Source organism: Heloderma suspectum, chromosome 1 (genome assembly GCF_057233095.1).
Source record: "Heloderma suspectum isolate Gila_16-S chromosome 1, 16-S_ref, whole genome shotgun sequence".
Classification (NCBI taxonomy): Eukaryota; Metazoa; Chordata; class Lepidosauria; order Squamata; family Helodermatidae; genus Heloderma; species Heloderma suspectum.
In genome coordinates, this window is record NC_139458.1 from 194,631,849 (window position 1) to 194,776,027 (window position 144,179).

Here is a 144,179-nt window from a genome sequence, read left to right on the forward strand (position 1 = left end):
CTGAGTCTAGACAGAAGCCATTTCAGAAGCTACTTTCCTGTTAATGGTTTTCATTTATATGTACATCTGCATGATACTTTCATCTTGTTCTCATTTCTTTAGCTTACACATGAAAAGGTCCTCTGGAATAGTCTCAGATACCTTACTAACCTTACTAAAAGATTCAGATCTTTTAAGATGTTTACATTTTGGAAACAAACAAAACAAGGTATTCCACTTTCATTATGGAACTGAGACAGAACTTGAGAACAGAGTACATGTAGTTGCACGTTACACAATCAGAAAAGAGTAACAGAATCCCCCTACTTGGTAGCAATATAACACACTTGGAGAGGGATTTTTTTTCCTAATCATGGTCAAAGTCTTGTTCCAGAGATACCAACATACCTCCTCTAAGGCGCAATCCTACCGGGGTAGGCGGCCGCCTCTAAACTCAGAGGCAACCACCTATCCAATGCAGGGCAGGAGAAGTGCAGAGGGGATCATCCCCTCTGCACTTCAGCTGCCCTGTGTTAGCGGCTAGACAGCTGATTTTGGCTGTCTAGCTGTGGGAAGTTGGAGCGGGGGAAGCGGCAGTCGGACGACACGCTGGATGTGTCGTACTGGCATTTCTGCCTTCCCCGCCCTGGCATGCCCCCTGGCACGCCCTGCTCTCCTCTTGCGAGCGCAGAGCACAGGGCTGTTCTGTACTGCCTACGAGGCGGTGCAGGAGGGGGTGGAGGTCAGTTCCCCAGGAACCAACCTTGGAGCGTGGGCTCCAAGGCTGGTTCCTGGGAACCAACCTATCCTACGGCCGTCTAGCCCCTGACTAGCGGCCATAGGATTGTGCCCTAAAACTACTAAAATTGGCTGATACTTAGACTTCAGTTTATTGTCAAAATCTGTCAAACAATATGAAAGTTACAGTGAAAAATCATATACCAAAAACCCAGCAACACAATGCATGACTAACATTGTGTATCATTAAAACAACTAACTACATTATCTGAGAATCTGTGAACTATGATTTTTATTTTTATTTTATTTAGTCAGAGAGCTGGACTATAAGGAAGGCTGAGCGCCGAAGAATTGATACTTTCGAACTGTGGTGCTGGAGAAGACTCTTACGAGTCCCCTGGACTGCAAGGAGGTCAAATCAGTGAATCAAAGGAAAGGAAATCAACCCTGAGCGCTCATTGGAAGGACAGATACTGAAGCTGAAGCTCCAATATTTGGCCACCTAATGCGAAGAGAAAACTCTCTGGAAAAGACCCTGATGCTGGGAAAGACTGAGGGCAAAAGGAGAAGGGGACGGCAGAGGATGAGATGGCTAGATAGCATCACCGATGCAATGAATATGGACTTGAGCACGCTCCGGGAGAGAGCGCAGGACAGGAAGGCCTGGCGTGCTATGGTCCATGGGGTCACGAAGAGTCGGACATGACTGAGCGACTGAACAAAAATTTGCATTAGTGGTTGTGTTGCATTGGCTACTGCCCACTAATTTTTATTCTTGAATACAAAATGCAAGGAAAATGGCTGCCTACTATCGAAGAATCACACACTAGATGAAAAGCCACTCAGGGGGAGAAAGTGTAGAAAAGTCAACTGACACTAGTACTTAAAAAATGATAAAAACCAAAAACAAAAATATCACTTCAAATCAACTGGTATTGTTCAATGAACTGAAAAATATATATGTTGGATTACATTCACACTTACTTTTAAGAACAGGAAACTATCTATTGTGCCAGCAAGTGCTCTTTGTGTTGCACTATAAGTCGTTTTTGCTAGCACAACGTAATTTACATTAGTGGTAGTGTTGCATTAGCTACTGCCCAAAGTTTCTAAACAGTAAGTTGAACCTAGATGTGTTGGCCTATGCGTAGATAAGTGCTGAACTATTAATAAACTCAGTCTGATGTGCAAATCCACTGGGGAGCTGGGGAGTCAACTCTTGCTGACTAAATGCAGAAAAAACGATTGTGTGCATCAGCCCATTCTACAAATGCATTTGAAACTAGCATGTGCATTTTTAGAACAAATCACTTATGTTTAAGTATTTCCCTGGAGTTTTTACTGCAAAATCTTTTGATTCATTCTTCCGACAAGTGTTTTTCTGTCTGTATTTTTTGGGGCAGTTATCATCTGTGCATGTAATTATGTTTTAAATAAAACCACAGACTTATTTACTAAACTGAGAAACATTATTTTAGAAGCAAAGCCAAAAACAACAACAACAAAATCACTCCAGAACACCCACTAAAAGTATTTGCAAGATGGAAATATGCTTGTTTGTTGTTCAGAACTTACAATGCTGGTCTACATAATTAATTATCAAAGTACAACAGAAGTGGACCAATGTAGAGTGATTTAGCTCACAATGCTGTGAATGAAATATCTGTTAGAATGGTTCCACATACAGACATCAGAAAAATACATTTTTTCTAGCTATAAACCCTGACTCCACAGAATTCTTTTTTATTAGTACATTTCTCTAACTGCCTTCTGTGGTTTTGCTTGCTTCTCACCTTGGCTTCTGCCTGCCCAGTGGAATGTAAAGCCCCCCCACTTTTAAATAGCAGCACTACATCAATGTCACATAACAACCTTATTTTAAAGCTTCTCTGTGAGCTTCAAAAGTGGATTGCCATGTTGAGTATAAGATGGAGCTGCTATTTGTCTAGGGCTGAAAAGGATAAATATGACTTTATAAACTATCATTTTAAAAAGTCAAGATCTTCTCTGGCCACATGGCATTACATCGTGAGGTTCTATATTAAGGGAAATGGAAATTATTGGATGAGCTGTATGGGTCACATTCAAAAAGCAGTACAATAAGAAACATGGTAGCTTTTCCATGCTGTTCAAGTGTCCACATATACAAATTACCACCACAAACTGATAAAGCGCGCGTGTGTGTATGTGTGCGTTTGTGGCACCTTTTAACAGAGTGTGATGTGCAGATGAAAAAACACACACTAGTTGTGTCTGTGTGCATTTTGTATCTCTATGTATGCGCACACTGTTTAAGGGACTTTTCCTTTCATAGTAATACTATTTTCCCCAGCTGCATTTAGATATGCCTGTGGGGTTCTGTTTTATGGTTTGGGGAGAACCTGGAGTGATCTTGCAAGTTTACATCTGTGTGGCATCTTAGTATTTTGTTTTGGTATTATTTAGGTTTTTGACATCATCACCAGGCTGCTGCATTTGCCAGCACCAGAAGGAGTGTTTTTACAGCGTCAACAGCAGTGCACAACCATGACTGAGCTAGGCCTGCATCAGGGAAAGACAGGTGGGTTGCATGACTGCATAAGCAACCATCCTCCTTTGTGGTCTCAGTGCAGCCCTGCATATGAGAGAGATGCAAGTTGATTACTTGGAGGTGGGAAGAGGCACATTACCTTCCGTAACTTAGTGGTAGAGCACCTGCTTTGCATGCTGAAGGTCACAGGTTTGATCCCTGGCATCTCCAGGTAGAGCTGGAAAAATTCCTGCCTGAAAACCTGGAGAGCCGCTGCCAGTCAGTGTCAACAATACCGGGCTAGATGGGCAATTGGTCTGACTCAGTATAACGCAGCTCCCTATGTTCCCAAAGGTTCTGTGACAGACACCATAGCCATAAGACGACCACTACATGTCCCTGCATAGGGCATACAATTGAACAGGCCCACTGGGGGAGATCATGCACTGACTGGTGAAGGGAAGAGATCCCTTTTAAAGAGCAATTGTAGAAGGTAACTCAGGGGTCAGAGCAAGGCTCCACAGAGATTGGCATTGGTGTGGTTGTCAAGTAGTAGTATAGCAGTTTAACAAGAGACACTTAGCATAGCCACCTGACTCCAGGTGGATAGAACAAGATGTTTCTAGTGGACATGTGATTCCTAGTAACAGGCAACCAGGAGTAAAGTGTCTGCTTCTTTGCCAAGCTAACAAGGAAGGAAGGAAGGAAATAAGTACTTCTGACCCAAGGATTTGGTCAGTGCATGTGTTAACACCTCATTTTATTTTAATACATGTTATTTTAAGAAATAAAATGGGCAGAAGTAGAAATGAAAAACTGTGAGGTGCATACAACAAAACAATCTGGTGCCCTCCAGTGTTGAACTACAATTCCCATAATTCCCATGGGCTCCCACAGTCTTGGCCTTAGTATCATTACAAGAATTGGTCATTTGGGAACCCAACAGAGCTGGATATCTATTAACCAGAGTCAAGACTGGCTGGCCTTCAAGCTGGAGGGTCAAATGAACCATGGTCAAGACCAATGTGGCAACCAAGGCAGGAGGAGCAAAGACACACACCTGATGGTCCAGAACCATACCTGAAGATTTATATTAGCTCCTGGGTCAGATATCAGATACTCTGGGCTCTGCCCTCAGAAGCTATTACAATAGCACTGGGGCTGGTCTGGACAGATGGAGGCATCAGCTCTAATGTGATTAATGCCCTTATCCAGAGAGGCATGTAGCCTGAAGCCTGAGCTTGGCTGAGAAGGTGGAAGCAGTGCAGGCAGACTGAGGTTATGAATCCTAGCAGAGCAGAGCAACTTGAAAAAGCGAGGTAAAGGCAGGTGGAAACTGAATTATCTTAACACCCACAAGAGAAAAATATGTGGACTGAGTTGTCCCCAACTCAGTCCACATATGGGTATTTTTTCCTTCCCTTTTTTGCACTATGAAGTTAAAAAAAAAAAAGACAGATGAAACCATCTGAGGCAAAATATCTTTTTATTAGCAAGTACAAGGAGAAATATTCCTGAGTCTCTAAACAGAGTTCCCTATTGTGCTATTCAGGCAACGGTTGAAAAGAGAGCCTTGGCCCTGAGCCATGCAGGTGCATGGGGTTTCCCTGCTAAAGGGCAGGGGCCACAGGATTTGCTGTGCTCTAGATGTTTCTGAAAAGCTGTTCTGTGCAGGCATAGATCACATATGTGGGACTGTAGAAAGACGAAGAGCCATTCAGAAATTGGCGTGCTTTAAAAAAACAAAACTCCACAATTTATCATAATTATTGGGCCACTTAATGCAACTACGTAGGATTTCATTGGCAATCCTTATGTGGGTAAAAGGAAACACAGAAAGTGAGGTATAAGAAACCAAATATATATTAACATGTTATTCAGCATCTATTAAGTTCTTGCTCCATCTGCACAATATTAGATCGAGAAAACCCTTTTTATGCTGCAGTCAGATTTGGTGAGATAGGTTTCTATAAACATACATATCAACAGTGACCTGAATGCAGTGTGTCCAAGGAAGGTATAAATCTGAGAATTTGACTATCCTCTGGGTTTAATTCTGATGTGTTCTGAACAGATAATCTATTTTATTTAAAAAACTACCACCTCATGGATAGTATCCAATGTTAGTCCTACATAGAATGGACCCAGTGAAATGAATGGGATTTAAATTAGTTGGGACTAACGAATGTCTCATTCCTTTCAATGGGTCTATTCTAAGTAAGGCTAACATTGGATACTACCTCTTCTCTCTGTACCCGAGATGGCTACATTTATTACAGACACCAATGCAATAAAACTCCTAAAATCCAGTAAGACAAACACACCACTGATTCAGGAACACTGGCAACAGAATTGCTTGATGAAATAAAAACAGCTTATCTCTCTGCTGAATCATCACCAGGCAAAGTCAGTAGTGGATGTCATTTGTGAGAACATGTATAATTTATTGCTATAACCAGAGCCATTTCTTCAGGAGCAGTTCCAAATCCCCTTTTCATATCCTGCCATTTCACTATTAATTCAATTTATAAGTATGTCCACCTGACATTGCATCAAATGACTGGGTCACCCTGACCACGCAGAGTTCTGGAAGTAATATAACATGAACTGGTTTACAGAATACTATTTCTGCAAACAGGAATATGAATATATATAGCAAGGTAGTCAGTGGTGGTGAAGGAATCAACAGAGAGAGAAGGTAACACCGCCAGTGACAAAATGAACAGGTAGGAGGAATGGAATTGACGTTATGGGACTCTTTATCCACCACCACTACCACCATTGAACTAGTTTCTAAGGAAAGCTGACTAGATTTTATTTCAATGAGTCTCATCTCTCCCTCTAGATTCCAATTACACACTATCAGTTTCTGTAATATGCAGTAAGATAATGCAAGTGGGTTTGTCACTATCTCTATATTCTGCAGGAAGCAAATGGTACATTGTTCCCCTTTACAAGACATATAATTGCTTAGTTACTGAGCCATGTATAAGGTTATGTTATTGTTGTACAAAGCCCTAAACAACGTGGGACCAGGATATCTAGCAGACTGCCTTCCCTTATGCATACCAAAGGCAACCTTTAAGATCAGCAGAGGAGGCCTTGCTGATCATTCCAAAACAAATGGAATGTCACCATGAAATACCCAGACGGCCTTCTCTGTAGTGGCACCTACCATCTGGAAAATCCTCCCTCACGTAGTTCAAGAAGCAGAAAACGTGACATCTTTCAAATGCCTCCTGCAAACACATTTGTTCACCCAAGCTTTCCCTGGGCTGTAAGTAAATTAATTATGCTGTTCCATTTTACTGCTCCTTGGTTGTTTTTACAGTAGTTGGAAGTGTTTTAATGCTGTTTTTAATGTTGTATTTTAATATTGTGAACTGCTGAGAGATTTTATGATATTCAGTGGTATGACACAAACAAATAATATAGGGTTTTCCATCTTGTGTGTAGCTCAGAAAATGCCTGTCATCACATCCTTTCTCCAGCTGGATAGCAAATAGGACCACTTCAACAAGATATTGCTTCCATGATGGACAGCAGTTATGTCACCAAATGTTACCAACCCAGCATCAATTCATGTGCGCAAGCAGTGAAAGAGATGCTCATGTTTGTCATACTTTGTGGCAGATGCAGAGTTTCCCTTACAGAGAATGTGTATTTGTGTTAAAAGGTCTAGAACAGGGGTACAGAATCTCTTTCAGCCCAAGAGCCAAATTCAATTTCAGAGAAGCTCTTGGGCTAAAATTCACTTTCGGAGAAGCTTTCCAGTGGTGTGTGGGGCCAAACTACTAAAAATCCCAGCATACTTAGGTTAAAGCTCTTACTTCCAGTAACTAGGCCTCAGAAGCATTTCAACCTTTTAGAAGGTGGCGGGGGGGGGGGGGACTGCACAAAAGCCAGGAAACCACCAAACCATCAGTGGCTGAGAAAAGCAGGCGGGGCCTTCTAGGGCCCTCCAGGGGCCAGATTTGGCCCCTGGGCCTGAAGTTCCACACCCCTGGTCTAGGTTTTGCGTGAAATGGCTGTTAGGCTTACACCAGAATGTACTGTCCATAATAGAAAGATAATAGCTTACAAAGTATACCTTATGGCTTTGGAGCAGCAAGATAAGACGTGGTTCTCAGGGATGTTGTAAGAACTAGAACATTTCCTATAGGAATTTAAATCAGCAAAAAATAATTCACTACTGGCCAAGGAAAAACAGTATCTGGGGGTAACAGTTGTTGCAACACCTGAACCTGTTTATCAAAATAGGATTGACCAATAGGGTTCAGTGGAATCTAAGCCATGTTGTGCCAAACTGTAGTGAAATTTCAGGATAAGTTAACTGTCTAGACTGCCTAACAATTTGTGTCTCACATGCAGGAACGGAACTGAAAAGCATGTGACCAAAGTTGAAAAGAGTTACAATGGCAAGAGAAAGAGTTAATATGGCAAGAAATAAGCCCTCAGCTTCCCTTAGTTACAATCAGGAAAACATAAGCCACAAGCCAGCAGAGTTAAGTGCTCTTGAGTCCACTGAAAATCAATGGGCTTTAGTACACCTAGCTCTGCTGGATTGTGACTACAGCCATCAAGCAAGACAAATATTTAGGTAGGTAGACAAATACTATAGATGTTCCAAAGCCCTGAGGTCAAACATGCACAGTTAGTAATCAAGATGTGAACCAGACAAATTGAAGTTGTTAACAAGGTTGTTAAAAAATAAAATTGGCACAGCCTCCCCACCCCTCATTGCCCCCAAATCGAACATTCTTTCCCAAAGATATGTTATAATAAGGATAATCTTTTAAAATTACTGTACTAATGATCTATTTGTGATGTAGCAGCAAATATTTTCAAAGTGGTTGTAAAACCGAACAGACTTTGATTTATACTTACTATTTTAGTCCTCTGATTTGTTTTCGTTTGGACAGAAGTAACTATAACAATTGATGAGCACACACCAGCTCTTGATGACAGAAAAAGTTACCGGTTACCAAATTTTGTATCCAAGAACAGAGGCTCTTCACATTGTTCAGAATTAGAGCTGTTGAGAACCAGTCTTTATAGCACTGATCAAGATGCAGAGCTTGTCAGCTTTCAGATTAATGATCTGAAGGCAACTCCAACATCTCACTTTGCATGGTGGACAAAAATGGACCCACTGGGCCAGTTCACACGATCAAAACAAACCATGGATTGTGAGCCGTGGCTTATCGTGTTGTCTGAACCCAGGCAGCATGGCTTGTTGGAGGGTTAAACAACCCTCAAATAACCCTACAATAGTCCATGCAAACAGTTATGCATATTGAGTCTGGCATGTGCTGTGGCTCACAACAAGCCACCATGGGTTGTTTAAGCCATTGTGGCTTGTTTTGCGCATGTGAAGTGGGTCACTGAATTACTGTAAGAGTTTTAACTACTAACCTTTTCCATCTTTAGGTTCCTTTGACCATCATGATAAGCACATGTGCAACTAGAGTTGCATAGTGCTAAGATTCTCTGAAGTATGGAAAAAGTAACATAAATTGGTTTTATTTCCTGATCTATAGTGTGGGTAGTAGACCCTAAAAATATCCTGAATGAAAAAGGATTAAGGGATTTGACTACTACAGAAATAAACACTAAACAGATACGTTCCCTGATGCTGGAGCACCGAATTTTCAATAGTTAACTTAGCACAAAGGAGAAAAGTCACCAGCAAGTAATACAGTGTAGTGTTTATTGTATGTAATGGAAGGTACACCTGAATTTGAAAAATTTAAAACATATAAAAAGTGGTTAAAGGGCTAACATTTTATCAACATTTGATAAATGCATAAGAATGTTTATTATACAGCAGGGTACAATGTAGTGTTAATGCCAATGGGGCATCATGGAAATTAGTCTTTAAAAAATTCCACTATGTAGGCTTTATACAAACAAAACCACTTGCTGCTATTTAAGATTGTATGGAGAAGACTGTGTAAGGATGAGCAGTCCTATAACATTTTTAATATTAGATAGCATCAGAGTCATTAATTTGGGTGAGTGTTTCAAAAAAGAAAGTAAAAATGTTGTAGTTCACAGAAATGCACATCCAAGTCTTGTTTCCGATAAGAACAATAGGTACAGATTGTAACTCTCCCTATATGAAATAATTTACACACAGATGAAAACTAGGAACACTAAAATAATCACTAAATAGTCCTCATGGAGATAAACAAGCCATTATGATTCCTGCATGATCGGATATGAAAAAACATAGTCATAGTGTTTCCTCTTTTAAAACATAATTGAGATTCTAAAATAAAAAGGAATAATTTCAGCAAATGTGCAACCTAAAATCAGCCAAGCTTATATTGTAGTACAACCATATTAAGAAACCACTGGTCAGAAATACAACCGCAATGGGAAAAAGTTTATAATACACAAAACTCTTTGCCAGGCCATAAAATAAAACAGCTCCACAGTTTACAAATAAAACTGAGGCAACATAGATGCGTGCTTAATTTGTCTCCAGTTAAGTCGATACTCAGGCAGAAGATGTGACACTTTGTTTGTACACGGCATGGTATGCATTTCGTAGCAAGACATAAGGAAAGCAGGACTCCAGAAGATCCATGGTCAGGAATGGAGACTCCTGCACAATCTGAGATGACAGAAGAAATCAAATCAGAAACTTGACACAGAAACGGAACTCATGATGCCGATGAAACTCAGCTCCTGGTACTAATGTGATTCTTTTCCAAGAGAAAGAAGCTCAAAAAAATAAATCATAGCACCACATTCTTCTCAATAGGATTCTCTTTCCTCATAAATTCAGAGCATAAACACTTCAAATGAGGTTCCAACAATAATGGAATATTTGGTGCAATACAGAAAGAGGAGAAAAAGAGAAAGGAAAGCAGTGACATTGGACGATAAAGGGGAGAGGATAAGGTGGAGGTGATAGAAGAAACACCAAAGAATAGAGAGAGTTCAAAAAAGTTTCAGGTCTCTACGATACGAAATAGTGGATTGGATACAGACTTAGTCATACTTAGAGTAGATCCACAGAAATAAATTGGACTTAAGTTAGTCATGACTAATTTAAACCCCACTGATTTCAGTGGTTCTTAGCATGACTACGTCTGGATCCAACTCACTACTTCTCTTTTTTGATAAATTCCACAGCACTTATCAAAACCTCTTTGCTTACCCATGGAGAACCTTTAGGAACAATTAGGGTGAGAGCTTACCATGTCTAGGAGTAAGTAAACGGATTCTCTGTTCCTTGTAGTGGTTTTGTCTGTCTCCTGACCAATTTTAAGTAGACTAGAGGATGCAAGCTAGAAAATACACAAGGATAAACAGCCAGTAAGTTTTCTGCTATTTTAAAGTTACAACTTTAAACTTTAGTTTCCTTTAGTGACACCTGCAATTTCTGACACAAGATACAATCTATGTTAAGACAAACTATCATTTGCAATGTTATGAAATGCAATGGGGTTTGAAAGTAGAGCATTCCACAATAATGAAGAGAATGGGACAGACTAATTGCAAAGAGTTTCATTTGTGTATTAGAGTTCCTGGAGTGGAGCAGACCAATTATACTGCAAGACAATGAACAAAACTGAACAAATGAACAAAATGAACGATGAACAAAAAAAACTATAGTTCACATGTGTTTACAGTATTTACTCATATCCTTTACAATCAGTTATCATTATTACATAGAGAAAGCCACAATAGTGTTACTTAGCTTGAGAACAAAAATTAAAATCGTAAATATTAAGCATAGCACAGCTGAAACTCTTAGTGAAAGTAAGACTGATTTCTGAAGCAGGTTAGTCCAAAATAAAAATTGTACATACAGCCAAAAATTCTTTGAGACGGTCTTCAATGCTTCCCTTGTGAATGGTAAATAAAGCAGCAGCAATCTGGTTGATTGCTTTGGCCAGGCAGTGGATATTGTTGCAGTGACCTAAACAAAAACATATTTGAGTTATTACTTTAGTTTCACTCATAGTTTGAGCTTTTTAGCTGAGTGGAAGGTATAGTCTGAAGAGCAGCAGGGTAAAATTTACCAAGGGATTAACTTTTAAATTTGCTATAAGGGGCCTTGATACTCTCCATTTAGTAAAGAGGATAGAAAGATCTTTAAATATTTTGATGCAGTAAAATACAGTATTTTGTATTTGAACCACAATTTTTTTTCAAAGACTTCTGATTTTCTTCCTAATTTATCAGTTCCAGAGGGTGTCAGGAGAATACTGTCAGTATTAAAACAGAGGGAACATCCAATATATACTAGCACAGAAATATGGAAGAATTATGAATGCACGTAATACAAATATCCAAAATGAGAACTAGTTTCAATACTACTTCCAGATAGTACTCAGCATTGTCTTTTCTCTATAAATGCCTCCTCTCAAGTTTAACATTTCCTAATCAATAGGACATTTATGTGCAATGGGGTAGAATACATTCTTGGTAAGGATCCCTAGAACCCAAGTATGACCGAGGCGAAAGATTTTCATTTCCTCTTTCAAAGCAACCATTGTGAGATATAAAATTGACTTACTATTCAACCCCAAGAAGGACCAAACACCAATACCATAAAATTAAAGCAAATAAATACTCCAGATGAAGATTTAATAGAATTTTTCCCCCAAGAACAAATCTTCACACCAGTGTAATTTGTCTGAATATTACCTTCAATGGCGGGGCTGTACTGAGACATCACATTACTGGCCAACGTTGGTAAGGAGACAGCCACAAAGACCATCAGAAGGCATGCAATTTTATATTCTTCCTCTGGACTAATGTTTTCTGAAAATAAATATAGACTTAAGGAGATAATTTGTAACTGAGTGGGGTCCAGAACAGAGAGTTCTTGTTAAGTAAATGCACCAAAATTAACACTTAATTGTATGGCTCCATGAAAATAAAAAAAGATGAATATGGTTGGCATAAAAATAAATCGATACAGGCGTCAACTGAGGTTACTGTATGGTAAGGATAATAAAATAAAGGAATCCATGCATATAGTTATTAATGTTTGATCCAATGAAATTTGAGTCAAGTTCTGCTTTTATTCAGTACCTTACAAAACTAAATAAAAAGGATTCAAATATTTCCTAGAAAAATATTCAATTAACAACTATTCAAGTATTTTACACCTATATTAAAAGCAGCCTAATGACAAAATACCTTCTGGAATTGCAGAAGGTTTATTTCCTCCAACCACAGTGGAGGGCCAGGTTAAGTCCTCCCTGTGAAAGCAGCTGAAAACATTTTCGCATAGACATAGCTTGACACGGCAGCCATAACGTTTGATAGCTGTTCAGTAATGTGTGCTACCACCATCAAGTAGAGAGTATACCAGCATTTCACATTTCGGGTGGCATGGGTGAGATCCAGTTATGTGGGGTCACTCACCGAAGATAGAAGCAGTTTCATCCATTTCCACATGACAACCCTGAGAAACTGTGTATCAAGAAAAATCTAGGGAGGGATCAGGGCTGTCTTTACTTAGTCAAATACAAATTTCATTATTTTCCATATTTTTTGCTGAAGAACCCTGAATTTTACATTCTACTTAAATGATGTGCAGAGATGCAGATGGAAAATTCATGCATATATGTAACTCAATGTGTACAACTACTGCTCTTTCATGCAAGGGAGCCTTCAAAAAAAGGGAGAGTCGTCATGCCACTATTATCATTATTGACACCAATTTGAAATTTTATGATAAAGACTAGAATGGGAAAAGGGAAAGTATGTAATGCTTAACCAGAGGTGACGATGAACCTAATAACTATGCACAACCTTGAGAACTAGAAACCCTGGTGCTGTTCACAAGAACTTGGCACAAGCCCCACCCCCTTACACTGTACAGTATTCTGCTAAAAAGGGGGGAGCAAAAGCACATATACACAAATAGCAGCTTCATTGCAATTATATGCCCCAAGTAATAATTCTAATTTCTAATTGTATTTGGTTTGAAAATAATATTGCTGACGAAGGAGAAAATTATATTGTTCCCCAGTCTTTTTTTTTAAACCCTCCAATTCTGTGTATATCAAATAAAGGAAATGAAATAAAAAAATGTTGCTACTTAATTCACAATGTAGGCAAGAGAAAGCATAAGCATCAGAGTACACCCAACATCTACAAGATGTATACAGCAGCTTACCTGATTTTTGAGAAGAAAGAGCTACAACCAGGGCAGGATCTATCTCACATGGCAGTCCCGCAGCTGATGAGAGCTCATATACATTCATTGCAACCTGAGAAACAGAAAGTTACTGCAGAATGAAAAGTGCCAACAGAATTATATGAAATTTTTCAGATTTACAAGTTGTTACTTCTTTTAACTATTTAGATTCAGCAGGGACACAGAAGAACAGAATAATTGGTGGCATCATTACATCTAGTCTATAGTGAAAAGCTCAATCAGCACTTCTGCTAGCTGACTAATCTCTTTCACATATCCCTCTGCCAAAAACTTGTATACTCTCTGAAAGTATATTCAACAACATTTTGAAATTCCAACTAGCTCTCAAACTGCACAAACAGGATCTCTAGTTAAGCCAAGGCATGCAATCCACTAAATTAAAGCTGCCATGCCACATCTACAGAGACTTGGTTCTGGATGTCCCACTGCCGAAGGATCTTCAATTAGAAGGTTATAATTTTAGAGAGTGAATGCTAGTCCCCACAATTAGAAACACCTTTAAATTTATCCCCCTGAAATATTGCATGTCATTTATTTTATGACATACTCTTAACAAACTAGCGATTCTCAACATGTTTTCAAAATAGGGATATTGTGATCATAACTGGTCCCAGAAGCATATTATATTAATTTTATAGCATTTTAATGAGTTTTACAGGAACATATACAAGTGTCATATCTAGCTAAAGTAGGCTGTCCAATCCTACATATGTTTGGCCCAATATACATTTTTAGTTCGAATTAAATAATCCATTACTCTCAGAAGCAAATTATTACCTTCATATCAGTCTCTCTTGGAATGTGATCCTTAAAGTCTTCAATTGAACTTACAAGGAAAGGAATGTGATAGGATAAGACCTAAGACAAAGGAACATGCAACAAAATAATTGCCTTCAGTTACTATATCTCCTTAAACCAGCACATTATGACTTCACTGGATTTATTCACCCCACCCCACCTTCAATTTATGTAAGTCAACTAATTTAAGAGCCGCAAAGTGACAAAGCTTTGCAACAGGAACAGAAAAACAATGGCTAACAATTTGTCATATAGTTTATAGATCAAAACAGCTGTGATCAATCCTCAACTTTTCTTTAAAGCATCATTGTATAGAACTGAAGGCTTGATTCTCTTCTTGAGTATATCCAACATCATTACTTGGCTCAATTAGGGTTAATTATTAGCATTTCATTATTTAATCACACGTAACTTTTTATTGCTGTAATTATTGAACTTATATGCACTTAAAGGTTTAACACAAAAACTATAATGCCAAATGCAATACTTACATCTCTAAGCGCTTCTTGTGCCAGTGATCGGAAAGACAAGATAACACCAATAATGGTCATCCGCTTCAAAACACTGTCAACAGCTGGGGAAAAATTGAAGATGCCCATAAACCAGAACCAATTCCTATACTTTAAAATGTAGTAACATTTAGTGTCAATATTTTAAAAAATATTCTATACAGCAAATTAAGAATGCAAGGCAGACTCTGCAATAAGAGCCCAGTAAACAGCAAAACGTGTAAACATGCTTGTCAGAGTGACAGCTGTTGACACAGTGCAAGTAATCAGCTTCATACTTAGCCAATTCTTAATCAGAAAAACACCACTTCCTACCAGTTGTATGCCATGCTCATTATGATGATTCTGAGATAATGGTGTTTCGGAAGCAGCATTCAATACACGCTGGGCAAGTCAATGTACCTTACCCACCAAACCACTCCGCTTTTCTTACTAGCTGAGTATTACAAGAACGTGGAGGGGGGGGGGGAGGGATGTGGCAACTTGCCCTAAAGAGCACCTCAGTAGGTCACATATTGGCAGTCTGCACAACATGACAGCCCACCATGGGTTAACCCATGGTGAGGACGTGGCACATTTGGCTGCCATTTTGAATATGTACACCCCCATCCCCACTTAGAGGTTGCTGTGTCATGTGAACCTGATGAGCATGGGTTATGTGAGGGTTAAACAACCCTCACATAACCCATGTTCTGTTTTAGAGTTATGTGAGGAGGACAGTTTAAGCCATGCTTGCCGGGTTTGCCCAATATGACAACCCCTGACCTGGGGTTGGATATGCAATTCAGTGCCTGAAGGTGCTGCGGCTCATTGTGGGTTAAGTAATCCATGATAAACTGCAGCGTGTCATTTGAATCCAGTCTTTATGAACTGTCCACAGTTTATGTTCCGATACAAACTACAGTTCTGTGGTTTTGGTATATATTATCACAGCCTTAAAATGGAGAAATTCTTATAAAAGTACACAATTTGGGGAGCTGAGGTAACTCTCTCTTGCTCATCCTCAATTCCAGTTTTTCAGACTATATGCAAAAGTCCCAGCTAGGGACAAAAACTAAAAAAAAAAAACAGCTGTAGTTACTGGTGATCAAGGATTTTGAATGTATTACACCAGGGTCTTCATTTGCTTCCAACTGATTTCTGTACCCAATTCAAGGTGCTGATTTTGGGCTATAAAGCCCTGAACAACGTGGGATCTCAGTACCTAAAGGACTGCATCCTCCCATACCTTGATTAATGGTTGAGTGTCCCCTCAATTGGAAACTCAGAGAGTGGCTACACATGAGAAGATCTTCTCTGTAGTGTCCCTCCTCCCCAGTTATGGAACACTCTCCTCAAAGAAGCACGCCTGATGCTCACACTGCTATTTTTTCAGCAAAAGGGGAAGAGTTTATTATCCTCCCAGGCTTTAAGGTTTTATCATTCTAATGTTTGTAATATTTTAATTCAATTAACATCACTGAAGTATTGGTTAAAAGAAGACACTGTTTACATTAGTGTTTTAAGCTCTAGATGATTGGTCTTGTGATACTATAACTGTGCTAGCTTTTTATTTGTTGATTACAGTGTTTGGTTGTATTATTGATTTGTGTATTAATTGTTTATTTATTGTTTGTCACTGAGAACATTTGCTTAGAGAATGACTCAAATAATGAATAAATACTTACATGACAATCTTTTGAAGAGAGCTGCCATCTGATCTGGTTTGTCAAAACTGGTCCTCATTTGTGTTAGCACTTCAACATTCTCGACCACAAGTTTCTAAGACGAAGCAAGATCTCAGGTCAGGCATAGATCTGAGTATAGTAATAAGTGCATGCTTTAGGACATTTCAGTGTGGCAAGCAGGAAACAGAGCTCATGAAATCCAGATGTTCCCACTATCTGACCGGAATAACTATGCGGTTATACTAGGTAAGACCTAACTATACACCAAACTGAAAGTTTGCAGTGCAATAATAAAAGCTCTCTGTTCCACAAACCACTTATTACTCTAGTCGTCCCATTAAGCTTGAACAGGGATCCTTTAGAATAGGTGGACTGAGTACTGCAAACTGAATTTTCTTTGCACAATGTGCAGTTAAAACTGCATGGGGGTGGGGGTCAGATTCCACTACATGTCATGATTTGTCTCTCTTTGGTCCACTTTTGGACTCCCTCCTGCCAGCTCATTGGGATTCTTTAATCCAGCCTTCCCCAACCTGATGCCCTCCAGATGTTTTGAACTTCACCTACCAGCATTCCTAACCATTGGCCATGCCTGCTGGAGCTGATGGGAGTTGAAGTCCAAAGCATCTGGAGGATACTAGGTTGGGGAAGGCTGCTTTAATCCCTGTCCTTCCCCGTGTGAACAAAAACAGAGATGATGGCTGTGCCCTCCTCTTGTTATGCTTCTCAGTTGCTCACTGTTGTTTGCCTGGGAGTCAAAAGCTGAGGCACATGAGGGGGGGCGCAGGCTCTGTTGCTGTTCATACTGGGGAGAAGGGCATTAGAACCTGATGCCTGAATGGGAGCGTCAGTGGAGAAGCTACTGCTAGTGGCTCTTCAGCTTTTGCTCAGTTCAGTGTGTTGTCCCAGTGAAAGATTTGCTGCTGACTAGAGCTAGACACTCTTTCCTAATTTCCTGACACTCTTTTTTTTTTTTTCAGCAGAAGCAAAAGCAAGCTAATTCACACACCCAAATCAGAGCTCATCTGTTTAGAGAAGAAGCATACAGGAACAAGTAATGACTGAAGAACTGTACCAGGACAGCAAGGAATAGAACAGAAAATAAATGGAGTAGGGTATGTGCCCATCAGGATGAACCTCATGTACATTCAAACAAGTAAGTTGTATATGAACAGATACAAAGATCTGTCCATATACTTCTGTGTGCCTACGGGTGTTTGGACGTGTGTTGCTTAAATAGCCACCCCAACCAATGCCACATGACAAAAGACATTTGCATCCAAAGAGAAATGGAAAAGCTGTTTGGGATATGGTATGAGTGTTTGCTGTTCAAAGCAAAAGCAGTCAAAAATTCTGATGAGCAAGCACAAATCCTTGGGTTAGTCAAAAGTAGTTCTTGTGATTCAGGCTATGTATTCTTGTATTCATTTATAACACAAATTCTGCTTTTAATGATAAAAGCAACAACCCTAGAGAAACAATGGAAGTTACCTTGAGTTCAGCAACCTGTGAAGAAATGTGCCACATAAGACTTTCACTCAAGAACTTCATGCCATATGGACCAAGGAGTTCTGACAGAGCCCTCATTTCTATGGAAGAAAAATTATATTCATTCGCACACAAACCAATTATACTGTTGTAACTTAATAAACACAATAGAAATGGCTTGTTTATTTGTGATACTTCTGCACCACTTAATGTGATAAAATCCCTAAGTGATTCACATATAAATATTAAAATCACATTTGAAATACATTATTTCACATACTTAAGTTTGTAATGCATCCTATCTCAAAGACTCGGGATGGAGAACGGTTGTAATATAACCACTTATTATACTATAAATATTAAGCAAATGAAAAAGCATACAAAAGACTCCTCTCACTCTCAACTAGCTTAGCCTCGGACACCAGAGATCAAGAAGCCTGCTCAGTAGATGACCTTCCTTCAAGTTCTTCCATTAGGACAGGAGCAAGACACAGCTGTTACCCCACCCTGCACTCCTCTGAAGGGTGGGGTCTTAATTCACGCTAGGTATTGGGGAGGATCAGACGCAACAAGGGAGTCTCTTGGTACTGGTTATCTTCTCCAAATACCAGAATGAAGTGAGAGGAAAGACCTGGCCTTTCTCCCCTCCTGAGCCTTCTGCATTAATGCCTAGCTATTAAGCCAAGCCAAAATGTGTGAACCCCAGCGACCATCAAAACCAACCTAAACAGAGAAGTTTTACAAGGCTTTCGAAAGAAACTCAGAGTTTTGGAAAAGGTGGCATAATTACGTGAACATCAGACTAGTGTTTGTATCCAATGGGGCGTGTGCGTGTGTGTGGTGGTGGTGGTGTGTGCGTGTGCCAAGAAAGCCCCATTGTCTGAGTTGAGTTCTGCTTGTCTGTTTCTGGATCCAGCTCCATAGCTTTTATATATGACTTTCCAATATCTATAACTTTTCCATACAGGAAAGATTCTTAAATTACTTTAAGAATCTTAACAGAAGTACATTTGAGAACAAACGCAATTGTTGGTTCAATCTACGGAAAACTTACCTGATATGTCAGAATATTCTTCTGCATTAAATGTCAGTTCATTTTCAGTAGGCAAGTTCACAAATGCTTTCATCGCTGGGAAATAGGCTATATGGCCATTACTGACTTGCCTTAACAAGGTTTCCAGATACCTTAACAAAACCAAAATTATCTTCATAGCAGACTGTAATACTCCTTACCATTAATTTCCCCTATCACATTAACTTTGATGTAAGTTACACTGGCACAGAATTTTGCTCTTGAAAATCAACATAAAGTGACATCAGCTCACATGTATTATGCATTGCATAGTCCTCAAGGTTTCCCCAAAACAGCCAATATTTTCAATTTAAACAAATCTGCAATTTGTTTTTCACATCTGGTAGGAAACTAAAACACTGTGCGTTTTGAAATACGGTGTTCCAAGTGGAATGAAATTCAGTGCTCCTAATATATGCAACTCAATTTCAAGATGCACATTAAGCAGGAGTCAGTTCATATTGCCTACTGTGATTTGTCACTCTCTCTCCCACCTTAGCACACTCCCTCCCAAATGTTTTCATATGATAGCTTGTATCTCACAAAAACAAAAAGATTAGAGACTTAAAATGCAACTCTGATTCTTACCAATTTGTGTACAGACTGGTAATGGTTGGCTCCCCGTGACTATCTAAATGCTGGGTTTGCTGAAGAAGAACATTATTGAACACTCTTGTGATATCAATCTGTACATAATTCTCTATTGACTGGAGTACTGTCATGTAGGCTCTTACACTTGTTAACAACTCTGAAGGTTTTGCAATCTCTTGTGTTGCTTGATTATACATAGTCATCCCAACAATTGACCTTTGAAAAGAAAAAGTTATTAACACTCTAGTGAAGTAAAGCAACAGTTCCATTTCCTGGCTAATTGTAAGAACAGAAAGCTTGGTCATCAAACTAAGCTTGGATTTAAGCTTGGATATGACATAATTACTTTTAGCATGTGAACTGCCAAGCTGCAGGCCTGGCATCTAGTGTAACTGACCATTTGGGTAAAGTTTGCACTAGATGTCTACCAGGCCAGCAGATCTGAGGCATCTGCAACTCATATTCTTCCTGAACTTTCTTGGTACCACCTACTTTGACATACAGGCACTGGTGAGAGCACAATGTAGGGAGGGTGTTACAAAGCTCTAAACTGGACCGAAAGAGAGCAGTGCCCCCAGTACAGAATGATTTTTGGAGAAATCCAGAAAATCTGGTATCAAACCATATCCCAGTATAAAGGAAAGGTTCACCGTTTTTTTTAAAAAAAGTCAAATAAAAAAATGTGAGCAAATGTAGCTCCAACAGTAATAGTTGTGTAAAGACGTGATCTTAATTTTTCCTTATATCTTTTTATCCACCTCCTTGAAAAATAAGAGTAAGAGCTTATTATTTGCTTATTAAAACAGATAATGGCTGGGCCCGTTCGAAGTCATACTACAAAGCTGCCACATACTAAGCAGTAGAGTATACATCTTCCATCTCCCAGTCACCAACTTTCCATGTACATAATTTGAATCATGCATGCATCATGTTACTATTTGTAGCATGGGACTGATCCCTTCAATCTTGGAACTTTAAAAATTAACAGGTAAAAGCAGTATGTATGGGCAGCCATTATGGTGGCTGGAAGTTGGAGCAAAATAAATTGGAACTGTCAGCTCAAGATTAATTATTTGGTTATTACTGGACACAAATAAAATTTAAAAACTGAACATTTCTATTAAGTTTTAGCAAATAAGACTCAATGGTCAAAGAACTTAAATAGTTATATTTTACAAGCCTGCCTCTGACACAAGCATGGTTTTAGAAACTTGTATCAGAAACTGTCACATAAAAATAAAAGTGGCACAGCAACAACCCACCCACCCACAGTGAGGAATATTCAAGATATAAATAGTAAAAACATGTTTATATGGGTTATAAAACTAGCCATATTTTTAATGGAAGAATGGCCTGCTCTTTGGGACTCAAACACCTCTGCTCTTTGGGGTTAACAATTGCTTTTTTTGGACTTGGATTGCACAGTTTCTTTTCCAAGTCTGAGAATACCTTTGCAATATGGGAACTGCTGTAGCACAACTTCTTCCTTTGCTACCTGGGTAGCATCACTAGCACTAGGTCCAACATGGCACTTCCTGATATGGTCCTAACATTACTTGAGCAGCATGGAAGAAGACACACTTGTTGCATTCATATGTCACAATAATGCAGAATTCTGGCTTATTGTGATTGAGCCATAATGCATTGATCGCTCCTGCTTAGTTAGCTCCTCCTGCAAGTAGGAGTGGCTTAAACAAACTGCAGACCTTCCAAGGTTTACTGACTTTAGCTTGTCTGGGCAGAAACAAGCCAGAGTTCCTGCTCACACGTCATGATAAACAAACCATGGACAGAAGGTCTGTGATTTGTTTAGCCGGAGCTCGTACTTGCAGCCAAGTGGGAGCGACTGAACAGTGCACACTAGCAAGCTGGCTTGTTCACAATAAGCCAGAATTCTAGATTGTGACCTAGCCACTGAAGCATTTCCTATGCCCCAAAGGAAATGCCAGAATAGGCCTTTTGTTGTTATACTGGTAACAGCCGTACAACACTCAGAGAGGAGGCTTGGTAACAATTGCAACAGAAATTGATGTAAATCAATTGTGTTACTCCATAATAGTGACGATGCGTATCTAAAATAATCTGCCAGTGTCCAGCTGATATAATGAGAAACATTCCAAGATAATAACCTAACATATTTTCCCTCCAAGTGTAATTAAAAGTTAATGCCACCCTCATGAGAAAGCAAATGCCCCCAAAGCCCCAAAATTGATTTGCATTTTTCAAAATTTACTATGAATGTATTCTCTTGTTTCAAAAACGTTCCAAACTATCTAGCAGCTATTCATATCAAACACCCTAAATACCTAGCCTCAGGACTGCCATTTGCCCGTAACACCTGACAACCATGGCAGTTTCTCTTTCACATACTTCTACCAATCCCCAGACAGTGATCTGAAGACACCCAATCTAGTTTCATTGTTGAAACTAAACAGTATCAAACTTGGCCAATACCTAGATGGTATTCATATCCCTTGGAGGGATATGAATTAATTGACTTATGGCACAATCCTATGCATATTTAAACAGAAAAGAAGTCCTACAACTCCCAGCATGCTCCAGCCAGCTGTGGCTGGATGTGGCATGCTGGGAGTTGTAGGACTTTTTCTGTCTAAATATGCATAGGATTGCACCCTTAATGTCATTGTTTTACAGGCTGAAGTTCTGCTAAAATATTCTAGATGTTTTAAAAGCTTACTTCACACTCCTTTATAGGACATCTTAATTAATCTTTCAGTGAAGCAGCACTGTGCACCATGGCTAAAGGTATACATCTGAATTTGCAAATCAATCTTACTTGGTAAAGCGGATTTCCAGGTGAGATGTTAAGTACTCCCTTGGTGTAAAGGTATGTTCCCAAACAATCATGTTTGGAACATAATTGATTGAGAAGCAGAGCTCAGAAAGTGCCGTGTGCAGCTTGTCCAGACTTAAGGGGAGAAAAATGCATACAAATATGTAAGTCACACAAGCAGGCACAGAAGTGTTACAGCCCAACCCAAAAACCATTAAATATAAGTTTATAAAAAATATTTTAAACACAACCATATAGCATAGGGGCATCAAACCTCTTTCAGTTGAGGGCCAAATTCTATTTCAGAGAAGCTCTCAGGGGCTGCATCCCAGTGGTGGGTGGGGCCAAAGGCAAAAAGGCAGGCCAAAAACGACAGCATATTTTAGCTTAAAGCTCTTCCTGCCAGTAGCTAAGCCTTAGGAAAGGCATTTCAACAGTTTAGAGAATGGGAAAAACTGTGCAAAGGCCAGGAAAACACCAAATGATCAATGGCCTGGGGGAAGGGTATGCGGTCATCTGAGAAACCCCCCAGATTTGGCCTGGAGGCCCGAGTTTCAACATCCCTGATATAGTAACCTTGCCTAAACTAAGAACAATGGCATCAGGCATATATCTCACCCAACATGTTGAATGGGAAAGCAGTGTAAGATTATAGTACAGGAAAGTATGTTTGTCATGGTATTTGTTAAATTATTTTCCGTAAACATCTACGTACATACTTTTTTAAAAAAAGTCTACAATTATCATTAAATTGGCTCCAGAAATTAAAATGTCTGTTAAGTGAAATTCAGTACTCATGTAAAAGATAGCAAATGTAAAAGGTAGTGAAGAAAGAAAGATATGTATAAGTAAGGATTAATGATTTAACAAATTACTCACTTGGTCACCACCAGCCTGTTTTTTCTCATGCTTTCTACTCCTGGTTTTTCCCTTTCTGGTTCTCCCTTCTTACCCGTCTGTTTTTTTGACTTTTTATTGACTGCTTGACTGATGGTTTTGGCACAGTGCTTTGGAAGCAACTTTTAAAAACAAAACAAAAGACCAGTTAGTTTCAAAACAGAGTTATGGTTCACAAAAACTAACCACTATTTAAAAGACTGAAGTTTTTATTGCAAGTCTCATTTACCATCTCAAAAATTTAGAAAACTTTTCATGTCATTTCCATTATTTTACATACTTGCAAGCTGTTCAGTAGTAACAATACTGACTAGCTGGAACTTAAGGTCTAGAAGTGATTTCTACGCAGTTACTATTCGTTCTAGTTAAAGAGAAGAACAGGAGATACCTTATTTAAAGTTAATATTATGAACAGAACGTTTTTAGAACTTTACAGAAAACCCTATCATGTAATGAGATCTGCATTACTAAGAAGATTGTTCCTTTCTTACTTTGCATAGTGCCATCTATCTGTATGCAATTTTACAAAGAATGAGAGGACAGAGCCCTACCCCAAGGGATTTGCGATCTAAAAATAGACACAAGGAAAACAGGAGCAGGGCAGGGAAGTTGAAGCAGGGTAAACAGAGGAAGAATATGTAGTTATTTCAGTGACGAATACTTAGGTTTAGCTAAAACACAGGGTACTGAGATGAAAATTAAATTCTCACCTGGTCACTTAGAGTACACTGCTCTGTGCAAATATCTGTGATAAGATTCCGAGCCTGCTTAGCCATTTCATCCAAAAACATGTTACACAGGGAGAGGCTACGGTCACCAATATGATGTCTCTATGAATGTAAATACACAAAAATTGTTTTCCAAATTGTAACCAGAGTGATTAAAGTATTAAGAGATCATTAATGGCGATACTACTGAAACGTACTTACATTGAACCCATTTAAGCAGAGAACAATGGAACTGCCAGTAAATCAGGTCTCATAACCAGGCCGAACTGGAAGTAAATCTTACTCAGCGAAGCTCCAAAAAGCATGTTTTTTTTAAAAAAAAATTGCACTAAACTCCCTCAGCAGGGGAGTGCCTTAACCTTTACACAATTCAGTCAATGACGAAAAGCATCTGTCACACATAGGGTCAGTGATGGGATACATCGTTTTATTACTTTATTGTACTTATGTTGTTTATTCTTAAATTTCCTATTTAATCAAATAATTCTTAATGTGGCTACTTATGAAACTTGAGTTAATAAAAAGGTTTTGTCGCTGTAAATTTCAACTAACTTGTCATGTTTTTCTACCCCAGAAGCCCAAATTGATTGCTAGTGGTAGCCATTCGTTGCAACAGTGGCACCCACAGAAGAGACTCCGAAGATTATCTTAGCAATTGGGCAGGAACATTATGGGTTCTATGTTATTATCACTTCGGGACACTTAGGAAGTAGGAAAAGCTAAGGTTTTCTTTTAACAAATGAAGGCTTAACAAAACTGTTTGTTAAAGCATTTATACTATGCCTTTTCATTAAGATGTTCAAGGAGGCTCAGCTCTAAGCATCATCAAAAAGAAAACCCAATCTTACACATACATCTGCCTTGTTCTATTCCAGAAGAATCCCAAAGGCAACATACATAATACAACCGAACAATCTAAATCATTAAAACAATTCCATGAATGCATGTTATTTAAGCCATCTACAGATTTCCTCCCTCTTGTAGAAAATGGCCTTCCCTTTGCCCTTCTTTCTTAATAACCAACACTTTGCCTTTCTATCTTAATAACCATCACAGAGCATCTTCTGTTCACAAAGGAAACTGGATTCCAGCAGAGGCTCCTGGAGGAGGGTGGTGGAGTGGTGATTTTCACCAATTTTTCCTTCCCTCTCAAGTGTGCTACATCCCACGCTGTTATAAAGGGCCCCCCTGTGCCCCCTCAAGAGCAGATATTCAGGGGCAGAGGGGGTGGGGGGATTTACAAAAACTACCTCCCCCTCCTGTCTGCAGGAGCATCCAGTTTGCAGAGTTCTGCTCTGTACAAATCTGGATCCAACTCACTCTATTTCAACACACACACACACACACATACACACACACACACACACACACACACACACTCTGTTCCACCCAACAATACATACAAAGCTAACTTTGGAGAACCATATTATATCCATTTGCAACAGCACACTTTTTTCCTTTCTGTGCATAAGTTATATGTGCAATACTGCATATTTTCAGCTATCTGGGTATATAGTGTAACAAAGCGAAAGAAAAAGTAGTTAATTCTGGGCTTATGTTGTGTCCTTATTTTTGATAAAATCTACACTTAAATTGTCTGTTCCTCCATATTTGCTTCAGTATTAAATGTAAAGATCAAATACACTGCAGAAAAATTGCCATGCAAATAACACACATCTGACTTTCACTCAGCTCAGTTAAAAAATTACATCCTGAGTAAAGGTAACAGTCCGGGACTGTTTAGCTTAGAAAAAAGGTGAGTAAGGTGTAAAATTATGCATGGTTGGAGAAAGTGGATAGGGAGATATTTTTCTCTTTCTCTCATTAATACTAGAACGGGGGGGGGGGGGGAGAGATTCAGGACAGATAAAGGAAGTACTTCTTGGTAGGTGGCAGTATTGCAGCCGAAACTCTCCCCACGACCTGAGTTCGATCCCAGCGGAAGCCAGGTCTCGGTAGCTGGCTCAGGTCGACTCAGCCCTCAATCCTTCCAAGGCCTGTAAAGTGAGTACCCAGCTTGCTGGGGGAAAGGTAGTCACGACTGGGGAAGGCAATGGCAAACCACCCCTCTATAGCCTCCATGACAATGCCAGCGTAAGCGGCGTCCCTCTAGGGGTCAGTAATGACCCGGTACTTGCACAGGAGGAACCTTTCCTTTCCTTCTTCACACAACACGTAGTTAAACTATGGAATTTGGTACCACAAGATGTAGTAGCGATGGCCACCAATTTGGATGGCTTTAAAAGGGGATTAAACAAACTCATGCAGGATAAGGCTATCAAAGGCTACCAGTCATGATGCTATATACTACCTCCATAATCAGAAGCAGTATGCCTATATATACTAGTTGCTGGGGAACATGAGTGGGAAGGTGCTATTGCACTTATGTCCTGATTGTGGGATTCCCACAGGCAGCTGGTTGGCCACTGTATGAACCGAATGTTGGACTAGATGGACCCTTGGTCTGATCCAGCATGGCTCCTCTAATGTTCTTATGATTGTTCCCTACCATATGAAAGAAGGTGGGTGAGTACACATGACTGGGCCTTGGGCTGCAGTACACTTTCCTCAAAGAGACTTATATGTTTACCCTGCCACTTGCTTTTTGGTTAGCTGCCAAAAAGTGGCTTTTTCTGAAAGCCTTTGGGATGAATGGGCAAAAACTACCTCCCCGTCCCACCCGTGGGAGCATCCAGTTTTTGCTGTAAAGTTTTTATTCTTTGTTTTTCTTCTCTGGTTGGTGATATTGTTACATTTTGGGTGTTTTTTACTGACTGATTTAAACGTTGTTTTTTGAGCTGCCTTGAAAGTGGTGTATGTGCGCGCTCATGTAGACATGGAAAATGGTAATTAGTGTACTCTCTCAGTTGGAACTTCTTCAAACACGCAAGTCCGTACCACAATAGATGGAGACAATTAAATTTCAGCTCTCTTACAAGCATTCACTGTAGTTGACAAAGTTAGTCATTTTCTATTCTATCCCTGGCTCCATACATGAAAACAATAAAGCCACTCAGCCTTTTTTCCTACCTGTACAAACATTACTTTAAGTTACAAATTTACCTCTTCTGGGCACAGCTCATGGGTGCAGCTCATAAAGTGTGTACAAAGCAGTGGGAATGCAATTGAGTATCTGGACTGAGAAGGGAGTTCCAAACATTGCTGAAACATCTTCTCAAAAGCACGGCTATAAAAACTGATCAGAAAAACAGGTTAAGTTTTCATTCTACTCAGATAAAATAATCAATACATACTTATATTAGATGCAACTAAGCACATAATGAATTTTAAATGCCAGCAAATACTTGCACTTGTACCAAATGCTAGTAACAAAAGCCTTAAGCTCATGACACCTTACATTACTAGGGAACTGGCAGGAGACAAACGTATTTTATTTTAAAGCAGTATTTTAGTTTATGCTTCATTTTAAAGCTAAAATTTGGCACAAAGTGGCTGACAATAGGAAATTTTAAACACTCTAAACAATAGCTAATTAAAAGAAAAAACTATATAAAATTAAAAACCTAAAGACAAAAAGAACAGCATAAAACAATCACAATATTACAAATTATTCTAAGAGCAATCTAAGCAAGAGCAAAAATAAATTAAATCAGCCCAAATTTCTTCTCCAAAGGCAATTTGAAAGTTTAAGAATGCTCTAGTGCCGCCTAAAAGAAAAGAGAGCCACATACCTCCCAAGGGAGGAAGTTCCAGAGTTGAGGGGGCACCATCGAGGAGGCATCATCTTGTGTTCCTGTCAACCTGATTTAACTTACTGGCAGGTCTGCAAGCAGGGCCATTGCTGCCAATGTAAAGACCCAGGCCAGTAGTCCTTTAAGTGACTTGTCCCCAAACTGTTTAGGGCTTTAAAGGTCAATATCAGTAGTTTAAATTGGGCTCAGAAGCAGATAGGTAGCCAGTGCAGCTGATGTAAAATTGAAGTAACATGCTCTGAATGCTTAGAGCCAAGAAACATCCAGCAAGGTGCATGCTGCAATAGCTGAAGCTTCTGAACCATCTTTAAAATGTTTTAACTATTTTAACCTGTTGTTTTATTCTTTTACCATGTTGTTCACCGCTCCGAAATCTTCTGATATGGAGCAGTATATAAATATTGTAAAATAAATAAATAAATAAATGCCCCAAGTACAGTGTGTTATAGTAGACTAACTCTGGATGTAAGCAGGGCATGAGTAACTGAGGTAAGGAGAAAAAGAACATATTGATAAATTCTCCCAATTCAGTTGCCATGGTCTAATAAAATCAGTCAGGTAAGCATATATTAATGGAGGCAGTACAAATCTACTCAGAAATAAACCCCATTGTTCAATGAGGCTTACTCCCAGATGGGTACAGGACTGCAGTCTAACAGTAGTAATTTTATAGCATTTTAAGCATGCACAGCACTTGACAATGTACATCTTGTCTTCACAGAAATTCTGGAGCTGGGTCATTATAATTCTCCTTTTTACAGACCATGCTATTTTGCTAGTGTTGCAGTCTGTAGAAGATGCCTCAAGATTTAAAAGACTTGCCCAAATAGAAGACCATTTCCAACTGACTACACTGGCTCTTCTTTATTAAAAAAAATAAAAAACAACACGCACAAGAAAACTTTAGAACCAGATTAAATGACATACCAAAATATAGAGAGATCAGATGTTTCCACCAACATCTCCACCAAAGAATCTACCATTTTTGTGTGGAAAATAATTGTGTTCATCATCTTTCCAAGTTCTCTGTGGTCTGCAAGGCTAAGTGAAGCCTTAGACACACTAGTATAGGCCTGTGGATATATAAAAAAGGGTAATAACTGACAAAACTGGGATCCCAGCCAAAGTCTTAATTCTTGTGAGGAAATCTGTCACCATTTGCATTCAAGTATTAGTTTAAAAAAAAAAGAAAGGCCGAAACATGATTGAAAACAAAGCAAACATTTCCACCATATTTTTTGCTTAAATTTACTTAGGACAAGTAAGCTTTATAATACAACAAATTCTAAGTTACCATTCCTCCACACTTTGGGGCTTGATGAGTGTGTGTATTATTGAAAATATGACTTTTTAAAATGTATAGCTTAACAAGAAAGAGGTCATTTGAGGATTTAACGAAGACTTATTTTTCTGCTGTATTACTTACATTTAAGAGTCCAATTCATATTTATGAAAAACTGTTTATATTGTTGTTTAAACAAGAGCAAGAAATATTTAATCATCTTTTGAGTGGAAACCTACATGGATCAAAGCTGTATCAAGACACAGTAATACCATGTTATTTTGCTACTGTTGCAGATGTTATTTGAAAAAGAGGCTGTTCAAAAATCCCAGTTACTTTGTAGCCAAAGATTTCCTGGGCCCAAATGCAAAAGTAGAGTTAATTTGTTTTATTTTTGGAAGGGGAAAAAACCCTAAATCCAGGATTACATAAAAGGAATAGCATGTTTTTCCAACCCTGTTTGCCTTTATAACTTGTTTGAACAACTGAGGAAAACCAGGCCTTTTACATTATCTCAAAAGCAACTTCCAAGAAAAATGACTGGCTTAGTGTCTGACAATGTGACCTTTCTACAAAGGTTCTCTTTGAGTATGTACAATAAAATGCTGAAGAACAGGGCATAACCTTCTCAACTCTGGTTTGGTTACACTGCTTTGTTATTACAGACTTCTACTCTTATCACTTGATTTCGCACTTCCTGAAACTGTCTGATGTTATCCTGTGCTCCTGTTTTAAACAATGGCCATGTTTATCCTATGAAAAAGTTTGTAATTCAGATTAAGTTTCTAAAGTACTTTGGGATTCTAGATGTATATATTATATGCCATTCTACTTCAACAGGTAAAAAAATGGGTTGAATCCAGACTTAGTCATGCTTAGAGCGGACCCACTGAAATCAATGAGACTTACTTTAGTCTTGACTAGCTTACTCTAAGCATGACAGTCGGGATCCAATCCACTAGCTGTAAAAATTCTGTCTCATATTTATTTACAATCCCTGCTTTTAGTGAACACATATTCATAATTTTTTTCTTTTAAGTTTCCTGTTGTTCATACTATAGACAATACTAGTAGCAGCTTGCTACAGAACATATTTACAATTTTCAGTCTGGTCAGCCTATAAACATACTTTCTCCTACTGTTTGGAGATGTTACATTAATTTATTTGGGCCTAGTTATTAAAACATACACACACCCTTGTCTTAGATCAGTCCAACCATTTATAGCACCATGCTTGAAATAAAACTAATTTCACACTACATATGGATGCAACCTCAAGAAAAGTTGAGGTTTTTTTCATTTGTTTTAAAAGGTGTGACAAGGTAAGTTTGTTTGGCTAGAGCATCCCCTGCTTACTTCAGAATTTGCTAAGGGCAAAACATCACTAATCTAGAATGTGTTTTTAATCAGAACATTGAGAATTTGTGTCACTAATTACGCTAAAAAACACTGAAGTCCTTTTGGTATATCAACAGTGCCTCTCCATTTAAGAGAAAGATGCAACCATTTAAAGTTCAGGTTTCTAGTATGGCTACTCAGCAAATTAAGAACGTATACAATACTCCAAACTGCACAATGGACTCAACATTTGCTAGATCATTTAGAGTTCACTGCCTTTAAACTGCACATATTTTGTGCAAAGGGCAATCACCCCCAAAAGGCCCTGCCCTAACTTGGGGGTTGGCTCTTAGAATACACCAAGGTAACACCCCAGTCAGCTCACACAACTGTAGACTCATTTTCTATTCGAAAGGCGTACATCTTTCTACTTAACAAGGGAGAGTGAAGTAAGCAAGGGGTAGCCAGTCAGCGGAAGCCCTGTTCCCTATCAAACACCAAGCCCCACTCAACGTTCCATTTTTTTGTTTAAAAAGACAAAGAAAAATGTGGAAGCCTCCTCCCTCATGGTGAAAAACAGACCCTTAGGACCTGGACCTTAGAAATGGGCAATTAGAGTCCCTCTGTAATTAAAAAGTATTTTAATGGCTAAGAATACAAGTCAAAAACATACACTTCCCTTCCCACCATGACTATACTGTTCCACATTTATCCATAAAATTTCTTTGTAAGGGAATGGGGGTGAGGGGAAAGTAGGAGTCAAATGGCCCAGACAGACTGCAGAGACAGAAACAGGCCATCAACCCTCTACCTCTGAGTCTGGAAGAATGCACTCAGCTGGGAATGGCAGCTTGTTCCTTTTACCATGTCAAAATCTAAGAACCTAAGGAATGTCTACTGTATAATCAGCCACCAGCACAATGGGGAGGGTAAAAGTGGAAGCCTTTAAAAAAATGGATTAAAAAACCACATAGTAAAGTGGCTTTTAAAAAATAACCTAGTTTAAAATGAAATCTGAATTTAATGCATAAATGTTAAAACCTAAAGCTGAATCATGACCATCTGTCAAACATATAAAGACTGCTTTTCTATGGTAGAAAAAGAACAGAACCAGCAGCGAAGGGGAAAAACTGACTTTCTAGCTTGAGCATTATAAAATGACACTTTAGTCCAATTTGGAACTACATATCTTGGCTTAAGCCGAGATGTACATGAGCCTTGTGCCTAAGTATTCTGTCCTTGTACCACTCCTTTTCTCCTCTCTCCTCAGTGGGCTGCAATCCTTAATTAATTAACCATGGTTTCTCATTACATCCATGCTAAGAAACAATGGCTTCCAGGATTGGAGTTAAGTCAAGATCCTAAACCAATTTGGAATAATGATCTAAGATCCTCATAATTAAACTTTCCTAGTGAGGATGCAATGAGACACTATAGTTAAATAACCGAGGAAGTATTCATTCATGACATGCAGAGAAGAAAAAAGAGAAGTAGGGCAGCACGAGGACAGAATGAACAGCCACAGGTTTTGTGCCTATCTCAGTTTAATACACTGAGGTATCTTCATCCAAACCAGGCCAATGTCATCTAATCCAGGAACTAACAAATCAAAGGCACTAGGATCCAGGAGATGCTATCCTGTCTATCACCAGGATAATTTGCACAGCCCATATAGGTGATCTTATACTCCTGTTTTATGCCATCCAACTACTTGAGTTCTGCAGTATGTTCCACTCTCAAATTATAAATATGTATGACTCTACTAACTAAGCAAGATAATATGATGGAAAGTAAATGACTAAGGAAAATTATTTCCCAGAAATTACCTGCTCTTGCTTCTAGAAACTTCTATATACACCCCAGTCCTATGTGTATTAACTTAGACATTAAGTCCCATTTTGTTCCCAGTAAACGGATAAAGCCTTAGCCTTCAAATGGGGGGGGGGATGGGGAGACTTGTGGTCCTCCCATGCTTTGACCTATAATCCCATCATCCCTCACCACTGGCTATGGTGACTAGGTTGATGGAACTTACAGTCCAACACATCTGGAGGGCCACAAACTGCCCAGCCCTGCTTCAAACAATGAGCTTGCTTAATATCCTTGCATGTGTACAGAGAGTGCCAAAAAAGAAATCTGTTGATCTCTAGCAGATATAATACAGCAGTGCATGTAGGCTATATGACAAACAGTTTTGAATTAATTGCTTAGGTTGTATAAAGGCTTTAATTTAGTTGCAAGCCCTTATGTTATACAGTGCAGTTCTATGCATATTTACTCAGAAGGAAGTCCCACTGATTTCAGTGAGGTTTACTCCGAGGTATGTTTTCACAGGATTGTAGCTTAAATCATTATAGCAAGCAGTTGGTTTGAGTGCTTGTCAAAGAAACACATTAATTTTGAAATGTGAAATCAAACATTTAAATCAATTATTTTCAATCACCTTGATGGAAAGTGATATATTCTGTAGCAGAAGAAAACAAGCACTGAATTTAGGAGTACACAAAGGTAATTCTTACCTGTAATCTAAACCAATCAAGCCTCATTCCTCTGAAGTCAAATACCTCCCCATCTTCAACTACATCATGGAGGAAAATGAAACACCGAAACTGTAACACACTCTTACTGTAGCCATGAAGACAATCACCCATTTCTTAATGCACCATACTTCATACCAATAATTTTGCTCAGGAATTTTAGCCTTACCAGTAGCTTTGCACAATTTTCTAAACAAAAAGACATTTCCAATTCAACCTCTGTACTCATACTACAAACCAAAAAAGGAGAAAACTTCAATTTCAGCTAAACATTTTACCACTTTTTAAAAACTAGAGTTTTATACTTGGGCTTTTGTCCTGAAACATTGTTGCTCTCTGTGGATTTGTTGCTCTCTGTGGATACTTCCTGAGAAGTCTGGTGAAGCAGAACATCTGTGCCAGGCTCTCACCCATCTGTACTGGACAGCACATACAATGGAGTCCAAAAGTAAGGAGAGGGGAGGGACTCCAGCAAGGACAGAGGACATGGAACATATGCTTCGAGAACTTATGTTAAATTACAAACTCATCTTGTTCTCGTTCAGAAGAAAAACTGACAGTTCAGTTCCTACCAGTGGGCTGTGCACTTTAGTTGTAATACAATCACATGCAGAAGAACAATGTGATTATGCAAGGATACCTCAATGTGTAATCCATCTCTGAGTCAAGGACAGTCATAGAAAATTTAAAAATGTATGCATGTGTATATATCCTCATGGGCCTGAGTTCAGGTTGGTTGGAGGTGGAGCAGGAGAACAAGGTTAGTTTCTAATGGGGAATAGAGATTAAAGGACTCCTCTAAACCATACAACTTCCAAATTAAATTACTACTGCAAAGATTGAAGTTGGATACATTTGACATAACTTTAGCTCATGGCTTACACATACATGCGTGCGCGCTTACCTTGTTTCACACTTAAGGAAGTCATAGTGTTTACAAAAGAGGACATAATGATCGACTCATCTTCAGGACACACTGAAAGATTCTAAAAGTTAAATATCAAGAAGATACCATGTTGTAGTAGTAAGCTTTGTTGACTACAAAATTAATAATTAAGAATAAAGTGGAGAACATACCAATGTATATGTGCCTGCCAACAGCCTATGAGGAAGCTTCCCTGCCAGACCATCTGCCACCTCAGAGGGGTGTTTGCATGTGTATGAGAGAGGTGAATAGTGAGTGGTCTTAATTATGTATATGCACAAGTCTAATGCATGTGGTTTATGTATAAGAGAGGGCTGAGTGATGTGTATGAGGAGGGCAGCTGTACCTAGAGAACTTGCCTCAAAAAATATCTGCCCACAAAATTTCACAGGTTACCTCTTGGACAATTAAAATATGGAAATTGCTCTTCTGACATATGGCTGAGAAAAGGGCTTATTAATGTTTCATGGTTACCAAGGTAATGTCACTAAATCCACCAAGCTTATGCTGTGTATGTTTTCATTATGTTTCAAGTACAAGAACGCATTTGTCAAAGTAACAAACATAACGAATGCTATATAATACATATATGCAAAGTTATTTTTGAAGACAGGAAAATTAAATATTGTAACATAAAGGTCTTAAAGGACTCATCCGAATCAGATATCATAATTAATTGCCATTGTGTATACAATTAAAGGGGGGGAACTGAGGGGAGGGGAGACACTAGTTGCTCACATATTCTAGCATTTTTGTCTCCACACATCCTTCGTTCATTGTAATACACATTGGATACACACTGGACCTGTATTAGCATTAAGATTCATAAAAAAGATGCTGTACCTAATAAATATAGGCACATGTGAAGAGGATATACAACCTTGGGCATCAGAATGGCTATGGTTTCTCCCATCAGTAGGCAAATACACTTATAGTTACACATACAGTGGCACAGAAAAGGCCAGTGTCCAAGTCCAAAATTCAGCATCTGCTTGTTGCTCAAAGTGAGGCAAAACCTGGTTATCAGGAAGGTAGTTTCAAAACCACAAATCACATAGAATGTGATGGCCACCACCACCACTATCACTACTGTGGACTCCTGCCAGGCAGTATTTTAAAGGGTTTTTAATTGGATTTTTTTTAATTTTGGGGGATTCTGTTGTGTTTTAGGGGTGGGTAGCCTGCCTGATAGGCGGGAGCAAGGGGGCATGTGTCCACCTGACAGAGGCAGTGGGGGAGTGCTGGGGGCTAGACTATACCAAGGCTGGGCGGCAGGCGCTGGCGGGGCGTGAGGGGCAGGCCATGCCAGGTAAGGGGAACAAGGGAGAGATGTGTAATAGCTGTCCCTTGTTCCGGGCCTGTCCAGAGCCAAAGGATGGCTGGGGGAGGCGTGACCCCATCTTCTGGCCTTCGTTTGCTGCTCTGCAATGCCAGGTCTGTTACCCAGAAAACCTCCCTCATCCATGACATGATCCTGGATGAGGGTGCAGACCTGGCACGTATTACGGAGACCTAGCTGGCTGAGGCCACTGTTCCAACTCTTGCGGCCATGTGTCCAGCTGGATTTTCGTACGCACAGCAGCCGAGGGCTGGGGATCGGGGAGGGGGAGTGGCTGTTATCTACAGAGTCTCCTTGGTTTTCATCAGCCCCCTCTCCAGGAGACCAAATTTGCCGAGTGCATGTACTGGAGGTTGGGCCCGAGGGGCAGTCTAGGAATTCTGCTCATGTACCGTCCACCCCGCTGCACGACTGACTCCCTGGCCGAGGTGCTTGAGGTGGCCTCTGATGTGCGTGTGCAGTCCCCTAACTTATTGGTGTTGGGGGACTTCAATATACATTCAGAGGCCATCCTCACGGGGGCACCTTGGGACTTCATGAAGACCATGGCTTCCTGGGAGCTGCACCCTATTTTAACTGGGCCCAGCCATGTAGCCAGTCATGCGCTAGACCTTGTGTTTGTTTCTGGAGAAACGGGGAGTGATCTGGAAGTCGGGGGTATATCCACCACCCCCTTGTTATGGTCAGATCACTATCTGGTGACGCTGGACTTCTCAGTTCCACAACCCCTCCACAGGGGTGGAGGACCCATTAAAATGGCCCGCCCCAGGCATCTTATGGATCCGAATGGATTCCTGAACGTGCTTGGGGATTCTCTGGAACACGCCAACGGCCACTCGGTCAAGACCCTGGTGGGTGGCTGAAATGCCGCAATCACTGGGGCACTAGATCGGGTGGCTCTGAAATGCCCTCTCCCCCTGAACAGGGCTTGGACTGCACCATGGTTCAATCCGCAGTTACGAGCTCTGAAACAGGAGGTGAGACGGCTAGAGCACCGGTGGCGGACGTCTCGCTCCAAGATGATCAGACATGGGCTAGAGCTGTATCTTCAGCCTATCACATGGCGGTGAAGGCAGCACAAAAGGAATATTATGCTGCCTCTATCACGTCCGCAGAGTGCTGTCCCAGGAGGCTGTTCCAAGTGGTCCGGAGCATGGTTGGTCCAGTGGCTCCGGAACCGCTGGAGCATTCTAAGGCCTTCTGTGAGGCCTTGGCAAGGCACTTTGTGGATAAAATTGATCGGATTAGGAGTGTTATTCTGTGTGCTGTGGATACAGTTAGTGAGCAAGAGGCAGTCTGTGGCAAACCAGTTTTGTGGGATCGGTTCCAGCTTCTTCCTTCTGATGAAGTGGACAGGGTGCTTTCATCTGTAAGGCTGACCACCTGCTTATTTGATACTTGCCCATCTTGGCTCATTATGGGCTGCAGAGAGATATAGGGTGAGGGGATCAAGTGGGGGTGAACGCCTCCCTTGAGGAGGGAGTGATGCCATCAGCCCTCAAGGAGGCAGTGGTAAGACCACTCTTAAGTCCTCCTTGGATCCCCAAGTTCTTTCTGAACAACTTTCGCCCAGTCTCGAATCTGCAATTTTTGGGCAAGGTGATTGAGCGGGTGGTGGCGATGCAGTTGAGGGCACACTTGGGAGAAGCTGTTTATCTAGATCCATTTCAGTCGGGCTTCAGGCCTGGCCATGGGACAGAAACGGCCTTGGTCGCCTTGGTGGAGGATATGAGGAGGGCGCTGGATAGGGGCGAATGCTCCTTCCTTGTTCTCCTCGACCTCTCAGCGGCTTTTGATACCGTTGACCATGGTATCCTCCTGGACCGCTTGGAGGCATTGGGCATTGGAGACACCGTATTGCGGTGGTTCCGGTCCTTCCTCTCTGGCAGGTACCAGAGGGTAGCAGTGGGAGAGGAGGTTTCGGACCTGTGGCCACTCACTTGTGGGGTGCCACAGGGTTCCATCCTCTCCCCGATGCTATTTAACATCTATGTGAAGCCGCTGGGGGCTATCATCAGGAGGTTTGGGGTGCAGTATCATCAATATGCAGATGACACGCAGCTCTACCTCTCGTACAAATCTTCAACAAGGTTGGCCGTAGAATCCCTGTCCAAATGTCTGGAGACGGTGAGTGGCTGGATGGGGAGGAATACGCTGAAGCTGAACCCTGACAAGACCGAGGTACTTTTGGTGGGAGACAAGAGGAGGCTGGGGGATACTGACCTGGTGTTGAATGGGATACGGTTACCCTTGAAAGACCAGGTCCGCAGCCTGGGGGTCATTTTGGACTCCCAGCTGTCCATGGAGGCTCAGGTGTCACACGTGAGCTGGACAGCGCTGTACCAACTCCATCTGAAACGGCGGCTGCGCCCCTACCTTCCCGACCATCTGCTCCCATCAGTAGTACATGCCCTGGTCTCCTCTCATTTAGACTACTGTAATGCGCTCTACGTGGAGTTACACTTGAAGACAGTTCGGAAGCTGCAGCTGGTGTAGAACGCGGCGGCGCGCCTGATTACAGGCAGTCGCCGGCAAGATCACATCACTCCAGTGCTGAAGGAGTTGCACTGGTTACCAGTTGTTTTCCGGGCCAAATTCAAGGTGTTGGTTTTGACCTTTAAAACCCTATATGGTTTCAGCCCAGCCTATCTTAAGGAGCGCCTCCAGCAACACCAGACAGGCTGTTTAACAAGATCAGCCTTGGATGGCCTTCTCTCTGTCCCATCAGCCAGGACAGCTAGGCTGGTGAGGACGAGGGAGAAGGCCTTCTCTGTGGTGGCCCCCACTCTGTGGAACTCCCTCCCTAGGGAACTCCGTCATGCCCCCTCTTTAATGAGCTTCCGCTGCGCATTAAAAACGTGGTTGTTCAGGCAGGCATTTGGGGTGGGTTAGGGTATTTTTTATAATGTTTTTAATGTAGAATTTTATTGTTTTAACTGTTTTGTTGTTGTACATTGCCCAGAGTGGCTGGGTGACCAGCCAGATGGGCGATTAATAAATTTAATAAATAAATAAAATATCCTTTAACTTCATGCTATTCCACTTAACAAAAAAAATGTTTTCCAATGTAAGCAGTTTTAACTCTGCAAAATGATTACTAGGTACAATGTAAACATTGAAAATCCACATGGATTTTCAGTGAAGTACAAAATCTGAGCTCCATCTAGTGGCTGCTGAAAATAAAATGTTGTACTTTAGTGACTTGAGTGTGACTAAGTCTCTGGACAAAATAGATAATCCTCAAAGTTTCTCTGTAACTGGTATATCCTGTTTTGATCTTGGGATGGCCTAATATGAAGCTGCATCCTACTAAACAAAATGGAAACTACCGTGTTTTTAATTTAGGATTTTCTCACTAAGTTGAAAATCAATGTGTCAGCACTTAATCCACCATTTATAACCCATGTATGATTTTTGTGGCAAAATCTTTACCACTCACCTGCACGAGTTCATTTAAGACAACTGCATCAAAACCTGACAGGTATTGCACATAATATCTTTGCATAACTGGGCCATATTTTCGTACATGTGCTCTGAGCTCTTCCATGTAGAAAATCAGCTCTGCTATGTGCCTTAGGAACAAAACAAAACAAAATGTTGACTAATGCAAAGAAACAAACACCCCCCCCAATACCCAACATTGGGTGGAAAAGACAAATGGTGTGAGATTTTCATTTTCTTTTCTTAAAAATAATATTTAATTGTATAATGCAATTATAATACATTTGATATATTTATTTTCTAACTATTTATTTGTCCTGAACTCATTACAATTTGTTAATTAAATATAACCAAATGTTTGGTCAGATAGAAATTGTAAAGAAAAAGACACTTCAGAGGGATACCTTATATGGAAGGCTATAAATTAAGTAAATAAATGCATCATTTTATTACTGAAAAAGCCCTCTAGTTTCGTCCTAGTGAGCATACGTAATTAAAGGAAACAATGTTAAAAGATCTATTTGGAAGATGTGGATGGGGGATTAAGAAAATAATTAATAATAATTTAGCTGACTTCATCATTCTTATCTTCAAATCCATTGGAAAGTAAATTACAGAAAACAGTGAAGGGGGAGGGAGTTATACTGTGCTTTAAAGGTCCAATAGAAACATTTTTTGAAAACCAAGTCAGTGGACAAGTAGAGGGCTCCTCACTGATTCTGTAGAACTGACAATCAAAGCATATGGCACATATCCTCTTATATTGTACTGATTAGAAAAGGATGAAGGTGCTTGGTGCTCTGATTCCTGGTGGTGAACATTCACATTAGGAGGTTGAGCCCTAGACAAGTTTCCCTGGCAACATTCCTCCAGGGTTAGTTATCCTGGAAAACTGATTCTGAAAACTGATTCTGTAATTATTATCTTAGTAGAGCAAAGCTGGGCAAATATTAAAAGATTGCCAATACTCATTTATTCTGTTGTGGTGTCTGCATTTCCCACATCTTTTGAATGTGACTTCGTCAAAGCAAACTCATGTATGTGAAAAGTTACATGCCACACAATTAGAAGACATGCAATTATTTGAAACTGTGGTACATATAAAGAAGGGAAAAGCAAGTTAGGTTTCACACTGAAGCGATTTGAAAAGGAAGAAATCACCTGAATACCCAACTTGCTACAAAGAAGGTTTAATATATACATCAGGAAGCTGTCTCCTGTAATCAATTACTGGATGTACTATTCAAGTTGTGCAGTTATTTGACAGTATCACAATCTGGAGAGCCACACAACTCACTTTGCATGCCCAGTGGGGTTTGTTTGCTCCCCTTCTCCCAGGCAGCAGCCCCTCAAACTGACTGACAAGCTGCTTTTGAGACTCAGACCAGGTTCGGATGAGCCGCTATGCCCACAGGTGCCATACTGCATATGTAGCCCCCACTCAGGGGTTGTCATGTCATGCGAATACAGCAAGTGTGGGTTATGTGAGGGTTGCTTAACCCTCACATAACCCATGCTCGCTGGGCTCACATGACAGAGAATCATAGAATAGTGGGGTTGGAAGGGGCCTACAAGGCCATCGAGTCCAACCCGCTGCTCAATGCAGGAATCCAAGTCAGAGCATCCCTGACAGATGGCTGTCCAGCCTCGTCTTGAATGCCTCCAGTGTGGGAGAGACCACCACCTCCCTAGGAACGACATGACGACCTCCAACCGTGAGACTGCATATTCAAAATGGTGGCCATACATGCCCTGAACACACCACACCCTCACCGTGGATTAAATAACCCATGGTGGGTTGCCATGTCGTGCAAATCCCTTAATGTGGTTTCAAAGTCTGGTCCGCAATGTAGCAGGGCACACAGAAACCCATAGGAAACTTCTAAATGAGGACTCTGGATTGGTGCCAACGTAGCATCCTTCACCACTAAACATCCTTCTACTACATGTTGGCTTTTTTTACAGAGTTTGGCATTGACGTTTCACTCTCAAAGAGGAGCTGATGAAAGAAACCAGTGTGCGGTCAGATATTACTTAACTCTCCCTCTACTGACCAAACACTTATGATCTGCTGATGAAACTTTGATCCAGTTTCTATCTTGGTTGGGGAGAAGTATTAGCCACCACAAGGAGAGGGACCTTTACTACTGGAACGTCAGTTCTAATTGAACTCCCTCCCTAGAGAAACTCAGCCTCCTCACTACTTACAGTTAAAAGTTTTGTTGCTTCAGCTGTTTTCTGGGAACTAACCACTACTCTTTCCTGTTTTATTTTATTTGCTACACTGTTTTTGGTTTGAATTATATTTTTTATTATTGTTTTTCTTACTTTAATTGTTGTAACCCACTATGGAACTTTGGTGAATAGTGGTATAGAAATAATTCAAATAAATGAACTCATCTGAGCATTCCTGTTGAGCCCTGCTTTTGTACACTACAGCCATGCATTAGCCAGGCACATCACATTTTAATACAGCACTAGCATCATGCATTGTCATACCAGGATGCAGATATGAACTCTGGTAATTGTTCTGAGCTATACAGCTTGCATTCCCTACACACACACAAATATGCTTCAATGACACTCCATTTTCACCAGGGCCTTCCTTCCATTCCCACAACCTGAGATGCATGATGAGGGGAAACATTCTTTTAACATTTTGAGGGATGAAGGCCATCAAGTTCACACCTAGATGTCAAGGAAAGATCCTCCCTTTATCAGCACAATCCAAACCACAAGAAGAAACCAGAAGGACTGCACAGAATCAAGGCGCTTGAGCAGCATGTACTTCCATACGGAGAAAACAATATGACCCAAAAAGCTATACCAGATATTAACATACTTATCAATGAAATCATCTGCACTCTTCTTAGGCATGTTATCTGCGTGTCGAAGAAGCCAAATAATTTCATCACGAGCAAAGGATAATGCCATGAATACAAAAAGTGCCTGGAAAACAAAGCACATTAAAACGTTTCTCTTTACACAGAAGGTAGATGTATACAGCAAATGGAATAGAACTGTATAGATTGATTGTGCCCGTGAAAGAAATGGTTTTTGGAGGAGAGTGTTAGAAATTCCCATTTTTTAGTGTAGCATATTTACCTTGGGACCCAACAACCCCGGCTGATCTGACAGGACAGTAGCTAGCTCTTTCAGTGCAGACCGTAAAAACTTGCGCCTTTCTCTGTGCATTGAACCACTGTTTTGAGAACAAAATGCTGTGATCAGTCACCCATATACTATGCTTCAAAGATCATGTTAAGTTGTGCTGAGGTCTCTGGCAGCCCATACCCATATAAACTGGTGTTTAAAAACACAAACTGTTGTTAACTCATATTGCTCCTCAGAACCAAGGATTGATACAATTGTAAAGCCATATCATTGTTATATTTCCAGTGGAAAGATAAACAAAAAGTCCACTCTCCATAAACTTTGATTTCAACATTTTATATAAACCATTTTATATAGAATTTTATGGCAATGTCTACAGCAAGTTGAGGTGAGGCATGGTACGGCATTCTAAGATAATTTCACAAAAAACTACTTTTGCTGTTACTGTTCTCAAATACGTACGAATACTATCCAAGAATAGACAGACCATGTAAAGTAGCACAGAGTGGGATTCATGGTACAACATGTAGGCTTGGATCCAGAGATCTAGTTTGAGTCATCAGGACTGCCAATTGCCCTCCCCCAAACATCTGCTCCAGAGAGATGGAGGGCCCTCTAGAGCAGCTTTTCAGAGTGTGTGGGAGCTGCAGATTGGTGGGGGGTGGGGGGTGGGGGGAGAGAAATCAGCAGTCCTCTCCCTGACTTGGACAGAAGTACATTCTTCTTGTGAACTGGAATCTTTAAATCTAAGCCAGTCTCTTAACATTACTGACATCTTTATAAAATTTGGCTCAAATACTGAAATATGTAATCAGCAATGTTCTATAGAAGTTATTTGACAGTACACACTTACGCATGTGATACAGCAGCTTCCTTGCATTCTCTTATGTCGTTAATCCGTTTGTTATATCTGCAAGTGTAAATAAAATGCACAAATATACTAATGATAAAGACCTTTCATATCACTACAACCGCATGAAACTTTCCTTTATATAAACTATTCAGGGATTAAGGCTTTCTAAAGGCCCTGTATTTAGATTAACTGACATCTCAGACTTATGAAGAAGTGAATGGGGAGCTCCGCATTCAATTCTTTGCAAATCTGGGAGGCATCCAACAGCAAGCCCACATTTACTGTTGCCAAGATATAAAATTTTAAGCCGCTCCAAGCTGTGTCTGCTATTATTATGGTGCTCTGCTTCCTGCTCCATGTACTGCTTTTGCTTTTCAGCAATCAGGTGTATTGTACCTAGCAGTTATCAGCCAATTACTTTCCTGGCTTGCCAAGGGCCACTCATTCACAAATAATGACCAAGACCCCCAAATTCCTTTACTTATGCCCAAGGCCTCTTGTGTTATAGTAAAGCATTTTGCCACTTAGGCAGATGTAATGCTATCTAGAGCTGAAGGATAAAGGCAAAGCATTGCTCCCCACTGACTCAATATTCCCATCCTTAAGTACATTTTCTTGTACTACCCTCCACCTGGTTTCATCAGTATGTCTGACCGGTTGATTATTAGCTACAAAAAGTGGGTGCAATAAAATCCAATATATATTTAAAAAACAAACCAAAAAAACATACCCTCTTATATTTACAAACAAGTCTTCTGCAGCTTTGTGAATATGGAAAACTTCATCCCGAAACAGAGCCAAGCAAGAGCTGCTTTGAAGGGCAAGCTTCCAAAGGGTCAAAGCTGTGGCATCACTATTCAGGATTCCATGGCACAAAATAAATCCAACTTTGAAACGAGAAAAAGAAAGCAAACAGATCATCAAAAAATTAAGATGGATCATTAGGGTTACAATATACTGTATTCTACCATGAAACTATTTGATTAATTCCAAAACAAACATGAAATAAGTTATACATAAATTTCACTGCAGCCAACAGGTGAATCTTTAACCTATTTGCTCTTTAATATACAGTTGTCTTAACATATCTGCCCATCTTAAAATAATCTGTTTGAAAAAAAGACTTAATACAGCAAATGTATGATGGGATTTAATTTGAAAAACCTGGTGGTCACCTTATCATCATCAGATACATTTTCTTTTAAAGGGAGGTTCAAATCCTGCCCCACTGAAAGTGATAGCAAAACCCTATTTATGTAAATAAATGGGTGCATGGCACTCATAAGTAGTACATACTTTTCTATTGTACCAGCTTCTATTCCTTCCGCAAAAGTAAGTTCTACATAATGTACAAATACTCTTCAACTGGGCATTCAACAAAACACATAAGACATGACCTGGCCGAAGTTAAGCAATTTAAAGTCCCACTGACTTCACTGGGATAAATTTAAGCACATGCGTAATTCCCCCATTGATATCAATGGGACTTTAAAGTGCTTAACTTTGGATCATCCCTGTAACAAGTTTCAACAGTTGATAACTTTGACCTGATACAGCTGTAATATTGCCTATCCTTTAACTAGGTGAAGGGATCAGAATAATACTTGCCATCTCTCAACCTCTCTCCCTTAAATGGAGTTCTCTCCATCTTCCCTCTGCCAGCTTTAGTAATTCACCTTGTTATGTCACCACTAATGTAGCGACGGCCATCAATTTGGATGGCTTTAAAATAGGATAAGATAAATTCCTGGAGCACAAGGCTGTCAGTGGCTACTAATCCTGATGGCTACGTGCTACCTCCAGTATCAGAGGCACTATGCTTATGTACACCAGTGGTTGGGTAACATGGGTGGGAGGGTGCTCTTGCACTTGTGTCCTGCTTGTGGGTTCCGACTGACAGCTGGTTGGCCGTGTGAACAGAATGCTGGACTAGATGGACCCTTGGTCTGATCCACGTGGCTCTTTTTATGTTCTTAACTATTGTTAATGCAGAGCAAGGGCTGCTCTTAAACTGGAGTTCAAAATGGTTAAACACACATCTTGATTAGCATTATGTTGATACTGATGTAACCATGAGCTATAGTGAAAACCACAAGGGGAATTTGCACATGAGAGGACTGGGCCTAGGGGCACAGAATGAATGCTCCCCTTAACTACAGCCAAAGGATAGACACTGTTACATCTGCACTGGCCCTGTGAACCAATACACATGGAACAGCTGGGGGGAAATTGCAAGAACTTCAGTAGAAGATTTAAACTTACAGATGATCCATTTCTCCATTGCATCCAGAGAGAGGTATTCACATGGCATCTGTGTGTAAAAACAAGCTGTCATCAAAAATGATACACAGCAATCTAGTTAATACATGACAGTATCTTAAATGAGGCTGATGAAATAATCTATAATGGCTCTCTTAACATCACCTACAATTCTGAAGCGAAAACATTATTTTAGAAGAAGGCAATATGCAGCTGTTCAGGGCTACAAAAAGGTTTAAAGTGCACTTCCTAGGCATGTCCATGATTGTTCTAAATATATCAACTGTTGCAGATCCCCAGTATGGGCACACCCTGAAATGGTATGGTTAAAATGCCAGACACAATTTAAAGAGTTACAACTCAGGGAGCCAGGACAACTTCGCTGTAACCTTGTGGTGCAGTTTTTGGTTCCGTGAAGAAATAAACAATCCGTGCTATGCTCCAGCAGGCTGATGAAGTACACAGAAAGTACTTGTGGCACAAAATTGGCAAGATCTTAAAAAACTATCTGTTGATTCACACTTACAGCGGTTCCTATGTAAGCACCTTGGGAGGTTGATGTGACCCAATCACCACAATTTTGCCAATCGCCGCAGCTGCGTGCATACCTCCCATGCAGAAGTGCTGACCTACTGCGAGCCCTTATGTTCCTACAATGCTCTAATAGAGGCTACCTTAATTGCGAACTGGCTTCAAGTTAACATTAAAGCCTTGATACAAAATAAATGTATAAATATAACTGATTTGCCTTGTATGTTTAAAAAGTACACAGGGGTATCATTTTAAGCAAAATAAAATATATCTCCAGTCCACTGAACAAACTGAACTGGACAAGCAAAACTATACATAACTTGTTATACTGAAAACATTCAAATTTAGCACATTAAGTTTTCACACAATGAAACTTTTCAAATCAAATACTACTTATAGCTCAGTAATTTCCACTATTTTGTTGATCTATTTCCATAGTTTGCCATCTATCAAGGACAGAAAGTTAACATTTCACTGTAGAAATCCATCATTAATGGCCCCAAATGTAAACTGACTCCTGTTAAGATTAATCAAGAGAACTAAAGATGTCGGGGTACCTGTTACGAGTGTCATCTGAATAAGCAGCTTGTAAATTTCCATTCTGCCCTGACAATGTAGTGACAAAAATACAGCAAGAAAATTCTAAACAGTTCAGGATATATAAACACACACACACACATACACACACCCTCTGGGATAAAACTTGTCTAGGAATTCAAAAAAACAAAACAAAGACCCAAACTTTAGTTTGGATCCAGAGATCCATGCAGCTAATGTGGCTGCTGAGAGCTGACTTTCCTGCACCCTTGTCTCCCTGCCAGTCTCCAGAAAGTCCTGAAAATGCTCCCCCCGAGGGTCAGGGGATCCTGCCGAGTGAGGAAGGTGGGCTGTGGTCATGGTGGGACTGCGAAAGAAAGGGGAGATGGCAAAAAATCGTGCAGAGGCATTTTCACCCCCTTCTACTTCAAACCAGCCCCCGCCCCTGTGCTACAGCCCACTTACCCCACTCAGCAGGATCTCCCAACCCTCAGGGGAGCATTTCTAGGGGGCTCAAATTAACTCAAAGGAAAGTGTCATACTGTGTCTGATTGTGCAGGATTAAGCATCGTGCTGGGAGCACTGATGAGGCTCAAGAGCTGTGCATTTCTCCACTGGTCAGCTGAGAGGTTTCGTCGAGGATAAACCATCTGGAGTGATATTAGGGCATCTGAAAGAGCCTAGAACACAAACAAACTAAAAGTAAACAGAGATGTATTGTTTTCAAGCAATAGGAAATAAAGTACAGAAACTATTTTCTAATCTATGTAGTTATTTATCACAGAATTCTCAAGCATCTAATAGTCACATATTCCAGAAAATCAAAATAGAACTTGAACTTTTATCCAATTTTGTATGCAGCAAACTACTATACCTGCATGCACATATACACACACATGTGCGTGCACACTAGTTGGGGCAAAATACATTTTTCTTGATCAGACCTCTGTTCATGGAAACGCCTCATGGAAAGGGAGCAAGGATAGGCGATTTTAGTTTCCCCTTCTTCCTGTAACCTCCTGAAATCTGCTCCAGGGGGCTGAAGCACCCTCCAGAACAGGATGGGAAATGTCATATGAAGTTGCAGAGGAAATTGGCTAACATTGCCTCCCCTTCCCCTCCTGTGCACTAAAGGACTACCGTGGATCCAAACTCATTGGTTATATTGCCTTTTTCTAATTTGTATTACAGTATTTTAAGAGCAAAGAGACAAAAGCCTATATAGTGCATTAAAAAGACTCATGAATAAAAATGGGATGATAATTTGGTCATTTTAGTATTAAAGCAGAATGAACTTGTGAAGTCATTCAGGAGATGAACCAGCTCAAACTGTTCAATTAATCTTGATATTTGTGTCATGATATGCCAGAATCATCACCACCACCAAACAGGCTTTTAAATTATACCACTAAGATTGTTTTAAAAGAAAACCAACCAGAAGAATAAACAAACAACCACATTAACAAAACACGCACACGGATGTTTCTGGAAGATACATGCAGCAGAAGTTTCCTTAGGAGTCAAGACTGCATGCCTATGTTCTGTTCACTTTTGTTTTCACTTTCTATTCCCCTCCCCTATCCCTTGCATGTATATCCAGACTCCTCCTCCTTGTTTAGATCTACTCCATCTCCCCAAATTCTCTATTCATTGACCTTCTCTGTCTTTGCACTCAGAGAGAGGCAAGGCAGAGAGAGAGAGAGAGAGAGAGAGAACGAACACATGTGCTTCTGTACACCACCTGCAGAGCAGAATAAGGCTGATCAGGTTAATTCCCATCTCCATAAACTGCTATTAACATATTCATAGAAAACAATTAGAAGTTGTATAATTAGGATTCATGATTATATCTTTGACCTAGGCTCTTCTTTTACTAATAGTTTTAAGAAAATTTCAAAATCTGATTTAAATTTTAAAAAATCAATTTAAAAAATCATTGATTTTTATCAAGCCTGCTGCCAACCAAGAAACAGTATAGGTTAAAATGACCAGAATGTGGCTGTTGCAACAGCTCCCTTGTTTTAACAGCTTCACTGGCTATTGGTCCATTTCCAAGCAGAGTTCAAATTCCTGGCTATAACCTATAAAGCTCTATTATGCCTTGAGACCAAGCTGAGCACATCCTCTCATATGAGCCTGCCTAGGTTAAGATACTCAGGAGAGGCCCTTCTCTCTGTCTCACCACTCTCAGAGGCACATTTAATGGAACATGAAGAACAGCCTTCTTGGTGGCTGCTCCCAGGGTTTGAAACTCCCTGCCAAGGGAGGCCAGGCTAACTCCATCTGTATCATCCTTCTGCTGGCAAGCAAAGACATTTTTATTCAAACAAGCTTTTGGCATCTAAGGATGGCTTGGGGAATGCTAGGATTGGTAGGACTTTTCTGTCTAAACATGCATAGCATTGTGCCCTAAGTTGATTTTCTGCTGAACTGGGTTTTTCATCTAGTCGGTGTTATTTCTTAATGGTTTGCTTTTGTCTTTTAGTTTTACTCACATTTCATTTCATATGATTTTTATTGGATATGTTTTTAATTGATGAGTTTTAATGTTAGAATTATAACTTTGTTGATTTTTCTGTATTTTATTGTCCACCGCCTTGACCGCTATTTTTAGTGAAAGCCAGGATATAAATTTAATAAATAAAAAGTGGATAACAGTGACCACCATAAATACATATAGGAGGGATAAGGGAGGCATATATTCGTACATTATTAAGTACTAGCGCTTTATAATTAAATATAATGTGTAATTCAAGAATTCAGATACCAAAGAGAAGATACAAATAAGTATAGTATTTCTCATTCACAAAAAAATGGCCACTTACAACTTTTGCCAAGAAGTGAAAGAAAGCTTTATCTGTTTATACAAATACACTAAATGAACAATCTAATTCTTTTAAATCTACACAGAAGGAGGAAAACGTTGAGAAGTTTATTATAGGCTGTTTAGCCTGGAGAGAGATACCTGTTGTCAGCAAAACAGAAAAGTTCACACATACTTTACTATGTGGCACAAATTCCTCCATCATTTTCTTCAAAGGGTTCTCATAATCCACAATCATCTGGCCAAGACGTGGGTATTCCCTATCACTAAAAACAACAAAAGAGATTATGAAAAAGGTGTTCTGTAAAATGACCCAAGTCCCAAACAGCTTCTCATTCATAATGCATTTTACCTTGCTCCATGCGTCATTTCATGAGCATAATTGTACAATCCTATGATGGCCTTCCGTTCTTCAATCCGAGACAGCAATATCATTAGTGTTGTGTAGGTTATGATTAAATCTAGGTAGTTCTTTGTTAAATCAAAGTTTACAGTCTAGAAATGAAATAAAGAGTGCTTACATTGTGAATGTTTTCTAGAGCATGTTTATGATGACAGCTAACTGATCAAAACATCACACAACCATTCTCACCGATTACTCACATCATCTGAGTTTTAATCCTTCATACATTTTATGCATTTGAAACATGTTATGCAAGTTAAAAGGTCTACCAGCACATTTTAAATGTATGGAAGACCTTAAAGGGTCTTCATATTACGTACAGCATACTATATTCTAAATAACCTCTTCCAGATTTTCATGTTAACACCACAATCCTACGCATATCTACTCAGACCTAAGTCCTACTGAATTCAATGGGGCTTACTCCCAGTTAGTGAAGCACTGCAGCCCAAATTGTCTTTTCAGATATTTCCAAATAGTAGATATATATGCAACAGGCCTAATCTCCTAATTATGTTTAATAAATTGTGAGTGAGCTACAGGGTCATTTGTTCCTTTCCTACCTTCATTGCAATTTGAGATTTCATCAGGACTAATATTAAACAAAGCTACAAATGCTATCAATTTATGAAGCCCTAAACCAGCTTTCCCTAACCTGGGTCCCTCCAGATGTTTTAGCCTACAACTCCCATCAGCCCCTGGTAGTTAAAACATCTAGTGAGAGTAGTAGGTTAAATCATGGACTCCACTTGGGAAAGGCTACCCTAAACTGTTTAGGATCTGGGTAATTTTGGGTTCACTTACTCCCACATAACCTTGCCCATTAATTAAGATCTGCCTCAGAGACCCTTTTCCAGGTTCCACTGCTGTCAGAAGTGGGGAGGACAAGTCCCTCTCTGTGGCTGGTGTCCTGACTTTTGAACTCTCTCCTGACACCAAGACTGTTGTCTTGTGGACACCAGGAGAGAACAATTTGTATCCTCCCAGGTCTTTTAGATTCTTTAAAAAAAATTATTTTACCTAGTTACGTTGTTTTTGTGTTTTGCTATGATTTTATTTTTCAAATTTATACTGGAAGCCACTCTGTACTGAAGAGGAGGATATTAAATGCCTAAAAAATAAACCAGAACATTACCTGAGTTAAGGCTCCTTATCGACTTCACACCCTGGCTAGGGATTCTGGTTAAGCAGATGATCAGATTAGTCTTAATTGTAGCAAATATCTACTTCAAAGCATCCCTTGTCTGTGATTAAAACAGGAGGGCAGAAGTAACTTCAAGGGAGGATCATATGATCCTGTGGCCCATTCTCAATCTTTTAACCGAGATTAAGAAACAGATAAGGCCTGTTAGGTCTGCACTTGTCCTAATACACTTAAAACACATTTTAAAAGGGTCCATTTTATTTATGTAGTTAATCATTTTTATCTTAGTTGTGGAGTGCAATCCTATTTTACTTGGGAGTAATTCCCATTATGTCCAATCAGGCTTACCCTCTAGGAAGTGTGTTTAGGATTTCAGCCTTAATTGCTCAATTGAACATTTTTTAAACCCTCACAGACTTACAATATCAAAGAAGACTTGGCAAACGTCAATAGTGTTCAGCAGTTCACAGACATGGTCCTTTGAAACAAAAAAAGAAAGAAAGAAATCTCATTGCTTACCAGAATGTTTACTGGACTTTTATTTCTGAATTTGAAAACAAGCAATAAGATCAATACAAATTTTACAAAATTACATTGTTACATGTTATCAATTAACTTAGGTTAGGAAGTGTTTAATTTTGAAAAATTTAAGATGTGCAGTAAATAGTTTAACCTGCACTTGACAGAAACTTTTTGTGACACCCTATCAACCCCTGCAAGAACAGCTGATCTGTACTATGGGTGTCTTACCTTAAATTCCATAACATCAACAAATGTGAAGTAATACAATGCCAGATTCTTCAGAATCTCTGATTTCTCTTTCTGCAGCTGAGCAAGCTGTTGCTGTAAATTAAACACACACATATACTACACAGTTCTTGGAAACAAATGTATAACTTAAAGAAAGCCAAAGAAGCATATTGCAAGAAGCAAGTGAACCAAGTTTTCCACAGAAATCTAACAATTATCTTCTGCAGTACCAAGGTCCTCATGTTTGGGTATTTAACAAAAAGTCAGCCATGGGACATAATCCTCCCTGCCTTAAGCTCAATGGAGTCCGCCATCCTCCTTCCTAGTGATACAAACACCTATCATAGTGCTGGCAGCATTTTCTATTTCCCCTTCCAGACCTCCTTCTCCAAACCAGGGTATGGCCTGGAGAGGGAGGCTAGATAGGAAGTAGGAAGCCAGCCAGCTTCCTATTCTAGGTAATGAGCAGCACACTGTAGCTGCCTATGTGCATGAGTCAAGAAGGAGGGGAGAGAAAGGAGGGCTCCATTTGGCTTTGTGCAATCCTTCCATGCGTGCCAGAAATGACTGTACCCACATTTTGCATCTAAACATTCCCACTAATAAGCAGCTACAAGCTGGTTAGTATGCATTAGTACCAAACTGTTATACAGACGTGCTAGAGATGGAATTAGAAAATGTTAAAGTGTTGGTTATACGAGTAATTAGCCAAAGCAAAACCATTTATGAGCACAAATCAACATGATGAAAATAAGGACAGATTCCTTGAGGTGGGAAAAGAGGTGACAGCAGAGTTTACAGGTTTTACTACAGAAAAACAATACGCTTTTAAAATTCAGAACTTACCAAAAAGAATATCCAGGCAAAGCCACGTTAAGCATGCAAAATAAAATGTAGATACAAACATAAAATACAGTCACGGTTCTTTAACCAGTCCCATATAACACAATATACATTAAAACACAAGCAACGAAAGAAACGAAGATGAAAAAGAAGCAAGAGGCTAGCGTGTTAGATAGACACTGGTGAGGAAATGGAAGAGAAAAAAACATGAATACAAGAATATTCAGTGGACATAACAGATTGACACATTTTTCAGCAATGTTCAAATGTATTATTCCTACAAAATGCAAACTAATCAGTGGAAAGTGAAAAAAGAATGTTATTTAAAGACTAGTGAAGAAACATCTGGAGAAACAGATCTACCTTACACTTTCTATATTAATTTAAAACATTATTGCATATGTACTTCTTAATGCACAAAGAATGCTTCAGGACATTAACATTACATGTTCACAACACTGTGCTATACGTTATACATAGATAATGACTTTCTTAAGGCCATCCAGTAAACTTCATGGACAATATCACATGTTTGAGATTACATCCTTCCATCCAATGGGTTGTATTCAACGTTAGTCTAACTTAAGTCCCAATCATTTCAGTTAGTCTACTTTAAGTAGGACTCACATTAGATACAACTCTATGTTAACAGAGTGAAAAACTATTACCTCAGTTTCTGTAATTAGTATCACTATAATGAATGTAAACTCCCACTTCATCCATCTTTGAATACATACAACTGGAGGTCGGCACCTAATGCCTATTGTAAACCCCCTCCCATCCTTTTTGTGCTTCTGGTTCAATGCAGTCATCCATTTCTACTTTACATAGATTCACACATCTTATATTGAATCCAAAGAGCAGCTGGAACATTTCCAGTACAAAATAAGCTGAATTCTGTCTCTGCAGACCATGCAGAACAGCTATTTTAACATAGATTGCACTGAATCTTTTAATATAAATTAGGTAAAACGTGCCTGCTGCCTGCAGGCTCCATACCTGGACTGATCTGATACCATAGGATGTTCAAAATATTCTATATATTCAAAGGGAAAGCATCAGTGACAGTATGTTGAAGTCAGTGCAACTTTTGAAAAAAGTGATAGGTACATTTGCAGGGGGGGCTTTAAAGGGCCCAAGAAAAGGAGGGTCAATATGGATCACCAATCTATGCACATATAAGCTCCCATAAGAATCCTTTGTCCTTTCACAGTCACCTTCTTTCCTATGTATCTTAGCAAAAACTCTCAACATATTCTCTCTCTCTCTCTCACTTGTGCCTATATACACACGGACCATACCATTCTAGGCAGATGTAAATAAGAGCAGAAAAATTCAACAAACAGGCCCTGAAAGTTTTTTGTTTTTTTAAGAATCATTTTGAGAATAACAGGTCAGGGTATAAAAAACTAATTCACATTAATGAGTACAGAGTTTTAGGCCGGTTCAGACTATCATTCCAGAGATGGGCCCTCACAATTTCCAGTACAAGGTAACTACTGGATCTTTCCCTCTGGATCCTCATTTCTGGCTTGTATTAAGCCCGAGTTCCCCTTTACATCCAAATCAAGAAACTCTGGCATAATGCCAATTAACAAGACAGGATAATAAGACAGGATCATAATAGGGAATTCTGGGTAGTATCCAATGCTGCCCTTGCACAGGTGGCCCAGGCATGCTGGTGACAGCAAGTGGGCAGCCCCTACCACTGGCAGCTACGATGTACCACTTTTCGGAGGGAAGAGATGCAACAAGCGGAAATGCTCGTTTCTGGAACAGGCAAGTCGTGCCCTTCCGGAAACAAGCAGTTCTGCTCATTCCAGTGCTTCCTCCCAGAAGTGGTACATCACGGCCGCCAGTGGTAGTGGTAGGGCCAGCCGGCATGCTGCCACCGGCATGCCTGGGCCACCAGCGCAAGGGCAGCGTTTGATACTAGCCTTAAACTTAATAAAAGTCAGAAATGAAGGGCTTGAAGTAGTCCATGGCCCTGACACTTGGGGTTTATGAAGCCTGGAACGATCGTCTGGATCGGGTCTTTGTATCTCAGAGCAACAGTGTCTCTCTTTCTGAACTCACTCACACTTAATATTGAAACTCTCTCTTCACCCCTTTCAAATTGACACTGAGAACCCAGGTTTAGAATAAAACAAGTACACTCTTTTACATACCTTCATTTAATGAACAAAAGAGCAGTGGAGTGGGTCAGGAGCTAATCAACCGGTATTATGCAATCTTATTAATATCTTATCGTATGAAACAATGTATCATACAAAATAACGTCTAATATCTGAGGATTTTTCATTATTTAGTAAAGAAATCTTAAGTGTTTATTTTAGTAAAGCTATCGATCTGCTCAATCTTTTACGATTAAGGACACAACCCAATGGGGATGGCCATAAGCCTCAGAACTTGGAGGCTTATGGCCATCCAATGCAGAGTGGGAGGAGCAGCAGAGGCGAGCTTTACCTCTGCGTTCCCCCCACTCTGCATTTTAGCTAGATGGGCAACCTCAGAGAGGGAGCTGCGAGGTTCTTCCATGCCAGCTGTGAGTGGGAAGGGGTGGGGAGCTCAGACTTCTGGGTCCAAGGTTGGAGCAGTATCTCCAATCTGAAGTATCCTATGGCCCCCAGACTCTGTCAAGGGACCACAGGATTGCTCTCTAAGTGTTTTAGTTTTGAACAGGCACCTCCCCCCCCCCCCGAAGATGACACTGGTAGATCCTATAATTAAGGGTGCAATCCTATGCATGTTTAGATAAAAAAAATCCACCCAGCATTCTCCAGCCAGAATGGCTGCCTGGGGAATGCTGGAAGCTATAGGACTTTTCCTTGTCTAAACACGCATAGATTATGCCTTAGATTAAGTATAATTTAAGCTATATCTTTTCTGACCAATGTTACCAATTGATGCCAGACATTACATGCCCCAGCTCTAATACTACTTCAAAGTAGAGGGATACTGAAAACATTAGACACCATTCCAAACAACTCGAAATGGCTCTGTCTGCCATGGCCAAATTTCTTTTTTTAGTAAATGTGTATATTTAAGATATAAAAACGATGTCAGTCATGCTTTTTATCCACAGCATGCTATTATATGCTAGGATCCAGAGAACCATGAAGCCAGTTCTGCGAGTTCAAGGGAGCTTTAAACTTGTTTTTCCTGAAGAACCCTTCATCCCTTTGAAGTACTGCATGGCAGTACTGCTTTTGAAATTAAATCATTTGAGATATGGCTTGGGATCCACTGTTCAAAAAGAACTTGGGCTGAGATGCTGGTCAAATACTGTTATTTGACTATCTACTAGACTGTGGTTAAATATTTAATGAAGTCAAGAATAACTTAGTTTAATAGGCAGTCTTCTTTTGATTCATGCAGCCATCTGGTAACATTGGCAGGAATGAGAGCTCCATGCTCCCTAGCTCTGCAAGAGTATGGTTGCACATAATCACCCCTGCCCCCAGCTCACATTTAGGGGACAGTACTCTGTCTTGCAACTCTTTCCAGAGTGCCTATCCCTGCCCCCCATTAAGCTATATAGCCTAGCTTCTATCAACCATGTGCATAGCTGGGTAGACAAGGATGCATGGACAAATTGCCCCAGGCCCCCACAAAGTTCAGAACCCACAATGTGTTGGTTCATACTGCCTAAGGTAAGTGGACAAGCAGATTATCTAATGAACTAGAAGGTAGAAGCTTGAACAAGTGTTTGGGCCTGCGCAATATCTACAGGGGCAAAACAATTCTGAGCCTAGATGGACCAGTAACCAGGGAAAACTCTCAGCTGATTTCTTTTCTTTCAATCCAAGTTTTTTTTTGCCCTGGGTTTTCCTACTGAATTATAATAAGTAGCTGACTTCTTGGAAGAAGTCTAGTGCATACTATTCTACTCAGATATACAATAACATCAAACTGTTTTTTCACCTTTGACCTTCAGGACAGTTAGCATCAAATAGGAAGACTACTTCCAGAATTCTCTTCAGGTGAGCTGGAGTGAGGCAGTGCTTCGGGGGGGGTGTGTGTGTGTTACAGATGGACTTAAGATCGAATAAGCAACAACCCTGAGTGGGGGGAAGGACTAGGCCCCAACGCTCACAACAAGGAACTTCACCAACCTGCAGCTTATCCCTTTTTAAATTTAGTTCATATAAAATACAATCAACTAGTCTTCAGCTTTTTGTTAATATTAAAAAACACTTGCAAGTGTGCAACAACCATGGAAAAACTGCACATTGATTGTCTTGACTCAAATGTATGTCAAAGGACTGGTAAATCCATTTCCTCAAATATGCATTACCCTAAGAATGCTCAGTTGCATCCCTGTATCAGGCAAGTATACCTTTAGTGAACAAGCTGGTAGAGGATCAACTAAGATCCACCACAGGCCAAGAAAGGTTTAACCACCTTACTATGCTTTCAGCAGAAAGTAAACTTGCTCGGCAAATCTCTTTTGACAAATTAATTGATAAGTCCGCAAAAAATGAAACCAACAAAGAAGTCATTCAAATAAGCTACCTGTTTAAGTAATATATGATTAATTATTATAATAAAGGACTTTGTCTGAATTATGTGAATGTCTGCTCTTAATTTTAGTAATTATAATGAATACTTATAGATACTATGATGACTGATTTCCTGAGATTGTAAGGTATTCCTTTTACATTCCATTGAAGCAGATTTGCCTATCTAGTGAGTTGCATTCATGGTTATTAATGAATTTATGATTACATACTACATGATTACATACTAAACTACATTTAGTAGTACATTTATTACGTAGATATTCTATGTACTTAAACATACTGTTATCTGACAGTAATTGAGGGGGTGCAGAAGGAGGGCCCCATGACTATGTTTAAGAAGGGGTCTGCTCACAGTGCCACAGAGCATAGTGCACTGTGAGCAGGCACTATTTACAAGGCCCATGAAAAAAGTGGCTAAGATCATGTGAGCAAAGCCTCATCATATACACATATAGGCTCTAGTTCTATTTTTGCTCACTAGAGCAAGCATGCTGCCACCCTTTCGCATGTGTAACCCTCCCCCTTCCTTCCAATATTGGATCTCCAGATGTGTACAGGGGTCATCTTGGCAGTTCTACAGCAATCCTCACCCACTCCCCAGCTCTAAGGTTGAAAGGAAGGCTAGCAGCTGGTTGGCTGCTGCACTGCTGTGGAGCCTGGAACAGTTTGAGTATGCAGGGGCCAAACTAGCAAACCCTGGCTACCCATCTCCAAACTAAAAGTGGGGTGTGTGTGTGTGTGTGTGTTGGGGGAGACTAGGGATTGTCCTTGATCTTGCATGAAGATGCAGCATGAAGTTAGTGACAAAGAAAAGAGCAGGGTCCTGGTGACCATTAGTTTTGGCTTGGCTATCAATGCTAAATAAAAATTTTGGACCAGATTACTCACATGGTGGAGGAGGATATGTGAGCTTGAGGCTTGCTCCTATACACTACTGCATGTATAACTACAAGTCTGGGCTGTGTGTCAGCTGGCCCACACAGGGAAGTCATTAGAAGACTATAGGTCACAAGCGTTCAGGAGTCAAGACCCTTGATCAACACCAAGTCTCTTGAATTTGCTGTGGGACAGGAGATGCTTCTGTAAAGCTTCTGAGAGGGACTAAAGAAATATATTTTGAAGCCACGTTGGGTTCCTTGCAGAGGAAAAATGACCAGATATAAACAAAATATATAAAGTAATTGGGATAATTTTCCCAGTTCTTGTTACAATTCTAATGAATTCATTTTGGACAAACATGTAGCCAATATTTGATGGGTTGTTTGACTGGTCAAATGCCAATCCTATCTAAAAACCCACTAGGCTAATGCAAATCCCTTGTGTACTTAAGCATCTTAGAGACCCAGTTTGCACATCGTAGCAGCAAATTATGGGTTATGTAACCCATGATTTCTGGAGTCAAGTGCTGCTTCCATTTTCTGTAAACAACTTCCAGTTGGAGGTTGTGAGCATGATGTGCAAACCTGGACTGTTGGGTAGTTTAGGGGCAAAAATACCCAGCACTTAACCCATGGTTTGTTGTTGGGCATGCCGCACGTCATGCACACTACTTCTGATCAGGTCAAACACAGGTTGTTTACAAAAAGTGGAAGCGGCTCATGCGTGGTGCATGCTCCACCAAATTGTGGGTTAATTAACCTATGGTTTGCTCTTGTGAAATGTGAACTGGACCTCTGAATCACAGCCTTGGAGATGGGGAACAGGGGTGGATTAATCATAAATATGTCAATCTGGGATTGCAAACAGATATTTAAGAAAATGCCAAGTCTTGAGAAGGCTATTTGCACAATATCTAAATAAATAATACTATTGTGCTGAGAGTTATGTTGCCTGAAAAGTTAAACTTTTATTCATGATCCAGTTCACAGGCTTCAAACTCTAATACTAAAACAAAGCTTGGATCTTTAGTGTTAAAGCAAGTCTTTCAAAATGGCCCATTTCCATGCTTAGCTTGAGGGCTTTTAAAAATACACATATAAACCCTATTAGGCTAGTACCTGAGTTTGCTGTAGTTTAAAGCAATTGCTTGTTTAAAATGAAACAATATAATGAAATACCACATTTCCAGGAAACAGTTCAAAGTGGTCAGAATTTGAAATTTGATTTTGTTCTTAAGGAAGCTGTTGTACAAATAATTAATATCAGATACCCAAATAATTTCAGTAAAAGAAACTGAGAAGATCAGAATTAACCACCCCTCCCAAGAATGCTACATCAGCTTTCCCCAACCTGGTACTTTCTAGATGTGTTGGACTGTAAGTGCAAGTATTGTCGAATATTCAGGAAGAAAGGTGAGAAAAGCCCATGTTCAAAATGTGTGACATCCTCAAACATTCCACTATACAAGCACAGCATTTCCAAGAATACCAAGCTATGCCAGGTTCACACGTAATGCTAGGCCAGGATGTTTTCTAGCCTAATTGTTGTTTGTCTGAAAGTCTGAATGCAAGCTAGGCAGCAAAACATGGCGTATTTTTTGTCAACAAACCCCAAATTAAAACAATGGTTTGAAGTTGGTTTAGAAATCCTCGCTTGCTTTAACCATGGTTTGTTGTTATGTGTGAACCCAGAATCCTAGCTTATTCCTCGTTTATTTGTGCCCTGCCCGTGCCTTTCACAAATCCACAGAAGTGCAAATAATGAGCAGTTAAAAAAGGAACTGCTCCTCAGACTAAACTTGTTGATCCCCACCCCCAACTCCTTATCCCTCCTCATTCTTCCTGGTAATGTTCAGAAACACACACACACACACACACACACACCAGAAAACCCCATAGCCCACAAAAACCCCACAGTCTCCAAATACCCACAACAAATCCCACAGAAAACCCCAAATACCCACAAATGTAACCCCACCAAAACTGACACCCCCAATTAAAGGCAAAACATATCTCAGGACAAAACAACAATCACATACAACTGGATAAACCCACAAAGAACCTCACATGCACACATCCAAAAACAGACAGACCCCCCCCCCCCCCCCACACACACACAATGCTACTAGGACACTTGGGATAACTTCTAGTTACTGGCAGAAGAGGCTGAGAGAAAACAAACTAGGATTTGGCCAAACAAGCCATTATTACTTTGCTTATCTGCAAGAATGACTCTGGCTTGTTCAAACCATTAACCTGGTGCACTCCAGATGTTTGGACTACAACTCCCACAATCCCTGACCATTGGCGATGCTATCTAGGGCTTATGGGAGTTGTAGTCACAAACATCTGGAGGGCAACAGGTTGCCTACCCCTAGGTTTAGAATTATGTGCAAAGACAATATTAGTAGCTGCCAGTGAGTTGGGGAAGTTCCTAAAAGGAACTCAAAGAGGCAGACTATCTTCTAGGCTAGGATATAAGAATTAGACTTTATATTTCCACTGTCCTTAACAAGAGTGTAATTTAAGTTAGGATATAGCTGTTGGTAGCACTGACCAAACACAGTAGATGAATTCATTACTTACTTTGCAAAATTTTGCATTTAACAGCAATACAAGCAAAATGCAGTAGTGGCACTAGATATTTCTAAAGGAAAGCAAGGGAGGTTAAGCAGCACTGGAGAGAGCCAGCGTGGTATAGTGGTGAGAGTGTTGGACAGAGACCTGGGAGATCTGGGTTCTAGTCCCCCCTCAGCCATGGAAACTCACTGGGTGACTTTGGGCCAGTCACAGACTCTCAGCCCAGCTTACCCCACAGGGATGTTGTTGTGAGGATAAAATGAAGAGTGGGAGGATTTTGTACACTGCTTTGGGTTCCTTGCAAGTGGAAAAAAGGCAGGTTATAAATGCAATAAATAAATAAGCAAACATTCTTCTGCCAGAAATATAGAAAAACGGTTTTCAAAATCATCTCCCTCTTCTTTTCAAAATCATCTCCCTCTCCTAATAAAAGGGAACAATAGGAGAGGCCTTCGGTAGTGCTATCTTCCTTAGCCCAAGAGATCTAAACCCAACTTGGCTCTAGGCCTTCTCAGCTTCAACATTAGCTTTATTCAGAAATGTTCTCATGACTTAACCCACAAAAGATGAATAAAAATGCCACTGAAACCACACAGTAGCACCATTTAGAATGGGAAATAGTGCAGCCTTTAAGGTAGTCATTTTTCTCACCATTTTAAATTAAGACAAGTTTTCCTCTCTACATGCAGAATGGTAAAAGTGTTGAGATCTGGCCATGGCCTGAAAGACAGATAGTTGCCTTACTAGCAACTATACCTATAGTGAAAAACAAAACAAAACAAAACCCTGATATAACTCATTTTTTCACCTGACCCCCAAAGCCTAGATACCATGTTATCAATCACCTATGCAACTAGTAAAAGAAACAAGCTGCTCTACTAGTCTTATAACACATGCTCCAATCAAGTTAAGCACTTTTCAGCCCCACTGATTATATTATATATATTTAAATATTATATGTTTAAATCTCTGCCACTTAAATCAACAGGACTTCAAGATGCTCAATACTGGTTCAATTATATGCACATAAGACACACGTTAATATTTATTCAGCTGCCCCTTTGGTAAACGCTATTAAGCATTACTAATGTATCAGTGGCAGCTACTTTTTTTTTTTTTTGCACTACAGTTCCTCACTAGCTCAAACTGAAAATTTTGTCCACATACCCTATTTTACTTTTACCTTATGCTAAGTGAACAGAGTATGCAAGAAAGAAATAACTTCACCTTTTCCCATTTGCTAGAACAATTCAACTCTCAAAATTTCTCCCACCTTCTCCTCACAACATGTCACCAATCATGGATCTTTTTCTCATCCACCTTAGGAGTTTTTAGCAATGTGCAGTCAACCAGCAACTAAGGACAACAAGAATTCTGAATAAATATGAAAAAGGAACCACTGTCTTCCCTATTACTACATTGATATATCATGGGCAGTATCTTATTGTGCCCGCGTACCAATGAGATCCACTGCTAATGCAATGGGGACCTAGCAGTTGTTGAAACAACCCAAAAATAATGCAAATGCTCACTTCCTGAATGGGGCAGGTCAGCAGAGCTCACAAAAGGGAACTTGGCTGACTTGTCCTGATCCAGAAACTACTGTTTCCATTCGTTTAAAGGGTTCCTTTACAAAGCACTAACACTCATTTGTGCAAGCGGTGGGTCCCCATGGTGTAATTACAATCAATGAGAGCGCGGTGACCCTGTTGGATACTACCCCATATCAGTTAAAGTAGTTCTATTATCAGGGATAACAAAACTCTAGAAAAAGTTGTTTGATTTTGATGAATATTTTTCCAGTGAAGTCATTATGAGAAAAGGTGAATATTACTCCCAAATTCTATCCACAAATAAGATTTCTAAGTGCTGGAATAGTTTTTAAATTCTGACGAAGTCCAGAACAAGAAGTTTCTGGTCACCACTGGCTACTACACATTGACTATTGTCAGAAGAGCTTTGGGGGCCCTGATGTTGTTTGAAAAGCTGGTTTGGGATTCATAAGTATAACTTGACTCTAGTTCCTGAAATTCTGTTATGGGAGTTCTGCAACCTCTCAGCAGACCTCAACAGGGAGGCAAGTCAGGAAAAACAGGAAGCATTGCAACATAAAAAAGTGGAATCAGTGCCTTTGTACCATCACCTTTTCACCTAGATTTCCAAAAAGAAGGCACAGACATCTGATTCCCTCATACTTCATAGCAAAGTTGTGGAAACCTTGGGCAGGGAGTGGGTTAAACCTACTAGGTAGTGGAAAGACTGCTGTATATATACTTCATTAAAAAATGATATATCAATTTAAGAAATCAGTGCTATTACTGTACTATACAATAAACCCATTGCTGGGTTTACCCTAATATATAACTAGTGGAGAATAGCCAGGACAATAGTATGGTCTCATTCTAAAAATTATAGAGAGCAAAATGAAAACAGAAGCCATGCAGCCAACCTGCCCTCCCAGTTCCAAACTCCCAACACCAATTTTTGCAGGGGAAGGAGTTCTTTCCACATAGCTACCATACAAAGCTGTTACTCTCAGTGTGTCATATGAAATCCAATCTACCACCTATGCAAATTGATGACTCAGAGGATTCTTGCTACTCTTATGACATTTATGTCTGATGCACAATATCAAACAGGTACAGCCTTCCTAACACAGCCCAAAAATAAGCTTTGAAGAACGCCAAGAAAGCTTAATTCGTTCTGTTCTGAAAGATAAAGGGCAAAATCCTATGCACGTTTAGCCAGAAAAAAGTCCTACAACTCCCACCATTCCTGAGCCAGCATGGCTGGCTGGGCAATGCTGGGAGTTTTATGACTTTTTTCTTTCTACACATGCATAGGATTGCGCCCAAAGTCACTTTATTTATTACCCTAGTTAGATACTTTCTTTAGATTTTGAATTGTTCATGTTTTTGTTACAAAGAATTAATGTGTGAAGACAAAAGTTAAACCATATTTTTTAACAGATGGGCATTATTTACAACAATACATGCCTGAAAGACAAAATCGCTATTCAGATTAGTAGAACTTTAATGTTCAAAAAATATTTATACTGCATTCTTTTGAAAATGAATTAGCGACTTGGATCCAAAAACCTATAAACAGAAGGGGGGAAAGTATTAGTGCCGTTCCGTGAACTCTTGAACAAGACTTCCCATGGTATGGTACCACAATATATTGGTGGGTTCTGTTACAGCATGAGAAACATGGTGAATGAGGAAGATACATGCTGTAGCATAAACCCTCTAGTGGGCCATAAAAAGGTCTTCAGAAAGAGCTTGGGTAAAGTCTTGGACAAGAACTTACACAAAATGGAAGAACTTCTCTGGATTTGGACTCACTTTTCTTACACAATACACTTCTACAGAAATAGCCTTTCCATGAGAGGATGCTTTCCACTAGCAGAAGGGTACCTCCAAGACATTTTACTTGATCATACAGGTGCTACATACAGTCAGGGCCAGAAATATTGGAACAAGGATAACTGTTTTGGCAGTTGGCCTCTGTACACCACCACATTGAAGTTGAAAGGAAACACACCCAGATGGGAGTGAAGTCAGGACTTTCAGCTGTAATTCAAGGGGCTTGACAAAAGTGGGGCACTAACCATTCAGGAAGGACAGCCAGTGGCATACACACACACCCATCATTGGTGGCTCATAAGTAATGGAACAAACCAATATCATTTCACACTGAAGGATTGCCTTCAATACCTGGATGAAAATCCTTTGCAGTCAAGGACTGCCTGAAGTCTGGAACCCATGGACATGACCAAATGCTGAGTTTCCTCCCTCGAGATGCTTTGCCAGGCCTTTACTGCAGCTGCCTTCAGCTGCTGCTTGTTTGTGGGTCTTTCTGCCTTCAGTCTTGTCTTCAGTAAGTGAAAAACATGCTCTATTGGGTTGAGATCAGGTGACTGACTTGGCCATTGAAGAACATCCCACTTCTTTGCCTTGAGAAACTCTTGGGCAGCTTCTGCTGTATGTTTCGGGTCATTCTCCATCTGCAATATGAAGCGGCGGCCTATCAGTTTGGCAGCATTCAGCTGAATCTGAGCAGAAAGTATAGCCCTATACACTTCAGAATTCATCCTGCTGCTTTTATCAGCAGTCAGGTCATCAATAAACACCAGTGATCCGGTTCCATTGGCAGCCATACATGCCCATGCCATAATACTGCCTCCACCATGTTTCACAGATTTGATTGATTGATTGTATTTTTATCCCGCTCCTCAGCCAAAAAAGGCTCCCGGAGCAGCTTACAATCAATGAACAGAGAAGACAGTCCCTGCCCACAGGCTTACAATCTAAAAAAGACACAACACACAAGGAAAAAGCAATGGGGAGGGGAGAAAAAAAGAATTAGATAAACTGTCAGCAGGGCTGGTGGGATGGCCCTGTTTCCCCCTCTCATCTCCCAAAGGAGGGGCAGTCCAACTGGAGCAGGCCCTGATGTTTCCTTGCCTGTTCCCTCGCTCCTTCTTCTTCCCCACAGGGCCATGTATGTCAGCCCTGTGGGGGGCGGGGGGAGTCCAACTGGAGCAGGCCCTGATGTTCCAGATGATGTGGAATGAGCTGTTCCTTTCCTTCTCCATACTTTTCTCTTCCCATCATTCTGGTACAAGTTAATATTCGTTTCATCAGTCCAAAGAATCTTATTCCAGAACTAGGCAGGCTTTTTTAGGTGTTTGCTGGCAAAGGCTAATCTGGCCTTTCGGTTCTTGAGCATTAGCAGTGGTTTCACCTTGCTGTGGTTTGCACCTTGCTGTGAAGCCTCTGTATTTACATTCATAAAGCTGTCTCTTGACTGTTAATGTTGACAATGACATTCCTACCTCCGCAAGAGTGTTCTTGACCTGGCTAGATGTTGTGAAAGGGTTCCTCTTCACCATGAGCAGAATTCTGCGGTCATCCACTTTAGTTGTCTTCCGTGGTCTTCCAGGCCTTTTGCTGTTGCTGAGCTTGCCAGTTAATGCCTTCTTTTTAGGATGTTCCAAACTGTTGTACTGGCCACTCCCACTGTTGTTGCTATCTCTCTGATGGGTTTATTTTGCTTCCTCAGCCTAATGATGGCCTCCCTCACTCACATGGACACCTCTTTAGACCTCATGTTGGGAGTTCCAGTGAACAGCTACAAAATGCAAATGTAACACTCAGAACCACCTCCAGGCCTTTTATCTGCTTGATTGGTCATGGGGTACCCAGGAAACAGGCCACACCTGGCCATGCAGCTGCGTGTCAGCCATTCCTTCCATTGCTTATGAGCCACCAACGATGGGTGTGTGTGTATGCCACTGGCTGAACTTCCTGAATGGTTAGTGCCCCACTTTTGTCAAACCCCTTGAATTACAGCTGAAAGTCCTGACTTTGTTCCCATCTGGGTGTGTTTCCTTTCAACTTCAATGTGGTGGTGTACAGAGGCCAACTGCCAAAACAGTTATCCTTGTTCCAATATTTCTGGCCCTGAATGTATATAGACGTAAGTTCGCAAAACATCTTTTCATAACTTGTCAGGATCCAGATTTACTGTCATAGTTATATTAAATTCACTGAAATCAATGGGTCTATTCTAAGTATGATTAAGTTTTGATCCAAACCATAGCAATCAGCAAGTATCACCGAAATAAAGTACTAATGTTGCCAAATAAGAGACTGTAAAAAAGGGAACTCAGAATTACCAAAGCTTAATAACCATATTGGAAACTGGAATTCTCAAGCACTCATGCAAATAGTTGCATGCAGAGAACAAGCAAGCCCATTACCTTCCTCCCCCTTCCATCTCTGAGAAGAAGAAAAAACATGTAAGAATGTCTTCCTCCTGGTTTCCATTATAAATAAATAAGCTAGCTTAAACAGAGCTTTCTACATTCCTATGAGAATTCAATTAACTTTATAAAAACTTTTAAAGGCCACATGCCCATATTATTCATGAGTATACAAGATCCTTGAACCAGTAAAACCAAATTAGCCTAGAAACAGGAAAGGAAACTGCATAAGGAATCAGTTTAAGATATGTTATTCCCTTGTTTCAACCTTTCAGAGAGATGCTAAAGCACCCAGTTTCCACACTGACTCCACAAGAACTGGAACAGCTTCACTCTGGAGGATTACCTAAATTGGGAGCCACCCCATTCAAATGTTTTCCAGTAGTAGGCCATTCTATGGAATTTAAAATATATCCCACCTTTCAGGGCACACTGCCCTCAAATGCAGTTTACAAGACCCTAACACACATAAAAATACAATAAAAAACACAACAAATGTTCACCTTCTGTGAAGATATGCATCACTTTCGACTCTCAAGATATAGAACCCAGAGCTTTATTCTAAAAATAGGGTTGGTAATATACTGAGCAGTAAACCTACAGAGGGTCTTGGAACACTTTTATTGCATCATTTGTAGCAGAGACTAACTGATCAGTAGCACTCACTCCAAGGAATGTACAGGATGGCAACATGCCTTATTTTCCTAGTTTAGTGATGAGGGAGATAGAGCCCAAATTAACCCATCCTAGAAATGTACTGACTTCATTAGGCTTTCCACTAAAGCTAACTTAAGGAGTTGCCATTGAGCAGTGGTTCTAAAATGCCTGCTAATAATGCCTAGTCTGCAATTCTGATACACACTTCATAACTGATAATTTGCAATAATTTTCACAATCAATCCATTTCCCACCTTCAACCTGACACCTTGCAAATACTCATACTGAAATCTTGTTTTCAGAAACACTGCCATGCACTGTCTAGGTCCTAGACTCCAGGATGATCATATTCCAAAATGCACAAGGCTCCTGTCCATGTCTAAGAATTCTAAAACATAGCAAAGTTCAGGACTGGAAGCTTTTCCCATCATTCCAGCAATGGAGAAAGCTACAGCTATGAAACTTCTGCCTTTGGTGCAGTCCCATTACTTCTGGCATATAATCAGCCTACCACTGAGTTTCAACCACTGCAAAAGCCCAATACTGTGTCCCATCTCGCCCTCCCAGATGGGGCCCACACCAGATATTTAGCAGATCCAAATATTTACAGAGTGCTTTGTTACTTACATTGTTGTTGCGTGTTTCAACAGCTGGAAATTTTCTGACAATGAACTTGACAGCTGATTCCAGATTTTTGTCAATCAGATATGATGGTTTTGCTTTTGGGTCTCCACATGCCTATAGAAGAAAATAAAAAGAAACTAAAAATACATTCTTTTCACCAAATATATAATTTTAGCTAATCTGCAATCAGAAACATCTTTAGCTTTTTAGTGAGGTGAACAAATGAGTGGGATTGTCACAGCTGGACTATGCAATGGGATACAGTACAGAGATGCTCTTCTACTGGAAGAAATGCATGGAAGTTTCAAAGCAGTTAGTGCAAAACAGCTGTGAAGGGGAAGCTCAGGCTTACTTCTAGTCAAAGTGTGAGGCAGGTTTGTCTTTAATTGCTACCATGTATTAGTGAAGCTAATCAACTGGTAGAAAACGGTGCTGGGCTTATTACATTATTAGTGTACCTCAGCCTTCCTCAACCTGGTGCCTTCCAGATATTTTGGACTCCCACCAGCCCCAGCCAGTGTGGACAATGGTCAGGAATCCTGGGAGTTGTAGTCCAAAACATCTGTAGGGCACCAAGTTAGGGAAGATTGGTATACCTTATCTGAAGCAAAGAACCATGCAATCTGTAGTTAACATTGGTTTCTCTGTAATTTCTCTAAGACACTGAACACCCAGTATTTGCTTGCTTTTAAAGGTAAATCAGGCTCAAATGTTCTAAAGAGGTAGCACTATGTAAATTACATTTTAACAAGGTTATTATCTAGGCACAACTTTTGAACCCAGAGCTACATTCAGTAAACTCTGGCCTACAAACACACCACAGCCCCACAGAGTTATTTCCACCACAGAAATCAAGTATTTATCTGGATTTTGTGTCCAGTCACATACCTTTGCAATCTGCTGGTGTCAGTTCGGTGTGCAGTAGGAGAGGTTAGGTTACCAGTTTTATTATTACTAGCACAAACAGCCATGTTAAAGGAAAACAAACCCAATGCCACATGCTATGTACATATCAGCTTGGTTACTGAGGCATGGCTTTCATTTGTAAATAGGGCTACTGATTAATCATATTTGCTGTGGGACAGAAATTAAGAGTGTTGGAAAGCCTGTGCCAAAAGAGGAGCTCAATAGATTGCATCTGATCCCAGGCTGAATGCTGAACATCTTTGCATAAATTTGGGTATTCTTGGTTATGTCTATTATTTCAATCATCTCAAATGAAGAACTGTAAATCTGTTAAAACATTACTAAGGGCGCAATCCTATGCACCTTTAGACAGAAAAAAAGTCCTACAACTCCCTGGCTGTGGAATGCTGGAAGTTGTAGGACTTTTTTTTGTCTAAACATGCATAGCATTGCGCCCTAAGTCAGCTATTACAGGATTCTCTGACTAAACAGCCAACTAACTATTTACATAATGAAGCTGTGCTGCCCCATTGCTACAGTAAAACTTTTCTAGAAGTCTGGTGATCTAACCTACAGTGAAGACAAGCTTGGACAGAGAACAGAGCAATGGTATACAGCTGAACTTTGTCAGAAGTATAATTAACGCACCAGTGTTATCTACTCAAAAGAACACTGTGCAGCAATTCTGTTTCTGTGCTTATATCTCTTCTTTGATACAAAATTCTCACTTAATAGAGAATCTGTGGTTCATGCAAACTATAACATGCTATGCATTTCTACACAACATAGTGAAAAGCCAAGATGGCAGTTTATTAACTTTTCTACAGTTGTGTTGTGGATTATAGAGACAGAAGTCATGGAGTATGAGACTGATCTGAAAGCGGGCAGAGGGAAGGTGAAAAAGCTTTGCAAACCTTCCATACTTGTCCTTGCTGGGGAAGCATTGTAACAAAAAAAGAGAAGATTACACATAAACAAAAGTATCTTGAATTCCCATAAGCATCATGTTCAGGAATGCAAACTAATACTACTTAACAAAGTTAAAGCTAAGTGCTAATATACTTAGATATTTCTACATACAGTCAGCATTCTAATAGGCACTATCTCTGTTACATATATATATGGTCCCCAAAATGTGTGTAACACCCATTTTCAGTGCAAAGGACGTATCACATCAGCTCCCAAGTCAACCATCCTGAGCAAAAGGGGTGAGGTAAAAGGGAGTTAACACTAGACAGCACATGCAACTTTCAGAAGAGTAGAGCAACTATCAGTGAAATGTTACATACCTGAAATAGAAATGGTAGCCAAGAATGAACATAGCAAGTAATCATTATAGCAGAATCCTAATGCTAACTTTATACAATCTGCTGTAAGAACTTCACAAAGATATCTATACTTAGGTTGGGTCCTTCCTAAACAGCTACTCAACATGCTTGTTTCCTATGTAGAACAAATACACTGACTACTATTCTTAAACCACTTACTCTTACATAGGAAGTACTTTTTAAAACTGAAATTACAATAATCTATGCACATTGGTAAACCACAGAAAAAGTAGAATAAAGTTAAAAATATAATTTGAATATAATTTTAAATTTCAGTTTGTCTAATGCTTATTCTAAACTGTCACTCAACAGTGAGATGCATTCTCATTTGCTTGGCTTCTCTAAGTGACCAGTCTAAAAGGCACTCTGTTTTGAGAGCGCTCTCTGTCTCTCTGTCTCTGTCTCTCTCTCTCACACACACACACACAAGCTTGCAGAATTAGTACAAAATAAGCACTTGTTACCCATTTTACCCTGCACAATTATGTGAACATGACCCTGGAGGTAGTTCACATCATTTAATTACAAACAGCTTCCAGGACATATTTATATTTTTACTAACCTTACTACATCTCTCTAAGGCATGGGAGGTTAATACCTGTCTCTCCTTGTGTTTACACTTTCTAAAACAGCGCCAAGGGGACGACTAAGGGAATGCAAAAAAGGTCCATCATTCAACCTTAATGTTACATCTTTCTTTATACTTTCAGAGGAAAACAATTTCACATTTAAGAAGACTTCTTTGAAAGTCACAAATCTGAGTTCTATGAAATTATTACTTTATTTCCAGACATTTCCTTCTGTATTCTGGCAAGATATATCAAGAAAAGCTGAAAATCACCACAGCAGATCTTAAACTGTGGACCAAACCTAGCTTCATGCTTCCTAGAGTGATTCCCTGGATAACAATGTCTCTTCCACTTCTAGCTACTTTTTCTAACAGATCTCATTGGGAATGACATGTCAGAAGTCAGGCTAATTTAACTACACAAGAGCCAGTTCAAGTGTCCAGGAAAAGCACATGGTGCAGATCTCAAAGGATTATATCACTGCTAAATGCAGGGGAAAGGATTACATATTTGAATTCCACAGCAAACCCTCCATATATGTGGCAGGGTAGCACATCTGGGGAAGAGTTCACGCCTAGCCTTCTTTCTGATGTACTTGCACATGGAAAGCTAGCACCACACAGTAGGGAACATGACAGGAAATAGGAAGGAAATGCTTATCAGGGCAATCAATCAATGCACAGTAGAGAAACTTCAGAAAACATGGACAAAATATTTTGTCAGTGTGATTTGTTAATATTACTTCTGCAGTCATTCTAAAATGGTGACCAGAGGATGTGATAAATACCCTGCCACTGAAAGGACCTTGGCTCTGACTTATTACATACTCATGATGAGATAAGCCCACTGTCTCATGGTTTTCCGAGGCTTATCCTCACCTACCGTATATCTTTATGATAGGTGAGGATGCAAAGATGTCTCCACATACAGTAAGCTTAACTATGTAAGAAAGGGAAAGGTGAGGAACGCTGATCAGTTTTGTCTTACATGGGCTACTAGAAACAAGTACATAAATATCATGAAATGCCAATATTGATAATAAATTGAATTACTATATTTCAGAAAATGCATTTGCGATTGCTTTTCTTGAATCACATGGCTCTAGTATGCTGCTTTGGCTCTGAGCTTCAAGCAGCTTCAGAGGTAGAATACAGCATTCAAAGAATCTTTCATGATATCTACAAATTATCTTCAATGCCTGACACCTGCAACAAGTACTCCGATAAAGGAGAAGACTATTGCCATCCTACAAAGAAAATGCCTTTCTAGAAACTTATTGCTACCTTCCTATTGCTAGCTTCAGGTTATTTTCCTCACCGATGCACTACATTTACAGTGCACACCTATATGTGTCTACTCAGAAGTAAGTCCCTTTGAGTTCAATAGGACTCACTCTCAGGTAAGTGAATACAGAACTGTAGCCTAAACTCACTATTACCATTGCTTATTTATTTACAGCATTCTTACACTGCCCATCAACAAAGGTCTCTGAGCAGTTTACAAAAGTTAAAAGGTGTTTTATAAGTTCAAAATCTTAAGATGGCAGCCTCATAGGATAAGCAGACACATAACTGTGAGGCTGTATTCAACCAAGTGAAACTATGAATCCCATCTAGCATAGTATTGCCTACTTACTGACTGGTAGCAACTCTGCTACCTGAGATCCTTTTATTGAGAACCTTTTAAAGGAGACTGAACCAAAAGTCTTCTGCAACCAAAGCATGCGTTCTACTACTGAGCTCCCTCCCCATTCTTTTATGACCACTAACAACAGTGAGCCACAACCACCAAGTATCATGAAAGCCCAAGTGTACAGCTTTTACCAACCATATCGCTTACCAATGCACAAAGTGATCCAAAAGGACCGGCACAGAAATGAAGGCTGAGTCTGAACGATCAGCTGGGGAAACAACTTGGTAATCCCGGTCGCACAGCCAGGATTACCCTAATTATCCGCACCACAGACTGCTGTCTAGTCTGAACCCAGTGCAGGCATAGTTCATTTTCGCCCACTCTACAACCCATCCTGCAAGGCTTGGGTGTAGGGTGGGTAAAAATGAAATACGCCCACACCAGGTTCAGCCAACATGGTGTATTGGCCCCAGGAGCGTAGCCAAGTAATTTGTAGTGTTAGAGGGGCCTAGAGATCCATAATGCTTGCTTAAGTTTATTATTGTTGCAATTCCCTTGCTAGTAAGCCTCTGAGCAAATGAAGATGATTCAAAGGGCCAATAGCGTGGCCTAGCACATTCTATACTAATGAGTGAGAGTGTTATCAAGCAAGTTTGTTTACAGGTGGCTGTGCTGAGAACCAAGTGCTGTTAGTTTATGCTGAGAATGAATGCTACAGGGTGCTTGTTGCTGTTATACTGCTAACGTGTATTGTATACAACCCATTTGACCCAATGACCACAGGTACGCCTGTGTGCTGTAAGTTACCCAATAAAGTCTCCTTGTAAGTAAACTTTTGAATCTGATTTATCACTATCTTGGCACCTCTAACCTAGGAGTTCAAAGCCCATGGCCGGGGCAACACACATTGCAACCCACAACATGGCGCAGGTAATTAGGGTAATTCTGGTCACATGACCGGCAGGGTTGGGGGAAACTACCAATGCTGTGTTGTTTCCCCTGCTGATCATCTGAACTCAGCTGAAGTGTTATGTAAACATCACTGCAATACTGTTAACTGGTCTCTGGAATCCAACCATATCACCATCAGGGCCAGACACCAATGCTCCCAACCAGGGTTGGACAGATCAGTCTATTTCTGATCCATGTCAGTTTTGCATGTGTTAATTCAGAAGTCCCTTCTATCCCATTTCTGCATCAATCTGGGCATTTTTTTTTTTTTTAAGAAACACAGAAATGTGCAATTTCCCCCACAAATTATACATTTAATCCTAAAATACTCAAATTATATTAATTTTATCTTAAATATGCATTTTGGTGCAGTTTTGAGCTGAGAACAGCATTGCAAAGTTTGGAGAAATGTGAAAAATGAAGGATAACTGCATTCCAATCTGCGTTTTGAGTTCAGGAAGCACCAATCAGGTTAGTTTGCCTAAAAATGTGGACAAATTGAAATCCTTGAGCATTCCTGGGAAAGGTCACAAAAATATTAGGTATTAAAAGAAATTAGGGGAAAAGGAGTTAAGGAGATGCATACCACAATCCAGATTAAGATTTCTTTTCATTGGATGTACACAGATGCTGATGTGCTATAAGAAAAATGGATTTTTCCTTAGCTCATTTATTATTTGGCAGTATTAAAAGCTATTGGAATGACTGATGATATGGAAACTAAGGAACATACAATGTAATATCAGGAATCTTCTGCAGTTTAGAACCTTGGGATTTCCTGAATTTTCTGTATATATTTTTATAACCTGAGATATGTTAACAAGTTATACTTCCAGGCAGCCAAAAACTAACACATTACTTGAAAATCGGCAAACAAGAATCAAGAGCCACACTATGTCGAGGATATGCTAATATTTTATGTTCCTGATCATCTTTATGCATGGTAAGGAATATCAATGACTTCAAGGGAAGGAATCTCCCAACAGATTCAAAAGCTGCATTGAATTAAAGAAGTAATGATCAAGATTAGCCACTGAACTGTGAGCTATGAAGAAAATGTAAGTATCTGCAGCTTTTGCTCATGAGCACATTGTGTTTCAGTCCAACTCAATTTGGACCGCATGGGTTGATCTGTGGCAACTAATAAGTGCTTTGGGGCAGATGTATATTTCTACTGATAAAATTATGTAGGAATCACTTTTTGGCTTCAAAAGGGCCCACAAAGCAATTTACAATTTAAAGACTTTAAGTTTAAAACAATATCATACTAACAAAGAGATTAAGAAGATGAGAAAAACTATCTTTAAAATGAATGGCCTTTTGTTTCTCTAACTCTGCTGGGCTGTTAGCATGGCATGACAGCCCACTGTGAGTTATTTAACCCATGGGGAGGCTCTAGCACATGTGGCTGTCATTTTGAATAGACAACCCCCCCTTGGGGGTTGTCGTACAGTGCAAGCCTGGCAACCGTGAGTTATGCAAGCATTAAACAACCCTGGCATAACCCATGGTCTGCTTGTTTAACCCTCACATAACCCACACTCACCGGGTTCGCACAATAAAACAATCCCCAAGCAGGGGTTGCATTTGGCATGGAAACAGCCTTGGTCGCCCTGTATGATGACCTATGTTGGGAGAGACATGGGGAGTGTGACCTTGTTGAGTCTCCTTGATCTCTCGGCTGCTTTTGGTACCATCGACTATGGTATCCTTCTGGGGCAACTGTCTGACCTGGGAGTGGGAGGCACTGCATTGCAGTGGTTTCACTCATACTTGGAGGGTCGCCTCCAGAAGGTGGTACTTCGGTGATATTGCTAGGCCCCATGGACTCTCCAATATGGGGTTCCACAGGGGTTGGTTTTGTCCCCCATGTTATTCAACATTTACATGAAACCATTGAGTGCGGTCAATCTGGCGTTTTGGAGTGCACTGTCATCAGTATGCTGATGACACGCAGCTGTATTTCTCCTTCTCATCTTCTTCAGGTAAGGCTGTGGATGTGCTAAATCGGTGCCTGGCTGTGGCAATGGACTGGATGAGGGCTAATAAAGTGAAACTCAGTCCAGACAAGACTGAAATGCTGTTAGTGGATGGTTCTGCAGACCGGATGGAGGGTGCTGAACCTGCTTTGTATGGGGTTGCATTCCCCCTGAAGAAGCAGGTTTGTAGCCTGGGGGTCCTCCTGGAGCCATCTTTGTCACTTGAGGCTCAGGTGACCTCAGTTGCATGGAGTATAGAATCAAAGAATCATAGAATAGTAGGGTTGGAAGGGGCCTACAAGGCCATCGAGTCCAACCCCCTGCTCAATGCAGGAGTCCAAGTCAGAGTACCTTCTACCAACTTCGGTTGGTGGCCCAGCTACGCCACTATCTGGACAGCGATAGCCTGGCTTCAGCTGTTTATGCTCTGGTAACCTCCAAGTTAGATTACTGCAATGCACTCTACATAGGGCTGCCTTTGAAGACTGTTTGGAAGCTGCAGCTTGTGCAAAATGCAGCAGCCAGACCGATAACAGGGACCAGAAGGTCTGAACATATAAGACTAATTCTGGCCTGCTTGCACTGGCTGCCTATATGTTTCCAAGCCCAATTCAAAGTGCTGGTTTTGACCTATAAAACCCTACATGGCTCAGGACCACAGTACCTGACAGAACGCCTCCCCCGGCATGAACTAGCCTGTACACTACGTTCTGCATCGTAGGCCCTCCTCCAGGAGTCTCCTACGAGAGAGGCTCGGAGGGCAGCAACAAAAAGAGGGCCTTTTGGGTGGTGGCTCCCCATTTATGGAATAATTTCCCTGACAAGGCCCACCTGGCACCAACACTGTCATCTTTTCAGAACCAGGTTAAATCTGCCCCTCTTCTCTCAGGCATTTGGCAGCATATAATGAGTCTCTGATTGTCTCTGGCTGATTGTTTTAGGTATACATTGTTGTTGTGTGTTGTTTGTTTTATGTCATTATATAAAATATAAAAACCATTCACATAATGTATTTTAATGGTTTTTAATTTCTGTGAAGTGTCCAGAGAGCTTCGGCTATGGGGCGGTATAGAAATATAATAAATGAAATTAAATATGTGATCTGGCACCCATGTGCACTGCATCTCATCATGGATTAAATAACCCATGACAACCCACTGTGTGTCGTCCAAACCCAGTCTATGATTGATTAACACAACAGGTGATAGAAGTTTCTAAAGTACAGGTTTGCAAATAGCTACTCACATAGTTGCCTGTGAAAAATATGAATTGCAACTAGGCAGGTATACTGAAGTTTATGGCACAGGGGGCCATATTACACCACTCACTAGTCTTGCTGCAAATGGGGAAGATTTCTTTTGTCAGTGAGTTGTTCCCAATAATTTGGACAGACATAAAAAGAGGACAGACAACCAAAGGAGTTCAAGAATACCCAGATATGCTTTTGTAAGTAAGAACAGAGTTGGTGTCCCTCTACCACCTTTTCAGGCGGTCACTATACTAGAAACTACTAACATATGAGAAGACACACTAATAAAAGCATGTAGGATAGTACCTGTTTAGATTTATTTCCAAGGGTGCGTAAGCATTTGCTTTGGAAAAACAAATCCTTTAAAGAGTGGTATGCAGGGACTTGTTTACCATTCTTAGTTGCAGGATTAATTCACAGCAAAAAAAGGCAATGTTTGCTCTCTTTGCACAATGGCCACAATCCAAAGAACCACACATTTAGCTCCATGCTTCCACTGGAGCTTCTGACTTGCTTCTGCCAAGTACAGCCCATACACTATGGGGCAAACCACATGCAATTCGGTTTCAAAAGAAATTTGTCATAAGGCATAAGGATTTGCTGCTGTTAAAATATATAATCAAAATCATTAGCCTGATACATTTATCCCACCGCCACACCTAAAGCAGGTCTTGGCAGATTGAGGCCAGTGACAAATCTATTATAAATAAGGTCTACAGTTTAAAATATACCAATGGCTGCAGTATATCTAATGAAAAGTAACCAGAGCCTTATTCTATTCCATTTAAAATGCTTTCTATAAATCTTGTGTCTTATTAGCACTGCCTTGTTCATCAGAAAATAGGTATGAAGTAAGACTAACAACTCAGAATACTACTTAAAAAAATAATTTGTGCTACACAGGCAAATTGCTTTCCCACGTAAACCAGGAATCCTTTGGTATTCCAGAGCAGATGTACTTCTTTCTCCTATACTAACAATTGCATATCATAGATCTTACCTTACTTAGTCAGAGGGTTTAATATTTTCTTTGGTGCATACAATCAGACAAGGAAACCAGCATATAAAAGCCACTTGTATATCTCCAGCTAGGTTCTCTCACATGAAATACATCCCAACCACACGGGCTGACATAAGTAGCACTAGAGCAAATAACATTTTATACTTCTGATGTTGGGACACAAATCTGAGTAGAAGAAATGGGCAGATCCAACGGCCTTGAGCATATTTCCAGGAAGCTACCATACTAATCACTATCAATTACCAGTTTCCACAAAATACATAATGGATTCAGTAGGGGCAGGGCTTTCTTCTATTTTGGTGTGGCAGAAAGGCTGGTGTTCTAGCCCTGCTTCCCATACCAAGAAAAGGCAGCTGGCTACTGTCTCACCTTTTGCTGGTTCACATTAGTTAATACTGCAGCTCTGAACAGTTTTAAAATCACAACTGCCTTCAAATGTTGTATAAACGCACTGAAAATCTCAAACTATTTTTATTTGTTTATTTATTTATTACATTTCTATACTACCCAATAGCCAAAGCTCTCTGGGCAGTTCACAAAAATTAAAACCAGAAAGTACAGTGGTTTATGTTTATAGTTGCAAGAAAAAAGAATCAATGTGCCACCACAAATGACTTGAGAATTGTATTTTAGACTGCAAACTTAAAGCAGATCAGCTCAAGTCACCAGAGAGGTCTATCAGCAAAGAATCTTGTCTTTGGGAAGGAGCCTGCAGTAAAGCCACTTCATGAAATTAAATGGGCACAATAGCTATAGGTTATTCCGAAAGCCAACTGAAAAATGTACCCTCCTGCAGAAGCAACACACACACATTATTGTGGCTTTGATCTTTTCTTAGAAAAAAAGAAAAGAAATATCAGTATCACCATCCATATTCAAGACCAACTGTCCAATACTTAAAGCACTGTAGAGACAAGATAACCTCACAGAAACCTACTTCTGGTGAGAATAAGATCTAACATGCACATCAGAATTTCTACCTGAGTCCTATACTTCAGCATAAAAGACTATACTGGCCATTTCACATTTTGACTGACCTACAGACATTGCACAAGATAATACCTCCTGGAAAGTCCCATTAGTAATTCTGTGCTTCCTATATATGATTGCTTCTACTGTTCAGAATTCACCAGCAGTTAGTGAAATTGATAAAATAGGTGCTCCTAAGCCCACTGAGTGCACAGAACACGGCTAAGTTTCATTCCTAGTTATTCAAACGAGACAAAGGCCACATTTGGAGGATCGTAGATGCCCACTGTAGACACATGCACCGCCCTTACCCCAGCCCTCCACCTGTTGCATGCCAGCTTCAGTGTGAAGATCCTGCTTTCCATTAGGCCAGAATCCAGTTATCTCATTACATCTGAACTAAGGAACTCTGGCATAATGTCAGTGAAAAAGCTGGGGAAATAAACCAGAATAAATCAGGATCACTGACCAGAGTAAGTCAGGATCAATAAGTCAGGTTTGTTAACCATCATTAAGCCAGAGCACCTAGGTTCAGACATAACAAGGGATAACAGGGGACTCTGGTTTAATGCGCACTAGCTTTAGTATGAAGATCCCGAGTTGGTTTACGATCATCCTTGGATGATCATCCGAATGTAGCCATTGCATCTGTCTCCTTTCAAATAAGGTTGATACAGAAGTTGTCACAACTGTCAATTTCTAGGGAACATATAGCAATGTATTCTGTAACAGCCACTTCATTATAGTATTCCCACTTTGTTTCTCTATTCACTAAAAACAGGATGGTTTTATTTCTCTTATATATTGCAGCTGAACATAATGACGAATAGAGATAATATTAGCCAAAAAGACAATGAGCTCTTGCACCTAGCAAATTCCAAACTCTATTGTTTTAGCTAGTATACAAACCAGAAGCAACTTGAGAGGCAGGAACTGAAAGGGAGGGGGAGATCTCCATTTTAGGTCAAGAGTAATACTCATATGTACATATAAAATAGGGATGAATTCGAAACATTCATCCAGCCAAATTTTTAAATTACATCAGAGTGAAAGTCTCCAGTCAAAATCAATGGGGCTTTAAAGTGCTTAACTTCAGCAGGAACATTAACACTGATCAGCTGTTATTTCCTCTTTTCAAAAAACCCTTAACCAATTCATCTAACCACACTACCACATATTGCCTAGTAACATTCTCTTGTAAATTTAAAGAACCCTCTCAAAACCCCACCCACCAGATACACACACTCATGGGTAGTGGAGATATAGACTTTCCTCCTGCAGGAAACAAACTATGTGGGAAGCAAAGAAGTACTCTGAAAACTACAAGCCTACTCTGGCTGTCCAGCATTTTCCTGTTTCAAGAAGGGTTTTGCAACAGTGTAAGAAATAGCAGACTGCAGTATTCAGAATCCCATCAATGCCTCCCTTTCTGCTACATCTACCAGACCACACCAGCAAGACCCACTGAAAGCCACTGCTTCAAGCAGTGGTTCCCCAGTTACCATAGTGATGAGGACTACATAAAAAACTAGATACAAAACTGAAATTAGCATTAATTCCAAAATGCGTTTCCAAACTGGTTGAAAGAGAATTGTGTTAAACCCAGCCATTTATGTTGTCTGTTATTTCCTACTCAACATTTCATGAACTTTTTGCACCTGCAATTCTGGTGGAAGTTATAATGAAGTCATTAACCAAATATAATACTTTCGAACTGTGGTGATGGAGAAGACTCTTACAAGTCCCCTGGACTGCAAGGAGGTCAAATCAGTCAAAGGAAATCAACCCTGACTGCTCATTGGAAGGACAGATACTGAAGCTCAAATATTTTGGCCACCTAATGCGAAGAGAAAACTCACTGGAAAAGACCCTGATGTTAGGAAAGATTGAAGGCAAAAGGAGAAGGGGACGGCAGAGGATGAGATGGCTAGATAGCATCACCAATGCAATGAATATGAACCTGAGCACACTCGGGGAGAGAGCGGAGGGCCGGAGGGCCTGGCGTGCTGTGGTCCATGGGGTCACGAAGAGTCGGACACGACTGAACAACTGAACAGCAACAACAAGGCTAACTTCAGTCTTATATGTCTTGTCTTTCTTTTTTTACTATAATCCCTGTTATCCACAGATGTATCTTAAATTTATAGAACAAGAGTACATGGTCAGGGTCTCTTAACAGTTAAGGAATATAATAAGGCCCACAATCCTGTACCCACTTTCCTGGGAATAAGCACCACTAAACTCAATTTTGAGCACACAGGAAGCTGTCTTACACAGAGTCAATACAATTGGTATTGTCAACATTGACTGGCAGTGGCTCTCCACGGTTTCAGGCAGGAATTTTTCCTACCCTGCCTGGAAATGCCAGGGGTTAAACCCAGGACCTTCTGCATGCAAAGTATGTGGTCTTCCACTGAGCTATAGCCCAGCCCTGAACAGATAAGTATAGAGTTGTGACTTGCTGGATTTAGCTAGTCCAGCATTGTTAGCTGGACAATCCAGCAGCCAACAGGCACTAGAGGGTCCCCCAGAAATCGGTTAGTGACCCAGATTATAATCTCTGCCTTCTGCCCACCCCTGCTTTTGAAGACCTGAAGTCTTTTAACCAAGCCAGTGTGCACCTTACATAGCATGAAAAAGCAAAGACTCTGACCATACCAACATTTACAAAAATAATACTATACAATGTCAAGGAAGCTGACAATGCATTTTTTACTGGTAAAAACATTCAACCAGGACTGCAATCCTAAACACAAGCTTATTTAAATCAATTGAACTTAACGTTCAGGTAAATATGCTTTAAGATACACATCCGACAGGCGTAAAACATTTTTAAAAGACCAGTATCCTAACTACAGTTGAGACACACCGGTAATTTCAAATACGTACTTTAAAGGTGGTTCGCAAAGTATATATGTAGTAGATAAAATAATGAACAAAAAAGTCCTCACTGGGTTTGGCTTTTTTTCACTTTAGCCTCAATAATTTGCAGTTCAAAATCCACCGAACACCGCTTAGTTGTTGGAGTTGTGGAGGGGGGGGAACAACACTGATTTTTGTAATAGGTTCATACTGTGGCTTAGTGGTCAAATGTCACCATGAGCTCTCCAGCTACTGTTTGAAGCATAACCTGTCAAGAATCTCTCCTTTCACTTTCCTTTGTGACAATGTCCCCCCCTGGCTGGGGGGTAGTAATAACTGGAACAATCAGAAGGAACAGCTGCTATTTAATCCTTCAGCACAAATGCTCCCTTAGCGAACAACCTACCCAATAACGTTTTAGCTCAAAAGATGATACAAGAGAAACAACAATTACAGTACCCCTTTCATTATTATTGGGGCAACTAGAGTAAGAAGAGGCTATTTTCTCTCTCTCCCCCTAGTTGCATGACTCACAAGTTGGATGAAGAAAAGTACAGGCTTCATATACTCTGCAGGGGATCTTCCCCATATATATGGAAGACATTTTTAATTACATATTAAATATGGAGTGCAGCTACGCTCCTCTGACACCCCCCCCCCCCCACACACACACCTTTTAAAAACAAACAGGAGCTGGAGTTTGATTTGGGAAAAGGAGTTTCCCCGACAACAACCTTCGCCTCCTCCCCTTTCGATGGGGCGACCAGATGGATAAAACCAGATGGTGCATCCGGGCCAATCCATATTTGCACCCCCCCCTTTCTCTTCCTCTCTTTCCGTAAAGGAAATGGGATATAAATACATACATACATACACACGGGTTGGTTTTCCGTTGCCGCCTGGGCCTCCGCCCCAACGCAAAACAGTCCCCACACCCAGCAGGCCTCGCTGACTAAGAGGCAGCCACGGGGTTGGGGGAGCGGGGGACAAGAGAGCCTTCGCGGCCGCCGCCGCCGCCTCCTTCCCTCGAGGCGGCCGGGAAACCGGCGCTGACGATGCGAGCCAGGTAGGCCGCGCCAGGCCGGATTAATACAGGCGCCGGCCGGAGCGCGCCTGCCGCCCCAAGCGAGCGGCGGGGGAGCCGCGCTCGGATCCGGACCCGCCGCCGCCCCCCCCCCCGCGGCCGGGCCCGCGCACCTTCTTGATGTTGTAGAGGCGAGTGAGCATGCCGACGCCGCGGTCGTGGAGGATGGTCAGCTTCTCGGCCAGCTTCTGCTGACTGGGCTGCAGCACCGAGCGCGACATCCTGGCCGAGGGGAAGGAGGGGGAGAGAGACAGAGGGGAGAGGGGAGAGGCCGCCGCCGCGGGCTGCGGGCGGCTGCCGAGGGAAAGGCGGCGGCTCCGCGCTCAGCCCGCCGCTCGCCCCCCGCCTCCGCCGACGCGCCGCCGCCTCCCCCGGCCAGGCCCTCCGGGCCGCGCTCACACCGCCTCCATCGCCCGGCTCCCTCCTCCTCCGCGTCGCCCCCCGCCGCCCGCGCCGGTCCCTCCCGCGGCCGCCCCTGCCAATCTCGGGCTCGGCTAGGCGTGGCGGCGGCGGCGGCGGCGGCGGAGGCTCTACCCCGGCCGCTGCCCACGGAGAGGCCGGGCTCCTCCGCCCCACGTGACGCGGCTCTCTGCTGCCCCCCGCCCGCGGCGGGAACGGAGCAGAGCAGCTTCCGCCTCGACGTAACGTGGGCAGAGTCGGGGTGGCGGTAATCACGCCCGGCGGGCGCTTCGGCGCGGCCCGAGCTCGCCTTCCGCGCTTGCCCGCAGTTTTAGGGCGCTGTGCGTGCGCGCCTCAGCCTCCCCCCCTTTCTCTCTCTCTCACACACACCAGCCTTCCCCGACCTGATGCCCTCCAGATGTTTTGGGCGGCAGCAGCCAGCGTTTCAGGCCGCACGGGCTGGGGCTGGTGGGAGCTGAAACCCAAAATATCTGGAGGACACCAGTTTGGGGAAGGCTGAGGCACACTAGCACTGTAATAAGCCCAGCACTGTTTTCTGCCCGTTGATTCGCTTCGCTGATACACGGCGGCAGTCAGGGGCGCTGCTAGGTTCTGAAAAGATCCGGGGCACGGGCCCAGAACACAAATTTGCATATTTCTTGGTTTATTTACCATGTTTATATACTGCTCCACATCAGAAGATTTTGGAGCGGTGAACAAGATGATAAAAGAATAAAACAGCAGCTTAAAAAAGTTAAAACGTTTAAAAAAAAAAAGGAAAAAAAAAAAGACAAACACCAGCAAAGTGGAATTGAGCAAACCACAGCTGGTGGTGCAAGGAAGGCCTGTTGAAAAAACAATGTCTTCAGGAGGTGCCGGAAGGAACACAAGGTTGGCGCCTCTCTGACCTCTAAAGGCAGGGAATTCCACAGGAAGGGGGCCACCACACTGAAGGCTGTGGTATATATGTATGTCATTGTCCTATATATATATATATATATATATATGACATATATATATATATATATATATATGTATGTCTAAGCGCATGTCTAATATATGTGTGTGTGTGTGTTGTGTGCATGCAGTGTGGTTGCATGTGTGTACAGATTACATACATACATAAGAAGTGTGCACTGACCCCCCCACCCCACTTCAACTGAGACCCCAGTTCAGCATTTTGGAAAACATCCTGCTTCTGCTCTGGCCAATTTGTAGTAGGACCACTTCAGCTCAGCACCAAACCTGAGTCAGGGTTTGGAAAAATGAGTCTTTCTGCTTTCTGTTGACTACCATGGGAAATTAGAAAAAAATTGTAACTTTTTTCTCTTGGTCAGAACTGGATGATAATGTCAGGCATAGTAGCCCCCTAGAAGGGGATTACACCTGCCCAATGTCAGAAAAATAGGTGCAGGGTTTATATTTTGATTTTCTTTTAAGGGGAACTGCCAATAATATTTTAATTCCTTAAAAGAATTGGATACACATTTCAGGATTCATTGCCCCATCAGAGGAGATCATGTCTGCCAAATTTCAGAATGATAGCCACAAGGGTTTTTGTGCAAGGGTGGCCTTGACATTTTGAGGTCTCCAAAAGAGGACATACTTACCTCCCTATGTTCCTTGTGGACCATTATTCTGAAAATTACAGACAGCCTACAGTTGTCCCTAAGTAAGAAACCAGCAAGGTTTCAGAAGGATAGGTGCAGCAGTTTATGTGGAAAGGGAGTTCTCCAGTTGCAGGGGGAGTGATTTGCTTTCCCTTCCATTCACCCCTTCCCTGATAGTTTTTGGGTATATTTATATGAAAATGCACAGGTCATTAGAGGTGTACCCCAGGCAAGAAACCTGCAAAGTTTCTGAAGGATATACATGCATTCTAATTTAGAATGACTAGAATTTATTTACATTTCACCCGTGTCAGCAGCAGGGGAACATGGGTGGGAAAGTGCTATTGCACTTATGTCCTGCTTGTGACTTTCCTATGGGCATCTAGTTGGCCACTGTGTGAACAGAATGCTGGACTAGATGGACCTTGGTCTGATGCAGCTTGGCTCTTCCTATGTTTTTAAATAGAGAGTGCCTCTGAGCATGTGCAGAATGTTTTTCTTTCACCACTGAGCACTTACATTCTCCCCCTACCAATTCTATCCCCCTCCATGCAACCATCCCTCCTCATCCTACCATCCTCCAGCAACTCTTCATAAAAACTGATGTCTTGTTTTGTGCAACTCCTCTGTACCTCCTTGTTATGCACAAGCTCTCATTATATCTTCCTCCCCATAACTTCATTTGTGCCAAGACTTCACCAGGATTCAGCCAATAAGTCTGTTTTCAGAACTAGAGCTAAGTTAAGGAGAAACTCTGAGCGTGCACTAGGTGCCTTTCCCTCACCAAAGCTAGAGTTCATGCAAAAAAACAAACAAACCCCGAACCCACAAATGACAAAACATTCATAGGACTGAGCTAAAAGGGTAGTCAGTTCATTAGATGGAATTGGGTAAGCACTGTATTAAGCCTGCGGTACCGTGCTCACAACTCAGGGCTTATTTCTGAGTAAACATGCAGAACATCAAGGTGCAAACCTCCCTGCAAAAGTAACTTGTGCTGGAATCCTATGCACACTTTCCTGGGGGAAGCCTCATTAAACATAATGGGACTTCTCAGCAGGCATACATAGGATTGCATACATTAGCAATATTTATCTCCCCTTCACTTAAAAAACAAACCAAAGATTCCCTTTTTAAAAAAATAAAAGCTGTCTGTTCAGAGGAACATAGGAAGCTGCCTTGTACTGAGTCAGACCCTGGGTCCATCTAGCGCAGTATTGTTGATACCAACTGGCAGCAGCGGCTCTCCAGGTTTTCAGGTAGGATTCTTTCCAGCCCTACCTGGAGATGCTGGGGGTTGAACCTGGGACCTTCTGCATGCCAAGCATGTGCTCTGCCACTGAGCTACAGCCCTTCCTGTTGCTGGATAAGGGCAACTGACAAACAAAACAGCCCCAGTGTGTTTCTCTGCAACCGTGTGAACCCACTCTTCTCAAAGACTTGAGTGAGGAGAAGGAGAAAAAAAACACCTCTTGTCTGTTTGTATAAAGTCAATTGCCGTTCAGAACTTCTCTTGCCTGCCGAAGAGAATTCTCTTTAAGAATTCCCCAAGATATGCTCTGGGTGGAATAAAGAAGAGAAAGAAAGAAAGAACAGGATAGGGGAAGGAAGAAGAAAAGAAGAATGGTGATTGGAAATGTGGGGGGGGGGGTAGAGAGAATTCCCTAAGCCAAGTGGCTCCTTTCAGGGAGGTAGTACTTGAGAGGAATTTAGGAGGCTATCCAGGGTTTGCAACCATTGCAGGTACTTAAATTAACTTTATGAGGTGAAGTGGTGGAGGGCTTTTTCTAGCTTTTTTAAAACTGTAGAACCTGTTTAAAAGCCTTAGCAGTTCCTTGATCATGATGCCACATAGTCCTAACCCTCCTTTTGGAATAATTTGAGTTCTACAGCTATTTAGGAGAAATTAAAGTGGAGGGGGAGAAAGAAGTTTGTGGAGGCTGATTGGATCCTTTACTGTACTGAAGCTACTAAACTTCTGCAGAAGCCAAAGTTTCCAGTTTGGGGCAGTAAAATCAGGTACTGTGTGAAATACCAGGATTTCACATGGAGCTCTTTCTTCCCTTAGTTCTCCCTCTTCAAAATTTCATTGCAGGCAACCTCCCAACAGTGAGCATGTAAGAGCAGAAAAGAAAAGTAGGGGGAGAGAGGTTTTTTGCTCCTCAAAAAGAAAAACAAAAAACCGACATCAGAGATTAGGGATAGTGATCTCCTAATGGTCACCTTAAACACGTTCTGATTAGGATCTCTAATCCCCTGGGTGACTTGACAGTTTGTACTTTTTGTTTTAGACTTTGAGAAAAGGAAACTTTATGCATGGCTAGCGCAAAAGCCACTGGACCTAACTGTCTGAAATTTGGTAAGTTGAGTCAGCTCCATAGGGCCTGCTAGATCCCCAAATTCCATGAATTTATGTGGAAGCTCAAAGAAATTATAGCTCTTTACTTTCTTGGAAAAAGCAAATGTTGCCAGTGGCTAGCACAAAAGCCTCTAGGCCTAACTGTCTGAAATCTGGCAGGCTCAGTTAGCTCCATGGGGGCTACCAGGTCGCCAAATTTCATGTATCTATTATACAAACTAAAAAAGTTATGGCTGTTTTTGTTTTCCAATACAAGTCAATGGGAAAATGTAAAACAAAATGGCAATTAGGACAGCTCAAAAGATCTGGGGGCCATGCTCAGGTGGCCCTTCTCTAAAGATGCCCCTGGCAGCAGTTAAAGACAAACCTACCTCACATTTTGACTAGAAGTATTTGTTTCTTTAAAAAAACATCTGGAGGGCACCAGATTAGGGAAGGCTGATACACACTCACCCTTACATACTTGGGTTGTTTGTAAATCCTTTATATGAAACTCATGTCAGAATTTAACCACCACGGTGGGGTAAAACTTTTTATGTGGGCCAACAGAAAAGTCACCGTGCAATCCTGTACAGCTACTCAGGAGTAAAACCTCTTGTAATGGGGCTTGCTCCCAAGTAATTCTTACTGTCATAGGGGGGATGCCACTCAGGAAACTAGATGAGAACTTTGTCTTCTTAAAACAAGACGAGAACAGAGATGAGCCACTCTTTACTCCACCCAGATATAGTTAGGTCTATTGCCACTCGGTGACTAAACCATATGGTAACACTCCTTCCATTTTATTTAAAGCACAAGTGGGCAACCCTTGACTGCTCTCTGTCTGGCCCCAGAGTTTTCCCCACTTTCCCCAAGTGCCCAGCTGATCAGGATACAAATTGTTGTTTCCTCACTACTCAGTAGAGGGAAACCAGCAATCTTGATCAGGATTGGTGGGAGTCAGGGCAGAGGAGAGACTTGCTTGAGCAGGAGAAAGGTTTTAATTCCCCCCCCCTTCCAACAACCACATTCCCAGGTAGATTGCACTCCTCCCAGCTTGCCAAACAGCTGTGTGGCAGGGTGGCAGGAGCACAATTTCATCCTGTTGAACTGGAGAGGGCTGTGCCATTCTCCACTGCAGCAGGGAGATCCTTTGAAAGCCAGTATCGTGCTGGCCCCCTTCATGGATCACTGCCTTGTTGTGGTGAAGGGGCTTGCGTAACTCAGTGAAGCCATAAGCTATGCCGTGCAGGGCCACCCAAGACGGACAGGTCATGGCAGAGAGTTCTGACAAAATGTGGTCCACTGGAGAAGGAAATGGCAACCCACTCCAGTATTCTTGCCAAGAAAACCCCATGGAACGTATCACAAGGCTAAAAGAGATGACACCGGAAGATGAGCCCCTCAGGTCGGAAGGTGTCCAATATACTACTGGGGAAGAGCAGAGGGTATTTCCAAGTAGCTCCAGAAAGAGTGAAGCCTTTGATTGTGTGGATCACAACAAACTCTGGCAAATTCTGAAAGAGATGGGGGTACCAGACCACCTTACCTGTCTCCTGAGAAACCTGTACGAGGGCCAAGAAGCAACAGTAAGAACCAGACATGGAACAACCGATTGGTTCCAAATTGGGAAAGGAGTACGACAAGGCTGCATATTGTCGCCCTGCTTATTTAACTTATATGCAGAGTACATCTTGAGAAACGCCGGGTTGGATGAATCACAGGTCGGAATTAAGATTGCCGGGAGAATTATCAACAACCTCAGATATGCAGATGATACCACCCTCATGGCAGAAAGCGAAGAGGATCTCAAGAGCCTCTTGTTGAGGGTGAAAGAGGAGAGTGCAAAAGCTGGTTTGAAACTCAACATTAAAAAAACGAAGATCATGGCATCTGACCCCATCACTTCCTGGCATATAGAAGGGGAAGAAATGGAAGCAGTGACAGATTTTATTTTCTTGGGCTCCAAGATCACCGCAGACGGTGACTGTAGCCATGAAATTAAAAGATGCTTGCTCCTTGGGAGGAAAGCTATGGCAAACCTAGACAGCATAGTAAGAAGCAGAGACATCACCTTGCCGACAAAGGTCCGTCTAATCAAAGCTATGGTTTTCCCAGTAGTAACGTATGGCTGTGAGAGCTGGACTATAAGGAAGGCTGAGTGCCGAAGAATTAATGCTTTCGAACTGTGGTGCTGGAGAAGACTCTTACGAGTCCCCTGGACTGCAAGGAGGTCAAATCAGTCAATCCTAAAGGAAATCAACCCTGACTGCTCATTGGAAGGACAGATACTGAAGCTGAAGCTCCAATATTTTGGCCACCTAATGCGAAGAGAAAACTCTCTGGAAAAGACCCTGATGCTGGGAAAGACTGAAGGCAAAAGGAGAAGGGGACGGCAGAGGATGAGATGGCTAGATAGCATCACTGATGCAATGAATATGGACTTGAGCACGCTCCGGGAGAGAGCGCAGGACAGGAAGGCCTGGCGTGCTATGGTCCATGGGGTCACGAAGAGTCGGCACGACTGAACGACTGAACAACAACAATTGTGCTGGCTGTCACCTGTGGGATCCCAACTTTCAAAAGATGTTTCTCTCCTTGATCTTTGTGCACAGGGAGAGTTGGTTTAAACCTCCCCATCTTTGTGCATTGAGATGTGGGAAAAAGTGTCTTGGTGTATGCACGCGTGTAAGTGTGGATGTGCATGTATGAGTGTGCGAGAGGGGGGAAGGGGAAAGTGTGTGTGTTTGCCTGCACATACATGTATGTGCATGTGAATGGCCCCAACCCACCACCCATTAGTACATGCGGCCCTTGGAAGCTAAGTGTCAGGGTGGAAACTGAGCCCAGAGAGCCTCAGAGCAGTTTGGATTCTGAGGAGGAACAGCTATCCATGGGAGAGGGGCCAGCTCATCCCTCACAGGCTCAGCACCTGGCAGAGATTCCTCCTGCTGGCATTCCAGAGATAGATAGTGACCCGGGTAGTGAGGGAATGCGGGAGGGGGGCTTCTTAGACGCTTGACGCAGACGCAAAGAGCAACAAGCGATGGAGGGCGCGAAAAGGAGGCATAGCGCCCATTTGGTGCGCAAGCAACGGCTGCCTCCCATGGACCCAAGGGAAAGAGGGAGGATCTAAGTTCTGGGTCTTCAAGTGACTCTCTTTCAAACAGGGATCAACTGACTACTTGAAGCTTAGGCTACCCTGCTGTTCTTTGCTCTAGTCGCTGGTGATTAGCATCTGAAAGAGTCACTAAGTTGTAAAAGGATTAAAGCTTTGAAAAGAAATCCTTTCATCTGTGTCTTGAGTTGGCTATTGGAATCTACTGGGAGAAGCTGCCAGAGCACTCCTGACACTAAGGCTGCCCATCCCTCCTTTCAAGAAACAACCATCGCATAAATCAGTACTGTTGAAACACGTACTAGTTCTCGCACAGAATTCCACTAATGATAGAAATGTCCATAACCTCTCTCAGTTCTAGTAATCTAAAGCTGCAACCCCCCCCCCCCAAATCAGGCCACTTTGGAATGAGATTCTTCTCTGTGATTGGAATGGATGTTCTGATCTGTCTTCCCATGAACAACACTTGGATGAGACTGATCATCTAGATCCATTTTAGTCGGGGTTCAGGCCAGGTTTTGGCACGGAAACAGCCTTGGTCGCCCTATATGATGACCTATGTCGGGAGAGAGACATGGGGACCGTGACCTTGTTGATTCTCCTTGATCTCTCAGCAGCTTTCGATACCATCGACCATGGTATCCTTCTGGGACGATTATCTGACCTGGGAGTGTGAGGCACTGCATTGCAGTGGTTTCACTCCTACTTGGAGGGTCACCTCCAGAAGGTGGTGCTTGGGGAATACTGCTCGGCCCTGTGGACTCTCTAGTATGGAGTGCCGCAGTGGTCAGTTCTGTCCCCCATGCTATTTAACATCTACATGAAACCACTGAGTGAGGTCATCCAGAGTTTTGGGGCGCATTGTCATCAGTATGCTGATGACACCCAGTTCTGTTTCTCCTTTTCATCTTCTTCAGGTGAGGCTGTGGATGTGCTAAATCGGTGCCTGGCTGCGGCAGTGGACTGGATGAGGGCTAATAAAGTGAAACTCAATCCAGACAAGACTGAGATGCTGTTGGTGGGTGGTTCTGCTGACCAGATGGAGGGTGCTCAACCTGTTTTGGATGGGGTTGCATTCCCCCTGAAGAAGCAGGTTCGTAGCTTGGTGTTCCTCCTGGAGCCATCATTGTCACTTGCGGCTCAGGTCGCCTCAGTTGCACGGAGTGCCTTCTACCAACTTCAGTTGGTGGCCCAGGCTACTCCTCTATCTGGATAGGGATAACCTGGCTTCAGCTGTAGGGATGTTAGAGAATTCTGCCATGGATCCCAGGGAAGCCGAATTCCAGTGAATTCGCCCCCCCCCCCGGAATCTGTGGCGGAACGGAGCAATCTGCCCACCACCCCGTGAAAGCCCTGCGAAATGGAGCCTACCTGGCTGTGGCTCCGGTGGCTCTGGATGAACCGGCAGTGGCAGCGACGGCGGCGGCTCTGGCTGCTGCTGGGCTGCTGCGGCCGCAAATGGCGGCCATCGTAGCGGCCGCCATTTGCATCCCTATGCCGGCCCGTGATAGGCTACATATATATTTACGTAGCTATCATGGCTAAAGCAGGGATGCAAATGGCGTAGGGGATTTGTGTCCCTGCTTTAGCTGTGATAGGCTACGTAAATATATACGTAGCCTATCACAGGCCGGCGTAGGGACACAAATGGCGTCCCCTACGCAGCACGCCATTTGCGTCCGCAGCAGCCCGGCAGCAGCTGGAGGCCCTGCTGCAGGTTGGCCCAGCCGGCGGCTCCGCAGACTGGCGGCGGAGCGGAGCCAGCTGGGCAGGATTCCGGGGGGGAGGAACGGATCGCCTCCCCCCCCGTCGAGGATTCCGGGGGGAGGAACAGCTCGTCTCCCCCTACCTGCAGACCCCAGCGGAGCCAGGTAAGCGGGGTTTTGTACGCCCCTATTCAGCTGTCTATGCTCTGGTAATCTCCAAGATCGATTACTGCAATGCACTCTATGTGGGGCTGCCTTTGAAGATGCTTCAGAAACTGCAGCTCGTGCATAATGCAGCAGACAGATTGATAATGGGGACCTGAATGTCTGAACATATAAGACCCGACTCTGGCCTGCTTGCACTGGATGCCTGTACGTTTCCGAGCCTGATTCAAGGTGCTGGTTTTAACCTATTGTCAGGAGCGCCCTGGCGGCCTCTTTCAGTCTACTTCAACAGCTAACTCAAGACACAGACAAAAGGATTCTTTTCAAGGCTTTAATCCTTTTACAACTTAATTACTCTTTCAGATGCTAATCACCAGTGACTAAGCAAGGAACAGCAGAGTAGCCTATGCTCCAGGTTAGGCAGTTGGTCCCCGTTTGAAGGAGAATCACGGGAAGACTCTGAACTTATGGGCTAGGGAGAGTTCCTCCCTCTTTCCCTTGGGTCCTCGGGACGCAACCGTTGCTTCCGCGCCAAACGAGCGCTACGCCTCCTTTCCACACCCTCCAGCTGTCGTCGCTCCCGGTGTCGGTGTCGAGCATCCAGCAAGCCCCTGTCCCGCACTCTCTCGCTGCCAGGGTCACTATCTATCTCAGGAATGCTGGCAGGAGAAATCTCTGACAGCTGCTGTGCCTGTGAGAGATGAGCACGCTCCTCTCCCACAGATTGTTGTTCCTCCTCAGAATCAGAACTGCTCTGGGGTTCTATCGGCTCAGTTTCCACCCTGACACCTATGAAGCCTTACACGCCTTGGGACCACAATACATGATGGAGCGCCTCTCCCGACACGAACCTACCCGTATACTATACTCAACATCTAAGGCTCTCCTCTGGCTGTCTACACCAAGGGAAGCTTGGCAGACGGTGACAAGGGAGAGGGCCTTTTCGGTGGTGGTCCCCAAATTATGGAATGATCTGCCTGACAAGGCCCACCTGGTGCCAACATTGTTATATTTTTGGCACCAGGTTAAGACCTTTCTCTTCTCCCAGGCATTCGGCAGTATCTGATAAATGTTTAATCGATCCTGGAATGTCTTATGGTTATGGTTGTTTGTTTTTGAGAGTGTTTGTTTGAAGTTGTTTTACATATATGTTTCTTTTGTGTATATTGTCTGTTCTTGTGTTTTTTATGTGAATGGTTTCTAACCTCTGTATATTGTATTTTTAATGTTTTTAATCTTTGTAAACCGCCCAGAGAGCTCCAGCTATTGGGCGGTATAGAAATGTAATAAATAATAATAATAAATTACTGTCCTAGGCTATATATGTAGTAGCTATCAGTGGTGTTGACCTGTAGCTTAGAAGAGCAATAGGTGGGTCATTCTGTCTCAAGATTTTCTTTGCAGTCTGTACTACTCTTTCTGCCTCACCATTTCCTTTAGGGTAGTGAGTGCTCGTGGCAATGTGTAAAAAGTTGTAAGACATCTGAAATTATTGAAATTCTGCTGCTGTGAATTTGGGTGGCATTGTTGGTCACAAGTTCATCTGGAATGCCAAAGCAAAGAAAGATATTCATCAAGATGTTTGCTATAACCAATGTTTCTCCCAGAACATAGTTGGCTACAAGCCTTAGAAGACAGTGACATCTTAGTAGTACTTGGCCTAAATCTTTACCTTTTCTCAAGGTCAACAAGGATATGGTCTGTGAGGAATCTGAAGGAAGGTAGACCACATGGATATCTGTAAAATGTTTCACACACCCAAACACTAGTTAGACAGTCTCTTCTGATTTGTGCATAGCATTTTTCTGCTTCGCTAACGGTTCTGGAGCAAACCGACATCCATTCTATACAATGCAGTTGTAGCTGGTTTGGTAGTCCATAGCTGGCTACATCACCACTCATCATTGTGCACTTGTTGACACCACAGAGCTATAAGGCTGGGGCATTAGCATCATGCCCTTTATCTTTGTAGAAGGAGAATGTAGCGGATTTCAGTAACAGGTTGAGATGTGTTACAAATATCTGTGTTGAGATATCTTGCAAATACCAAGCTAGATAGAGCTCTCTGAAAGCATGTACTGTCTCTAGGCACGGTTTTGTCCCATCTTGTGCAATTACTGTTCCCAAGAATTCTATTTCACCTTGGTGAAAAATACATTTCTCCTTGTTTACCTTGAGTTTAACTTCATAGATCCTATTCAAGATGATGGCCGGTGTTTTGTCATGGTCTTCCATTGATGTTTCATGTATTAAGATGTCATCCATGAAGACAATGACTCCTTTTATGTCTCTAAGGGTGCAACCCTATCAGGTTGCCACCTGCTAGATGGAAGCCTCTGATATCAGAGGCTTCTGAAATTTCTTTGCCCTGCTAGGCTCCTGCCAGCAGGTCAAGAGAAATGCTAGAAGTGATTTTGACCTCTCCATCTTCCTTAATTACTTCATCCTCTAGACAGGCCTCTGAGCCCATATAGAGAACTTGGGCTGCTGGGGGTGGGGCTGAAGAGGCCTAGGATTCTGCAAATCCTGACCTCTCATCTCCCCTCCCTTCCTTCCCAGAACACCCCCCTTTGACCTGTATGGGGTCATCTGTGGTCTTTTTGGCAACCTTGGAAAGCACATGCTGCAGTTCTTCCCTCAGTGGCTGTGAGGGGGTGGGGAGAGGGAGAGGGTTTGGATCTTGACGTCCCCCTCCCAAAGTCGTACAGTCTACCCCTTCAGGAAGGGGCTATTTCCCTGGGACACTCTCCCAGTGACTATAGGATTGTAATCTTAGGCACCATTTCCCAAACTAACTTGGCCACGGAACACTTTTGGGCCAATATATTGCTAGAACCCATACATACTAGTCCAGGAGGTCTGGGGGTATGGAATACCCTGAAATAAAGGGGGGTCAGGGAAATTTTGGAGCAAAACAGATAAAATTAAGCCTATTTTTGTACTGAAAATTTCCCTCAAGTAATGTTCAAAAATGTGTCTGACATTTTAGTTGAGTTTTTAAAAGTTAGTTTTGGGGGGATGTTTTATATTTTACAAATAGCAATGATAAAGAGGGCAGAATGATGGAAAATTATCTGAATGAACAACTGTCCTTCTGATTAACAGAGTTAATTTCCAGAGTCTAGAGTTGCACTCAAGCCTTAAAAATTAATTCACAGAGCCTAGAGCCTTAAACATTAATTTACAGAGCCTAGAGCTGCAACTAAGCCTTAAAAATTAATTTATAGAACTGAGAGCTGCACCCAAGTTGTAAAAAAAAGAAAAGAGAGAAAAACGTCCCTACCTTCTGTCTGCTGCTGCTGTCTGCTGATGGTCTGGAAGGATTCAAGTTGGCTGCCAGGCTTGTAGTCTTCCCTCCCCTCAAACGCGCACACAAAGAATTTAGAAACAGAAATTATACAAAAACAAGCCCCCGAGAGGGAGAGGGAGAGAGAGAGAGAGTCTGCTCATTCACTTGGTGCTGCAACCAACAGAAGAGACGGAGGCCTGGCTCTGGACACTGGGACTGTTCGCACAGCTTGACAGCTTACCGTGGGTTATTTAAGCCATGGTGAGGCCACAACACGTGTGGGCGGTGGCTGGGTGGCCGCTATTTTGAATATGCAACCCCTTCTTGGGAGTTTTCATGTTGTGCAGGCCAGTTCACACGATCACAGCATGTGCCTGATGCCATTTGCCTAATTACCTATCCTGGAGCAGCTTGTCGTGTCATCTGAACTGAGCGGCATAGCTTATTTGAGGGGAAATACAACTTTCAAATAACCCAACAGGCCATGGTAATTAGGCAAATGGCACCCGGAACATGCTGGCATGTGCCACAGCTTAAACATCATGTGAACTGGGCCATGATCTGTTTAAGGGTTATGCGAGGATTGTTTAACCCTCGCATAACCCATGCTTGCTGGGTTTGCAGATACAATAACCCTTGAGTGGGGGGTTTCATATGCAACTTGGCGCCCATGGGCACTGCAGCATGTTGTAGGTTAAATAACTCACAATGAGCAGTGATGTCACTGATGTGTCCTCCAAATCTGGTCTGTGTCTCTCTGAGAGTCTGTATCCTGAGTCCTGGCTTTGGCTGCATATACCAGCCATGTGATACAGATGCTGTGCTCTGATAGGGCTGTATGTTCTCAAGGTCACCCATAATGGCCTGAGGAGGTGTGGCGATTGCTCTGTCTTCCTTATTGGCTCCAGCTTGCAGGAGCCCATGAGGTTTCATGACGACTATGTCACAACAGCAGGCTTTGCAATCTAATATTATTCAACTCAGTATTTTTTTATACATACATATTTTTATATTTCATATTTTAGAGGAAAAGATATTGCTAGCATCCACATTTTTTCACAGAACACCTAGACTCATCATGTTGAATAACAGGGTTCCGCAGAACAGTTTCGGAAACACTGCTCTGAGGAGTTCTGTCATCTATCTTCCTTTGAAAAATCTTGGAAGCATTTGTGATTCCAAATGGAAAATGCTGAAAACAGACTCTCCCAAAGGGTGCAATAAATGTAGTTAATTTAGCACTCTGGTTTGTCAAAGGTATTTGCTAGAAACCACTTGAGGCAACCAATTTGGAAAATCATTTAGAAGTACCTGTTTTTCTCTGACTACAGCTTCATTAAGCTTTTAAAGATCTACACAGATGAGTATTTTTCTATTTTTCTTGAAGTCTACAATCAGTGGTGCACGCCCCAAGGTAGGCCTGGCAATTTCCTTAATTACGCAATATTCTTTCACCCTTTCCACCTCCATTTCCACTCTGGGGAGTAAGAGAATGGGGATTCTGTAGGGTGCTTGCATGTTGTATGCTTTGGCAGTGCGTCTTAAAGCAATGTTTATAGAATCACCTTTTAGTAGACCACTGTATCCAAACACCTTTATTTCTCCTGTAGGTCTCAGTAGTCCCATTCTGGCAGCTATTCTACATTATGCCATTTTTTACCTTGTATCACATATGTAGTGAACACAAACTGTTTATCTTTGTAGCTTGTGTGATAATAAACAAAAGATGCAAGACAGTAAAACAGTCTCTACCTTATGCATATCTCAGGGGTTCTGGACTCCTGTATAGGGGCAAAGGTGACTGGCCCTATTCAAAGGTGACTGGCCATGTGTGGATGGTCCCACTGATTCTGTTGCACAAGTGGCCCTCATCCCTTACACAACGGTGATTTAGCACTTCCGGAACAACCCAACGTGAGTGGAAATGCACATTTCCTGAAGAGGGCAGCTTGGTGGAGCTCGCATAAGGGAGCTCCCCTGAACTGCCCCCTTCCAGAAATGAGCATTTCTGCTTGTTTCAGGGCTTGTCCCCAGAAGCACTAAATCATTATTGTAGAAGCAGTGAGGACCGCCTGCGCAATGGAATTGGTGGGGCTGGCTGCACGTGGAACAAAAGTGGTGGCACGTCCCATGCGCAGATGGGTAGGATTGGATACTGCCCTTGGCCTCTGACAATAACTGCGAAATCCACTCCTGAATCTATTTTGAGATTTAATGGTTGTCCCACAAATAGTTAAGTGTATTCTCCAGGAAGAATCTGTTGTCTTTATAAAAGACGAAGCCAACAAATAATTGGCTGCCCACCTCTGTGATCATTCCTTGCACCATCTGGGTGTGACGTACGAGAGCAAAATGTCCTGTTTCTGAGCACTTCCTGCGCTATGCTCCTCCAGCTGGGCATATCCATCTAACGTTGTGAACTTTCCGGCATCTCGGGCATGCTATCTGCAAAGGTGGGTCTTTTTGCTGGAGAGTTGTTCCAAACTACCTAGACTGCTTCTTCTCGGCTTTCTTTTGTGCTGCTTTGTGACATGAGGTGTGAATTTGCCCTTTTCAAAATGGCTGCTGCAGCTGCCTCTAGTGTTTTGCAGAGTAAAAGTGAACTCTTCCTAGTCGGTCCAAGTGGTCTTTGCTCTCCGACAGGGGTTTTGATCTACACAGATTGCCTTGCCACGTCTATGGTTTTGTGAAGGAACAGAAGACCTTTACTACCTACATTCTTTCAGAGAGCCCATCACCTAGAATTCCAAGCACCAAATCGATCTCGAAAGCATTCCGCTTTGCTGTCACCAGACTCAAAGCATTCAGCCTGTTCATGCAAGTCCTTAACAAATGACACAGCAGTTTTTCCAAGCTTCTGAGCTCTCTGATAGAAGCTGCTCCTCTCATAAATAGCATTCCTATTGAGACATCCAACTTAGCCAGAATAGTCTCATAGTCGTGCTTGTATCCCTTTTCAGCACAGGTAAAGGATTTGTGAACATTGACCTGGTTCACATGTAACGGCTTAGTTCTAAAGTTAACCTCGGGTTGTTTAACCCATGAACAACCCATAGTGCCCAGGCTTGTACATCATGGAGCAACCTACAATTGAGCCTATTGGAGGTTGCTTATTTAAAGAGACGATGGCATGCACACGACCTGGCAAATCATGGGTTAATCAACTTATAATTTGCTGCTGGTAGGTGTGAACAGGCCCATTGTGAACTTCTTCCCCAATAGTATAAAGGAGTGAATTTACTTGCAGTATTACCCCCTCCTCCTTGTGGAGTTTTATGGCTAGGGGAAAGTGAGCAAATCTTTCCATTCAGGCCATGCTGCAGGATTATTACAGCTGAAGGCTACTGATCCAGGGAGTGTCATAAAAATAGTGTCATTTTTAAAATCTTGTCTGGAATGTGTGGGTTTAAAACTTGATTTTGGATACCATGTCATGGAAGGCTTAGAGCAGCCTTCCCCAACCTGGTTCTCTCCAGTTGTGTTGGACTATAATTCCCATCATCCACACCCAGCATGACAATGATTAAAGTTGACCAACACATCTGGAGGGTTCCAGGTTGGGGAAGGGTGGCTTAGAGGATATGACAGTCAAAATGCTAGAGATCTTTATTGTCTGTGTCCAATTGGAACAGATAAAGGAAATACCTGACTTGACCCAGATACAACTAAGGGCTTTTCTGCATGAGGCATTTATCGTGTGTGCCTCATTCCATATTCACAGTTGTTTATGGGTTCTTCAGATGACATCGTGACCCTCTGGTTAGCTTCTGTGTCTAAAGAGCACTTTCGTGAGTTTTTTTAGAACAGGGAAAATGTGACATTTAACTGTGAAAGTGAAAGAAAGTGGGATTTCCTCATATATATTTGTGCTATTCTGCTATACCACAGTGCCACCTAGAGGTTATGCAGTGAAAAAGCAGGAAAGGATACGCTCCTTGTGTATGCTCGGATCTCAGTTCTGCGACGAAACCGAAAGTAGATACAGAGGATTAACAGCCGATTAATAGCCTCATGCAGAAAAGCTCTATATCCAGTGCCACCTGGTCTCAGTTGACTGATGCTATCCATGCAGCCACTTGTGTGGGAGTAAGTCCATTAAAATCAGTGGGTCTTACTTCTGAGTAGACATGTATACGATTGAACTGTAAGTAGTATGTAAGATTTCTACTGTCTGAACCCTTCTTCAGGTTGGATGGTAAGCAAAAAAGGGGGGCAGGGAAGGAGGGAGGGAAGGAAGGAAGGAGAGGAGGGAAAGCACCAATGTGCAATTTGTAAAAAGGGGTGGAGGTGGTGTTAGGCAGATGTAATTAGGTTAGACCATGTGGGATGCAAAACAGATCTAAGGTTGCATGGAAGGCTGCTGGGCGAAAGAAAATAACACTCCCATTGAAAATATAAAAGCTGGAAGCTATTTGGATCTGTCTCTTGCATAAGCCAGAATGCAAGAGTCCCTTCTAAGTAGGGGTGTGCGAAAGCGTAATGTCTGAACAGCCTCCGTGGTTAACTGACAGCTGCCATATAGCTCTGCAGCAACAGCAGCCAAAGAAGGAGTAGCTGTTCATGCCTGAGCAGCAGATCTCCTAGCAGCAAATGCTGCTGCTGCCAAGCGCCCACCAACACACCGCCCCTGGTAACAGCCCATTGCATGCCAGCAGAGAAGCGAGCATAGAAATGCAGCTCAGGACCACTTGTGCACTGGCCTGCCGCCACTATGGGCACTGCCAGGCGCCGCCATGTGTGACAGTGCCTGTTACAGTGTGATTGCAGAGGCAGCATGGACTCTGGCACTGTGCCTGCAGCGGCCTCAAAACTGACGGAAGCTGATTCCTGATGGCCACTTGTGTCCGTTTGCGCCACATTCGGGCGGCAAATTACGGCAGTGAGTGGCGGTTATAGGCCTCCAGAACAGGGAAGACGGATCTCAGACCATGTAAATCCATGCTGTGGGATGTGCCCAGGGCCTGTGTGCTGCAGGACAGGGGGCAGCAGGCTGCTGAACCTCAGAGCACCAAAATGGCCAACAGCATTGAGCACCAAAATGGCCAGCAGCGCCAAGGGCCAAAATGGCTGGCAGCGCCAAGGCCACTGGGATGCATGATCTGGAGGACTGCAGGTTTTTGCAGGAGGGAGGGTGGTTAGAGAATGGTTAGTCTAACCAAATTGTGGAACATGGTTACCTGCACATGTGGCCGTAGCACTCGCAGTGGTTAGTGGTGACCACCATGCACCATGGTTAGCCTAACCATCCTTCCCCAATGTACGTCTGAACAGGGCTCTTGTGAACCTGCTTGTGTCTTTGTGTCTTTTGTCATTAATACAATTACTACTCTTTACTTATTTACATTTTAAAATTCTTAATTATTTATCATTAAACATTTGCATTTCATAATGTGCAATAAATCACTCGTGTGGAGAAGCCCTGAGTCACACCTAAATGCGTTTATTGCATGTGCTGCCCCATTTGCATGCAATGTACACATGCCAGCAGTGTATCTGCCCAGGCCAGCACATGTGGTAAGTGCATTTCAGCATGACTAAGCATGCATGGAAAGCTTATTCTGCCTTTGGTATGGTTACAAATGTCACTGTCTAGACAGCTGTCTGGTGTAAGAGCATTTGTTTGCCTCCAATTATGCTTTGCAAATATTGCCACCACCCCCAACCCTGCAAAAAACAGTACTCTCTCCTCCAAAGAAAATGAGACCCTGTAGCACTGTCCTTGAGCTCTGTTCAGAAGTTGGCACTGGATAATGTGTTTCAGTTGGGATTGCACTGTTGGTAGCACAGAACATCACCTATACACCCTTCCAACATACAAGCTTTAGGAGTGCATACGTGCAGTTAGTAAGTACTGTGTGTGTGATGGAATGCATGAATATATATTTCAGCAGGGCCCATGACATGTAGCTCAGTGGTGCTCCCTAGCATGTCCAGCAAGATTCACCATGCCAGGGAACCTGAATAGATCCAATCTCACCTTTTTATTCTCCAGTGCCACTTTGTGGGGGTTCTGTCCTTAAAGACGGCCTTTAAACCATTTTAAATACATATTTTCAACATACCCAACATTTATGCTCTTTCACACAGTGGTCTGTCCAGTTACAACTGGCCAGCTCTTTTATAATTCAAGTATAGGGTTGTTATGAAGGTGGCTCCTACCACTTAGTAATTTATTTGCTGGCTGGACCGCTGACATCCGAAATGGAGGTATCGCCATTTGACAAAACAGTCAGACTCCAGTAAAGGGCCAGCTTTTATGTAACTCAGATCCCCTTAAAAGCGAGAGTTGATCTCCCTCTTAGTCTTCCTAACAACATCTAATCAGGAGGTCAAGTATGCTCTCTCAGACCATCTTCACTGCAAGGAATTCTGCATGTGCTCCAAAACGCAAGACAACTCAAGTAGATAACATGCAACTAGATAAATTAGATTGACTTTACTGATTTTATTAGGAATTCTGTGTGTATGATTGTTGCCTTCTCCCCCCACTTTTCCTTTTTTCTCTCCCCTGCCTCCCAAATAACCCCCTTTTTAATATTTGGGTATTTGGCTGCATTGTTTTAAACCTGGATTTCTCACTAAAACCCTTCCCCACAGGAAGGACTATGCAGTTGCAAAGCTACCAGTTGTATTCTTAAGATGTTCACAGGTTTTTGTTAAGTCCTGTGTTTCTGGGCTTTGGGGCAAGAAAATCCAAGGACCTTCCCTTTTACTCCCCCCACCTGCAGACCTGGGCTGAAGGTGAGAAGTCCTTGGCAGAAGGGCTTAAGGGCTTCACCATATTTAGCAAAAATCCTGCAGCATTACGAGGGCTTTGTCTTCCAAAGTCTTCATGGGTTTAACAATTGGCACAATACATGCACTCCCCCACCTTGTTTTTGCACGTTTTCTTCTGATATGTTTCATTTATACTGCCAGCAGATGGCACTGTTTTATCACACGATTTTGATTTATTATAGCATTTTCAGGGCTTTATAAAATGGTGGCTTCCAGCTTTAAAGCGATGGGAGAGGCATCGGAGGTTGACGATGTCATGAAAAGGACCCGCAAACTTCCGTGAGTGAATGATCATGAACGCACGATAAATGCCTCGTGTAGAGGCACTCTAGAACTCCCCAGCTGGATGATGGGATTATTTAGTAATGACGCTTCCTGTTAGAAAGGTAATTAGCAGAGAAAAACAAAAAGGCAAAAACAGAATGATCGTTTACCAGTCCCACATGCACACAGGCTCTCTTAGAACAAAAAAAAGAGACCACACTCTTCTTTGTGAAGAAAACAGTTTTACTCACAAGTATTCTTGCATATACAATGCAGGTACAGCATAGAGTTTCAAAAGAGTTCGTTCAGTCCATTTTGTGTACCATTCCACCAGCAAGAGCAAGAAAGCAAACACACGTGCTCCCAGCAGTGGTGGAAGTCAGAGAGAGAAGGCTTCTCTACATGAGGCTTTTATCGTGTGCTTGTGATTGGTCACTCACAGAGGCTTGTGGATCTTTTACATGATCTTGTCATCCTCCAGGGCCTCTCCTGTCCTTTGTGACCAATATCATGGCTTTTCCCTTAACGGGAAAAATGGTATTAAAACTGGGTTGCACAATATTGCTGCATGTAAAAGCAAGCAATTGCGCTATACGCCAGTGCCATCTAGTGGCCGTTTAATAAAACATATAGAACTTGCAGAGAAAGGAAATCCCTGGAAAAAAAAAAAGCAAGAGGAAGCATGTGTAAAGAAACTGATCTTGATCCTGTAAAGAATCCAGAAGCTGAAGCCCCGGTAAAGCTGCAGGATAAAAGCATGGTGTAGAGAAGCACAGAGAGAGGGGTAAGGAAGGGGAGAAGCAAAAGGAAGAAATCACAGGAAGCTACACTGTAGACTATAGAGATCCTAAGGGTAGTTAGAATCAAAATTCCCATGCATTAACTAACTGCAACACTGCCCCTTCCAGTAACTTGCAGACAAGGTTGCAATATTCCCAACACTGGATAGATTAGGTTGTGCCAGGAGGTTCAGTGTGACTGGTGGCAGCCTCTTATAATTTGGGAGGGGGATCCCTTCTAAAGAAGGGATCCACCAATAGGGGGATCCACCCCCCCCCCCCCGCCGCCAAGATCTGTTACAGGCCAAAAAGACAAAAGGAACACACAAAGCAGAAACTGGTTCTTGGTTCCCAGGTGAAGATTAACTTAACTTACAAAACTATACTCCAAATCACAGACCATCCCCCTTTCCCCATAAATGCCATGTTTCTTCTTTTATTTATATGCACATATTTTATATAATCAAGTGTGCAGCATACTACATCACTCACAATATTAGTAAAGAGGGTGTGTGGATGCGGGGGCGGGGGGAGGTGTCACCAAAATCGAAAAATGGACAGAGCTGGAGGTCAGTCTCTCTAGACCAGCCTTCTGCAACCTGGTGCCCTCCAGATATTTTGTACTTCAACACCCATCAGCCCAGATAGTCAGTGGTCAAGGACGCTGGGAGTTGTACTGTAAACCTTCTGGAGGGCCCCAGGTTGGAAAAGGCTGCAGCTCCACAAGGGTAAATAGAGAAGAAAAATTCTCTTTGCCCTGCCTTAAGTCTTCTTGTATGGAGATGTAACAGCAAAAACAACAAAAGAAGCAGAATCCAGAAATCACAAGAAAGTTTCATTTGTAAGCATGTATTGTCCAAACTCCATCTTCTGAGTATTACATTGTTACAAGTCAACAAATGAAATAGAAGAGCACCCACTGAAAGGTGTGTCAGTGGTTGTGTGGATGTGTTTGGAGGAAACAGTGTAAATCGTTAACAGCAAAATTATTAACAGGAACATTCCAGATGTCTTTTCCCAATTTAATGTTCCGTTGAGTTTTCCTAATACTCAAATTCCAATAGTTTGTCACGAAGAAAATTCAAGCTTTCTCCCACTTTCTGGTCATAGTTAGCAAGTTTTTGTGGTTTGGAGCGCTGTGTGGAATATGGTTGCAGAAGGCTTACGGCTAGGGATGTACAGATTGTGTGAAATCTGTCGCGTCTGTGTTTCGCGGATTGTCAGGCACCTTTTCCTCTGTCGTCCACCCATCAACAGAATCGGATCTTTTCATTTCTGAATTTGCACAAATTTACCCATGCAAAAATGAAGAAATTCCCTCAAAATGTGCAAATTCCCCTAAAATTTGCATTTTTGAGCTTTAGCCTATGAGGAAAGTGCACTTTTGGGCTCGTTTTTAAAAAACGTTTGCGTACTTTTCTACAACAAAATTTGCGCAAAATTCCAGAAAGTTAAAAAAAAAAAAGTCTCCAAGTCCATGGAATTCACTCAGTGGGAAAAGCCAGTCCACTGAGGAATACGTGGGTTGGATCCATAAAAATCCAAACTCATTTGGTTCTGTTGCGGATTTCTCCGGCATCCCTAGTTATGGGCACATATGGACTAGTACCTGCGACATGACTGGTAAGGAGCAATATCTCACCCCCTCCACTAGTGCCAGTTTGTACATTTGTGGAATGCTTGTTTTACTTTTATTTGAGGACTTTAATGATTGTGTACACTTGCACAGGTTCACTTACGAAACATTTAAAATTAATACATTAAAAAAATCAAATGCTGTTGAAAGCGGCAATGCCTTGTCATTTCATGAACCTTTTTCTAATCCTTCTTTGTATATTTTGTTCTAGGCTTGCACTTTCTCTCTGTCCACTATTGCAGTGCATATACTTTCCCTTTTCAAGAAAAGAGCAGTGAACAAGCAATTATGTTGTGAACACACACATACAGACCCCATCTGTGCATAGGGATAGGCTACTGGAAGGAAAAATCTTTTTATGTCATTTTAACTATTGTCTGGAAAGGCCTGTACAACCCTGATGCATCCTGCCACAACACCCCATCTTTTACTCTGGGGGCTTGGCTGAGGGTAAAGAAATAAACCGAGAAAGGTCTGAGAAGTTGCCAGGGGTGCTGCTGCTGCTGCTTCCTTCTCCTCTTCCTCTCCACCTCCAAGTGTAGCTGGGAAATGAAACTGGGTAGACAAGTCTAGAAATATACATACAAAGAGTTGAAATACAAGATCAGGCAGTATCCAAATAACTTCCATGGGAGTGGTCAAATCCACACACAACAGCCAGCAATGAAAAAAAAAATCCACACATCCACAAGGTATGCAGTTATTTAAACTTTTGTGTGGGGAAGTATATATTGCTTTTTGATTCAGATAGCCAGAGCAGTTTGCAATAAATTAATCATAACATGGTAAAAACAATTGCAACAGCTTCCACCACAAGAAGCAGGCCACGATTATGATAAAATCAGGGGAAACAAACCAATAAAAGCAGCCACCACAGATCATCTAACACAAATCTTGCAGAAGTCTTAACCTGTAACCTAAACCAGGACTACGCAATCTTTTTTCCACCGAGGGCTGTATTCTCTCAAAGAGAATCTCTCCTGGGCTATATGTAGGCAGGAAGCACACCCAGAGCCACCCCGCTTTCTCTCTCTTACAATCACCACCACAGCCCCACACTGACCTGGGTTTGCATGTAATGATGACCTAGTGGATGGGTTGAGTATGGGTTGTCAACAATCATGAGCTGTTGTTAACATGCAAACGCTGCACTATAGTTTAACTACGGGTTGATAACCAAGAACAACCCAGGAAGTGAACCCATGGTTTGTTGTTGGGTTGTGAACTCTGGATTGTTCGTGGTTAACCATAGTGCAAGTTTTGCATGCAATGACAACCCACGGTTCAATGACAATCCATACTCACCCCATATTGTCATTACGTGTGAAGCAGGCCTCTGTTTCTCTCTGAAGAGGAGAAAGAGAGAAATAGTGTGGGGTGGTGATAAGAGTGAGAGAAAGAGAGGAATGGTGGTGATGATCCAGTGCTGAAGGCGTTGCACAGGTTACCAGTTGTTTTCCAGGCCCAATTCAAGGTGTTGGCATTGACCTTTAAAACCCTGTATGGTTCCGGCCCAATCTATCTTAAGGAGCACCTCCAACAACACCAGGGACACTGCTCAACGAGATGGGCCTCGGAAGGCCTCCTCTCTGTCCCATCAGCCAGGACAGCTAGGCTGGTGAGGACTAGGGAGAGGGCCTTTTGTGTGGTGGCCCTCACTCTGTGGAATTCCCTCCCTAGTGACTTCTGCCATGCCCCCTATTTGATGAGCTATTGGGTAGTATAGAAATAAATAAATAAATAAATAAATACCCCAAAGCACAGTATTCATGCTGAGATGGTGACAATTCATTTTAAATGCTGCTTACAAAGACAGGAAATGTAAAACTATAATGTCTACATTAACTTGAATAGATGTCAGAGAGGTGACTGCAAAATTTATAATTAAAATACATGTCACTAGTGAAAATAGCTTCAGTATCACAGAAATAAGTCCAACTCCTGCAGTTCTGTTGCATACTATAGCTTCCAATGTCATTTTTTTGTCGATTATCCCTATACTAATATATAAGATGACGGGAATCATTGCATGCTAACTAGCACACTAGTTCTGAAAGACCTACATCTAAAGCTGTACTCATAAATATAAATGAAGGCTAGAGTTATATGTATCTTGACTGCTGGTTTTTAATACTTACATTATTACCAATGATTAAGAGTAACACACAAAAGTATTAACTGCTAAAGAATCAGAAGCAAAGTCCCATAATCATAGGAAAGGTGTGTGTGTGTGTGTGGGGGGGGCCCTCCAGCCCACAGGGCCTCCCCACTGACCCACCCATATCCTGCCAGGCCCCTTCTCTGAACCACTCTCCTCTTTGTGATCTCCCCACTCCCACCTCAGGCTGTTCAGCTGAGCAGTGGGAAAACAACTGAGGAAGGCAGGGGTGGAGTGGGGGAGAGAGTCAATAGAACCCTTTCCTCTACTCCTCAGGAGTTTTCTAGCAATCAGCTGAGCAGCAGGGTGGAGGAGATAGTGGTGAGGATTAGGTTTTGTTCTGTTTTGTTCAGCAGAAGCCTGCTGAAGAAAGGGCCTAGCTCAGTTGGAGCCCCGCTAGAGGTTTGCTAGAGGGGAAGTTCCAAAAGCATGGTCAGACCAGTCCAAGGTCAGGTCTTAGAAAGGCAGAACAAAGAAATGGATAGTACCACAGAATACTCCAACTGCCACTGGAAGCCAGGCAAGCTTAACTTATATTTTATTCCAACAGCAAGCATTGTCATTACTGAGCCTTAAGTAGGGTTTTGGCTTCCTTTAGGTTGTTAGCTCTGCCCCCACACTGAGTACCTTCTCCCTTAAAGGTACCTTGCTTGCTCTGGAGGCCTTTGATTGCAACAATTCAGAGGCAGCTTCAGAACTGGAGTCCAAGGATGATGGTGTGACCTCTTCTGGATGCAGTGGGGCTGGCTCCATGGGCTTTTCTAAGGAAGTAGGGTTCTCGAAATGTGCTTCTGGAGCCCAATCCTTGTCCTATTTTGAGAGATTTCCTATATTGGAAGACTCTTCCTCTGAGGAGGGTGGATGGGACACCTCGATATTGACAGAAGAAACCTCATCTTCCCTAGGATCTCCCCTTGCACTACTCAGCTGATAAATGGAAAACAGCTGAGCAGTGTGTGGGTTCACAAGGAAAGTGAGGTTTAAGCCTCCCTCCCAACTGCTCAGCTGATGAAGTGGTGTGTGTCTGTCTGTGGGTGTGTGAGAGAGTGGTTTCTATGAGGGTATATATGTATGTACGTGTGGATGCTCTATGTACTTTTGCCTGTGGCTCCATCCACTACAGGAATGTAGTTCCTGAGGGCTTGCCCACAGGGGAATGCAGCCTTCGGGTTCAAAAAGGTTCCCCACCCCTGTCATAGGGTTTTATTCCAATATTTATTTTAATTTTTTCCCCAGGTCTTCAAAATTAGCTGATTTTCCATAACTATATATTAGCTACTGAAAACCTATAGAAGTATATATTTATATGAATTTATGCAAATATAAAATAATGATTCACTTGACAATGTTCCCAGGTATGTGTTAGGGTGGATATAATTGTGGTTATGTGTCGTTACAGTGAAAACCGTCTTTCTGTTAGACTTAACGCTTTTAGAAAAACCTACATCTGCAAGCTTTTTTTCCCCCATAGTTTTCACATAGAATTAAAAATGAATGAATGTTTGTTGGTTAGTTAGTTAAAAATGGCCTGCAGGTGATACAGCAGATGGTATTTATAATCATTTACTTTTTAATTAAGCAAATACAGGATCCTGTAAAATATCATCAGCCTGGAAAAAAAAGTCTAGTGCAGAACAGCTTTTCCTCTTACATGAGTAGATTATTCTCACATTGGACTTGATACCCCCTTGAAGTAGTCATTGCTAAAACTTGATTTAATAAAGCACCAACAATTTATCTTGTGAATAGTCCTCTTTATTACAGTAAAATAAACTACACTTGTGTTTGAATTTAAGAACATGCTTAAGGGCTTTCCCAAATCTGTTTGCGTTATGCTCACAGTAGAAACATTTGTCCTGATCTTTTAATTTTACAGTTATGTTTCAATTATGAGAGCCAGTGTGGTGTAGTGTTTAGCGTGTTGGGCTGGGACTCTGGAGATCTGGGTTCTAGTCCCCACTCAGCCATGAAGGTCACTGGGTGACTTTGAGCCAGTCACTGATTTTCAGCCTAACCTACCTCACAGGGCTGTTGTGAGGATAAAATGGAGATGAGGCGGACCATGTAAGCCACCTTGGGTCCCTTGGAAGAGGAAAAAAGGCAGGACATAAATGTAATAATTAATAAATAAATGATTATTTTTTGTCACTGGGTAGGCCAGGGGTTAAAAAAAAAAAAAGATGCCCTCAGGGGCCAAATTAGTTGTTACGATTGGGGCTGCAATTCTATGGACCAGTTACTTGGGAGTAAGGCCCATTGAAGCCAATAGGACTTACTTCCAAATGAAAATGTACAGAAATGAAAATGGGCATGATCCTTCAGCAGAAAACACTGAGAAATTCATAGATACATTGTTTTGTAACTGAAGAAGAAATTAAGCAATGGGAAAATGAGAAAGCTTCCATTCCATGGGAAAGTGTCATAGGTCCTTTGGGATGTACTGGTACATCTAATATCATCTGGAGCAGGAATCTAGACATCTTAATCAGCTCTGTGACTCCATGTATTATATATGCCACTATATGAATCTTATGGAAGCCAATGTGTGTTCCAGCAGGGGGTGCTGCTTTTTTTCTCAGCAGCGGTTGCACATTTAATCAAGTGCAGTCAGTTCCCTCATTGTTATGAAGCTCTTAGGGCTCCTTCACACTGAGATTTATCCTGCGATTGAGATGGCTCCTTCAGGAAATTTGCGGGCTCTTTACATGATGCTGTGCTCATTCAAGGCGTCTCCTGCACTATATGCCCTTTGTTCCGTTTTTAAAGAGATCGCAGATAATGAGCTATCAAATTACTCTGTTGTGTTCTGCTTCAGTTCCCTCTGTGAAAAGAGGGAAAGTGGCATGAAGAGGAGTGAGATCAGTGAAAGATAATGGAAGACTCAGATACCGGGAGAAGGAAGGGGTGCGGGGAAAGGAAGCACATGAAAAAGGGAGTCACTGTAATCCTGCATTTAAAACGGAAGCAGAAAGCCCCATTTTAAATGCAGGATTTTAGGCTGGTGTAGAGATGCCCTTAGCCTGCTTGTATCACGGAATGTAAAGCTTTTTGAAATCTGGTAGCGCAAGCCATTGAAATAATTTTTGCATCAGCTTTAATCAATGATATACGGAGGTCCTATAACCCGCAGAGTTATATGAATCTTTAGCTGGACACAGGAAAAGCTTTCAACAGAGTCCAGTGGAGTTACCCATTTAAAGTTGTGGGGTCTGTCAAATTCCCGCTGGAATTTCTCTCATGCATAAATTATGTATAATGCATGCTATTCGCAGGGCCGTCAGCAAGGGTGGGCATGCTTGGGCACCTGCCGAGGACTCACACCCCAGCAGGGGCCCATTGACCAGAGCCCCCTGGAGTTGCTCCTCCTCTTCACGATTGCAGCCCGCTTGTTTGCCTGCTTCTCCCTCTGGCCCAGACAATGGGGGCGGTGAGAAGGAGGAGCAGTAGGCGCTGCTGCCTCCTGGCTGCCTGGCTCTCTGCCTCTCAAGCAAGCAAGTGGGGCAGTGATGAGAAACAGGAAGAGGAGCGAGAGCAGATGGTGACAATGTTGGGAGAAAGTAGACTCACTGAAGGAGGGGGCCCATTGATGGTGTCTTGCCCGGGGGCCCGCAGAAACCTGGATCTGGCACTGGCTATCCTCTGCTCCAGTGTCAAAACCAATGGAGTAAGCTCCATACCACAATGCTAGGGGAAAAATAGATTAAACGGGCTCATTGTTGGAAAATTACTAGCCTTTTAGTGAAAGAATGGCTGATCAAGTCTCCAGATGCTGCAGAAAAGTACAAATTAACTGAAATAATTCGTTAAATAACTGAATCTGTCTTCTCAACTTATTTAGGAGGAAAACAGACTTAATTTATTTCTTACTGAACGTGCAATATGGTTGATAATTTGTGCAGTTTTTTGATATGAATAAAATGTACAGAAAGTGTATGGGTACAGCAATAAACGAAATGCACTCACTGTGGATCTCTGAAAAATACCTTTAGCATTGCTGTATGTGCATAACTGTATTTGGAGTGTTGGAGAAGGGAAGATCAGGTAAGAAAGGAAGCACTTGCCTAACATGGTTACTATTCTGTTTGACTTAACCTCTATTGCAACCAGACTGAAAAAGGATTTTCCTCAGGTTTGGCAGTGTCTCTATAATACTAGGATTCATAATCCAATTCTATAATCTGTAGTGAAAGGGGAAGAGAGCAAGGCCATAGAACCACAGAGTTGGAAGGAACCTCAAAGCTCATTTAGTCCAACTCCCTGTCGATGCAGGAAACCCACTATTATAGCATGTGTGGCCATCCAGCCTCTGTTTACAGACTTCTAACAAAGGAGAATCTACTACCTTCTGTGTTAGTCTGTTCCACTGCCAAACAGCTCGTACCATCAAAAAGTTATTTCTAATGTTTAGTCGAAATCTTTTAACTTGAACCCATTTATTCAGGTCCTACCCCCTGGGTAAAAGAAAACAAATTTTTTCCATCATCTATTTGCCTTTCAAATATGAGGCTATCATATATTTTCTTAATTGTTTCTTTTACAGGCTAAACATACCCAACTTCTCCAAGCTTTCCTCATAGGGCTTGGTTTGCAGACCCCTCAACATCTTCATCACCATCCTCTGGACACTTTCCAGTTTGTTGATACCTTTCTTAAACTGTGGTGCCCAAAATGGGACACAATACTCGAGATGAGGTCTGACAAAAGCAGAATAGAATGGTACATTACTTTTTGGGATCTGGACATTATACTTCTGTTGAAGCAACTTAGGATTGCATTAACTTTTTTAGCTGCTACATTGCACTGCTGACATCTCTAGTTTGTGGTCTACTAAAACCCCTAGATCCTTTCCACATGTACTAGGTGTCACCCATCCTATATTTGTGCCACTGATTCTTCCTACCTAAATGCAGAACTTTGTATTTGTTGAAATTCATTTTGCTAGCTTTTGCCCAGTTCTCCATCTTGTCAAGATCATCTTTGAATCCTGCTTCTGACTTCTAGGGCGCAATCCTGTGCATGTTTAGACAGAGAAAAGGCCTACAACTCCCAGCATGCCCCAGCATGGGGCATGCTGGAAATTGTAGGCCTTTTCTCTGTCTAAACATGCATAGGATGGCACCCCTAAGGTATTAGCTACCTCACCCAGTTTCATGCCATCGACAAATTTGATAAGCATCTCTCTACTCGTTCATCCAAGTTTAGAAAGATATTAAACAACACTGGGCCCAGGACAGAACCCTGCAGCCCAGGACAGAACCCTTGTCACTTCTATCCAGGTTGAGAAGGAGCCGCTAATGACCACTCTTTGAGTATGGTTCATCAACCAATCACAAATTCACTTTACAATAGCATTGTCTAGCCCATATTTTACTAGCTTGCCAACAACAATATCATGGGGATGTTGTTAAAAGCCTTGCTGAAATCAAGATATACTACATTTATAGTATTCCCCTGACAGCTGACTCTATAAAAAACAGAAGGTAAGGTTAGTCTGGCATGACTTGTGCATCAGGTGACCCCTTTTGGAAAAACAATCTTAAACATTTTCAGACATGAGGCTGAAATCAGTTTTCATTTAAATTGATCTGTAATGAAGATGTAAAATATTGGCCAGAACATATCTTAAATTAACATCTTTCTTCAGCTTCAGTCCCACACTAACAATATTCACATATGGCATAAACAGTGTGAGAGAGGTACCAAAAACATGGGATTTTTTGGTTACATTACTTGTGAAAACCATGTGAATGTTCTTAGTAATTTCCATTCATTATTCTAGTTTCACATCATTCCTAAAGTAGATTGCTTATTTAGAACACAATGACACATGTTAATTCCTTTTAAAAAGTCACAAGAAGCTTTATCTCCTTGTCCTTTTTAATTTGGTCTGAGTCTTTCAATTATAATTTTAAGAGTATTTTATGGATTATTACCATTTAACCATTTCTGCCATTTAAATGCAGCAAAATCTCCTTCTAATCTATAAGCAGCAAGTTGTGTGTGTGTATATGTGCGTGTGGGAGATTACAAGGACTTGTCTTAAAACAAATTGACTGGTGTTCCACACTTTCTAATGAGAGTAGCCCAAGGAACTACAGATCAGGCACTGCCACTGAAGTCCACTGGTGGAATTACAAATACACAGGCAAACTTGCCTTTCTTTTAGGTCCAGAAATGCCTTGCTTTCTGGCTTCTCTTCGGCACCACACAGACCGCCTTTGTTGCTGTCCTGTACTTCCTACCCAGTACTATTCTTTCCCTGTAAATAGCCATAACCATCTCACCTTTCTACATATCCAATAAAGATTTTGTTCAACAAGCACTGCAGGTACCAACCGTGGCTATGTGCATTGCCTGTCCTTTGGTCTCTTCTTTCAGAGGATCATTTTTCTGTGTTTCCTCTCAGTGCGTGTTCAGCTTTGTATTCTGGATACTGTTTTGTACACTTTATACGTCGGCACAAAAGGATGTGACAAACAAGAAAAGTGTGAGCAGAGCAGAGCATGCGTGCGTGTGTTATTTCATCTCCGCCAGAGATGTCATGCTGCTTGACAGAAAAGGACTCCTAACCAATCCAGAAACACGTCTCTGTGGCCAATCCAAAGCTGTCTTACATAGCAGTCTTAGAAAAAGGAAGCTTAATACCCGAGCTTTCTTTTCTTTGTGTGTCCCCCCCCTCCCCCGCTGCTTGGAGTCTCTCTGAGGAGGGTGCTGCTGTGTTCAAGGCTTTATCAACGGCTGGGCAACATCTGTCCACAAAAAGGACCAAAGAATCCTAGGCAATCTTCCCTCCACTTTCTGATTCTTTCGCTCTGCTTTTTAAGCTTGCAGGCTGCTTTGCCCATGTCATGCACTCACTCACTCAGGAAATCAAATCCTTCTCCAGGGCTAATCTGAGGCAACAATGCACCAGAGTCACGACTCTAACCGGGAAGAGAATCGTCGAGACGTGGAAGGATGCTCGCATGATGCAAGTGGTGGAAGTAGCGGATTGTCCTGACGGGGAAGCCTGCGGTTACGTGCAGGACCTGAGCTTGGATCTGCAAGTTGGCGTCATTAAGCCCTGGCTGTTGCTTGGTACGTAGGTGGAGCCAAAGCCGCAGAACGGTTAAGAAACCGGTGCATGTGGATGGGTATAAAAACGGTATTTCGAGAAGAGCCTCCCCATTCTTTTTCTAGGTTTCAAGACACGGAAAGGTTTTTCTTGGCTCTGTCCTAAAGGCGCAATCCTATGCCTGTTTGGATAGACCCAAATATGCCTGTTTGGATAGACTGTTTGGATAGACCCCGCAACAACTCCCAGCATTCCCCAGCCATGCATAGGATTGCACCTTAACATTTTTGTGCCTTTACCATTTATTATTTATTTGGTGTCCACAGTGTTATTTCAGATTAGAACAACCACCTAGCCTTATCAGAATGAGCTGGGCTGTCTCTTTTTCTTATTCCTTTCCCACATGTATGGATAATATGTCTTTTCTCCTCACAGGATCACAAGACGCTGCTCATGACCTGGAGACCATGAAAAAACATAGGGTAATGAGCTATGCCAATTTTTATAGATATATGAAAAGCCTTCCCATATTAAACATAGATTAAACTTTTCAAAATGTTTTCAAATTTGCTCTTCTCAGTGTTATCCTTCAAAAAACAAACATACACCTTGCTCTGCATTTTTCGGAATTGCAAAATTTATTATTATCTGATTCCTCTGTAAGCTAGTAGGTAACTGAAATGGATCGTACACATACTTTGCATGGAAGTAAGTTCCACTTAAATCTGTGAGCCTTAGGGTGCAATCCTATGTATTTTTAAACAGAAGTTCTACAACTCCCAGCATGCTCCAGCTAACAATGCTGGCTGGGGGATGCTGGGAGTTGCAGGTCTTTTTTCTTTCTAAACATGTATAGGATTGAGCCCTTAAGCTGCAATCCTATGCATACTTACTAAGGAGTAAGCCCTATTGAATTCATTGGAACTTACTTATGATTAAACACACTGAAGATTTCACCTCAGTCTTTACGTAATAAGTTAGGGGATAGATCCGATTTTTTTTTGTACTTAAAGTACCCACTGAAATCATTAGGATTTAAATTAGTCATGAATAATTAAGTCTGGATCTAACCCTAGGATTAGAGGGTGGGTTCAAGTGAGCTGCTTTTGATTCTCCCTCTCCATTATTTAACATTAAGTAGAAAAAAAATAGGGACAATTGTAACAGTTGTCACTTAAAAAATATGTCATGTCAATCCTGCCCTTGGGTTCATGGCATAAAATGGAAGAAAGTTAGCCTTTGTGACAGATTCCTCAGCTGTTGGTTTGAAGTCCACAATCATGCCAGAACCTGAAGATTACAAAACCAGCTTCATGTCTTGATTATCTGTCTTCTGTGTTTTAGGTTACCCATGTTCTAAATGTAGCCTATGGAGTTGAAAATGCCTTCCCACATGACTTTATATATAAGACCATTCCTATCCTTGACCTTCCTGAGACTGACATCCTGTCCTATTTCCCGGAGTGTTTTGAATTCATTGACCAAGTCAAGTTAAAGGTAAATTGTTGCAGTGTATGATTACTGACTGTGAGTGGTGCATGGCAATAGAAAGAAAGAAAGAAAGAAAGAAAGGCAATGTACATTTTTGACCCTGCTCTGATGAGGCATTGGGATCTTCTTAAGCTACTTCCATATTGAGATCAATTAAAATAACTTGAGCTCCCACTCTTAAATACTGAACAAAAAATCTGAATGTAAAATGGCATATTTCACCAACAGTAAGATTATTTGGGTTGGGTTTTTTATTACTTTTTAAATTACTTTTTATTAAAAAGATTAAACATTTTCTGTTCATCTTTCTATAGCCAAGCAAATAAGCACAAATCCAGACACTTGCTTAATTTGGGGCCTTTGATTTGAACATTTTTAGTTGTTAACAAAACAAAACATTAAAAAAAAAACCTCAATCCTGTAGATGTCTACTCAGAAGTAAGGCTCTTTGGGAAACCAGGACTTCCTAAAGCAATCCCAGACACAAGTGGAAATGCTTGTTTCCGGAATGGAGCAGGTCAGCAGAGCTCCCATCGGCAAGCTCTGCTGATATGCCCCATCCTGGAAATGAGTGTTTTGGTTTGCTTCAGGAGCCATTAGCTTCCTGTTTCACAAGCAGTGGGTCTCGCTAGCATGTGGGCAATGTTGGATACTGCCCAGTGATTTAAATGAGGCCTACTTCCAGGTAAGTGAGAATAGGATTGCAGCCTAAGGGCGCAATCGTATTCAGATAGGTGGCTGCCTCCAAACTCGGAGGTGACGGCTTATCGAATGCAGGGCAGGAGAAGCACAGAGGGGATCGTTCCCTCTGTGCTTCTCCTGCCCTGCATTTTTGGCTAGACAGCCGATTGCGGCTGTCTAGCTGCGGGAGGGCTGGGGGGGGGGGGGAGGAGGCTGCTGTACGACACAATGGATGTGTCTTACAGGCATTCTGCCTGCCCTGCCCCCGAACGCCCCTTTTTGGCTGCTCTGCACTCCTCTTGAAAGCACAGAGGACGGGGTTGTTCCGCACTGCCTCTGAGGCGGCGCGGAAGTGCGGGGAGGTCAGTTCCTGGAAAACCAGATATCCTATGGCTGTCTAGCCGCTGTCTAGCAGCCATAGGATTGCTCCCTAAGACACATTTCTTACCTAGTATCATTAAACCTAACATTAGACCCTCCAAAGAGTAGCATTGCTGAAGCACTACAAGTAAAAATCACATGCTACAAATCAACACAGAATTAGGTATGCGTAAACCCATGGATTACAGCACTGAGTTGAATAGGAAAAATTAAGATTGAACATTAATTTAAATATCTAGAATTTTGCCCTATTTTATGTTTTGATGGACAAAAGTATGTTTCTATTTAGCATGATTATTTTATAAAGCCAAAGTACTCCTGCAAAGAGCCAGTTATCTTATATAAGGAAATCAGAGCTTAATCTGTTTCATATAATCTGTTTATTTGGTGCTACAGGCTGACAGTATCTTGACTTTTCAAACCTGGTTCCAGATTATTCCATGGGATCTACCATTTCTATTATTTAGCTAGTTTGGAATTAAGGAAGATATTATTGCACTATCAAGCTTTTTGTTATTTTAGAACACAGCGTATTGTTTACAAGTTACCTGAAACGTGTATTCATTTCATGCCCTCCTGGAGGTTTCCAGTTACGGTTTCCACTTCATTTCTAAATTAGATTTGCCATTCTAAGTAGCTTAGTGTGACTGTTCCATCACAGAAGTTTAATTTTTCAGTTAGTTCTTATACTCAAGAGTGCTTTTATAATCTTGTCTGACAGTTCTAATGCTTCATAGTGCACAATGCTTTTGTTATATAGCTGGAAAAAATAGATCATTTATGCACCTCTCATGAAAACTCCCCACCAAAGCAGGACAAATTAATAAAGCATGACATTATGAACGGCCTCATTAAGGCAAACAAAGTTATACTTGGAGACACTTTTTGATACTTCCATGCATCATGGAACAGGCTTTGGCCCAAGCCTGAAGTTTATTTCCCCAGTAAGAAAGATTCAGATTGCGGAATGATCTTTCGTCAGATTTGCCAAGAGTGATTTGTTGCCTTCAACTATTATCGATGAAGGAAAAAAATGAAACTGCATTATGTAGTATGATGAAACAAAACAGTAATGCTAATGGTCAGCTTTTTGAGTCAATTGCCTGGTTCGGCCATAATCCTAAACCATTGTTTAGCAGCATGTGAACAAGCCTGCTGTAGTCTCAGGGTAGGGCCCTCCTTTCTCTTCCTCTGGCATATGCCAGAGGAGATCAGAAACATCCACTTCTGGGCTTAAACTAACAGCATTTTGTCATTACTTCCAGCAAGGACAAACTGAAGTTAATTTAAGCTATGGCCACCTGTTGTGTCCACCTGGCTCAGTGGGAGAATAATAGAATAGTAGGGTTGAAAGGGGCCTATAAGACCATTGAATCCAACCCCCTGCTCAATGCAGGAATCCAAGTCAAAGCATCCCTGTCAGATGTCTGCCCAGCTTCATCTTGAATGCCTCCAGTGTGGGAGAGGAGGCTTTGACCCCCAGCATCTTGAAAGCTACTGGGAGTATGGAAGCAGTGATGCCCATTTGGGTTGCTGGGAGGAGAGCCTCATCTGCCCCCCACCTCCCAGTGACCCTGAAACAGCAATATTGGGGTCACCAGAAGCATGGGGGAGGGGAAGGCTTTGGCTTGAAGCTATCTCCCCACCCCCAGACCAGAGATCTTGTGCAGGATCACTGGGATGGAGGTGAGGGTAAAGCCTCTCACCCCTGTATATGTGTGTGTGTGTTTCTACCAAACATAGATTTAATAGGTTGATAGGCAGTTATTGACTAGGACCTAAAGAGCTCTCTACATGAACAGGAAGTACTTCCATGCTATTGGAGTTATGTGTCACTGATTCCCCACCCCCAACTGCATTGAATACCACTATGGAGGGTTTCTCCAAAACCCTCAGTTTTCAGTGGATGTGAGTGACTGCAGTGGAAACATATGCAAGAATCCTGGTACATCTAAGTAAATGATACAAACATTTACTGAGAAGTTAGCTGAGTTAAAATCAATGGGACCTATTTCTTTGTAAGACTGGAATGCAGATCTGTGCAATCAATACCTAATTTTGCATTGCGGATAACTGGCAATTAGTTGCCTTCCTCCAAACTAATCTGCCTGAAAAAGATTTGTGTATTTGAAAAATGAGTTTCCACATTGGAAATCCACCCGTAAAGTTAATAGATTTGGATCCAGCTTTAGTCAGAGTAGAGAAAATCAGAGTAAATCCATGGGATTTAAGTTAGTCCCATTTAAATAAGTCTACTGTAAGACAAAATCTGGATCCAACCTAGTGTAGTTAAATCTTTTTCTTAATATTGCAAATTATAAATATAGACACAAATTATTTTATAGGGGTTCAGTTGTGGATCAGAATTTTCTAATTTTGTGTGGGTGATAAAACGTACAGTTTAGGGCACAATCCTGTGTCCCCTAGACAGCATATGGGGGACATAGGATATTTTGGTTTCTGGGATTTGAGGTCGGACCCAGGGCTCCAACTTCGGAGCCCAGAAACCACAGTCCCCTCCCCCTCATAGCTGGCACGGTTCTCTCTGTGCCAGCTACGTCTCCGCACTAGGAAACGGAGTGCAGAGACAGTGAAAAGGGGGCAGTCCTAGGGGCGGGGAGCGGTCCCAAAATCGCTCATCTAGGGAAAATGCAGGGCGGCTGGAGGCAAGGATCGCCTCTATGCTCCTGCTGCCCTGCACTGGATACTTGGCAGCCTCCAACTCCGGAGGCTGCCGACAATCAAGAGAGGATTGCGCCCTCCATGTAGATGTAGGAACAGATTTTTTTCTTTGATATTTTATGTATGTATTTAAACTATTTTAATTCAGCAAAATTTCCAGGGCAACGTGCAACAGAATAACAAAACAAAAATAATTACTACTGCTCCTACTAGTAGTAATTCAAAAATAACCACCATTTAATATGCAACAGAGTAAAAAGCACCACTCACCTATTTGGGGGATGGGAGGATTGATTCTAGGCCCCCTCTCACCATCTTCTCCCAACAGGTAACCAGTATCGCCAAAACTGACAGCACTGATCAAACTGTTCAATGGGAGGATCCTTGAGCAGAGTGCGTGCAGCCCACCAGAATTCTGGTTCAAGATCAATACATGAAATAGATGGAGAACTTGTGTAATTTTATAAGATCTACATATGATAATGCTATTTCTGAGAACTTCATACAGGGCTTGCTCAGATTGGTGCTTAAAATGCCCATACAAGAAAATGGCATTAAATCCATAATTATTGGTAACGGTTTCTAAATATGCTCTCTCTCTCTCTCTCTCTCTCTCTCTCTCGGAGGATGGTGCGGTGCTTGTTCACTGTAATGCTGGAGTGTCTCGTGCGGCAGCAATCATCATAGGCTTCCTAATGTACTCAGAAGGACTGAATTTTCCCAGGGCTTTTTCTTTGGTGAAAAACGCAAGACCTGTGATTTGTCCAAATCCTGGCTTCATGGAGCAACTCCACAAATACCATCAGTGCAATACTGAAAAAAGCAGAAACTTAAATGATATAGAATGATGAAAGGGGAATAATTAACCTTTGTGGCTGCATTGTAATGAACAAAGCTGTGACTTTTTTTTTTTTTTAACTCCAGTGTAGAATTACAGCTTGAAAACTGTCACTGGCTGGGTTCACACGTCACTGTACACTTTCTTTCACTGTACAATGTATAATTTTAAATCCATTTCGCCTCAAATTAATTGTTCTGGTTTTAATCCCCCCCCCCCAAATAATGGGTCAAACAATACTGAATCAACATAGCTTTGCTAAGTAACATTGGTTTGGTGCTTGTTCCCTCACCTGTAAATGTTTTAGACTTCAACTCCCATCAGCATGGTCAATTGTCAAGAATGCTGGGAACTGAAATCCAAAATGTCTGGAGGGCACCAAGGCTGGCTTAGGGCATCACAGTCAGAATTATACGAATCCATTGAATCATCTGTCTATAAAGCAATTTAGGGAGCAATCCTATGGCCCCTAGACAGCGCTCTGACCTTGGAAGGGGGAACCCCTCTCCTTGCTAGTGTGAAGTAACTGTGCTTCCTAGCCTCCAAGGTTGGAAATTGACCTTGGAGAGAGGGGAAAGGGGGTTCCAGTGGGCAGGGAGGGGAGGAGACCAGAGATGCCAGGATACGAACTATCTTGAGCCTCTTCCAGCCTCCTTCCCTCCCCCTCTGAAGTGCCATTGCTAGACAGGCAAGAAAGCCCATCTAGCGAAAAGCACAACGATCAGAGGATGGGGAGACAGATTGCCTCCGCCACTCCTTCCACTCTACCAGCTTCAGCCTGGCAGGGCACTGCATATACGGAAGCCTTTGCATTTGGAGGCTTCCGTCTTGTCAGGGCGCAATCCCGTGGATGTTTAGACAGAAAAAACAACCTATGACACCCAGCATCCCTCCAGGTAGCAATGCTGGCTGGGGCATGCTGGGAACTGTAGGACTTTTTTTCTGTTTAAACATGCATAGTATTGTGCCCTTAGTTCTAGCAGTCCTTCATTCTCTTCAGGAATAATTAGTCTCAAGAACTCTTTTTTACCAAAATGTTCTGCATGTTAGGCCTCAGTAGGCTCAGACCCTAGGCCAGCCTTCTCCATCCTGGTGTCCTCTTGATGTGTTGGACTACATGCGGGAGTTGTAGTCCAACACATCTGAAGAGCACCATGTTGGGCAAGGCTGTTCTTGGCTGCTGGGTTCCAGGGCTCAGGGTGAGACTGGCTGTCAGTCCAAGCCAATCAAAAGGCAGGAGCCACCCTTGGGGTCAGCTGCCAATGCTCATGCTGGTAGTATAACATAGGTGGCACCCTTCAACCTCAGACCTCAGTCTGCCAAACGTGCAGTGAGACCAGAGTGTTGGTGGTAAGGTACTGGAGCATGACGGCTGGGAGACCCAGTTCAAGATGATCCTCACTTGCAATGCCTTGCAGTGAGTTGGGGCGTGGGGTCGGCTTGCGAGCTGGATCAAATACAAGACATTCCAACTTTTCCACTCAAAAGTGCAGGTAGATACTGAAAATTAGTAACAGGTAGGATCATTAGCCAAATTTGACTTTAATGTTACATTGAAATCTATATCCACCTTACAGATTTGGAAAAAAAGTGGTTGTTTTAATAAGGATACTTATGTCTTGAATTTGTCTTTGAAATCCCTTTCAACAGATATTTATTGACTAGTCCATAATGACATAAACAAGTGGGGCTCACAGCAAACTGCTGCAGCACAAGTGCGCTTGCTCAGTGTGCCAGCCAGCCATGCCTTCTTTCCGGATACTCCATTTCGTTCCCCTCCCTGTGCCTGGTTTTCCATCCTCTGCCCCCCTGGACAATCACCATTGTATGGCCACTAGACTGCTCTGTCCTCAGTAAACTATTTGAGGTTGTGCTTTCCCCCCCCCCCCCTTAGCCTCCTGCCCCTTTTTCTCTCTCTGCAATCCTTGGTGTCCACCCAAGAATGCAGGGTTTCCTAGTAACCCTGTTTTGGTGATATAACCGTCATAACTCATCATCTGAGTTCACTATAATTTATACGATGATGATGATGCAGTGAATGATGTGTTCTCACCTTGACTTGTCCTGCTCATGATCCTTCCCTGGCCTTCTGCTCTGTTGTTTATGTCCTATTAAAGCAACAGCCAGAACTGCCCAGTTTAAACAAAATGACCTTTATTTTTAAACATCAAGATCACAGGATTCGTACAATGCATTCTAGGGTTGCCCTTGGCAACCTGGCCTTTGCTTCTATATAAGCTAGAAAGAAGACATGAGGAATGTTCCTTATTATTGAAACTATTCGATAATAAGATGTTACAAGTGGGACCTGCAACACAATGTGGGGGAGTATTCCTACTCACTGTGAATGATCTTGTTTAGGGCTCCATTCCACTTGGAACAGGAGCCTTGTGGTGCTGCTCAGGTCTCTTGGGGGCAGTTGAGTAGGGGCGGGCGGGGAGAAAGGGATTCACACACCCCAGCCTTCCCCAGCTATGTTATATAGTGCTAGGCAGGTCACATTAGGATCTGGCTGCCAGTCCCAAACCTCAGCATTTTATTCCTATGCAGCAGGGCTGGTGGATTTGGAGAATGGTGTCATTTTTCCTTTCTTTCAGCCTGAAACATTCACATACACAACAGAGAGGGGAGAGTTGTTTTTTTTTTTAATTTCCTGGCATGCATTCTGCAACCCCCTCTCCAGAATACATACTATGACTGTCAGGCGACTAAGCAGGCAAGTTTCTCTCTCCCCTTACAGCCTGTTTTTCCTCCTTCCCCGTAACTGACACCCTAAGACTGTATGTCCCAATTACTCTCGACCATAGACTAAATATGTTCACAGTCTGCCAAATTTCTGGTTCTTCTAGATTCTCCCCCCGCTGCCATCCTCAGGGCAAAAGTGAGAACAGATCAAAGAAAGCAATGGAGAAATCCAGATTTTAGCGTAGTTGTGATGATAATATCTCTGTTATGACTTTACTGTCTGGCATCATCTTTACATTATGTTTAAACTGTTCCTCTCCTCCTGCAGAAGACATTTGTAGCATTTTTTTTAAGGATTTACGGCGCAATCCTATGCATGTTTAAACAGAAAAAGACCTACAACTCCCAGCATGCCCCAGCCAGCATGGCAGACCGAGGAATGCTGGGAGTTGCTGGGAGTTGCTGGGCTCCCCCCCCCCCCGTCTAAACATGCATAGGATTGAGCCCTTAAACACACGCACACGAGCTTTCCCCCAGATATGAAGGCCTGCATTTGAAAGAGAGCACACTGTTTTTCTTCCTTCCGAAAAGAGAGACGCTGCTACCCAACGTAATAGCCCCAGTGAAAGTCCTTGATTTTCCCCTTATCTCCCATGAGCAGCCGTTCCTTTCACCAAGCAAAGAGGAAACAGTCACGGCATGAAATAAATAAATAACTCTAGCGCTCCGGCTAGAGGCGTCCCAGGCCCGCCACAGAGAGAGCTGTGCGAAGTTCGGCGAAGGAAAAGACCATAGAGAAAAAGAGAGCGCCTCCGCCGGAACTCTATGGTCCCCTCTCGCACCCTTTCTCGGAAGTGACGTATTCCCATCACGCCGCGGGCAAGAGCACCCTTCCGCCACATTTGAAAGTTTGGGCAGGAGGGGCGGGCTGCCCGGGCGCACGTGCTTCATTGCGGGCTTCCCGGCGCGTATGGCTGCCTTCGCCATGGAGCTGCCGCTGCCTTCGCCCTCTGTGGGTAAGTCGCCTCCGGCCCTGCAGAGCCTGTCGGCTCCTTTCGGATGGCTCCTCGGCCCGGCCCGGCCCGGCCCCAGCTCTTTCCGGCCCCCTGCTGTTGCCGCTTCTTCCCCCTCAGGGCTCGGCCGGGCCCGGCGGAGTTCGCGGCCGTTGAACGGCCACCCTTCGGGCCTAGCGCGCGCGGGCGGGGGCGTTCTGGAACGCGCCAGTGCGAGGTGGGGCGGGGGCGGCCCCCCTCAGCCCCGTCTTTAGGAGGGAGGGGCCGGGTAGCGGTTCCCTCCGGGTGGGCCGTGGTTGTGACGTCAGTGGGAGCGAGAATGCGGAACTCCTGGACTCAGGAGGGCAAAGACTTCGGACGAGCGAGTGGGGGCAGCCTTAAGGAGAGAGAGAGGAACGGACGAGCGAACGAACCTCTTGCGGATTCCTGGCCGGGTTCCTGGCTGAGCGCGTGGGGCATGTGAGCTCCCAAGACGTTCTCACGCGCGTTCAAGCGACCGATGCGACCCCTGGTCGGGAAGTTATGTCTGCTTTTAGGCCTGCTCGTTTAGGTGGGCTATTGAGGCGAGGCTGTGCTCTGGCCCAGTAACAAACAAGTTGCTTGGTGGCCTTGTTTTTAACTCTGCCGCGTTTGTTTGTTTGTTTCTCTCTCTTTCGGAATTGCATTTTACTGGAACTGGGTTTAGTTAAGATTGCGTATATTGTATATGGTTTTGTTGGCGTGTCCGTGTTGTTTTTATGCTGTAAGCGTCCCTGGGAAGCAATATGGTCTTGAAAAGTGACTAAGAAACGGATTCAATAAATTTAAGATACGGTGTGCTATAGGGAATAGTGCTGGACTTTGACCGGAGGAACTTGGTTTCAGATATCTGCTTAGCCATGAAGCTGTGGCTGGCCTTGGGCTAGCCACTGTTTGACAGGGCTGTTCTATGAAATGAGATAGCTTCATTTGTGTGCTTTTTGCCTGTTCCGAAGGGTGTTGCCTACTCTTTTCCTTCATAATTCATACCTTTATTTGTTTACATTTATTATGCAAGTAAGCTATTTAGCATGCAATCCTATGCATGTTTAGACAGGAAAAGAGCCTCACAACTCTCAGCATGCCCCAGCCAGCCTCGTGGACTAAACATGCATAGGATTGCACCCTCAAATGCTCTAGCAGCTAAACGTGCATAGGATTGTACCCTTAAATGCTCTAGCAGCCCTGGTTCATCTTGGTAGTGATTCCTAAAGCTGTGTTACAAGGTAGCTAGAGTACTCTGCTTGTGTAGACTTGCTAAGCCATTCTTATGTGAAATGTTTTCCAATACAGGCGCTGAGCCAATGGCACTGGGTTCCCCTACCTCTCCAAAGCCAGGTGCTGGTGCTCAATTTCTGCCTGGATTTTTGATGGGCGATTTACCAACTCCAGTGACACCACAACCTCGCTCCTTAAGTGGTCCTTCGGCTGGTGTAATGGAAATGAGGTCTCCATTGCTTGCCGGTAAGCTGGTTCTAAAGTAAAACGGGTAGTGGGGTGGCAGGGGGCAAGTGCCTGCTCAGGTCACAGTTTGAATAAAGCTGGGATATCTTCCAGTTTTACTACAAACTAAAACTAACATTACATGCGCAGATGTCCACTCATGCAACTGGAGTTCCCCTTCCCCTCCTCCCCCTGCACCCTAAATCTGCTCCAGTGAGTCCCCCAACCGTCTAGAGCCGATTTGGGGGGACTGCAGGTGGGAGAGGGAACTTCATCCATCAGATGTGTCCATTCTGTTCACTGAAGGATATGGTTGGATGTAACCTATGGGAGTCTTCAAGCATGCCTGTGATAATGTGTATAGCAGTGAACTAAGTTCTGTGCTTTAGCCCAATGGATCTAAGACAAAATGGAATGCTACCTTTGCGTGTTTTCCAGACTTGAGTGTAAGGATGAGACACTCATCATGTACCAGCAAGCTAAAAAGTAACATGGATAGAAAGAAGAAAAAGAAATAAGCTCCTCTTTATTCTTTGGGCTTGCTCTTACTTGTGAAGAACAGGGCCTCATTTTGATAGCAGCAGGCTGCATATTGCATTTATAAACTGATTTGGAGGTTTCCTTTTGCTAACAAGGGGGAAATCCTTCTGTGGTGTAGATTTTCCAGGAATTTCTCGTATCTGCTAAATCGCTTAAGATCTGATTCAGTATGTTGGACTTGTATTTAGTAAGCAAAGCTTAAAAAAAAAAAGTGTGCCATCAATTTCAGGTGCTGTATAAATATATCAAACATTTTTGCAACAGCCAGAGGTATTTGAACTGAAATATTTGATAGAGGGGAAAATCAACAAAGTGACCTGAAATGGCAGGTGGCAACTGCTGAGAGCAGCTCTTGATGTTTTAAAATCTAGAAAGAGAGAGAAGCTCCTGTTGGCAGTGGTATACCTGCCCATCCTCTCAGATGTCCAGATATGTTTTTTAAAGGACAACTTTTGTTTCGTCACTACTGGAAACTCTTCATACTAGTTTTAGCATGACAAAAGAGCAGTGTGTTTATATTTGCTATATATGCGTGTATGCTTAAGGATAGTCGCCTGAAAAAATGACAGTGAAACTGACCAATTCAACTGGTAGTATATCAGTTTATTATGTTCCTAATTCACTCTGTGAAATGATGCTTTTTAAGAAAACAGGTTTTCTGTGGAAAATATAGCAGTATTTTTTTTTTCTAGAGGCTATCTGTTCACTAGCAAATGTGTTGGATTTCTAGCCATAGATTGTGTTTACAAATTGGTTTAAGTGAATGTGGTTGGGAATGTATGGTTCTCCAAATGTTGGTCGACTGCAACTCCCATGAGCCCTAGCCAACATAGCTCATGGTGAAGGATGATGGGAGTTCCAGCCCACCAGCATCTGGAGGGTCACATGTTACCTATTACTGCAGTATACGTTTGATTCTTGGCACAGAAACTGAGCTTGGTTATGCTGTTCAGATTGCCGTAGTACGTTAACTTGCCTGGTTATGCAGATTTTGAACACACAGACTGGATCTTGAAGAGTGCCAAGGGTAACAAAATATGTGAATATGCAGGCTTGTTAGTTAAAAACACCGTTCTTCATTATGGCTACCTTAAAAGATTATATGTAAAACTCATTTGTGCAGAATTATGGGTATCAAGAATATATTCAAATATACCTTTTCATATGCACTTGCATAATGCATAAGAGCACAAGTCCTGAAGGAAACATTGTATTGTGCATATGGAGACTTTTGCTCTTTTAAGGGGAGCTTTTCAGACCCAGAGAGGAGGCTGCTTTATTTGTTTTATTTAAAACAACTTTGTACCACTCTTAGATTTCAGGGCAGCGTACAGTGTAAAACAAATATAAAAAGCGCAAGCAAGAAAATTGCAGATACAACTTTAAAACAGACTAAACTTGCTTGATTAAATTAATATCTCTTAAAATGTCTGTGTAAACAAAAATGTGTTTGCATGGTGCCTAAATTATCACAACGTTGGTGCCAGCTGAACTTCTTCATGGAGGTCATTCCATAACTGTGGTACCACTGCTGAGAAAGCCCTCTCCTTTTTAGCTATCTTCATACCTCTGTAGAGGTAGGTGAACATGTACCACAGAACATGATCTTAAAGAAAAGGCTTGTTGATATGATCCCTCTTGACTTCTTAAGGCCATAATATCTGCCAGCCACAATGATTCCCACAATAATAGTACTGTCTAAAAGTTATTTGTTTACTAACCACATTTTTATGCCACCTAATACTGAAAGCTCTCTGTGTGCTTTAAGACTAAGAGAGCATACATTTGGCAGTATCCATTACTGCCACTGTGTTTCTTCTCATTCCATTTCACCAGCGGGTCCAACTGCTAGTGCAACAAGGAGTTAGCGCTAAGAGCTCCGCTGCCCTGTTCTGGAAGCAGGTGTTTCCACTTGCTTTAAGAACTGCTAGTGTTGGGTCTCACTGGCATGCTGGCAGCGTAGGATACTGCTCCTTGTATACCAGGGTGACCCTTAAATCTTGGAGGCATAAGTTGAAGTTACTGCTTACTGATCTGACTGCTAATCTTGAGCAAATAACCTTGGTTCTCTAGCATGTAAAATGGCAATACTAAGTGTGAGCGAGATTCAGGTTGAGGAACAGCTAGCACACTATAAAGTGTTTTTCCTGAGATACTTGCAGACCTATCTTATGCATGTTTACTAGAAAGTAAGTCTCATTGAGTTCAAGGGTGTAACTGTTAAAGCTTGCAGCCATAATCCCATCTAATCTGTTATGTTAAGTAAACATTTGTTGGACCACTTTCCTACCCTGTTCTTCACATCAGCTGTCAAAGCCAGGCTTACACAGCTTTCCTCAAGCCTAGATGCAGCTGATGATTTGCTGTTGTTTTTAGTGGATGGCTGTTGGATAGGCTTTTGCACCTTTCTTCCTCAGAGTTACAGAACCTCAAGCATGTAAGCACAACTCAGAGTGGTGGTTTACTTCTGCACACAGCTGTTACACTCTTCATATAACTAAGATGGGAATTCTCTAAAAGGTAACTAACAATTGATTATTAGTAAGGTCTGGCACATTTAGTTTTGGAAGATATTCATACCTGGTGTGGGTGTAACAAGATGTTTATGATCACAAAGAATGACGCATGAACAGGTTTTAATGTTATGCTGCATTTCACTTTAGGTGGATCTCCTCCACAGCCAGTAGTTCCAACACACAAAGATAAAGGTGGTGCTCCACCGGTTAGAAGTATATATGATGATGTAGCTAGTCCAGGTCTTGGATCAACACCCCTGACTTCAAGAAGGCCAGTAAGTGACCGCAAAACACTTTGCAAAGTTAAACAGAAAGTTGCATATGGTAAATAATTCTCATTCTTCTCTAGATTGGTAGATGAATGTTCCAGTTATTATTAGATGCATTTTCTTTTTAAAAGAGAATAGCTTGAGATGATGGGAGTTATTGTCCAAGACATCTAATTTTGGATAGTAACAAAAACAGCAATACAGTTTCTTGGATTCTGTAACAATGTAACTGTGACCACATATGACTGAACACCATGTTCACCATTCCCATCTATGTTTCCTTTTTAAAATAGACATTGAGGCTTGGGTCTATAGAACTTGTTGCCAAAGTTTTTAATAAAGTTCCCAAATCTACCACACCATTAGGGAGTGCTGCCTCAATTATTCAGTCTTTAACCGCTGCCAACAAAATAAGTCTTCTATAGCTAAAAGTAACACAGTTGCCTGGTTCAATAGCATAGTATGGAACTGATACCACCACTTGAGACAATCTTTCAAGATTAACAAAATTGAGTTGTTTATTAAGGGAATTATTTACAAAAGGGAATAAACTGTCACTCTTCAAATAGGTTAAAAGTGCTTAAATGTATTTAAATTAAATATGCTTAGTTACCATTCCTAACAAGCAAGAGAGCCTTCTCCAGCTAAATTAAGCTCTCAATCGCTTTCCCCTCATACCAGATTTCCAGTCAATCACTCACAACCAGGATAAGATGCTATAGAGCAGTCTTTCTCTGCCTCCAGCTGTTCCTGCTGCTTCTGGCATGATTCAGTTTCAAGGACTCTTGCTGAAGTTCCCTCTAGTCAGACCTCTTCCTGAACCCTTCTGGTGCTGGAGTCTGCTGCCTGCTTGAAGCTTCACCACACCCTCGCAGTATGGCTTCCTGTTCCCCTCAGCAATCTACTCCAGTATTCAGATCTTCCAGTAAGGTTCTGTCAGACTCAGAGGCTTGTTCTTGTTAGTTCGGTCCTGTTTAACCTCAGAACCTGCACCAAATGGGTCCGAAGCACCCCGGTGGGTAACCAAGCTAATCCCAACAGACAAACATCACTACAGACAAAATTGTAAATTGAAATCTATTTAAGGCTTTATTTCAGAAAATACAAAATATAACGAAAGTGGCATGGTGGTTATATGAACGTTAGAAACTTGCTTTATTATTACAGGGAAAGAGAATGAAACAAAAATAGAAGATTAATTAAAAGAATTGCAATTGCCAAAGCTGGTATTACAAACTTAGCTAATAGGATAACGGCTTGAGCTTCTAACATTGTTATGACTCCTTCCAACTTTCCTGCTTATTACTTGCAGTTTAAAGCTAAACTAAAGCATAAGTGTTACTTTCTCTTGCACCTTACTTGGATATATAACAAATACTAAAGCATTCCTAAGTTCCTCTAGGCATGTGAAGAGTAGAGGTAGAAGTTAGAGTGAATGGAAAAACCCAAGACTTGGAAATAATTTCTGAAGATGGAAACCCATCTTCAGAAATAACTCTCAAGTCTCATGCTCAGAAAGAACTCTTAAGTCCCAAACTCAGAAATAATTCTAAGTTCTACTTTCAAAAAATAAGTCCTACCTTTCAGAAAATATTCTAAGTTCCAAGTCTAAGGGTCTAAAGAGGCCCATAGTTACCTAAATCCTTGGGTCTGGTGGTGAGGCAGGAACAGTGAAGTATTATTATTGTTATTGTTATAATTATTTATAACCTGCCTTTTCCCCAATACTGGGACTCAAGGCGGCTTTACAACATTAAAACGTATACAATTAAAACCTATAAATAGATATATAAATACAAGTGTACAAAAGTTAAAAATATAATTGAATCATCAGTTTTAAAATGGTAAAAATATCAAATCACTAAAAGACAAGGAAAAGTAGCAGCAGCAGGAACAGCAGCAACAGGACAAGAGTAGAAATGAGCTCTCACTATCTGTGCCTTTATACATCTGCTCTGGTCAAAGGTGGGGGCCCCAAGGAGTAACGAGACAACCATCTTCCAATCAAAATGGGGTGCATGTGGTTAGATCACTCACTCACCAATCAGAAGTAAGGTATCTCATCTATCTCCCACAGTCTCACGTGTTTGGGGAGCATATCTGGCACCATTACAAACGGGTTACTTTGGAACGTCCTAAAATGTGGCCCAAAGTCTGCCATCTGGGCATGTTACCTGATTGACATATTTCTCCCTGGTACATCTTCTTTGAACTCACGGTCATCATTGGCCATCTTTGGTCATATCTGCCCGAACACCTCCTCCCAGTTGTTGCTCAGGCTCAGGGCTACAGCTTCCCCTGCTCAACTAGCGTCGAGTAAGGACATTCTCTTATCAGCAGGTATATACCACGTGATGTCAAAACAGTACTCTTCCTCCTCTTAATAGGCATCCGAGCATGCTCAGTTCTTCTGTTCATCTCACTCATACACTCTGCCAACACCATGGCCTTGAACAAGTTCTGTGAAGCCGCTTGTAAAGGCAGCTGCATTTTTTCCCTTTCTTCAAAGACAGTCCTGCAAAATCTTAGAGTCTTAGTGGGATCACGTCACATCAATCAGCATAGAATCAAAACTTCAAGGTCTTCTCACCCAGGGGTCATGAGTCTGGAATATAAGACTGATTCTTAAATACGAATCTGGGTTCTTTTACGGGCTCTTCTTGTAGGTCTCCCCAAAACCCTCATTCAGGTCATTCAACCATTCTGGATCAAATTAGCCATCTTCACTCTTTGTTAGCAATGTTATTTAACCCTTTTAGTGCCAGATTAACAGTTCTGAGATCTGCTTTCCTCAGCCACAAGCTTTCTTTCATCAGACCATTAACTGACTTTTCCCAACCCCTCTGAGTAACTGATGTTTCCTGTCCAGAACTTCGGACCAACCATATTCTTTATGAACTTTAACTACCAATTCAATTCCTTGACTTGCCCTGTCCAATCCAAACAAAGGCAGTTTCTGTTCCTGGGCATTTTCAAACTGTCAGCTTGAAGTCTTCCTTCCATAGCAACCATAACCAAGGCAGACACTACAGTCTTATGCCCAGTATACAGTAACAAAGCCAGGCTTCCAGCCTACTCAGTTGCATTATAACCTCACTCTGTACAGATTACAAATGCTACAAAATACAGTGTTTCTTTACAGCTTCCCTGAAATTACAGTAGAGCTGAGCATATGCAAGTTATACTTAAGTTATGATCTCTGCCATGATACTAACCACAGCTATGTGAAGGCCGCTATGCACTTGCTAATAGAAAGCACACTTATTCAGTTGAGAGTTTCTGTCCTTCTCCAGAGTCTGGAGAAGAGCAATGGCATGCTATGATGTCTTGCTGAACCTTGGAGAAAGGACTGGAAAGTAGTGAGGGATCTTGGTGCACATGTCCCCAACTTGGCACCCTCCAGATGTGTGGTACTGCAACTCCTATAATTCCTAGCCAATGGCCATGCTGGCCAGGAATTATGGGGTTATAGCCCAACACATCTGGAGGGTGCCAGGTTGGGGAAGGCTGCTTTAGTCTCTAAGGCTAAGTGTGCTGTCAGGTTGAGTCCCTGCTTGGAGCTGGGCAGAAGCGTAGGGGCTTGCATCAGAAGTCATACTGGGCCTTGAAGACACTTCGAGTATTTGTTGTCATAAAGTCATGACCCCATTCTTCTCTTTTGGGGATAGGCAAGGTTAGTGGTGAACCTAAATTTTGGCTGGCTACCAAGGCCAGACAAAATTTACAGGTCCCTGGTTATGTTGAAATCTCTTTAAGACTGAGGTCATGTATTCTATTGTAAGCAATAGTTTAATGCTTAATAATTGGAAAATTGACTGAAAGCTCTTAAGACATGAACTTCTTTCATATTAAGTTACTAGCAAAATACTTGTAGTTTGCTACTTAAAACAAACCCTAAAGTATATAAATGCCAACCATGCTTAAATATCTATTCTGATCTCCCAAAACCAAGTTTTGGCTATTGTAGAAAGAGTGAATACAGAAAGTTACAGTACGTTAGATCAATAATCAAAGAAGCACAAACAGTCCTGTAAGATTGCTGCCCTCTTAGTTTTTATTTCTTAAAATCCAAATACTGGAACATTAAATTTGAAGTACTAAGCAATAGCGTAAGATTCGTGTGCTGAAAGGAAGACAGTTTTCCCATTATGACTTACATTTATTAACTGAAGTGCTTTGTTGGGCATAGGCTAATTCTTAGTGAACTATACATCAGGTCATACGTGGTTTATTCAGGTGCTGGGATAGTGCAATCAGTTTGATAATAAGCAATAACTTGCGGGTTGAAAAGAATAAGATGTGTTTGCACTAGAATCCCTGTGTTGCTGGGGAAAAAAAATTATACATATTTAGCTGTAAATACTTTATTCCAATCTGTTACCTTTATTTTATTTTACTCATAAATAATAAACTGCACTACTGTCTGCTTTGTTATTGAAGTCAGTATTTGTATTCAGAAGTTGACGGTTACTTTGGATGGGCCACTTCTTGTGATACCACAGTTGTCCTAGTCTGGTATATCCAACTGCTTACCTGAGCCTTGCCTGCATCTGTCACAGTATTGCAGAAGAGTGGAACTTCAACTGTGGCTGGGCATGGCTGTCAGGCAGAGATACAAAATGGGTATTTGTTCATGCAAAAAAGGTGGCTCATAAGTAGCATATTTTCCCCTTCTGTTTAATCTTTGGGTAGTCAATTCAGTTGTATCTAGCGAAGACTGGGAGACCTCCACTTCTTTCGTAGCAATTTTGTAGGGTCATGTGCATGTTCAAGCAGTGCAACATTAGTACTGACTGGCTTAACTGTTGAAGTGTTACTTTTGACATTTTAAGTAATAGTAATTTTCCTAACTTTCAAAACACTTCAGACTAACTACTGTACTTTTATGCAGGCCAGTTTTTCTATAACACAGAGTCCAGTTACTGGATGTATGCCAGCAACCCCTGGAACAGGTAGGACATCTCATCAGACTTGTTCTGCTTCATAAAGCGCTACGTCGTGTTAACCATATGCCGGTTCTATATGCGAAACAAGAGGTCTGCATCTAGAACTGACTAAAATGCTGTTGTAGGCTGATGTGCATGGAGCAGTCTGACTGGCCTTCTGCTTCTGGACTAAAATGAGTAGGAAATAAATAGCAAACTTGCTGTCATGATGCATGGTACAGTTTTGTCTTATGAGGTGGAATACTCTTCTGTGTTAGTGACTTCATTTGTTTTCCAAGTATTTATTCAACTCTTGCCCATGGGTGAAACAATCAAAAGTGTATGATCTACTTAATTTGTGTATGGGTTCTCTCATTTCCTATGGGCTGATGTATATCTCCAGTTGAAAGAATGTCAACATCCAAATAATTAGAATTTCTGTTATAGTCTATTTAATATCTATGGCATAATAGCAATCTTTCTCCTTTTAAGCCTTTATGTTATTGTGGATATAGATTTTCCATCATATGGAAAATATGATTTCCATATGAAATCATTTTGCTCAGATGGCTTAGAAATCCAGTGCAGGAGCTCTGAGAGCCTCTTCTATGGTAGGGGCTGCTTTGGCAAAAGTGTCAAGAGTTCTAGCTCTGTATCCAGTTCTTGCCTGCATGAGTATATACGTTGTTTGTATTAATGCCATAAACCTTTAGAGTTATAGCAGAGTCTTTGCTATAATACAGAGGTACTAGTTTTGTTATTCCTCTTGGAGAATAGGAAGGGATGTCAGCAACTTTCTAGCTACAGTTTTAGGTTACTAGCTTCTTGAATTTCATTCTATGGGAGTTCTGTCCAGCAGATAACTATCTAATCAGAGTTTGGCTCTGTCTTAACAGAAGTTGAAAAAGATTGGCAGTCAAGAAAAGGGCAACTAAAATGATCAAGGGGCTGGAACATTTCCCCTACGAGGGAAGGTTACAACAGCTGGGATTGTCTAGCTTGGAAAAAGGAAGGTACAGGGGGACATGATAGAGGTATACAAAATTATGCATGGGTTGGAGAATATTGGTAGGAAGACACTTTTCTCCCTCTCTCAAAATACTAGAACCCGGGGTCATCCCATGAAGCTGATTGGTGGGAGATTCAGGACAGATAAAAGGAAGTACTTCATCACACAGCACATAGTTAAACTATGGAACTCGCTACCACAGGATGTAGTGATGGCCACCAATTTGGATGGCTTTAAAAGGGGGTTAGACAAATTACTAGAGGAAAAGGCTATCAATGGCTACTAGACCTGATGGCTATGTGCTACCCCCAGTACCAGAGGCAGTGAGCCTATATACACCAGTTGCTGGGGAACATGGGTGGGAGGGTGCTGTTGCACTTGTGTCCTGCTTGTGGGTTCCTGGTCGACAGGCGCTGTGTGAACAGAATGCTGGACTAGATGGACTGGTTTGATCTAGCATGGCTCTTCTTATGTTCTTAAGAGAGCTATTTCTTGGCCTTCATAGAATGTTTATGTTCATGGAGGGAGCTCAAGCTGTTTTACTGGCCTTGAAAGCATACCATAATCAGCACTCCTCTACTTTTCTTTCTGCGATTCTGACATATCTATGAACTTAATTAATATGAATTCAGGCTCTGTTACTTAATTTCTAGTGTTAGTACATGGTGTTTGCTTTTTGTTTCAGATTAGAATGCCTAGTTCAGTTTTAACTACAGTGACATTTAAGGAACATCTTATTACAATTTGACAGGTGCAAGTATGTTCAGTCCAGCAAGTCTTGCACAACCCAGGAAGTCCACAATGTCTCCAGCTCAGCTAGATCCATTCTATACTCAAGGAGATGCTCTAACATCAGAAGATCATCTTGACGACACTTGGGTAACAGTATTTGGGTAAGTGATCTGCAATTATATAATGCTAAGAGGTAGCTATGTTGCCAGAGATGAGCATGTATACACATTTAAACATCAATCTTGAAAAGCTTGCATGAGCTCTTCAGTGCATAGGTTATAAGCTCTGTAGAGGACTTAAATGAAGTTTATAAAATATGAGGGATAAAATACAAGAGTTGTGAGGGAGCAAAACTGTCTTCCATTTTTGTATTTAGTTTAGGGTTAGGATATTATGGGATTAAATTTTTGTATGCGTGCGCTAGTCATTTTCAGAAAAAAGGTTAATACTTTAGAGGTCAAAAGTTCAGTTAGAATGTAGAGGCCAGGAAGTTGTGCTCAAAAAGCAGATCATAAAATTTAACATGAGGTCAGAAGAAGACAGGGGAAAGTTTAAACTCAGGAAACAGAAACTTAGTTTGTAGAAATGAACAAGAAACTACCCTCCTGATTGGAAAACTGATTGAGAGACCTGGAGCAATGAAAGTAAGGTATTGCTTGGATAAGGGACCTAGATAAAATAGGAACACAGTCTAGTTATGTTTGCTTGATGTGTTTATTCCTGGTTGTTTGTATTACCTTATTGCTCATCTGATGTTTGGGGTGTGTGTGTGTATCCATTCATAATTAAAATTTCCCTGTTGACACTTTTCTTCAGTAACATTTAATTTTTGTTGTTTGAAACATGGTTGCTTTTGCGAGGGTGGGCGTGGGCTGGTGTTACTCCACATCTAATAGCCAACCCCATACTATCTAAAGTAGGTACCTGAGTTCCAGATTGTTTTGAGGCTGGCTTGGTGGAAGCAGCCAGAGAAATAAAGACTTCCACCTGGTGGCAACGCAAAAGGCCACAGGAAAGGAAGAACAAAAAGGGGTATGGGCACGCTATTTTTCTGGTTTCCCACTTCTGCTCACAGTGCAAGTTGTTGCTCGTCTGTGACGAGGGTACATGTTTTCTGCAATACAGGTTACTGTTCAATTTGGATAGCCTGTGTTGAAATCCCTTCTTATGCTGTGAACTCAGTGGTTGGTCCTGGGTGCCAGTGTTACTTTATTTTATATTTAGAATATATGCTGTATTTCAACAAAGCTGTCAAAGCAATTTACATAATAAAATGTCATAATGAGATCATTCGAAATACCTTAATTCTAAAGTTTCCACTACATCTGCACTTCTCATTGCATCTCAGTTTTCTGTCTGTACACTAAAATGCTGCAAGACATCCTGGTCCACAACTGATGTTAAATATGTGGACTTTAGTATTCTCATACCTTGGGTAAACCGTGTTTTGATCTGAAAGTCAGCCTCTCTTTCTCTCATGCAGTCATCTCCGTCAAGGAGGCTACCTAAAAATGTAGGGATGACAGATGGGCAACAAGACTGGCAGTGTTTGAAGATTATTGGTGACTTACAATTGACATGCTGATACCACTTCTGTGAATGTTACCGGTGGCATAATATTAGAGGAGTTAAAACAGATTGAACATTAACTGCTTAAATATTATTCCTTATCCTTCAATGGTGATGTGAGTCTTTCCTATTGATCTTACAGGTTTCCTCAAGCATCTGCTTCATATATCTTACTACAGTTTGCACAGTATGGAAACATATTGAAGCATGTGGTGAGTTAGAGATCTGTGGATTTTTCTAAAAAACAAGAACAGCCATGTGTTCAGCTTGGCTTCCAAGACTTACTCCTTCTCCCTAATCTGTACAGATGTCTAACACAGGAAACTGGATGCATATTCGCTATCAGTCAAAACTACAGGCCCGAAAAGCCTTGAGCAAAGACGGAAGAATTTTTGGTGAATCTATCATGATTGGAGTGAAACCTTGCATAGATAAAGTAAGTTGATGTTATATGGTGTTGTGAACATGTGGAATAAATGTTTTTTAAAAGTTTTGTGAATGCCTTATGATCATCACTGGAAGTGCTGTTAGAGGCTAGCTTGGTGGATATTTGGGAGAGGGCCTTTTCAGTAGCAGCACCCTGATTGTGGAACTCCATCCTGTGAAATTGACTCCTTCCTCTTTCTGCTTTAGATGGGCAGTAAACACTGTGCTTTCAGGCTTTTAATGTTTAGCTGCTTGCAAATGTTGTTGCATGGTTCTGTTCTTTCGGTTTCATGTGAAATGTTAATGTTTTTATTGTACGTTGTCCTGAGTGCCTGCTAGTTGGAGGGTGCAATTTTATGAATTAAATAAATACATGCATTCCAGAAACATGTAATGGGATGGAGCATATAAACTGCTATGACCACTGTTGATAAACTAATAAGTGTTAACAATGCTTCAATGTTATTAACTTCACTTGTTTCAGATTAATATAAGTGGTGGAGCTGGAATATGATGCTTTCGAAAATTCTATCAAAAGATCAAGTATGCAATGTGATCTTGTCAGATGTGAATATCTCTGGCCCTGAAAGTCCACCACTTTTGTCTTGCTCAGATCTGCTTTTTTGCTTGTTAAGTTTTCATCTATTACATACTTTAACCAAGTGCCTCAATTTGTGGTTTGACATAATATGGTGATCAGTTATTACCAATGCAGGACATGATATTGAGATGTATTGTTTCAAGAAAGTTTGCACTCCTACAAAGAAATCTAACCTTCACAGTACAGTCCTATGTCTACTAAGAAGTAATCACCATTGAGTTCAGTGGGACTTACTCCCAGGTAAGTGAGTATAGGATTTTAGCCTTAATGTGTCAGCCAACACCAGGAAGAACTCATAAATTATTATTAGTATATTTATTTATATCCTGCCTTTTCCCCAATACTGGGACTCAAGGCGGCCATACTCGGACTCAAGGCCGCCTAAATGCAAATAATTGAGCCTAACTTCTAATATTTCTACATTCTGTGTACCTCAGCTGTGCCTGGATTTAGTAGCTGACTCCAATTTGGTGCAGTCTGTACTACTGCAGCCTGATAATAAGACGAGTTTGAGTAATCAGATATTAGGAGCAAAAGCTCTTGTATACTTGCTTTTAGCGGAGAAGGAATAGGCTCTCTCACTAAGTCTGGTGAAGAAATAAACTGCTCTGTTAGGCTTCTTAAAAGGTGATAGGGTTTAGATAACTTCGATACTGTTTTCTAACTTGAATATTTGATCTATTTGTAGAGTGTGATGGAAAATATAGATAGAGGCTCTGCATCATCCCAATCTTCAGTCTTCACGCCACCAATGAAAGCATTAGGCACACCAGTGCAGCCTTCAAGTACTCAGAGAATCTCCACTATGAGACCTCTTGCTACAGCTTATAAAGCTTCAACTAGTGACTACCAGGTATTTAGAAAGAACAAAGGAAAAAGTTAGTCATCTTCATATTGGAGAAAATACATTCATATTCCTTCCTAAATCTGCTACTTATGATGTGTTTTGTCTCTTTTCTAGGTGGTTTCTGACAGACAGACTCCAAGGAAAGATGAGAGCATTGTTTCCAAAGCTCTGGAGTACATGTTTGGCTGGTAGTTAAGAGAAACTAGAATAAACTTGGCTAGAGCTTGTAGTGTACTGCCAGTGCCTCTGGTTAGTTGTATAACCATGGTAGCATTTCAAACATCAGCTCTGCCTTCTAAAAAGAATTCGGCATACATGTCATTTGCACTTTACCAGTGGCTGGATTTACACTTGACTTTAAGATGTTCAACTGTTGTACTCAATGTTCAGTAGTCTTATCTTCTACAGCAATTTCATGATTAAGTAAAAATTTATTTGTACATGACACATGAGTCTTGGTTTGAGGACATGGTGACACCGTTTACAGTTTCCCGGTAACATGATTCTCTCCGTACTTCTGAAAATTAGTATTCTTTGCTGCAGGATAAACTATGTAGACTATTGTATAAAAAGACTAGGATAGGTTTTGTCATCTTAAACCAAATATTTTAATTTGAATTCTGTTCCATAATCATAAATCAGTGTTTATATACATTCTGGACAGGTTGATTCTAAATATACAGGTGTCCAAAATCTTTTTTATCTATCTTAATAAAAGTTGTGGTGCTATAGATTTGTGAGCTGATCATGGTTTGTGTAAACCATTCAGATATACTACAGCTCCATACTAATGCCACTGCCAATGCATCTATTCAACCTATGTGTATAGGGGCACACTTAGATGCATAGATGTTCTGATGAGAAGGGTATAATGAAACAGTTTCTTTTGAAAGGTGGCAAGTATACAAACAACTTTATTCAATATCTAGGATTTAATGGGAAGCCTAAAATTTTTAGGGAAGGCTAACATTTAGTCTTAACAGCTAAAATCCTCCCTCCAGATTCTATGCTACAATATGGCCTAAATGCTACTGTGTAATTAAATCTTTACCTACCTTCCAGATGTTGCAATCAGAACAGTTATGCCAATGAGGTGGATTTTATTTATATACGTATTTTTATCTCGCCTTTCTATCATGGAGGTTATCCAAACAATATACAATTATAAAAATTATATTAAATTTTGAACTTGAACTATTCTGTTCTTGTACTGTCTTTAGTGGGTGCTAGGCTGAACAAGCCAGTCTCTATGCAGGAAAGTGGATGCAGATCAGACATTAAAAATGGTAACACTGAAACCAGTGGCTGAGCAGTTCTATTTCTTAAGATATTTATAGTAGGCCTTAACACTACCATACTTCAACAACAAAAAGTTTTGAACTGAGGTTGCAGTTTGAAGCTGCTGAAATGGAATTCATTAACAAATTTGACCTTGTGAAACTCTAGCTCAATGGGAGTGGTGGTCTCTTAACTGAAAGTACAGTTGACTGATTTTCATCAATAGTGGTGACATTGGTGCTGAATGAATCTTGTTAATTTGTGCTTTACATAATATGACACACCTACTGATGATCCTTGCATTGCTTGGGCTTTTTACCTTGCTTTGTAAAAATAAGTACTCATTTTCTTTGCGCTTGGGATATATGTATACATATACCCAGTTCATGTGTCTGAAGAGGATTCTGGTCCATGAACGTTTATGCCATAATAAATGTAATATTCTTTGAGGTGGAATAAGACCCTTTTATTTTGTGTTCCGTTTGATTTTCCTGTTTGTATTTGCTACAACTCACTAATATGGGTAGCCCTCTGGAATTAAGATACTGAATGATTAAGAGGCATTTTGTGCTGCATGGTATGGGAATGAAGGAGTCGTATCTCCTTCTGTCTCTGGAATTGCTGCTTGACATCGCTATATTCTTGAGAATATAGTGAAAATTGATGTTGCATTTTATCTATGTAGAATAAAGATTTTTCCCATGTGGAAGCGGAAAGGCATTGAACTGATTGAAATGCCTAAGGAAAATCGTCAATATTTAAAGCTTTCATAAAACGTAGTAGTAACATACTCTGCATAGTTAATGAACCACTTTTTGCAGTTGTAATTTCCCCACCCTTTTACTGACAGTTTTTGCAGTGTGTTAGCACACTGTTAAATATTCCTTTCATTTCAGAATAAATGAGATGCATCTACAGAGTCATAATAAAAATGATACTTAGTAAATCTTCTGCTCTACTTCTCTACCAAAGGTATGTGTAGCATGCAGGTCTAAGATAGCTTTTTGTTAAGACACGTGTAAATCCTAGAATGGTGGAAATGAAGCTTAATAATATGGTGGCAAAAATACTGATGCACTGGAAATAAGAAACCACGTTAAAATATAGCATTTGTTATGATTCCCTATGGTCAGATATCAAGGCATTTGAAGATGTCATCTGGATTCTCCCACTTGAAATTTGGCATCAGCAAGATTTCATGAAAACAACATGCAATAACAGAGTGATCTCATGCAACAAGTGCATTTTTACTTGTAAATTTAGTGTTTTTGATGACCTTTGCATAGGTAGTCTATGAAACAAACTGCAGCTGTATTTGCTGTTTAAAGGCTTGCTTAGGTGCTTATTTGACTTTTAAACACTGAGGTTGCAATCTCATGTACACTGAATAGTCCCATTGAACTGAAGGGGGCTTACTGCTGAGTAAACAGATAAAATGAGCTGTTACTCACCTCCCTGATATTACAATAATTGTGGTATTGGCTCCTCACTTGTGCAATGTCCTTCACCTCTCAGTAGTTAAATTATGGTTGTATTTTCCATCACACATGAACCATCATCATAGATGATTGTATTCTGCCCATCCCTAAGCAACACTAATTTTGGCATGGTGGATTTCATTTAAAGTTTGTACCTTGCTTTTTAGCCACCTAGTGGCTCACATTTGTGTCCTGCTTTTGCTGCCAGGAACTTAAAGTGACATCCATGGCAATTTCCCACATTTTGTTAAAACTGAGTTATGCTAGGTGAGAGATGGTTATTGGCATAGGGTCAGCTGTTCTGCTGCATTACAGTGGTTTCTGGTTCTGTAGGCCCAAGTTATGCTATGAATTGCAGAGCAAAACAAGTAACTAAATTGTGCTTGAAAGCCAGTACACATTCTGGATGACAGAGTTAGTTTGCTTCTAGTGAGCTCATACAGTGTGGCTAGGATATCTTTGCCATATTAAATCCCAATTATTGCTATGAACGATGTTATTGTGGTTTTAATGTTCTATATATTTTAAATTGTTTTATTGTGTGTTGTTTGGTTTTAGTTTTTGTGAACCGCCCAGAGAGCTTCGGCTATTGGGCGGTATAGAAATGAAATAAATAAATAAATAAATAAATAAAATTAAACATTTTCAGAGGGCCATGGGCTTCAGTAAACAGGGACCCAATGCTTTTAACAACGTTGGCTTTTACAAAAAGCTCTGTGTGTTTTACAGAGAATAACCTTTTCAGTTAATGTTCTGTCATGATGGACATATGGTGGCTACATTTAGATTAACACGTTTTCTGGTTAATAAGCTGAGATATGAATGGGCCTCCTGCCCATGCACACAGCCCCTTTACTCCTCCGTTTGCAAGCAGTCATACCAGGAAGCCTCTAATTAACCATACTTTCCTGTTTCATCCAAACCTGGGAACTATGGTTACCAACTTTGGGACAAGACAAGATTTTAAACTGAATTCCAAACCATAGTTTAATATCCTGGCTTCAAAAGCAGGTAATGATCGTTTCCTGGTGTGGACAAAATGGGAAATGATGTTTAATTAGAGGTCCCTGATCTGCTTGTGCTGTGAAGGGTCTGTGTGTTCAGGCAAGCGCCTCCATATTTTGGCTTTATTAAGCCAAGATGTGATTGTCCGAACCAAGACATTAACTTCAGTAATCCTCAGTTGCATGTATGACTGGAATATGAGGCCTCCTGGATGGATGGTTCTTTATAATGCACAATGTTCTAGCAGGGAGGCACATTTATCTCTAAGCACAATGAAGTGGCTCTAAAGGTTGACATGCTATATGGAGCACAGTTGTGGCCTCAGTCGAATAAGGACTTTCTGTCAAGATATGAAATGGGAACTGATGGGACTGTATTACATTTATTATTCTTTCATGAGAACAGGGAATCTGCTAATTTGTGTAATTCTGCATCATGCACCTATGTTCACAGGTTCTTAGTTATTTGCTTGTCTATTTCCCTGAAGGCTGAAGAGCCTTGGTTCAGGAATTTCTATCCTGAAACAAGGCCAGGGGTCAACCTCAGTCAGATGAGCTACTACTGTTGCATTTTGTAACATCTACAGTCTTTTTCTGGGGTGCATCATGTTTAGCTTTGAGGTTGTGAAGACATTAATGATTGCTGCTAGGACTGTATCATGGTAATAGTCTTTTAATAGAATGAAAGTATCCAGTTAAGCTCTAGCTGTGTGCACAGATTCTTCATTTGCTTTGAGTCCTCTGTGCTGTTTCAGAGATGGGAGAGTACTACTATCACCAGTTTGATTAACCTGCCTAAGTTCTCCAGAGTTTTGGAATAAGATTTGCCCCAGAATAATTGAGTGGACCTATCTAACTGTTCTTCTGGCTGAGTTGAAACATACAAGTTGCAAGGTTCAGTGTGAGTGAGTGTTAAATGATGCATGTTGGGGCAAAAGCTCCCAACTTCAAATATAACCTGATGGGATGTAACCTCTTGCTCCCCATTTTATCCTCACAGCAACCCTGTGAGGTAGGTTAGGCTGAGTTAGTGGCCCAAAGTCACCCAGTGAGCTTCATGGCTGAGTGGGACTGGAACCCAGTTATCCTGCATCTCAGTGCAGCACTCGAACCCTTTTGCCTCTCTGGCTATCTCACAGGCAATGAACGTACTTCTGTGCCCTTGAAGTTTTCTCCTGCCCATTTTTTGCTCTTGAATTTGGTGCTTTCTCCTTTTTATTTTTCTTTCGGTATAGGCTTCGGAGACAACTTCCAAAGGGTTAAGGTGGTATAATACAGCAATTACTATATTTTAACATACACAGTCTCAAACATACATAGCGATTGGATGATGCAGTGAGCCAGTGGATAAGTGCATGGGCATCCTGTCATAGGGGCAAGGGCTTGTAACTGTCTCTCCATGGATTTATTTTTTATGTTTATATCCTGCCTTTTTTCCGCTAGGGAACCCAAAGCGGCAGACATAATGCTCTCTCCATTTTATCCGCACAGCAACGACCCTATGAGGTAGGTTGTGCTGAGAATCTGACTGGCCAAAAGTTACTCTGAACTTAGACGGCTGAGTGGGGACTAGAACCCAGATCTCCCGACTTGCAGTCCAAGATTCTAACCACTAGTAATCAGTCTGTGAGAGTTGGGTCCAAAAGGCAACCTGGCTGGTGGTACAGGAGACAAAGTGCTAGATCCTGGCTTGTGCGAGACCCACACATGTCATGGATCTGAGAAGGGGAGTGGCTTTCTGTACTGGTGGACTCCACTTTTACAAGCGTGTCTCCCCCCCCCCCCCCAATTACTGATAGGCAACTGTAATGGACTGATCCTGAGGTTGCTGCCATGGACTGATCCTCTTCTGGGCTTTGGGCAAGAAAATCCAAAGGACTTTTAAAATGTTTATTTCCAGACCTGGGCTGAAGGGAGGAGACCAAGGCTGCCTTGTTGCTCAGGAGGATATGAGTACGTCAGCCATAATGCTCACTGGGGCACTTGGGGCCATTCTCTGACTCTCAGCCTAACGTACCTTGCAGGGTTGTTGTGAGGATAAAAATTGAGAGGAGGAGGACTGTGCACACTGCTTTGGGTTCTTTGCAAGAGGAAAAATAGTAGAATATAAATGTAATAATCATTATTGTAATAATTATATGGTTTAAGTGACAAGCTGCATCCACCTGGGATCCAGAACAAACTTGTCCTAAGTGGTACTTTAAAATGGTATGTGTATGTACACGGAAGCCCCTCCTCTCAATTTCATCTTCACAACAACTCTGCAAAATAGGTTAGGCTGAGAGTCAGTGACTGGCCCAAAGTCACCTAGTGAGCTTTATGGCTGAGTGGGGGCTAGAACCCAGATCTCCCAAGTCCCAGAGACCACGAAGACGAAATGCAGGTTGCTTACTTGTAACTGTAGTTCTTCAAGTGGTCATCTGTGCATTCACATAACCCACCATCCCTGCTTCGGTGTCAGTGTTCGCATTTGATGTTGCTACTGAGGCGTAATTGGTTTCCCTCGGGTCTGAGGCCACGTTACGCAGTCTCAAGGACCTGAGGGAACAGGCAGGAACCCGCTGGGACTTGTGCAGTGGACAAGGGTTCCCGCCAAAACGTTCCTCGGCTAGAGAAGCTTTCCAAACGAGACTCAGCGCTGGCGCAGAGCCCATATGTGTGAATACACAGATGACCACTCGAAGAACTACAGTTACAGGTAAGCAACCTGCATCTCTTCCTGCCAGTAACTAAGCCTTAGGAGAGGCACTTCAACCTTTTCGGATGAGAAAGGAACTGTGCAAAGCCAGCAAGCTACCGAACGAATGGCGGTGGCGGGAAAGGTGTGGAGCCATGGAAGGGAGAATGCACATCCAGGGAACCTTGAAAGGCTGGATTGGGGGCCCAGGGGGCCGGGGCCGCATGTTGCCTGTGGGTCTGAGGTTTGACACCCCACTTTAAAGACTTAGCTATGTATGTTTGCCATAACGCAACTTGAAGTAAGTGAAGTAAAACATACCTGAAGAGGGAGCCTCACATGAGATGATTAAGTCAGGAGTCGAAAATTACCTCACTGCAGCACTGCTCTGTGGTCGGATGGCAGAAACCGT

The 144,179-nt window shown here is 41.8% G+C and overlaps 3 protein-coding genes across 12 annotated transcripts; 2 read left to right on the top strand and 1 right to left on the bottom strand.

Moving 5' to 3' along the window:
* Nucleotides 1–8,919: 8,919 nt before the first annotated feature.
* NCKAP1 (NCK associated protein 1) lies at nucleotides 8,920–81,930 on the bottom strand. Of its 4 annotated transcripts, none has more exons than XM_084815352.1 (32): nucleotides 81,842–81,930; nucleotides 81,485–81,655; nucleotides 66,825–66,935; nucleotides 50,950–51,036; nucleotides 50,621–50,677; nucleotides 49,005–49,147; nucleotides 48,828–48,918; nucleotides 46,371–46,508; nucleotides 44,764–44,812; nucleotides 43,232–43,388; nucleotides 42,502–42,558; nucleotides 41,640–41,736; nucleotides 41,377–41,483; nucleotides 38,533–38,665; nucleotides 33,734–33,815; nucleotides 32,812–32,870; nucleotides 28,600–28,745; nucleotides 27,023–27,155; nucleotides 23,942–24,061; nucleotides 23,214–23,353; nucleotides 22,338–22,469; nucleotides 19,538–19,756; nucleotides 18,932–19,062; nucleotides 17,881–17,978; nucleotides 16,390–16,483; nucleotides 14,705–14,787; nucleotides 14,193–14,273; nucleotides 13,374–13,467; nucleotides 11,891–12,007; nucleotides 11,050–11,159; nucleotides 10,435–10,524; nucleotides 8,920–9,845 (listed from the first exon to the last, which is right to left on the bottom strand). In XM_084815352.1, the coding sequence occupies exons 2-32, from the start codon at nucleotides 81,590–81,592 to the stop codon at nucleotides 9,729–9,731; spliced, it is 3,381 nt and encodes a 1,126-aa protein (XP_084671478.1). In that variant the 5' UTR covers nucleotides 81,593–81,655; nucleotides 81,842–81,930; the 3' UTR covers nucleotides 8,920–9,728. The 4 variants fall into 4 exon arrangements, with proteins under 4 accessions (XP_084671478.1, XP_084671457.1, XP_084671447.1 ...); XM_084815331.1 differs by having other exon boundaries at nucleotides 50,950–51,042; XM_084815321.1 differs by lacking the exon at nucleotides 81,842–81,930 and having other exon boundaries at nucleotides 50,950–51,042; nucleotides 81,485–81,812.
* Nucleotides 81,259–118,927, top strand: DUSP19 (dual specificity phosphatase 19). Of its 5 annotated transcripts, none has more exons than XM_084815380.1 (5): nucleotides 81,259–81,353; nucleotides 112,497–112,687; nucleotides 113,100–113,146; nucleotides 114,009–114,161; nucleotides 118,526–118,927. In XM_084815380.1, the coding sequence occupies exons 1-5, from the start codon at nucleotides 81,343–81,345 to the stop codon at nucleotides 118,745–118,747; spliced, it is 624 nt and encodes a 207-aa protein (XP_084671506.1). In that variant the 5' UTR covers nucleotides 81,259–81,342; the 3' UTR covers nucleotides 118,748–118,927. The 5 variants fall into 5 exon arrangements, with proteins under 5 accessions (XP_084671506.1, XP_084671497.1, XP_084671524.1 ...); XM_084815371.1 differs by lacking the exon at nucleotides 81,259–81,353 and adding an exon at nucleotides 97,925–98,082; XM_084815398.1 differs by lacking the exon at nucleotides 81,259–81,353 and adding an exon at nucleotides 99,780–99,840.
* A 3,393-nt stretch (nucleotides 118,928–122,320) lies between these two features.
* Nucleotides 122,321–139,551, top strand: NUP35 (nucleoporin 35). Of its 3 annotated transcripts, none has more exons than XM_084815410.1 (9): nucleotides 122,321–122,438; nucleotides 123,747–123,917; nucleotides 127,100–127,227; nucleotides 132,113–132,173; nucleotides 133,907–134,048; nucleotides 135,599–135,668; nucleotides 135,764–135,892; nucleotides 137,172–137,336; nucleotides 137,445–139,551. In XM_084815410.1, exons 1-9 carry the CDS (start codon nucleotides 122,393–122,395, stop codon nucleotides 137,520–137,522), a joined length of 990 nt encoding a protein of 329 aa, XP_084671536.1. In that variant the 5' UTR covers nucleotides 122,321–122,392; the 3' UTR covers nucleotides 137,523–139,551. The 3 variants fall into 3 exon arrangements, with proteins under 3 accessions (XP_084671536.1, XP_084671553.1, XP_084671543.1); XM_084815417.1 differs by lacking the exon at nucleotides 122,321–122,438 and adding an exon at nucleotides 122,645–122,985 and having other exon boundaries at nucleotides 137,445–139,062; XM_084815427.1 differs by lacking the exons at nucleotides 127,100–127,227; nucleotides 132,113–132,173 and having other exon boundaries at nucleotides 137,445–139,062.
* The last annotated feature ends 4,628 nt before the right edge of the window (nucleotides 139,552–144,179 follow it).

Excerpts from the sequence above, each read along its gene's own strand:
- NUP35 (XM_084815410.1), top strand. The coding sequence starts at position 122,393 with ATGGCTGCCTTCGCCATGGAGCTGCCGCTGCCTTCGCCCTCTGTGG. Across the intron at positions 134,049-135,598 it reads ACTTGGGTAACAGTATTTGG|GTTTCCTCAAGCATCTGCTT; the intron begins GTAAGTGATCTG and ends TTGATCTTACAG. Across the intron at positions 137,337-137,444 it reads CTTCAACTAGTGACTACCAG|GTGGTTTCTGACAGACAGAC; the intron begins GTATTTAGAAAG and ends TCTCTTTTCTAG.
- DUSP19 (XM_084815362.1), top strand. The coding sequence starts at position 112,459 with ATGCACTCACTCACTCAGGAAATCAAATCCTTCTCCAGGGCTAATCTG. Across the intron at positions 112,688-113,099 it reads TAAGCCCTGGCTGTTGCTTG|GATCACAAGACGCTGCTCAT; the intron begins GTACGTAGGTGG and ends TTCTCCTCACAG. Across the intron at positions 114,162-118,525 it reads TTGACCAAGTCAAGTTAAAG|GATGGTGCGGTGCTTGTTCA; the intron begins GTAAATTGTTGC and ends TCTCTCTCGGAG.
- NCKAP1 (XM_084815331.1), bottom strand. The coding sequence starts at position 81,592 with ATGTCGCGCTCGGTGCTGCAGCCCAGTCAGCAGAAGCTGGCCGAGAAG. Across the intron at positions 24,062-27,022 it reads ATGAGCTGTGCCCAGAAGAG|AGACATCATATTGGTGACCG; the intron begins GTAAATTTGTAA and ends TTACATTCATAG. Across the intron at positions 19,757-22,337 it reads CTGGAAATCCGCTTTACCAA|GTCAATTGTTGGGATGACTA; the intron begins GTAAGATTGATT and ends TTCTTTTCAAAG.